At 38.2% G+C, this 144,179-nt stretch overlaps 1 protein-coding gene across 1 annotated transcript; it reads left to right on the top strand.

Annotated features, from left to right (window-relative positions):
• Positions 1–67,561: 67,561 nt before the first annotated feature.
• LOC127454057 (protein CBFA2T3-like) lies at positions 67,562–143,939 on the top strand. Its single transcript, XM_051721004.1, has 12 exons — positions 67,562–68,172; positions 113,909–114,055; positions 116,621–116,862; positions 117,488–117,577; positions 121,132–121,313; positions 123,799–124,079; positions 124,219–124,304; positions 126,517–126,745; positions 129,614–129,682; positions 130,367–130,420; positions 135,312–135,502; positions 137,405–143,939. The coding sequence occupies exons 1-12, from the start codon at positions 67,974–67,976 to the stop codon at positions 137,753–137,755; spliced, it is 2,121 nt and encodes a 706-aa protein (XP_051576964.1). The 5' UTR covers positions 67,562–67,973; the 3' UTR covers positions 137,756–143,939.
• Positions 143,940–144,179: the final 240 nt, after the last annotated feature.

The raw sequence follows: 144,179 nt of genomic DNA, 5'->3' as shown, positions 1-144,179 counted from the left end.
TACAGATGGCTTAATGGCTTTAGAACTATTTTTGAAACAACGTTCAGATAGCTCTAAGCCTAGTACAGTACGTCTGTTGGATTTAGCGAACACTGTTCTGACTAATAAATATTTTCATTTTCAGAATGTTTTCTTCTTACAAGTGAAGGGAACTGCTCTGGGCAGTAAAATGGCACCGAATTATGCTTGTCTGTTTTTGAAAATGAGCTTGTTTTGAATAGGTCAAACCATTTTCTCTCTAATATATTACTCTACAAATGCTATATTGATGATATATTCTTTGTAGCTAAGTCTACACCTGTTGAAGTTTTGAGTTTTCTTTCTTAATTCAAGGACTGAGCATTTGAAATTTACAATGGAATATGACAAAGTGTGCATTAATTTCCTTGATGTTAAGGTACACATACAGGATGGGAAATTGCACACCAGTTTGTACAGAAAACCTATGGATAGGAATACCATATTAAGAGGAGACCTACCCTAGACCTCTTGTAAAAAGTCTTATTAGCCAATTCAAGAGAGTGCACAGAATTTGTAGCACAGAAGATTCTTACGCTAGGCAAGCTACTGATTTAACACACAGATTCTTGAGCAGGGGTTACCTCGGTGAATGGATTGTAACCAATAGAAACAAATTTGATGGTATATTTCAGGCACAGTGTTTAAAAACTCAGACCAGTAAAAAACAATTTAATGATGCCCCGCTGTGTAGCGTTAATACTCAGCATTAGGTGCTGAATTTCGTAAAGTTATAAATAGGCATTGGCATATAATTTCCAGTGACCAAATTAAATCGTGTTTTTAAAGAATGTCCAAACTTGTTTTTAGATATCAAACCAACCTCCGTGACATGCTTGTAAAATCGGAAATTCCTTCCCGCCATATATCGCAAGGTATTCCGACTCTTGCTGAGGGAAATTATCGATGTGTTCACTGTGCTCAACGTGCCTTTACGCAGAAATGTAAATCTTTTTGCCACCCACATATGGGTCGTAAGATTCCCATATGTGGCACCATTACTTGTTCTTCTACTCACATGGTTTATCTCATCCGGTGCCCATGCGATCTCGCATATGTAGGAAAAATATCTAGAGCCTTACGCACCCGCATTAGCGAGCACTGCAGTAATATCAGGACCGGACATGAGCGCAGCCTCATAGCGTTACATTTTAAACAAGCTGGACACAATGTTAGTGCTCTCCAATATATATATATATATATATATATATATAAATATAAATAAATAAGTATAATTGTATAAATTTTGTACGCATACCCCTGTTGTTGTATGAACGTAGGTGTGGGTTTTTTATATATGCGCCCTTAGAGTTTTGACTTTTTTTTATCACACATCTTAAAAGATACATGTATAGTTTGTAACGTTTACAGTTTATAAAATGTGTCTAAAATATAGATATGCCTTTACAAATGTTTTGTGTGGATTGAAGATGTTAAGATAATTGTTCAAATGCGTTGATTTTTTTTAAATGTTGTTTCCTCGTCACATGATCTCCTGTGGGCAGCTAATCAGTTGATATTGTCATCACCTGTGTCTATAAAAGCTGTGCTTTTTTCAACATGAGGATTGTGCCTGATGAAGACCTAACTGGTCGAAATGTTGCTTTGTTATAATAAAAGTTTGTGCGGACATCTGCCTTTTTTTTTGCACCTGAGCCCAACTTGGGTTTTGGATGTGTACGCCTGTTTGGCAATTTTGGGGATTTTTAGAGAAAGCACTAAAAATAAGCACTTTATAGCTCAGACAAATATCATGTCCAAAACCTTTTTTTATATATATATATATTAGGCAGCAAGTCAGTCAGTTCTTGAATTTCATGTGTTGGAGGCAGGAAAAATGGGCAAGCGTAAGGATCTGAGCGACTTTGGCAAGAGCCAAATTGTGATGGCTAGACGACTTGGTCAGAGCATCTCCAAAATGGCAGGTCTTGTGAGGTGTTCCCAGTATGCAGTGGTTAGTACCTACCAAAAGTGGTCTAAGGAAGGACAACTGGTGAACCGGCGATAGAGAAGGCTAGCCTGTCTGGTCCGAGCCCACAGAAGAGCTACTGTAGCACAAATTGCTGAAAAACTTAATGCTGGCCATGATAGAATGGTGTTAGAACACACAGTGCATCGCAGCTTGCTGCGTATGGGGCTGCATAGCCGCAGACCGGTCAAAGTGCCTATGCTGACCCCTGTCCACTGCCTACAATGGGCACGTCAGCGTCAGAATCCTTGGGTCCTGGCATTCACGTGGATGTTACTTTGACACGTACCAACCAAAAGATTGTTGCAGACCATGTACACCCCTTCATGGCAATGGTATTCTCTGATGGCAGTGGCCTCTTTCAGCAGGATAATGCTCCCTGCCACACTGCAAAAATGGTTCAGGAATGGTTAGAGGAACATGACAAAGAGTTCAAGGCGTTGACTTGGCCTCCAGATTCCCCAGATCTCAATCCGATTGAGCAACTATGGGATGTGCTGGACCAACAAGTCCGATCCATGGAGGCCCCACCTCGCAACTTACAGGACTTAAAGGATCTGCAGCTAATTTCTTGGTGCCAGATACCACAGGACACCTTCAGAGGTCTTGTGGAGTCCATGCCTTGATGGGTCAGAGCTGTTTTGGCGGCATGAGGGGGATATTAGGCAGGTGATTTTAATGTTGTGGCTGATTGGTGGATATAGATATACAGGGTCATAAAATGTTGTTTAAAATAGTTAGATGAAGAAAGTGTCGCACAGCAGGACAATGCTTAAAATCTCATGTCATATGTGTAAATGTTTATAAAAAACTAAAAAAAAACTATGAAAACAAATTTGGCCAAAATATGTACATATATAAATATATAAATAAATATAAATATATGTAAAAAATAAAATAAACGTATTTCTTTAAGTGTAGATCTTTGCAGATATTTTGCAGATTAATTGCTCATATTTTCACTCTATGTGAGTTTGTCTTTATATCTGCAGTGTTTTAATTCCTTCCCCAGATAATTCTTGAGAAAAAGTGAAAAGCCCAATGCTTTGACAAGCGCTGTTTCTGCTATCCTTTAAACAAAGTAAGCCTCAAAGACTCAAATAGCTACAAAGTAATTTTATTTTCAATTACAAAGTAGACTTATTTTCTGCATTTTTATCAGGCTTGAGCATTATTCAGCAAGCCATTTCTGCTCCCATTTATGCTTTGTGGTATGAATAAATTATGCAAATGACTATGAACTGCCCATAGCTTTACTGTTTGCCAATTTTATTGTGCTGCTGTTATTGTATTTGTTATAACTTGCAGTTATTTGTCATTTTGTGATTATTCAGAGCTCATCTTATACTTAAGTTGTTTCTGGTTGTCACCATTATTGATATTTATATGTCAAATAATGAGATCCACGTGAGGTAAGGAGTTAATGCACTCATATGGATGTGAGCTCTGATGTGTAAGTAATTTCAAAATAAAAGCCATTACATTTTATCAAAATAAAAGCCATTGTATTGTCATATCTTGCAGAGTTTATAGAATTTTCACCTTTTTAAGGGGTCCGCGTAGGCATGTTTGAGCCCAGGGTGGCCGCTTATATGGCCTGTGGGACGGGCCGGTACTTGTGCAGCAGCGGGCTGGCCCAAATTACCCAGCGGCCCACCGGAAAAATGCCCGGTGCTCCTGATAGCCAGTCCACCCCTGACTGTACTGTAGTTATACTGCAGCAGGATGATTCATGTACACACATTCAAGTATGTGTTGACTTTAACATACCTGTATTTGTGTGTATATGAGAAAATATGCATGCTTGAAATTACACAAAATACACATACAATCTCCATTTAAGAGAAACCCACTTGAAATATGAAATAAGCTCTAGAAGAGGGTTTGGAAAACATCACAATTGGATGTCTTCTCATTACCAGAGTATTTCAACTCCACTACTGTTCATGTTATACGTGTGTGTAGTTTTCAGAAGTCATGCTCCACAGAGCAAATGCTATAATTATTTACAGTGTATCTTTGAAGTTGTACATTAGATAGAAGTCTTTGGGGGAGTGCAGGAGGAAGAGAAATTATGGGAGGGAGAGAGAGAGAGAGAGAGAGAGTCAGCGACTGTGTTGGAATTAATGTCTGCATGCCAAATTAGAAACACTATGCATCTCTGTCAGAACAAAAAAAAAAAAAAAAAGGTGGAGGGGTTTTGGGGGGATGTAAAGACAGATTTCTGGCACATCCTGCCAGTGACGGGAACGCAAGCCACTTACCCACGTTGAGGTAAAAAAAATCTGCAGTGGGGTCATTGTGTGCACAAAAGGGCTTCTAGGGACATATTAGCAAGAAATCCTGAGTTAGCATTCTGGCTACATGTTTTAGGCTACATGTTTAGGCTTTATGTTAATCAGTGGTGTTTGCTAAGGCAAAAAATTAGCAAAGTCTAATAATGAGAAAAGTATATTGCTCATACTTAGGGTTAGGGATTTGATCAAACACCGAACCTTAAGTATTCAGCATATAATTTGTCCCGCAACATTTGTGTTACGGACATGACTGATACCTCAAATCATGCGGCTTATTGAGGGGTACTATTTGTTTTCTAAGCTCCTGAGAAATACCCAAGAAACTGAATAGTGGCACACTAAGAAACACACCTTAGCAACCACATAACGCCCTAGCAACCACCCAAAATACAGTAGCAAAAACCTAGCAATGACCTAGCAACAACCCAGAACATCCTACTGTAGCAACTGTATTGCAAACAATCAGAATGCCCTAGCAACCACCCAGAATACTCTAGCAACCATATTGCAACCACTCAGAGCACCTAAAGCCCAAAGTATACTTCAGTCAGATGCGAACGCTGGCAAATTTCGTCCTCAGTAGAGTGCTTGAGCACTTAACGCGCACGCCTCGATTTTTCAAACCACGCGTCTTTGAACGCGCAGAATGCAAATGCACCTGGAATAATTTCCATGAATTAGTGGGTCCACAGGGTGGCAATACTCACAAATAAGCCATTGTTTTCATGAAGAGTATCTAGAAGAAAATATAACAGCTTCTAAACAACAAGAGTGCACATCAAGAACACGTGTGAGTAGATCTGGAGATACCTGGATTTATATAACTCGAGTCTGAAGGAATATAAAGACATCTTTATCTGTCTAAACTCCTGAGGAGAAATAGTTAGGTATCTCATAGCAGTCGTAGCGTGCATGCACCAACCGCCAGTGTATGCTTGCACAGTAAAATGAAATATATTTTGACAGGCTCTTGTTCGCATGTACGTAGACGCAAAGTGTTCACGTCAAAACCAAAGTAAACTTTGGGCTTAAGCAACCGCATAAACTCCTGAGGAGAATTAGTCCAGTATCTCATAGCAGTCGTAGCTTGCATGCGACAACCGCCTGTGTATGCATGCACAGTAAAATTAAGTATACTTTGACAGACTCACGTTCGAATGTACATAGATGCAAAGCGTTCGCCTGAAACAACCCCTCACCCCAGCAATGAGCCAGAACACCCATGCAACTGCAATGCACTAGAAACCACCCAGAACATTCAAGAAACTGCAAAGCAACATGTTAAAACACACTCAAAACACCTTGACAACCATATAGCAATGTCCTACCAACTACCCAGAACACCCTAGCAATTGTATTGCCACCACTCAGAACACCAGCAACTGCTAAACAGTGAGTTTAGCATGGGCAAGCACCATTCATATTTTCTTCAGAAAATGTACAAATGTATTTATGTGTGGTCTTGGGTGTTTACTGTATGTGTGCATGCATTCATGTGTGTGTGCTGGCTTTAGCTGTTTATTTGTGTTTATCACATGACCTTCATGTGTGCCTGGTGAGACCTAGTAACACTGTGATGGAGGACTGGGAGTGAAGAGGTGTAGGGCCACCAGTCTAAGCGTGGCCTCTGGGGACACGGCCCTGAATAACATTAGCAGCCACTGGATCAATAATGACTTTACAGGCTCTTTCTAATGATACCTGCAGGGCACAGGGTTACACGCCTCGGGGCACAGACTGCACCACACTGCAGCCATGAATACACAATGTGTGTGTGTGTGTGTTTGTCTGTGTGTTAAGGTTTCAGCTACATTTTAAGGACCTACCAGAAATTACCTACATTGTGAGGACCTCAAAACTGTCCTCACAATTCAAATGGCTTAATAAACATGCTAAATTATGATTTTTATAAAATATAAAAAGCCAAAAAGTTTCTGTGAGGGTTTAGGTGTAGGGATAGAAAATATACTTATGTCAATAAAAAATGTTTTAAAAAAAAGGACATCAATGTACAATCCTCGTGTGGGTGTGTATGTACTTGCCATATATTCTGAGAATTGCTCAGTATGTTAACTCATTCTGGGTTAATAATGTTTTTTTTTTTGCTTTACAAATAAATAAGAAATGTTTCAAAATTTTATTTGCACATGTGAGTGATCCTGAAACTTTTTTCATCATAATTTCCAAAATTAAAATGTTATTTTTGGACTCTTAGTTGAAGGAAAGAATGCATTACGATTATAAATATATTTAATTCATTATTGAAAAGTATCAATAAAATTAAAGTTAAATCAAATAAAAAAATTTACTATTTTACCCAATATTTGTGTGATATTTTTTTTATTTTTTATTTATTTTATTTTATTTTTTTAATATAATTGCGGCATTAGCTTAGCAACATCTTAACGTCAAACTCGAATGAAATCAATTGTTAATCGTGTATTCCATCCACAGCACTCTTGTGTGGAGCATGGAGTTGCTGCCTATTTCAACCTATAGGCTGCATAACTATAGGCTGCAGTCTATTTAGGTAGTAGTCAACAAGGCAACTAGCTTTTGCACAGAGCCTAGTTACACTATGCATTTGCCTTACAGATGATGCATTGTGTGCAAACTGGTGCACAAATCTTACCTAGCCTGAGGGATAAATAGTATTCTAAGTTGTGTGTGTGTGTGTGTGTGTGTGTGTGTGTGTGTGTGTGTGTTAATGTGCACGTGTGTATAAAGGTGTAAAAGGGAAGGTGATTGAGATGTCAGCTGAAGGACGCATGAGCATATGGTGAGTCGGTTCGGAGTGTGTGCATGTTCAAGCTGTCGTTAAGCATGGCACCGTCACTTTTTTTTTTCAGCTAAAGCGAGAAACCGAGGCGGATCATATTTGTAGCATGCACAGCGCAATGCAATAACAGAACAATAGAAACGAAACAATGTGAGAATCATGTGCACGCTAATCAAAATTAATGAGGAAGTTAGACTATAAAAACAAACCCTTTCTGCTGTAGATCTCCTGCAGGTTTGTGCAGTTTCACATGTTTGCATATTGAGAAAGAATGCATCCTTCCATTAAAGGAATATTCCAGGTTCATTACAAGTTATGCTCAATCGACAGTGTTTATAGCATAATGTTGATTACCACAAAAATACATTTTGACTTCTCACCCTTCATTTCTTTAAAAAAGCAAAAATCTGGGTTACAGTGACGCACTTACAATGGAAGTGAATGGGCCCATCCATAAATGTTAAAATACTCACTGTTTTAAAAGTATAGCCACATGGCGTAAACAATATGTGTTAACATGATTTTGGTGTAATAAAATCGCTTACTCACCTTATTTATGTAAAGTTATATGCAATTTTACAACTTTGTTGCCATGATAATGCAACACCGGAAATCCTAATACTTTACGGCTCAAACAAAACATTGGCTCTATTTACTTCCATTGTAAGTGCCTCACTGTAACTGTAACTTTGATTTTTTTTTCTTTTCTTTTTTTTTTAAGAAAATGACTGATAAGATTATTATTATTATTATTATTATTATTATATATATATATATATTTTTTTTTTGTGGTAATCAAAATTATGCCACAAATGGTGTTGATTAAACCTGTATTGAACCCAGAATATTCCTTTAAGGGAAGAGGCAAGAAACAATACAGTTTTGTTTCTGATATGTTTTGTGTAAAATCCAAAGTTAAGCTGAAGCCTTAGGCGAATTGATCATGAAATATTGCTATTTATGATGTTGATGACACATTCATGAAGGTCCATTCTCATATAATAACGATACTAAGAGTTTTTTTTTTTTCAATGAAATTAATGTGCATCATAAGCATGATCACAAGTCCCAAAAAGATTTACAGACCCTTAACTATAAACAAGAAGTTAAGTAAATGATATTTTAGACACAATATGCTATTTTGTTTATTTTTGCTTCGCCAATAAAAGTAGTTCCAAATGAAGCTTACGCCACATCCACACTAAACCAAATTTTTTTTTTTTTTAGTTTCTTAATGTCATTGTTTTCCAAAGTATGCAGTAATGGAGAGTGTTTTCGAAACGGTCCATTTTCGGCGGAGGAAAACGCCATTCTAGTGTGGATGAGAGGCATAATTGTAGCGAAACAAAACAAATTCGTCTGGATGCGGCCTAAAGCCAGAATGAGTCACGTGTTAAGCAAACATGGACTTTAATACAACATATCAGCAGTCTTGGAACATCACTTGTCCTATTGTAAAATGGACAATTGTAAAATATAAATGTAACTACCCTCTCAAATCTCTTTTTTTATTTATTTATCAGCCAAGTAGCACAATATTATCCATGGTAGTACAAAAAATAAAATAAAATTAAGTGCAATCGCCCATCCTTACCATTTTGTTCAAATACATCACACTTCATATTTGCTCAGATAGGTTTATGTGAGGAACCAACATTACAAGGAAAGCTGCTAATGAGGTTTGGGCGCTAACGTTCAAACATTTTGCATTCAAATGTAACTGATTTGAACCCTAACCCTAACCCTTAATGAAACTGAAAGAACGCATTCTTTCATTTAAGGGAAGAGGCAAGCGACAATACAAGTTTGCTTCTGAGAAGTTTTGTGTCTAATGCAAAGTTAAACGGAAGCCTAAGGTGAATTGATCAAGAAATAACACTATCTATGATGTTGAAACTGAGGCCACGTCCACACTTATATGTTTTTGTCTGAAAATGTATTGATTTCGCTACGTTTTCACCTCTCATCCACACTGGAACGGTGTTTTTCTCCACCGAAATAACGCTCTCATTACCGCCTACTTTGTAAAACAAGGACGGTAGGAAACTGAAAACTGAGTTTTCAAATGAAACAGATTAGTGTGGATGTGATCTGAATTCATAGAGTTCTTAACGGTAACAGAGACGTGTTGTGTATGGCTAAGTGCTATAGCGAAATTGCTAGCAGCCACTCAAATCAGAAAACGCATACACAATCACGCAAACGACAAAGCGACGGAGCTTTCAGCTACATAATTACTGGTGGGGAGCACTACCTTTCAAACATTTGAAGCACCATCCGTTAAAAACACTTGGGGTTGATGCTACACCCGTACGCTATTGATTACACAACGCGAGCCAATCGCACAGCAGGAAGGGTGGACATTTTGGCTATCTGCATTAAGAGAGCGAAATGTGCCATTCTTTTTTGTCCTCTGCTGAAACAAAGCCCTCTTATTTCTACTCACAATCCCCCCCATCCCCCCGGTGTCTGACCAAGCCCCCCCCACCCCATCACACATACACGCACACCCTCTCTCGACACCCCCCAGGAGGTGACATCTGCCGGGCCATGCTCGGCTGCTTCCAGATGCAGTGAGCGCTCATTTCAATTCCATCATCCTCTCCCAATCAGCTCCTCTCTCCCCAGTGCAACATTAACGAGCCTCTTTCATTTGAATACGTAATTAGCCGCCCGAGCACTCTGCTTCACTAATTTCGAGACAAAAGGATCGGGGGTGGGGGGAATAGACAGAGAACGGGGGAAGTATGGCAGTGAAAAAGGGGAAAAAAGAAACCATTTGCATGCCAATTTAGGAAAGGGGGATGTTTTCCACCATGCAATGGGTTTGCGAGTATTTTTAGGTCATCTCTTTTCTGTTCTCTTTGCTTTCTTTTGCCTTTTCCTTTGAACACTCTCTTGCTCTGTTTCAAAATCTAGTGAGCTGCCTACGGAGGCAGCATTTTAAGGCATCTTAGGCATGTTCTAGAAGCTGTTCCACAAGGAAAGCATCTTAATTATGCCAGAAACATATTTCACAAAGGTATGCATTCACATATGCAAGTTCTTGGCCAAATGTGCAGCATGGTTAAACAACCGTAACATGCATTCTTGCATTACTGTGGCGGTAACAATGGCGGAGGTAGAGTTACCTTCAAAAGTCTGTGCCATTAAACTGGATGTGTTGTCCCTTACAAAAATCCGGAGTTCTGGCAAACTTGCTGCAAACTTGCCGCAAATTCGCCATTCATTATTTTCACATGCAAATGAGCTTCAAACTCTTCATTGTCGCCAAAGGCTTGCTGTAGGTTCACCACTAACAGCGATGACCTGAAAACTTCTGGCAAACATTTGCGGCAAATCACAAGCTCGTTTGAATGTGAAAATAACGAGTGGGAAATTTGCTGCAAATTTGCAGAAGGCTGCGGTAAGTTTGTCAGAACTCTAGATTTTTTCATGTGATTATTTGGGTAAGTAGATATAAATATATTGGCTTTATCTTACTTGCTCAGCAATATTCTCCTCAAACTGTTGCTCTGCCATGATGGTAGTTGACTTGAAAGAGAAATCTCCCTATAGAAGTGGACATTTCACACTAATGTCCATTATAGCACCCCTTGTGGCAACATTAAGAATGCAATGCATACTTGCGTTGTGTTATTTATTGAAGTCTGCTACATTTTTGAAAGTACGCATGAAATCGAGCATGTGTAGCTAGAAGCATCTGCATTAATGTCCTTGCATAGAGTATGTTTCAGCCTTTAGGCATTTTGATTATAAACAGAAAATTTTTTGGTTTATATATATATATATATATATATATATATATATATATATATATATATATATATATATATGTGTGTGTGTGTGTGTGTGTGTGTGTGTGTGTGTGTGTGTGTGTGTGTGTGTGTGCACTTTTTTGTTTTGTTTGCTTATTAGAGTATCATAGCGTTAGCTCCTGTACAGAGCCCTATCTGTGTGGTACACGAAGTTGTTGCCCATGTAGAGCATTTTTCTGCATGTCATTAAGTCGAGATGTCACTGTCTGGTGCTCAGCATTTTAAAGAATACTCTTTTAACCACTTTTAACTATTTAACCACTGGAGTCATATGGATTACTTTTATGTAGCCTTTATGTGAGTTCTGGAGCTTCAAAGTTCTGGTCACGATTCACTTACATTGTATGGACCTACAGAGCTGAGATATTCTTCTAAAAATCTTTGTTTGTGTTCAGCAGAATAAAGAAAGTCATACACATCTGGGATGGCATGAGGGTGAGTAAATGATGAGAGAATTTTCATTTTTGGGTGAACTGTCCCTTTAACAATTTTTATGCTTATTGCAGAATATCACAGCACTAGCTTAGCAACATGCTAACGTCAAAACCTATTTAAATACATTTCTAGTCGTGTCTGCTGTTCAGAGTTGTGTGGTACTATTTGTGTGGTGTACAGAATTGCTTCCTATGTAGAGCATTCCAAATTGGTCACTTATGAGGTTCCATTATTAGAGCTTCTAATAGTGCATATCTGTTGTGGCACTCAGGCTATCTATAAATGCTGACAATATAGTCATGCTTACAAATAAGATGCATACACCAAACATGCATCTGCAAACATGTATAAATTGCCCTGAACATCCCGCTGGTTGCAACAAAGGTCAGAAGAAAGAAATATGCAAATGTATACACAAAATTCACACCTGTGTGATGCCTCGCACAAGAAACAGGCATTTTGAGATGTGGGTTTTGCGAGACGCCCAGAGGTAGTCCTCGCACACCTGGAAGGCACTGAACTGCTGCCTTATTACAGGAAGTTTTCACTTTTGTGCCTAATAGAAAATTACTGAAGCATGTATGTGTGAAAGCATCTATGCTACACACATACACACCTGTCTCTAGACAAAACACCTTGCTGAGGGTGTGTGTTTATATGTGGATGGTGGTAACATCACAGTGCATAGGTGTTGGTGTCACGGGCATGCATTTGTGCTGATGTGCATGTGAGTGACAGTGTTGTTATCATAGAAGGTAACTAAAACAATAACTAAATAAAATATATATATATATATATTAAATGAATTAAAACCAATAACACTGAAACTAAACTAAAATACATTTTCCTGAGTCTATACTCAGTACTATAAAATACACTAAAATAAAACTAAATGAAATTATTAAAAATATTTATTAAAAAATATTGTATTACTATTATTAATATTTTACTAACCTAAAAAAAAATCTGACTCCAGAACAAACTGTCATATAAACTAAAATAATACTTAACAAAATTATTAAACTATTAATATAAATATTTTTATTTTATATTTCATTAGTTATATTTACTAAACTAAAATAACATTTTCCCTGAATTCAAAACTATCAAATGAAAAAAAAAACTAAATAAAATCATTAATTATTTAATAATAAATATATTTTTATTTTTTTATTAATTTTACTAAACTAAAAAACATTTCCCTTTAAAATAACTTAAATAAAACAAAATATTTAAAAAATAACAATGTTTTATTATTTAATATTTTACTATTCATATTTTACTAAACGAAGTAATATTTTCCTGAACCCATAACTAACTATAAAAAATAAACTAAACATTTTATTATTTTATCTTTTATTGTTCATATTTTATTACATTAAAATACATGTTCCTAATTCCAAAACTAACAAATAAAATAAAATAAAAAATAATAAAATACTTTTTATTAATATTTTATTAAATATGTATAAACATAACAATATTTATTTTAGTAACCCAAAGTTAAAATAAAAAAGAAATGAGGATAAATTAATCTTAATTTATAGTATATAATGGAATTTAAACCTTTATAACCTGCCAAGACTAGACTGCCCTGAGAAATTTAACACCGTCAAACATATTAACAAATATAAACTAACTGAAACTAGAAAACACTAAAAAAGCTACAAAATAAATGACAATTGACAATTTTTGGGTGAAAACGAATGAAAACTAAATTGAAAGGACAAAATGTGAATAAAATAGAAATACAAACTAAATTAAGAATTTAAAGCTATAATAACCCTGGTGACTGGTAGGATCATGGCACCATATGTGCATACACTGTCACCATTCTCGGGGTGTGCACACATGGGTGTTTGTGTACTTTACAGTATCTCTCAACCATCTCTCTCTCTCTCTCTGGTCTTCTGCCAGCCCAATGCTGTTGCGTGTCAGCTGGAAGCCAAATGGGCTTTTTGATCCTATTAAGGCTCATGCCAAATCAACACTCCCCTCATTAAACCAAGCACGCCAGCTAACCACGCATACAGGCTGGCAGTGCCTATCTCCCCTCCATTCCACAGAGACCAGGCGGGCATCACCCTCTTTTTTATTGATCACCTCAATGAAACCCTCTGTATTGATTATGTCTGATCAATCTCAGGGTGGACTGTCCATGGGGAGAAATTACTGATGACAGTGGTGAAGGGGCTGTCACTAGTCTCAGTTTTAACCCATTAGTCACTGTCAGGCTGCAGAGATGCAAGTTAATTACTGGGCTGCTGTCAGTCACTATGCCTGAAAATCCTTTACAATGCTAAATTTAAATTATGTCATCATTTACTTACCCTCATGTTGTTCCAAAACCATATGACTTGCTTTCTTCTGTAAAACACAAAAGAAGTTAGGCATAATGCACAATGTCCTTTTCCATAAAACAAAATTGAATGATGATTTATTCTGCCAAACTCCAAAAAAGACAAAAAGCAGAATTAAAGTAGTCCATACCACTCGTGTGCTATATTCCAAGTCTTTTGAAGCAATGCGATAGATAGAAACCAAAGCACAAGACAAAAAATAGGTGAAAAGTTGTTATTCACTGATAATCTTACCCTCTGCTGAAGCTCTGAAATCTAATTCGTGATCAAGTTAAGATTAAAAAATGGTGCACTGATGCATCGTGCCAGGTTTGACATAACTGAAGCCAAAACGGTTTTGGTTCTCGCGCATTGTAACCAAACGTAACACACTTATGCGAGATAGAGAATGAGATTTCAAAGCTTCAGCAGAGGAGAAGATTTTCAGTTAATAAGGACTTAAATTGGTCTGTTTTGTCACACAAATCTATCGCATGGCTTCAGAAAATATTGAATATATTGCCCAAGTCATATGGACTACTTTTATGTTGCTTTTATTATTATTATTTATTTTATTTTTTTTAGCTTGACAGCTGTGGTCAGTTTGAATTGTATGAAAAACATTTGTGCACAAATTCTTAAAAATGGAAAAAATAACAGCGCACATGGTTTGGAACGGCAAAAGGATGAGCACATAAAGACAGAAGTTTCACTTTGGAGTGAACTATCCCTTTAAATTCTATTCTTTTTTTTAAAAAAATTTTATAATGCAAAATAATCAAATGGCTTAAGGAAACTTTTGAAGTATGTGAATACAGTGCGTAAGTCATATGGACTACTTTTATGGTGCTTTTGGTCCATTTTGGAGCTTTACAGACATGATCACTATGAACAGTTGTTGTATGGAAAAGAGCTATATTTCTTGAACATCTCTTCTTGAAGAATCTTACCAGCTTAAAGGAGGATGGAAAACACTCTCTCTCGGCACTGGGCTCCAGGTGACTTGGATGTTATAGACCTGTCCAAATCAGAGGTGGTGACCCACATCCCATGCTTGATGACCTCCCTGCAGAGAAGACTGACATCATTCATGGGTTATTTACAGCAGTGACCTGACCTCACTCTGACCCCAGAACACAACGAGTACCTGCAGAGAGAATAAATGGGGTCTGTCTGTCCTCAGGGATGAGCCGTCACATCTCCCAAGATCATTCCTTCAAGAATCTTTCCTGCCTTTACCTAGTGAACACACACTAGTAAATGCGCACTTAGATGTGATGGATAAGGACTCCAATACACCGAATAAATTAATAATAGCTGCATAGCGCATTTCTTAAATTGCATCATTGGCAGAAAATTATTGTGTTTGCAACACTTTTGGGATTACAACCAACCCCTAACCTCAAGTATTACACTTTGGCACATAACTCGTCCCGCACGGCTTGCGCTATACATGAATGATCTCTTAAAGGGACAGTTCAAATTGTCTCATCATTTACTCACCCTCATGCCATCCCAGATGTGTATGATGTACTTTCTTCTGCTGAACACATACAAAGATTTTTAGAAGAATATCTCAGCTCTGTAGGTCCATACAGTGCAACTTTGAAGGTCCAAAAAGCATATAAATGAAGCATAAAAGTAATCCATAAGAGTTCAGTGGTTAAATCTATGTCTTCAGAAGCGATATGATAGGTGTGGGTGAGAAGCAGATCAATATTTAAGTCCTTTTTTATTATAAATCTCCACTTTCACTATTCTTCTTTTTTTGTTTTTGGCGATTTACATTGAATGGCACTGAAACAAGCCATTATGTGATAAAAAATCTGATAATGCACGACGCAACATGATCACATGGCCTGATGTTTACGAGAGTTCACTGATAAGCGCCATCTCCTGTCAGACAGTTTTGCATCGGCTCCAGTTCGTTTACCTTTCCCTGTGGCGAGACTGGAAGCATGTTGCGTCAGCAGCTTGGGAGACTCTGGTTTGAAAAATCATTGACAAGCGCGATTCAGAATTTGCATTTTTCACGCTAACATTACATTTTCACTCCACTGATGGTTAGGTTTAGATTTGGGGTTTGGGTTGAGGGAGTACAGTTTATAAAATATGCATTCCTCTTTACTGTATTACAGCCTGTACAGCTGAAGAAAAACTCCACAACTCTCTTTTGGTGCCCCTCTGTGGACATTTCGATAAAGAATGCTTATGCGCATCCTGAAAGCAGAATAAAGCACTGGAAATGTAAACTAGAGGTAGACCAATATACTGGTTTTACCGATTAATCGGTGCCAATGGTTGCTTTTTGGAACTATCGTTTATCGGCAAAACTCTATGCTGATGGTTGCCGATAGTTTTATTTTTTATCATTACTCTGTGGCCGGTTGTGGAAGATTCTACAGGTAGAACAGCTTTGTTCTCCAGTATAACAGCGGCCTCTAAAAGTGAAATAAAAACAATCACGTTGGGATTTGCTGTATCTAAATCTTTCATAATTGACAATATTCATCCATATTTTTATCCTCACTTCAGTGCATATTTTGTTATTCTGATTAGATAGTCAAGTGTTTTAAATTGAAGCGAGGGCATGAAAAGACATTGCGACTACATGAAAACGTGCTCCATCAGCACATTCATTGTGTCTCCAACTTAATAGCTTAGTGAATATTGTGGCGTCCCAGCATATCTGTGTGCTTAGTTCTGATTGGCTGTTCTGTAGCAAAGGATTATGGGTATTTGCTATTTTGTGTCTCACCGTCTTGTAAACGTGTAGTGCTTTCAATTAGATGTGAATGATAAATATTTGTGTTATATTCAAGAATATACCGCTTCTAAGTGATAAATTCGTGTCTCTTGTCTTAACTAGAACACTACAACATAAAAATGTACATTCAAAAGCCTTAATTTGGTGAATATATAGGCTATAAATGCTTATATAATTGGTAAATATTTAAAAATAGATCATTATAATGAAGCCCAGATGCTGTCGTTTCAAAATAAGCATCCCTGGTGTGTTTTGGGCTTCTTTATAGATAAAAGTCTCATGTTAAACACCATATTGGAATTATTTTCTGATTATTATTGTGATTTTGGTTGAAGAATAAACTGCATATGGTATTGTATTAGTTTTGGACTCTTGTAGCCTTTATATCTGTGCCCTTCAGTGTAAGGAAAGACTAAGAAAACTTTGCAACGTTCTTTAAACCGATTTAAATAAAATATCAGCCAATTAATTGGTTATCGGCCTTTTCCGTATCCTGAGTTACCGGTATCAGAAAAATCCACTATTGGTGGACCTCTAATGTCAACAGAGAGCTTGGGAGTCTCAGGGTGATCCTCGCTGCACATTCAAAAGTGCAGAACTGCAAAATAATGATGCATGTACTTATCTAATGTAGTTCACAACATCAAGCAGTTCAACCTTTAAAACTGCAGCTATTTATTTAAGCAGTGTCAGACAGAATCAGCAAAAGACTTTAATCTCTACAAAGCATCTCAAAAATAAGGGAACATTACTCATAGCTGAAGATTTAGTGTCTGACAGTGATCATCTTGTAATGTGTTGTTGATGCAGCGCTTTGATGGCTGTAACAGCAGCGGGGCATACATGGACTGAACTTAAAGCATTAAAGAGACGAAACTTCTTGCAGAGGGTTTTATCGTGCTGACTATTACTCACTTCTAAGCACAGCAAGCTATAATCACACAAAAAACGCTCTCCAAGAAGTTGCGTCTTTCAATTAATTTAGTGCAATACATTTCCCATTAAAACCACCACCACTGAAAATATGCTAGTAGTCGACCCCACTAATCGACTAGTCAGTTGTTGGATGACCAGTCGATTAGTCGACCACCATAGCACATCACTAGTTCGGGGTGATTGCTTGGTGGGCTGTTCATGTTTTTGCATCTGTCTGCACTGTTTTTTGATGGCTTTTTTTCTAAATAAATGTGCGCTAGATGAACGTATTTAATTCTTGCGCCACGTTTTGCTGTTTTTATAGCGTCTGACGGAGGAGCACCACATTTTTTAGATGCCGTGTGATGTCAGTACAACTATTTGCTATACTGAAACCCCGTTCAGAGATTTTGTTCAGTTCATCTATAAATACATTTCATATAAAAGCATACATAAATGAATTTAATCTGGTTATTGCATCTGGTGATAGTCATATACACAAAAATGTAAACCGATTTTTTTGGTTCTCTTAATGCTAGGACAGAAAGGGTTAACACAGCTCTTGCCTGTTGTCTCTGCATCAGTGTACATTATATACTCTTCATTTGCATACTGCAGCGTGGGCTCAATTAAAATGAACTTTTAATTTCTTAAAAGTAAATTAGTTTTGCATGTGATGCGTGCAAATGTCAGGATAATGGCTGCATTTTAATGAGTACCAAAGCTGAGCGCATCCGATAAACTATACTAGAAGGGGGGTGGTGGTGAAGTATGGAGACAGGGGATGCCACACATCCCTCCCAGCATCCTTCTCTTCTCAGTGTGACCTGAGGGCCAGAGGTGCCCTTTGTGTAGACAGTGTAGCTGATTTCGCGGGCTGAACAGGTGCATGCGGAGAATGGGTTCCGTTGTTGTGCTGCCACAGCTGCGTAAACAAGCCCGCACTCCTGTCCGTCCACTTGATGCCCTGGGTTCGCATTATCATTTGCCTGAAAAAATGGCTCAGAGACAATGCACGTGTGCACAAATAAACACACTCATGCTATAGTACGCCAACTGACGGAGATGAACCTGTAATACACACCAACACATACAGCAGTGCAACAGAGGACTGAGTGTGTGAGATGCTTGCTCAGCTGCAGGTGTGCTCGCCGTAGGTCTCAATGGTCCGCAGACCCACAAAAAGAGCGTCTGAAAAGGGCCGTCTGAAAATATCGCCTCAGGGCAATTACACACTACAGGCTCAAAATTAATGAGGGCTTGATGGTCCGTGTGAGAGTTTTGAGCCTGTTGATAGAACTGTCACTTTGACCATATACAGTAGGTGTGTTCGTTTTACTTAGGGCAGATTTAAACTTTATAAGGTTACATTAAAACTGACTTTTCAATGAAACTGCTCAATGTGGACTTTAATACATTAAGAGATTAGCGACCCTACAGTATGATTTCTGAAAAGCTGCTTTGAAATTATGTGTATTGTGAAAAGCGCTATACAATTAAAAATCACTTGAATGGACTTGAAACTATGCTAAAATCATTGGTTTTGGTACTTTTCAAATGCCTTTTATTTATAGATTTGACTGTTTCAGCCTTGTCTCAGACCCAGACTTTCAATATTAAACTATGAAAATAAAAATATAAATTATTACGTGTTTAAAACTATGATAAAAAAGAGTGAAATTAAGATAAACCATTTAAATAATTATTGTGGCAAAATGAGCTATCCATTTTTCAAAAACTGTCCCACAGTTGTGGCATCATTTCAATCACACCAAACAGTTTTACCCCTACTAAAGTTTTTTGTCTACAAAAGTGTCAGTGAAGATCATGCTTGAGAAAAGTGATGTTTGAAGAAAATTCAAGGTAAATATCACATGTGAGCAGATGTAATTTTGGCAATTATCCAAAAAGTGTGAAAATATTATATAATTGTTTGTATTTAGGGTACATACACACAAATGTTAGTTATGAAAGCAGCATTAACCGTTTTATTTCAAAAATGTTAAAAATGTAATTTCCATTACTGTCATCGACAGTCATAGAAATTACACTGTGGTGAAAATTTTAATGATTTTAAGAAAGAAAGAAAGAAAAAAAAAAGACAAAATGGCATAATCTCTTGTGATGCATGTACATACACTGTTGGACAATGGACACGTTTACAACATGCACCCTCATAATAAGGCAATACTGCAATTAAACTGTAGCTCATGTAAACAGAATACTGCACTTTGTATTTTATTGCGATTATGCTAATAATCAGAGTAATGATAACACTATGTAACACAATTTTTGTTCCTGGGTAGTAAGTGTTATTTCCTAAATGCTTAAGTATAAAAAATGGCTATTATTCCCCACAAACGTTACTTTTGTGACCAGGACAGTGATATTTTGAAATGTACCTATTTCCAATGAGAAAACGGGCGAATTTGTAACTTTTCGTTCACATAAAGTCAGAAAAAAACAACATATGAATCCAAATTAACATGTATTTATACTAAAGTAATACAAAAATAACTACAAAAGATTTAGAAGCGAGTAGTTTTTCGAGATTTACTATAATACTGTAAATCACTTTCATGAATCAGCCCCCAAATGGACTCATCATACTTCAAGGCGTCCAGCAAGGTCTTGATGCTGTTGTAATCCTCTTTGAGGTGCACCGAGTGAGCCAGGGGAAGAGACGGGCACTTGTTACCATTTTGGAGCAGCACGGCTTTGAGGCTCCTGGATGAGTTGTCAATGAAGAGGCGCCACTCATTCTGGTTACAGGCGATTCCGGTTGCCTCGAACAGACTGGTCACATTGTGGCAGAAGCAGAGCCCAACTTGACGAGTGAAGAAGCTGGAAAAATGTTGGTGACGCTTCCTCTGATCTGCGACTTGCACACTTTCATCCAACAATTTCCACTGCTTGAGCCTAGACGTCAAAAGCTTGGCATTGGACTTAGAAGATTTCCAATCAAGTCGTTGAAGTCTTTTTGGTTGGGGTAGTATGGGTTTCTCTCCTCAGCTCCACCTCTGAAATTTTTATCTGGTTCTACAACGTCTTCCTCGCTCTCTGACTTGCTGCTCTCTTCTAAAGACAGACTGCTCTCTGTCCGGAGGAGTGGGTACGGGGAGCTCATGACAGTGTGGCACCGGGGCGATGGATGAAGGAAGGTCCGGATATGTGATAGCAGGTCCATTCTTGCCAGTCTGACGTTTGGAAGGGTCAACCATGCAGAAGTAGCAGTTGCTTGAGTGGTCAGTGGGTTCCTGCAAAATTCTTGGGATAGCGAACTTCATGGCTCAAATAAATTTATTTCACCCATGACTAATGTGTAAGAGATTCTCGCAAAATGTTTCATATATGATGAATATATGAAATATATATCTTCATATATGTTATTTGACACTTTCACTCATTGATTAAAGTAATCATGGCTGACTGTGAATACTACATTTCTACAATGGCATCTGAAACTGAAAACTACTGATTTTAAATGATGCTGCATCCAAGCCGCTAGGTGTCACTGTAAGTCAAAGATGACACAAAGACAAAAGTTACTGAGTGCATCTTTAATGAAACTTCTGTCATCCTTTCCTCACTCTCGTGTCGTTTCAAACCCATACGTCTTTTTTTCTTCTGTAGAACACAAAAGATGTTAGGCAGTGTGTTAAGCCCCGTTCACACCGTCAGCGACATCGCGCGAGACAGCGACACCATCCCATTCATTTTCAATGAGAGCACAGCGACTTACGGCGACATGAGCTGTCACGACCGTTGGCGACAGAGATCACTATGGGGAGCGACAAAACAAGTTGAGAAAATTTCAACTGACGAACGACATTCGCGAGCGACTACCAATGAGAGTGAAGACAGAGGAGATTACGTCATCCATCTCCAGGCAGGGTGAGTGTGAGATACTGGAGTCGACTCGAGCGCAGGCAAGACGGAGGAGAAGTTAAAAGTTTCTGTGAGCGATTTCACTGTTCTATATCATTTGTTTTTAACCACATACATAGTTATGGCCTAATAAAATGATGCGTGGACAACCGTTTCGGCATTCTGAGTGAGTTTGATTCATATATTGATATAACGTTCATCTTGTTTAATGATATGATGCATTAAGCACTGCTGCAGGTTATATAAAACACTCTCCCCTGCAGAATGTGCATTTTTAGAGGCAAAAGATCTGATTCCTTGTCCAATTAGTATGATATCTTAGTTTTATCGGCAGTATCATCTGTAAACAGCATTTCAAATGCTACTATGGCCAATTGTGCAGTCCACCAATAATGTTAAGAGCGGTGGCAGCAGTAGGAACGCCCACCAGCGACACAGATCGCAAAGTCTAGTGACATGCCGCCCGCGGTGTGAATGGGGCTTTAGTCTCAGTCACCATTCACTTTCATCTTCTTTACATACAATGAAAGTGAATGGTGACTAAGGCTGTCACTCTTCCTAACATCTCCATTAGTGTTCCATGGAAGAAGGTAAGTCATGCGTGTTTGGAACAACATGAGGGTGAGTAAATGATGAAAGTGTTTTCATTTTTGGGAAAACGATCTTTTTAAAGCTTGTTGTGAGCGTGTTTGTGTAACAGGAGACATGCTGTTTGCCCTGTACGTTCACAACATGGTGCGGTGAGGAGTCTGTCTATTGTTTCTGCTTTGAGACAGCCGTTTGCTCGCTCATTCGCTCACCCACACAACACAGCTGCACAGGCCCAGATGAGGGCGGCTGTACCTGAGAGGCAGTGGTGGCGCATGCTGCATGCTAAAACCTAATCAGGTAATGTTGATAAAGGAGGCGGGGTAGGGACATCTGTTCACACAACACAAAGCTCATTTGAATCACAAGATGAAATGACTCACATCTGGTGAATTGGAAAATATTCTCCAGCTTATCTGGCTCCTCTTCTTGTTCTCGACTTTTCTGCTCATCACTCGCTTTCAGCCGTGTCTGCTTTAATTTGGGTACGAAGGAGGGAACATTTGATAAAAGGCCATACTGAGATTCCTGCAGTCTCACACAGACAGTCTTTTGACTATCAGCATAAAGTCTGGTCCACATTGCAGCTTATTCTGGAGAAGTACCGCCCACTTAGAGAGTAATCTGACTGACATGTCAAGTGACCAAACACAGCTTGTTTTATTTAAATGCCATTTAGGGGTTGGTAAGGCTAGAAACATACTTCATACAGTACACGTTCGTGGATACGAGTGGGAGTTTTTCCTCAAAAACACTCTTTGTAGCAGCCTGAGACTTGCAAACACAACGGTTTTGATATAAACATGTGCATCCTGATTTCAAGATTTTTTTGGGGGGAGGGGAAATATTCCTTTAAAATTATGAGCAAAATAATCATGATTATCATTATCGTGCAGCCCTAGTTGAAGGGAACATTCATAGATTTTAGAGCTTTATAAAAAATAAAAAAAACACACCTGTGCTAACAGGACAATATTCATCTGTGGTGAATGCTAACTTATGCTGCTAATAAACAAATAAATGTCGATCACTGAAAGGGAACAGATTGGATCCACCCTTGGCATATGTTTATGGGGAAAGTTTCATTTGAATCGTTCCCAGATTCTTCGCGAATACAAGACTATCATTGGGATACTTACCGCCCCAACAGCCCTCGAACAGCTAGCATGTACATGGCGCTAATTAAACTTTGCAGGAGAGACTATTTAGCAGAAACAGACCACTTCTATTAAAATGAATGGGAGAAATTGTAATAGCCAACGGTTGTAGAAAAGGAAGTTCAACCTTAAAGGTAAGAGAGACAGTCAGCTTTTAGATACAGAGATCGCCTGTCAGTCAACTTGAGAACGTGCATGTGCATTAGCTGAATTATTAGCTGGAAAATAGCCTTTTTTTTAAGCATGACTTGAGCTAAAGAAACACAATTTATGATTCCATTGCTGTCAGATTTTACTGCTGATTTGAAATATGTTCTTTGATCATAATCTTGACCAAGATTCCGGTCTTTCCCCATTAAAGTTGGTAGGAGCTGCACATTTCGGCCATTTGTTTACATAGAAAATAGCTGCCCAGCCTGCGCAGCAACGTTCCAAGGATGGCCGCCGAGTGGACTGACTTGCCTTAAAAGGGATTTGTTTGCACCCAACGTAATAACACATGCACCACAGTTCGATTGTGATGTTTAAATTTTTCTATGCACTTGAAAAGTTCAAGATTGCATTATTCCTTGTCGTTATCCTGCTAAGCTTCAGTCTGATGCTATCCCTAGGTACTAGCAGTGCTATATAAATAGACTTACCATTTCACTACTGTGAAGTTCCTGTTCAACCCAATTGTGTTTTCTCTGAATAAAACACAAAATACCCACAAACACAGTACCCACACTGTAGACACTGTTATGTATAAAAAGGAATGATGGTTTGACATGTTAACTACATTAAATTTATATATACGGATATTTGCTATACATAATGTGGCCATACACTGAAAACCCTAATAAGTTGACTACTAAATTGTTTGAGTAAACTCGTTCCCTCAATTGAATTGAGTAATAGCGTCTCCAAGGCATATGTAATTAAGTTCATTTAACTTGGTGTTCATATAAAATGAACTTAACTATACTAGTTAAGGTTACTAGATGCAAGTAGGTTACTAGAAGCATCACACGAAGCAACTATTTGCAACAAAACAACATAAATAATACTACAAAAGAGTTAAAACCTCTATGGATTATCAATAAAAAAGCTTTTTAAAGGCCCTCATAATTTCCCTTTGACCAAGGAAATATAATTAAATAATTGTGGGTATTCCCCATAGCCTATATTATACTCAATCGTTTGAGTTATTAACACTTAAAATCTTAAGTCTATGGATTTTTAACATAAATAAGTTCAATGAACTCAGATATTTGTGTTATGAGCCCAAAACTTGACATTTCAAGTAATACTCAATTAAGACAACTTGATATTTCTATCAGGAAGATTTGCAGACTTGAGTGAAATTCAAGATGACATTTATTTGATGAATATAAAACAGAAATGTAATGTCTCTCTTTGGCGTAAGCCTCGTCTAGCGGTCCGAAGAAGTTGTATTCGGAACCGTCATATCCTACCGGAGATGGGAGGCAGGGGCGAGGAGCCTACCCCTGTGCAGGACGGGACTCGACTGGTGGTGGTGGGGTGGTGGAGGTTGCCGTGTTGGCACACTGAAACAGCAATGTGATAGATTGTGAGCAGACATATAAAGCAATAGCTTACATGTGATTGGCTAGGAGTTACCTAGCTAATGGTGCGATGATGTACAGCTGATAGTCTTCCCGCTAGATCTACGCTGTGCTTACATTTCCAGTAATGACAATATAAAAGTACTTTCATGTTTTTAATGGATATTTTACAACGGTATGTTATACTGTTATATTTTAATAGAATTAAACCAATCACTGCAAACAAATGATTTTCAAGACAAGTATATTTGTCTTGTTTTCCAGTTTAAAATATCTAAACATTCTTAAAACGTGATTTATTTACTTGACAAGCAAACTGGCATAAGATTTTAAGTGCTGTTTTGAGAGAAATCTAAACAAATTTATTGAGATTTAATTTTTTTCTTGTTTTAAGTCTAAAGCTCACTACATTTTGTCAGATTTGTCTTAAAACAAGACTTAATATCTTATCCCATTTTGCTTGACCAGTAAAAAAATCACATTTTAAGAATGTTTAGAAAATTTTACAGGAAAACAAGACAAAAATACTTGTCTTGAAAATAATTTTTTGCAGTGTAATAATAGGTTTCTAAACCAGAAGTTATTGAAAATGAATGTTGGCATTACACAATGCACGAAAACATCGTTTTACTGTCAGTTTTAAAGACTAATAGCTTAAAAAAACAAGTAAATAAATCCCCTACCACTTTTGGAGGTGTTGGAAAAAGTAGTAAGCACGCCACCACCATAAAAACACTCACCTTTACACAAGTCTTTTACAAATACCTTACAAAAATCAAGAGTTCATGGAAAATTTGCCGCAAACTTGACGCATATTCGCCACTGATAATTTTCACATGCAAATTAGCTTTGCGGCAAACTTGCGGCATATTGTCCATTGTTGCCAAAGGTTTGACAGAGGTTCACCACTACTGGTGAAGAGCTGCAAGCTTATGGCAAATATTTGTAGCAAATCACATGCTCATTTGCATGTGAAAATAATGAGCGGCAAGTTTGCAGCAAGTTTTGGTTTTTTGTAAGGGAAGCTCAGTGTTCAATGTATGTTATAAGCCAAAATCACACACTTCAGCACTATTATACGCCATTTTGTAGTGTAAGAAGTACGAGTAGTGTGTTCACACTGAAAAATAGCTAATGCTAATGGCTAATGCGCTAAAGCTTGTCGCAAAAAAAAGATAAAACGTGTTCCATTTAAGATACTAAACTTGCCAAGTGCACAGTATATAGTGCGTCTTTTAAGACACAGCTTATATTATTTTCAAATAATGTAAAAATCTAATCATTATTTTGAGCTCACACATTCAATGAAAGGAGGTGATTGCATAGAGACTATGCTATCCAAACAATGTTTGTATGAAGCCAATGTAAATACTGTATGTGTTATATATGCATTTCTAAAATATGCCTCCAACTCGTCACAGTATACAAAGGCCTGTACTAACACATGTAAAGCATTACCAACATGAAGCAATGACCATCATAAATTAGCCAGTATGAGAGACAGGTATGTGCATTAAAGGTCTCTCTCTCTCTCTCTGTCTCTCTCTCTCTCTCTCTCTCTCTCTTTCTGTATCTCTGCCTTTCTTTTCCTCATACGAGTGGTGAATTATGAATGGCTTGGTTGCTCTCCCCGGGCCGTAAGCCCATCGTAATTGCATCCTGGACAGGTGGTGCGTGGTAGTTCTGTTTGTTTCCATCTGTGAAGGGACCATGGACATGTGTGAGGATGCACCACTGGTAAGAACACAAGAATATGAGAGGATACAAAGACACATTTAACATGAACACACAACAAAAACCACAGTGAGGTATTGTGGTAATGTGTGCTCACATCAGAATCAGATCTATGGAGAATTGCCTTAATGTGTCCACGTTAATGCATCTTCTAGTGTTTTACCTGGTGGTCAAGATTTTGTATTACATCTCCATGTGTGTGCATGTTTGTGTATGTGTGTGTGGCGCTGGGTGTGCATATTTTCTTTGTACATGAGTGATTAGCGCAGCTCTGCCAATCACTGAAATTTACATTAAACCTGAAATTAATTTCGTACTTTTTTTCTCGCTTTAATTATGCCGACATCTGTTGTGAAGCTGAGCTGCGCACATGAATTTTAATAACTCTGGGCTTTTTTTTTTTACTCCAATTCCCTCTGAACTTTGGGGGAAAATTGATTTGTTGATGATGTTTTTGCCCCTCCTAAAACACAAAGAACTGACGGAGGAGAATAGACTTGATCGGTTCGTGTGTCTTCAATTCACACTGCACTTTCATCATCTGAGGCTTCTTACATTAATACATTACTCATAAATACCCACTCTCTTTTGTATTTAAAGACAAAAAAGACAGTCTAGGCATTTGTACAGAGTCTAATGCTCAGAATTAATGTATAAATACTGTATAAAATGAAAGTTAAACATCATGAATGCCATTTGTAAAGCATTTGTGGATATACCTTTTCCCATTTTGAAAAGGTAATTTTTAAAGTACATTTCTGTAAGACAATGGATGTTTTTAAGTGTTAATAAATTGCGTCAAGCCAACTATCTATCTATTTATAAATGTGTGTTTTTTAGTTTTTTTGTTTGTTTTGTTTTGTTTTTTATTTTGGGCCATTTCATGTCCCAGGGGTTGATTTTTATTAAAAAGAACACATTTTTTCTTTTTGTTATAAAAAAAGGTCTCATTAAAACAGAATTTTAAACTTTTTACCAGCCCATCATCATTTATTTTTGGTATTTTTCAAATGCTTTTATGTACATATTTAACTATTTTAGTCTTGTTAGCCTTGAGTTTCAAAATAAAACTATAAAAAAAACATTTTACCAAATTTAACACTGATAATCTAAGCAAAGAGTGACATAAACCATTGAAATATTTATTGTGTGTAATGATTTTTGTGGCATCATTTTCACCACATCAAGCAATTTAGCCCCCATCACTTTTTTATTTTTACATTACATTTCTGCAATTTTTATTGGGCATCATTTCCAAATTACAGTGTTGGGTGAAACTGGATTACAAAGTAATTAATTACTTAATTACTTTTAGACAAAAAGTAGTGTAATACATTACATATAATTTTTTGTAATCGGATTACAGTTACTGATTTTCAATGGAAATAATTACTTTTAAGTACAAATATTACAAATATTTCTAAAATAAAATTATTTATGTGTAATACAATTAAAATGTGAATTCATATCTACGTCTGTTTGCATTTCTGTTACAGCTGAGAGGTTCACGGCAATGAACAAGAAGAAAATAGACATTATTTTTTTGAATTTGTTGAGTGGATGTTTTAGAAAGTAACTTAAAAGTAAAGTAATTAGTAATGTGATTACTTATTACTTAATTGAAAAAGTAATGTAATTATAATTTTATAGAAGTAGTTTTGTTATCCAACACTGCCAAATTATGCAAAAAGTGTGAAAATATTATTTAATTGTGTGTATTTAGGATACTCCTTAGCAAGACAAAGCGGTCTTCCATTTTCTTTCAGAAACGTTAAAAGTTTCATTTCCATCACAAATTAAACACAATACAGAATTTAAGATGTGGTGGGAATGACACTGTTGTGGGAATTTCCATGACTTTCAGAAAAAAAAAAATGACATAAATCTCCTGTGATGCTTGTACATACACTGTCGGACATTGTTAGAAGACAAATGTAAAAAAAATTATTGAGTGTGAAAAATTTTTTTGTCACTGTTACAAAATAAAAAATGTAAGCAAGTTAGTAGCACTGCTACTTTCCGTTAGATACTCCTACCATATATTTAACTTAAGACAGACCAGTTTTGATTGTTCCCTATGCGGTGCACATATATAACAGAGTCTGTGCTATAGGGTCACAGGATGTTATTCACTGGCGCTCTGTGTTCAGCAGGGCTTCATCTGTCTTAATATCCATGTCATCTCCTAACAAGTGTTTAAACAGGGCACCTGCACGCTGCCTCAACAAAGACACCCGGCACACAGCCACATCTCCCTGTGAGCTGAACATCCCCTGCTGTGGACGGGGCATTCATCACACACAACACACACACACACACACACACAAACACACACACACACACAATAACAGACAATACATACAGGACAACAGGTCAGTCACGGGGTCACCACGCACCATAGGCCATAATAAAGCTTTCTTATTGTACAAATGCCCCTTAGTCACATACTCAAAACTCATACTGAGCAGAACATACAGAGATGGCACACAGAATTCCAACATAAACACGCTGTGTGATGTAAACCAGTGCTTCTCAACTGGTTTTGCTTCAGGACCCTGATTTTACATCGGAAATCAAGTGTTGATCCAACACAGTACCAACATTGTACAACAGAAGGAAATAAAGTCCTTAAAAATCAAACAGTGATTTGAAATATTATTTGCATTTAGCATTATATAGGGCAGTCACAATCCTAATATTTAAAAAAAAGTCACAAATAATTGCGATAGCTTTTTTGTCCTACGGTGTATCCTTCAAGTAGTTGTTCACAACGCATGTTATATGGCAAGCCAAACTGACTTATAATCATTCGCAGGATATGTATTGTTGATATCGACAATTACATTTTCACTAGTTAAAATGGAAAAATTCTTGATATCTGGAATGTAATTACTACTAGTGAATACGTGAATTTTTGATATCAGTAATTACATTTGAACTAGTAAAAAAGTTCATTCTTGACATCAAAAATGACTTCACTTGCAGAAATACAAGTATTGATATCTGTAACTGCAATTTCACTAGTAGAATTTCACAATGATCTGTCATACTTTCGCAAGCTACATTTACTTTTATTCACGCGCAGGATATGAATTATTGATAGCAATAATTACATTTTCACTAGTTAAAATGCTAATCCTTGATATCAGGAATGGAATTACTATTTATGAATTCGGTTATTCTTGATATCAGTAATTACATCTGGACTAGTAAAAATTCTTAATATCAAAAATTTAGTAAAAACAGTAATTCTTGACATCTGTAACTGCATTTTCACTACTAGAATTTCACATGATCTGTCATGCACTTCTGTTCAAAACGCAATTACGGATATCTAAATTTAATGTATTAATAGTTTATATCAGCAATTGCAATATTTTTTATATTTGTCCATTCCTGATATCAAGAACTGAATTGCAACTAGTAAAAATGCTCATTTTTGATATAAGTAATTTGGTGTTTACTAGTGGCAATGTTAATTTCTGATATCTGTAATGTGATTGTAACTAGTAAAAAAGCCTTTTTAGATATCTTTAATACCTCTCTAGTTTATCGATATCTGAAATCCATTTCCAGATATCTAAAATACCAAATATAACATGTTTAAATACATTTACAGAGATCAAAAGTTAGCATTTTCACTAGCTGTAATTACATTTTTGAAAACAAGAATGGACATTTGAACCAGTAACCATGTAATTATTAATATAAAAAATGGTCAGTTTTGCTAGTAAGAATTACGTGTATTTAAGATATCTGTAATTGACTTTTAATCATTTGCAGAATATGAACTGTTGATATCCTGTGAATGATTAAAAGTAAATTTGGCTTGCCATACATGTTATTACCGAACTATACTGTGAACTGCTTTGATGTGCTCAAATAACGAAAGAGTGAAAAATAAATGTGTGATTCATGGCATTTCTAATGTTTGTTTAAAATGTCCTTATTTGGATGGCAATATGGGATTGGAATTTAAATTGCAGTTGTCCCAAAAACTGCGACAGGCCTAGTATTGTATTTTCCCTTACAGTTGTATACAATATCACAACTTCCTTGTCATGACAACGAAACAGTGTAGTCCCAATATTGGATATAACTTTACACAGAAAAGTTAGTTAGCAATTTTCATACTAAAACCAAGTTAACATGTATAATGTTTACATCTTGTGGCTATACTTTTAAACAGTGTGTATTTTAATGTTTATGGACAACATTATGCCACAAATGCTGTTAATTGGGCTTAACTTGTAATGAACCTGGAACATTCCTTTAACATAACCCACCTCAGATTGTGTTTCTTGGAACTTGGTAGTTGATATGTTGCTGATCCGCAGTGGTCTAACAGCCCAAACCAGCTTGACCAAGATGGTCTACCAGGTCGACCTAGGTCTTACCAATTGGTTGTCCGGCTGATCAACCTTCTAGACCACCTAATGACTCTAAAATGATCAGCTTGAACCAACTAGAAACCTTGAGAAGCTGGTTTCAGTTGGATTTTCCAGCAGGCCATCATTCCCTACCGCTTAAACCTCAGCTAACAACAGAGTAAATAATCCATCTGAAAACTAAGCAAATAACTGGTTGCACAAAAAGAATAGACATTCAGCCAGCAATCTTACCTTGCTTCAGACCACCTTAAGTTCAAAGAGTGGACCAACCACCTCGTCTGAAGGGCCAAAGCTGTGCCGTCACAATAATGTGCTTTTTAAAGTCTTAGCTGCCCAATGGGAACTTGGGACACATGTGTAGCTCCTTTGTAGGATCAGGTGACAGTGATGCTCCAAAGATGGGTGTGAAATGTGGTTACACAGCTCTGACAACTCAATCACGTTACAGTCACACAAAAGATCTATTGATTAGCACACTGAGAGATGGGCCATCCTCTATCTTTAACTCTCTCGCCCTTCACCCAGGTATTAATGAGTAGACTTGAGGCTGTAGAGTTACTGAGCTACTGGCTCTCTGTACACTATATCAATCTCTCTGATTCACTCACACTGGACAATGAAACCAAGCAGACTGACAAGTTTACTTAACAAGACTCGTTTTTAAGCTTGTTTAATTTAATATAACTTTATGTTATATTGATTTAAGTCAATTTTATGTTCTGTTTAAACAACTTTTCCTATTAAGTTGACACAATTTAAATTTTAAGACAGCATGAACACTTACTTTTTAAGTTGAAACAACAAGGGTTATTGCATGGGGGGGGGGCCTGGGTAGCTCAGTGGTAAAATACGCTGGCTACCACCCCTGGAGTTCGCTAGTTCGCTAGTTCGAATCCCAGGGCATGCTGAGTGACTCCAGCTGGGTCTCCTAAGCAACCAAATTGGCCCGGTTGCTAGGGAGGGTAGAGTCACATGGGGTAACCTTCTCGTGGTCACTCTAATGTGGTTTGTTCTCGGTGGGACACATGGTGAATTGAGCATGGTTGCCACGGTGGATGGCATGAAGCTTCCACATGCGCTATGTCTCCGTGGCAACACGCTCAACAAGCCACGTGATAAGATGTGCGGGCTGACTGTCTCATATGCGGAGGCAACTGGGATTCGTCCTCTGCCACCCAGACTGAGGCGAATCACTATGCAACCACGAGGACTTAGAGCACATTGGGAATTGGGCAATCCAAAATTGGGGGAAAAATTGTTGCATAGAAAGGATAGTAAACTTTGACACGGAAACTTGCAGCTTAACATTCTATGTTAAATGTGACCAAAGTCTTTAGTCTTTGCACTCAATTCCCTTCCATTCAAATGCATCCGAACACGGAAGACCGGAAATTCAAGTTTGGTGAGCTCTGACCTGCGAATTCAGATGACGAGAAGATGTGACCAACAGAACAACAAAATGTCACACACTGACATCTTGGATCAACAGAAAGAATACATATTTCAAAGCTGCCTGTTTTTATTGTTCCAGGAAAATTAGTAGATATTTTAGCATTTTGAATATAATACATTTTTGATTTATTAAATCCAGAAGCCCTCGAGCGTGATCATGTCTTCAGCTAAAATGTAAACTCACTGAACCCTTTATTAGGTACACCTGTGCACCAACTTATTCATGCGATTATCTAATCAGCCAATCACGTGGCAGCAGTGTAATGCATAAAATCCTGCAGATATGGGTCAGGAGTTTCAGTTAATCTTCACATCAACCATCAGAATGAGGAAAAATTTAATCTCAGTGATCTGAAGTTGGCATGATTGTTGGTGCCAGACGGGCTGGTTTGAGTATTTCTGTAACTGCTGATCTCCTGGGATTTTCACACACAACAGTCTCTAGAATTTACTCAGAATGGTGCCAAAAACAAACAAAAAAACATCCAGTGAGTGGCAGTTCTGTGGACAGAAACATCTCGTTGATGAGAGAGGTCAACAGAGAATTGCCAGACTGGTTCGAGCTGACAGAAAGGCTACGGTAACTCAGATAACCACTCTGTACAATTGTTGTGAGAAGAATAACATCTCAGAATGCACAACATGTCGAAACCTTGAGGTGGATGGGCTACAACAGCAGAAGACCATGTCGGGCACTTTATTAGGACCATAGTGTTCCTAATAAAGTGCTCAGTGGGTGTATTTTGCACAGTCTTACATCAAATATTGTTGATGTCATACAGTCTGCCTTGGGTTTTGCACATGATCTCACTGAGGTCAAATCGTACAATCCGACAAGCAACAATCGTAGAGGACAGAAAATAATAAGAATAATAATTGCACAGAATGCACTTTGGACTGCATTACATGTTCGGTATCGGTATATGTATGTGACAAGGAGATGTGCCGTGATGGTGCACAGCCGGCGCTGAATCAGCTGATCAGCGGGAGAGCGAGATTAAGGGGAGCTGGAGGCAGCAGTTTGAGAGAGAGAGAGAGAGAGAGAGAGAGAGAGAGAGAGAGATGCACACGGTCACGTTGCATGTGTGTCTGTGTTTGTTTTATGTTGTTTTAAGTTTGAGTTTTGACATTAAACTTACGTTTACTGTTCAGTCGGTTCCCGCCTCCTCCTTTCCCGTCCTTATACTGTTACAGTGCTCCTCCTGTTCTTCCTTAACAACCTTTTTTGTGTGTACGTGGCCGCGTTGCATGTGTGTCTGTTTTTGTTTTATGTTGATTTAAGTTTGAGTTTTGACATTAAACTTACGTTTACTGTTCAGTCGGTTCCCGCCTCCTCCTTGCCCGTCCTTATACTATTACAATGTATAAATGTTTTCGCTTTTCCAAAAAACAAATAAATATTATTTCGGATGGTTGTTTCTGTTAAAAGATGGTCACAGCTGGGACAGTTGACAACCTTTGTTTTTCAGCAGTGATTAGCCTACATGCTAGGCAAGTAGACGGCCCTACTTTGGTCCTATGTTGGCAATTAGCATTTAAACTACGAATCATGTCTCTGACGACCTCCGAATGTGGTTTGAGTGATTTAATCTGTATTTATCTCTGCCCACAGATGTTAATATTAGGTGAAATGATTGACCATAGATACTGTATGTTTGTAGACTCCCACCTCAAATTATTAGTATCTTTTAAAACAATGTCAGTAGTCCTACACACAGTTAAATCCACTGCAGCTCTCCACGTTACAGACACACACAGTCAATACAGCAGGTATTTGCAGGAGCAGCTGTATTGAAGCCTGTTTAGAGAGCAGTGTGACCTTTTCCATGCACCCCATCGGTCCACTCATCTCTCCTCTCCTCCATCTGTCCATCAGACACACACACACACACACACACACACACACACACACACACTCAAGGGGGTAGTCACTGGCCAATCAGCTTTGATTGGGTCTCACCCATCATTTCTCATCTATCAGGAAAACAGTCTATCCCTGTCTCTCTCTCTCGCCATCAATTCAGCTAAATTATGTTCAGTCCAAAAATGCTAATTTGGCATGGTCTTAGCTTAATCTAATTTGAAATATTGTAATTTTTAGGAAACAATTTTAATATTAAATGCCATACATATAGTTGTATTTCCATGTTATTATTAACAGTTGTTTTGTCTCTTTGAGAGGTAATGATGTGTGGGTTGTCATGTGTATAATGTAGTGTTAAAATAGTTTGGACGAGGGCGAAATTGGACATACAGTATGGCCAAAAGTAGACAGACAGACAGACAGACAGATAGATAGATAGATAGATAGATAGATAGATAGATAGATAGATAGATAGAAAGCAGACATGCAGCAGACAGACAGACAGACAGACAGACAGATAGATAGATAGATAGATAGATAGATAGATAGATAGATAGATAGATAGATAGATAAAGCAGACATGCAGCAGACAGACAGACAGACAGATAGACAGATAGATAGATAGATAGATAGATAGATAGATAGATAGATAGATAGATAGATAGATAGATAGATAGATAGATAGATAGATAGAAAGCAGACATGCAGCAGACAGACAGACAGACAGACAGATAGATAGATAGATAGATAGATAGATAGATAGATAGATAGATAGACAGATAGACAGATAGATAGATAGATAGATAGATAGATAGATAGATAGATAGATAAAGCAGACATGCAGCAGACAGACAGACAGACAGACAGATAGACAGATAGATAGATAGATAGATAGATAGATAGATAGATAGATAGATAGATAGATAGATAGAGAAAGCAGACATGCAGCAGACAGACAGACAGACAGATAGACAGATAGATAGATAGATAGATAGATAGATAGATAGATAGATAGATAGATAGATAGATAGATAGATAGTTGTGGGATGCTTTACTAGCACTGTATTGCCAACTTGATCAATCTAGGAAATAAACCCCTACAATTTAATAATAATAAACTCAGTGTAGTCTTTATGCCTTCTGTTCCTGACAGAAGCACTGTCTGCACCCAGTGTGTGTGTGTGTGTGTGTGTGTGTGTGTGTGTGTGTGTGTGTGTGAGTGATGAATAATGGATGAGTGTTCATTAAGCTGAGTGTATGTGTGTGTGTGTGTGTGTGTGTGTGTGTGTGTGTGTGTGCCCCTCCCCTTGCTATGCCGCACCGCCTGCCTTGTGGCTGCCATCTGGATTCATGCCATGACTGCCAGCCTTTAGATAGAGATAATGTGAGGTATCTGAAAGCATCTTAGATGTAGAATAGATTTAAATACATAAATTTGAAAGATATAACTGGCTATTGACCTGAAATAATTAATACAAATAACATAATATGTAACATTTTATGTTTACTTTTTTGACAGATACTTTTATCTAAAGCAACTTACAATGCATTTGAGGTATACATTTTATCAGTGTTTGTTTCCTGGGAATCAAACTCAAGACTTTGGCATTACCAGCGCTATGCTATACCAGTTAAGCTACTATATAGAAACAAGAGGTCAAATGACTCTCCTTTGCATTCATATACTGTACAATTAAAGGGATGTTTATTTGCACTTATGCATAGTCAAATTTGCCACAACGTGGTCTGTCACGTAAAACATAAGACCCATCGGCGTTTGTCATCAATGATGTCAAACCTGTATATTTGAGAGAAACAATTTCAATAGTGAAAACTATTTAAATCTGTTTCTCACACAAAGCTATCTGGTCACAAAGTGTATCAAGATGGAAAAAAATACATTTATTTTTATTGAATATTAATGGGGCAACATAATTTGTCTGAAAAAAATAAAATAAAAATAATAATAATAATAATAATAATATAAGGTTGTTTTGATTAAAAGCATTTTTTTAAGTAGTATATTGTTTTATTTTAATGCATGTATTTCTTAAATGCATATAAATTTAGTAGAAAAATGTTTCATAATTTAAATACATTTTCTGTCTCCATTTATGTCACCCCTTCTCTGAAAGGTTTGAAGGGCCCCCAGTGGGGTTATAGTAATATTGTGTAAATATAGGGACAATAGGTATAGGGCAAAATGTATCAGCTGAGGCAAATACTTATGAGAGAGCAAGATGCTTTTTTGAGTAACACATTATGATAATGCTTATTCAAAATAACCACTTCAGAAAAGGGTTAACCATCAATTTAATTTCAATCACATTTGGCATTTCTTAACATCTTAAGTATTGTTTAAATAAATTAATTTTCATTGTGATTGGATAAGTCAATGTGAGCCCACTTTGATTTTTTTTTTAATAACAAATCTATTCACCCCACTTAAGAAAAACAGTATGTTTTATGAAGAACTTTAGCCCCTGCAACAGGGGAGCTTTTTTTTTTTTATTTTTTATTTTTTTACCCTAAACACTATCCTTTCACTTATTGGACAGTTATTAAAAATCTTTCGATTTAATCACTTTGAACAAAACTGAAATTAACAAATAAGTATTCTGGCTCAAAATAGATGTGATAATTTCAGGGATTTTCATTAGCTACATACATATTAACATTTTAACAATGATTAAGTATTAGATCAAATTAACTCTAAATCAAACTTCAGACATTGCACACAATGATCTCATGGATCAGGAATATTTTGCAGTGTATAATAACAAACAGGTGTTAACAAAAATGCTGTGTTTAGTGTTTTGGGAGAAAATACAATGAAAAGTGCCTTTTACCCCGTGGGGCCCTTAGCCCTGTTGTACCCATCTTTTTTTCCTTTTTTTTTCTCCCCAATATGGCATGCCCAATTCCCAATGCGCTCCAAGTCCTCGTGGTGGCGGAGTGACTCGCCTCAATCCGGGTGGTGGAGGATGAATCTCAGTTGCCTCCGCGTCTGAGACCATCAACCCGTGCATCTTATCACGTGGCTTGTTGAGCACGTTACCACGGAGACATAGCGCATGTGGAGGCTTCACACTATTCTCCACGGCATCCACGCGCAACTCACCATGCACCCCACCGAGAGCGAGAACCACACGTTATAGGAAAATCATAATTTTTATGATTTTTACAACATTTTATTGTAAAAACTACCATTGTCTTTTAAAATATAGAATTTTTTTTTTACTGTATATCTTACAGTTAATATTGTGACGAGACAGGAGAGGAATGAGGATCTAAATGCAGCCTTTTTAATAAAATAAGGTAAACCAGGTAACACAGGGAACAAAGCACAGCATAATACAGATGAAGACAACAGGGGAAAACAAGGGCTTAAATACACAAGGGAAAACAAAGGATCGAGGAACACCTGGGGAAACAATCAGGGTAAAACCAATCATGAAAAGAAACTACAAAGGACAACAAGACTAACAGGAAACAGGAACAGGGAACTAAACCAGAATTTCTGATTCTAGAAATGCTATTTTTGTAGCATTTTTACAGTTTTTTACCGTTAAAATTACAGACATTTTTTAGTGTATGAAAACTCTTAAATCCCCTTTCTGCGCATGGGAAAACTTTCCATTTCACGTACGGTCTGAAACGCAATTGTCCTCATGTTCCGTCGTCAGACAGCAATTCAGAGTAAAATTCCCGTCGCCTTTGAAGGAATGCAATGTGAAAGTTGTACAAAGTAACATTTATCTTTAACAATGCTATCAAAGTGGATATCAGACACAACAACGCCGCTGCAACATGGGCCGCCATATTGAGTGTTTTGGGCTGAATGGATCACACTTCCGCGTCACATGAGAACAAATACGTAATCGTTTTCAGATATCTCCATCTTCCCTGTCCACAATACAACATGAAGACGCCATTTTCAAATGTATCCACTTGGGAGGGCATTTTCAAAAAGCTCAGTTTTCGCTGACAAAAACGCCATCTCAGTGTGGATGGAAGGCCAAAAGATGTGTATTAGTGTGGACATAGCCTAAGACGACAAAGAAACCTAATTGTGAACTGTGGACTCTTGTTGCCATTTGCAGATAATATGTAGCTTGCTTTCAAGGGATCGAAGAGTAGTTCGCTAAAACTCTTAGCACAGTAACGTTTGCGTCTTGTAGTAACAACTAAAATACAGTTCTAATCAGCTTTTACTAAGTCATGTAATTACACAATGATGATTTCAATATTAAGTTGGAACGCAATCATACGTTGCCATACAGTGTGAGTGAACTTGCGGTTATTAAATTTATAGCTAGCGCGTAGCTATATAGTATTAGCAAATGGCTTGCTATTCGGAAAAAAACATGCATTTATTTTTTTAATGTTTAAGGGTTCTTTTCAAAGTTCTTTGTTTTCTGTTAATTTAAAAGGCCAGTTTGGTATTGAAAAAAGTCATTAAATGAAATTATTTTTGTAATAATGAACATAATGCCACAAATGCTGTCGATTGATCTTAACTTGTACTAAACCTGAAGCTCAGCCGCCCCTGTACTCGTTCACTTTAATTTGAATGGTAAAGAGCATCATGAACATTCTTTAAATTTCCTTACATTTCTGTAACGATATGGGTGAACTATACCTTTAATAAACAAGAAGATTTTATTCTTATTGCATACTTATTTTTAGTCTCTTGTTCCATCCTAAAACAGCCACAGAAAAGTGTCATAAGTGATTTGCCTTCTGTCCCATTCTAGTGTCATTGCCGTCTCTGTTTGTGTGTCTGTGTTTGACTGTATATGAGCCCGAAAGTGCCAAATCCACAATATGTTTTAAAGTAGAGGGTGGGCACTACCATAAACCACATCCATGACCCATCACACTGAAGCTGCCTGCCAACACACCCAATGCATTTCCACGGTCACCAGACGTTACATCATGGGCCCCAGAGTGTGTATTAAAAGTGGATTTTGTACAAGTATTTGCTGTTTTTTCCTGGCACACAGCTTTTATAAGGGACGTCCATCCTAAAAATTATTTCAGTTTTCTCAGCAGTTTTCCTCTGGGATTGCTGCATTTACAGTGCAAAACATCTTAGTCTGATAAGATTTCTCATTCCAATGTTTCATTTGCAGTTTCAATAAATGCAGTATAACTTGTTTTAAGGATGTTTAGATGTTTTTACTGGAAGATACTGAGTAAGAAAATCATTTTGTGCAGTACATGGTTTCCAACATACGGCCTGTGCATCCCATCAAATATTCTGCACTATATACGTAAGGATTGATGAGATATGACAACAAAGGATCGTGTCAGTTTGTACTTGGTTAAACTGATACAGCAGTGAATGATATCTTATTTGGTATACATTGAACATATCACATGCTGCCTGACAGAAGATCAGCTCACATAAACACACAACCATACATACACACTAATAAACACTGTCAGTGAGTGCCAAGTACACCATACTAATGGGAGACGACAATCTTGCCAAGAAAGAGGGCAACAGTCTGGGACGGGATGAGACTGTTTATTTGCAAGTGCTTGAGTGACAAAGCAAAAAAAAAAAAAAAACTCCATCACCTTGATGATAGGGTGTTTTGGGTGGAGGTCCAGGCGTTAATAGGAAGTTTAGGGTGGTTGCAAATGGAGTTATGTGTTAGCATTTCAATCGTTTAGGCCATGTGTTTGTTCAAATCCCTGACTGTAAGTATGAGCAACAACTTGCCACTAACAACAATCATTGTCCAGTGCACACATGCATTCACCCCCACGCAGAAATAAACATCCTCAATGAGGTATGCAGAGGCAGGTATACCATGTTTACCATCTAATTGCATATCTTAAGTTACAGCTTTATTTCCCATGATTCCTGTAGTGGCAGCCCTATTCAATATTGCTGAACATACAGTACATTTATCTCTAATTGTTCTGAAGGGACTGTGTGTAAGAGTGTGCGTGTGTAGCGGAAAAAAGCAGGGATGTATTCGGGTACAGTTAGTTTGGATACATTTGGGATGGCATACTACTCTTACTATTTTTGCAGAATGAATATACTGTGTACAGTAAATTACTAAATACATGGAATTCCCCAATGGCATACTACTTGTGCTGCGCTAGGCGCTGTACCCCACAATGCAATATTCTTAACACGATCTTCCATTACCAATGTGACGACTAAACTGGACAAAATATCAATTACAATTTTTTGTACATCTTTTTTTATTCTTTATTTGATCAAAGTACTGCCCAGACATTTTTACACAAAATTGGGTTAAAAAAGCAAAATAATCGTATTTTTTTCCGAGAGGACAACTAGATGCCACTTGTTGCAGCGTAATGTGACAACAACGTAGCATACTGCAGTTTGAAACGGTTACTGTTGCATAATGTGTTCGGTTTCACATACTAATTAAAAAAAATAGCAGGCAGTAAACAGTGTTTACTGTGCAGTATTTATTAAAGGGACAGTTCACCCAAAAATGAAAATTCTCTCATCATTTACTCACTTTCATGCCATCCCAGATGTGTATGAATATCTTTCTTCTGCTGAACACAAATGAAGATTTTTAGAAGAATATTTCAGCTCTGTAGGTCCATACAATGCAAGAGAATGGTGGCCAGAACTTTGAAGCTCCAAAAATCGCATAAAGGCAGCTTCAAATAATCCATACGACTCCAGTGGTATGATATATGTCTTCTGAAGCATTGCAATCACTTTAGGTGAGAAACAGATTAATATTTCAATCCTCCTTTTACAACAAATCTCCTCTTTCACTTTCACTTTCAGAATGTGAAAGAATGTGAAAGTTAAAATGGAGATTTATAGTAAATAAGGACTTAAATATTTAACTGTTTCTTCCCATGCCTGTTATATAGCTTCTGAAGACATAGATTTAACTACTGGAGACATATGGATTACTTTTATGCTGCCTTTATGTGATTTTTGGAGCTTGAAAGGGGTCACCATTCAATTGCACTGTATGGGCCTACAGAGCTAGAACTCTGCTCGGCCAGATTTACAGGGCAACCTCCAGCTGGACTAAGCAGGTCATAGTGTGCTGCCAAAATTTACATTAAAGTGTTGGTGTTGGCGTGTAACAAGTAACGTGCAACCAGCAAATATGCAATCAGATTACATTTTTGAAAGTAACGTCTAAAGGCTAGGGTATACTTTGTTTTTTCGCATACAGTTTAAGCTGTGTATAATCAAGCGCTCAGCTTTTCAAAGTATAACCTACACTTTTGATCGCGAGCCCATACCAACACATTTGAAAGATGGCGACGATTTGCAAAGATTGGGCGTTTGGGCATTGTCGCTGTCATTCAAGCACGTCCATGTGTTCTGTGCTGATGGCGAAATTTACTACACACACACTGTGCATGAAATGTCCCGGCACGTGGAAAACAAATGTATACTTTGTAACACATTACTCTTTGACTTGACGCCGTAATACATGTGCAACTTTTTCAAAAAAGTAAAACACGTTAATTTTCTACCTATTTAATTTATTTACTGACAAAGACAATTGAACACCTCTCACTTTCCCACAACAATCACGTAGGCAAAAGGATGTAACCAAAATAAATACTCAATATTACACCTTGTCCTAACCAGATGTGACGCGATTCCAGCGACAACCATTCTGTCTGTCCACACTAGATGCGACACCAGTCAAAAGTAATCACAGACGGAACAGTCTGTTTATTGAACGCAACTCATTTCCTCACTGAAGCTGCGATTGGGCATACGCTTTCTAGGGCAAAACCCCAGGTGATAAATACACAAAAACACACATACACAGGGCAAAGTTACTTGAATTAGTAACACTAACACTAACATTAGTCAGTTACCATTGGTTATGTTCACCGATCTCCACGTGACAAGGAAGCGGAGAGAAAGTCAGAGCAAGCCGCTATTTCTGTCATCCCTGACCCCTCCACCATTCTGAATTGGTGTGTGTGTGTGTGTGTGTGTGTGTGTGTGTGGGCGGGTTTGGGTGGTTTACGAGGACATTTTTAAGGTTACAAACTGGTAATTACAAGGGTATTATGCTATAAACATGGGTTATGAGAACATTTCTAGTGTCCCCGTAATTCAAATCACTTACTATACTAAACAATGTTTTAAATGTAAAAATGCAGAAAGTTTTTTGTGAGGGTTAGGTTTAGGGGTAGGGTTAGGGTTAGGGGATAGAATCTATAGTTTGTACAGTATAAAAATCATTATATCTACGGAGAGTCCTTATAATGATAGCTGCACCAACATATGTGGTGTGGGTGTGTGACAGACCTGCCCGTTGTACAAAGGCATGACATGAGGGTGAGTAAATGATGAGAGGATTTTCATTTTTGGGTGAACTATACCTTTAAGTAGTAGGCTAGGATAGTATTATATTCCAAACATGGCCCACACCAATGTGCAACAATGTTGCATACTGTTTTACATACTATTTTTAAAAAGCAGGCAGTATAAAGTATACAGGAGCAATCAAAGGGGGCATCAAAGATGAAAGTTTATGGATCTGTCATTAAAAAATGCAAACCAAAATTCTGAATATAGAGGGGAACATGTCCCACCAGTGAGCGTGTTTACGTGCATAACAACACGCTGATAACTATCAAAAATCTGCTTGTTAAAGGAAACTGACAACGTAAGAAACCTGAGTCCACATTAGATAAGAAATAATCAGATTGTTCAGTTTTTGGATGTCAAAATGTAAACAGGCATGTGTACAACACTTGCACACATTAGATAATTCATTTAGAACGGTATTAAAGGTGTTTACATGCAGACCGAAAATGGGGTAATAGGCAAAAAATCTACCTGTGCCGATCGGTTTTTGCTTAAACCGTTTATGACCTTACCCCGATAAAGGAAAACCATTTCTTAAGTCATTTACATCACCTCACACATTGTCAGTTTATTAAGCATCAATTGAAGTCCATATAAACACGCTCACTGTCTATGGTGGGAAATGCAAACTTTGTCAGAGGTGACAAACAATTGTCCAGAGCAACAAATACCACTTTTTTATCCCCTTTTCTCCCCAATTTGGAATGCCCAATTCCCACTACTTAGTAGGTCCTCATGGCGGCGCGGTTACTCACCTCAGTCCGGGTGGTGGAGGACAAGTCTCAGTTGCCTCAGTTGCTTCTGAGACCGTCAATCCGCGCATCTTATCACGTGGCTCGCTGTGCATGACACTGCGGAGACTCCCAGCATGTGGAGGCTCATGCTACTCTCCGCGATCCACGCACAAATTATCACGCGCCCCATTAAGAGCGAGAACCACTAATCATGACCACAAGGAGGTTACCCCATGTGACTCTACCCTCCCTAGCAACCAGGCCAATTTGGTTGCTTAGGAAACCTGGCTGGAGTCACTCAGCACACCCTGGATTTGAACTCGCGACTCCAGGGGTGGTAGTCATCATCAATACTCGCTGAGCTACCCAGGCCCCCCAAAAATACCACTTCTATGGAATATAAGGGAATAACGTTACATAACTAGCCTAGTTACTTTGAGTGAAATGCATAAGTTACCTCGATAATAGCCATAAGGTCAGACTGCAGAACTCCTGTGAAAGTAAGCTTGTTCTAATGTCTTTTGTATCAGAATCAAACAGCCTGTCAAACTCAAATACTATAAAAGATAGGACACATAAACATTTCATCGATGCATTTAACATCAAAACCTGATAGTTGTTTCCCCACAGATAACAGAACAAGAGGACATTACAATTAACCTGACATATGACACATACACACACCACATGAACAAGTTCACTGGCTCTCGAGATGCCATGCTGCATTGCACCATGCCACTGGGCACAGCTGTGAAGCCTACAGATCATTAAGCATTTACAGCCTTTTATTAGAACATAACCATTATTGAACATGTGTGATTTTGTTGTATCCACAAATGTATTGATCCCACAATTGTCATTTCCCACCAGACTGTGCCATATATTCTTTGCCAGGATGTACACATAAAACATTTTGAGTGTGTACACAGAAAGAAAGCTTCAGGACACCAGCTGTGGCCTGCCTGAGGTCATGTGCATTCTCAAATCTGCAAACATACATCAACACACACTCACATATGTAAACACAATGTTGTCTTTGGCAGCCTTATCTGTGTGTTTGTTTATGCATCTGCACTTGCATGTAGATGTGAGAGGTATGTTTATGTAGTCAAATCTGTGTGTATGTTCAGAATGGAATCCTTGCACACTACTTATAGAATACTGCCTTCTATTCTTTAAAATAGTGAGGTCACATGACCTCATCACGATGCATGCAAGGGGTGACCAGTATTCATTTTTGAAAATAAAATGGTAATTTCTCCTTTATTATTCAGTTTAGTGTCACAATATCTTAACATATCTGATAAAAAAAAAGAGAGAGATGTTAATCGCAGAATACATTTAATGGAAATACAGAGAGCATTTTACTTCCAAATTCGGCAAAGGACGCAACATAACAGTGCAATGCAAACTATTTTTGCCAGCAACCAAGATAGCATTTTATTTATTCGCTTCAAAAGATTCAACTTCTTACCTGAGGCCTTGAGCAACCTCAGGTAAGTCTTTCTCAATATGGAATAGTTTGCCAAAAAATTAAATACGCTGTCATTCTTTACTCACCCTTCATGTTGTCACAAATCCGTATGACTTTCTTTCTTCCTTGGAACACAAGAGAACATTTGTACTGTTAATTTCCTCTAATTATTATAAATAAAGGGTATTGGCGCTTGCATCATTAATGTAGGCTAGTCATACCACTTGTGTGTTATACAGTACATTCATAAATATTCTGGTACTGGCTTTCCTCAGCGCATTCATGAGACCTGTCTATGGCTGGGAGTTGATTCCAAAACAATCGATTTATTGATTCCGAGGCGTTGACTCCGCTAAATGTAATCGATTCCTCTCAGGAACATTTTATGCATTTGGCAGACACTTTTATCCATAGTGACTTACAGTGCCCTGATTACAGGGACAATCCCCTGGAGCAACCTGGAGTTAAGTGCCTTGCTCAAAGACACAATGGTGGTGGCTGTGGGGATTGAACCAACAACCTTCTGCTTACCAGTTCAATGCTTTAGTCCACTACACCACCACCACTCCAGGAGTGTGACATGATATTTTGTCATTCATAAACAGTGTTGGGTAAGTTACTAAAAAATAGTATTCCACTACAAATGACTAATTATTTGTCTAAAAATTGTAATCAGATTACTTTACTTATTACTTCATTGGAAAGGTAATCAAATTACTAATTTACTTTTAAGTTACTTCCTTAAACACTTTTCCGCTCAACAAATTCAAAATAATGTTTATATTTCTTTCTTGTTCATTGTAACAAACAAATCATACACTCAGCACCTCACGTTCCTCACAATGACTCGTTACAGGGCCATAATTCATGTATTCTACATAAATATTATATTCGAAATAAGCATAACACTATAACGTACTTAAAAGTAATTAAATAAATTGAAAGTCAGTAACTGTAATCTGATTATAAGATTTTAAATTGTAATTACAGTAACTAATTAATTTATAATTGGATTAAACTCAACACTGATCGTAAATAGTGTGAATTTTGCTTTATATTGCATTGTTTGAAATGATTTAGAAAAACATGAATCAGAACTCAAAAATGAATCAGAATCCAAAATATCGGGAATCGAACAGCCCTAGTAATGTCCGATTTGTGAACGAATCTTTCTACTGAATCTGATCTTTTCAATAATGCGGTTGATCCAGTTCACAAAGTTGAATCCTAGTTGAATCATATGATTTAAACACGTATCGGACCGACTCGGTGATTCAAAGATCCTGTATCTGTAGTGGAATATATTTTAATATACATACTGCTCGTTTATTTTTATTTGCTCATTTATTCAATGAGAGAAGTAATGTCCGATTTGTGAACGAATAATTCTTTTGAGTCATTTCAACGATCGATTGAACTGGGTTCACAAAACCCAGAATCTGAATCATTTGCTTCTGTCTGAATTATATGATTCAGTCTGTATCATATAAGTCTGAATCGTTTGATTCATAATGCATTTTAAATATGATTCCGATGCAGTCTTAATGCATTATAAAAGTGTCTTCCCAACCCTGAGTATGCATACTATATACTGAAGGAATAGTAATAATAACTTTTCTGAATCCTATGATTCTTTCACGAATCAGACTGATCCAATTCTCGAATTCTGCTCAGTGATCCTGTAATCTGTAGCGGCATATATTTTAAAAGTACCCTTCCAGCCCTGACTATACAAACTACAGTACATACTAGTGTAATAGTAAGAAAAAAATATTCTAAATCATTTGATTCGTTCACAAATCAAACTGATCTGGTTCTCGAGTTTAACTCACTGATTCAAATATCCCGTGGAATGCATTTAAAAACCGGAAAAACTCTGAGTATGCATGCTATATTACAGAAATAGTAAGTGAATGGTAGTATGCTTTTCCAAACATAGTGCGAGCATGTGTTTGTTTGTGCATGCCTGCATGCATTTATGTGTGTGTGACTGAGGTGTTTACTGCATGTTAAAAGCAGCAGTGGGCGCAGGCAGATTAATAAACAGAAGGTAATGGCAGAAGGAGTCTATATTTATTTTTTATCTTAAATGGTGGTTGTTTGTCAGGCTGGATGAATATTGAGTGTGAAATTGGGATCAGGGGCGACACATGCCAGTGCTCAGCCTTATCTCAGCGCTGCAGGCAGACGCAGCTGCCTTATCGCCCCTCTGCAGGAGCGCCACCTCTCTCCTGCGCTCTCCAAACCGCCGCATTCCCTTTGTATGGGCCTGGAGAAGCCTGTTTACCTTTCAGTGGCTTGATATTCCTATTAGAGCTGCTCCTATTTACTTGTTTCCTTTATGCTGTATGCAGTCTCTCATCTCTCTTTCTCCTTCGATCTCTCTCTTTCTTTCTTTCACTTCTTGTTCTCTCTTTTTGACCTCCTAACACACCACTGGGTGGCTTGTTTGGTTTGGTTCCTTCCTGGCTGTTTGTCAGTCTGTCTGTCTGTTTCTCTCCCTCTCTGTTTGTCTCTCGATCAGCTTGACGGCTGAATACAAAGTCAATACGGTATGACTTTGGGAACATTGTTTCATGTCAGCTTTTAATAATATACAAGCGAATCAGTTCTACAATGACACATATTTTGTCTCTTGTATGTTCTGCTGTTGCGGACGCAGTATTGTTCCTTGTCAAACTGTCAAATTTACGGAATCCCTGGCCACGTACACACTGCAGAGTTTTTGGAGTGACAACCGCATTTAAATTCTGGAATGAATCCAATAAATTATCGTTCTGTATGTGTGTACTCAATGTATGAGTCACTCCAAAACTTGCAATGGTTCACATACAGATAAAGATAGCAAAGCTATTTTGTCTGCGTGGTTTTGTAACAGACAGTAACATACTGTATGCACAGAGAGTAACCATTGCAGTGACTAGTCAATTAGTTTTACCACCTTCTGATGTTTTGGGCCTGTGTCAACTAGTTGCATATCATATGACTTAATGTGCATATATATATACATACACTCACTGAGCACTGTATTAGGAACACCTGTACACCTACTTATTCATGAGATGATCTAATCAGCCAATCGTGTGGCAGCAGTGTAATGCATAAAGTCAATCAGATATGGGTCAGATCAACCAGAATGGGGAAAAAACTTGATCTCAGTGATTTCGACCATGGCATGATTGTTGGTGCCAGACGGGCTGCTTTGAGTATTTCTGTAACTGCTGATCTCCTGGGATTTTTTCTAGAGTTTTCTCAGAATGGTACCAAAAGTCTCTAGAGTTTTCTCAGAATGGTGCCAAAAACAAAAAACATCCAGTGAGTGACAGTTCTGCAGATAGAAACGGGACAGAAAGAAGTCAACGGAGAATGGCCAGACTGGTTTGAGCTGAACAGAAAAACTCAGATAATCACTCTGTACAATTGTAGTGAGCAGAATAGCATCTCAAAATGCACAACACGTCGAATCTTGTGGCTGATGGGCTACAACAGCTGAGGACCACGTCGGGCACTTTATCAGGACCACTTTATTAGGACCATACAGTTCCTAATAAAGGGCTTAGTGAGTGTGTATATACTGTATATATATATATAATGTATTTAATTTCTTTGTATAATTTCTTATTCTTTTCTTTTGATTATGTGGTGAAATATGACCCGGACATGTCCTTGACAAGTTTTGTGATATTCACACGGCTGTGCTATGAGGCAGAGCTATGACAAGCAATAGAAGCAATACAATATCTAAAGGCAGGGATGTGTTATTCTTTTTTTCTTTTTTTTTTTTTTTGTGAACATTGGCTCTGGTTGTCTGAGGTGCTTGGAAGGGCATGCTCTTTTCATGTGTGTTTCTAAGCTCTCAGGAGACTGAATAGGACATATACCGCCCCAGGACCAGCAACACAACCCTCACTTGTACTGTCTCTCTGTGGCCCAGGATCACAGCACTCTGCAGGCCTTTGTACACACAGAGAGAGACAGTAAAGTACCAGTAAAGACAGTAAAGAACCTACGGGGTGAAGACTCATGTAGCAATGAAAAGGAAAAGAGTCCTCTGCATACATTCTATATGGAGACTTGGTTTGCATCCCTTTTTGTGAAACGGATAGTTCGGGATTTAAAATCTGATTGGATAAGCCATGTCTGAAGCTGCTGTAAAATATACACATGCCTGTGACCGCACATCAATTGAATTCTAAATTAAATTAATATTCTGGGTTTAATACTACATAAGTACTTTTGAAAGCATTCGTGGCATGCTATCAGTTACCACAGAAAATAATTTCGAAAACAGTGTGTTCATCAATGCTCTTACAATAGAAGTCAATGGGGCAAGTGTAAAGCACCGGAATTAAAATCTACAACTGCCACACTAATTTGATAACCATATACCAGTTATACTAGGAAGGGACATGCATAATTATAGGTAAAGTACTGTTGACATAGAGCAAACTCCACCCACAGGAGTGACCTGTGTAACACATAGCTAGAATTTCATCCACCTATAGAAAAGTAGTCGCAACTCAAAAGGACAATTTCGCCCACTTTACAGCTCAAACAATCCGTCCTTTTACTTAAGTATATGGCTAAAGATTTAAAAATAATAACATGAGCTTCACATTTCTCCTTCTATATCCTCCAGAACACTTGCCCCATAGATTACCATTGTAAGTGCATTACTGCAAACATAAATTACACTATTTTACTCTCAGTCAAATGGATCTAAAATCATTGAATCTTGTTTGAAAGTGTGTGACATTCATGCTGCAAGTGCGTTGAGACAGACACTGATGGCATTTCAGTAGTGTGTATATGTGTGTTATCTTTTAGTGTAAATGGTACTCAGATTCCTCTGGCAGTGGGCCTGGTTGGCTGCAGTCTGAGTAGTTGTTGTTTTTATCAGGCTTCTTCACACCAGGCTTGACTCGGGGCACACAGCCCATGGATAAGTGAAACAAACACAGCCTGTGCCTAGCAACACTGAGCCACATGACTGGAAGGGGCCTGATAACCAAACAGGCAGATGATGGGCGGCCCTGGAGGGTCAGGGGCCCATACTGCCTCACAGATGGGGCCACAGGGCTGGAGGTGCCAAGCTCTAAACATGGACACTTAAGGCGACACGTCTGTGCCTTTCATGTAAAATTCTGCGCTCTGAGCTCTCTCAAAACATGCTGCAGCATGAAATGCATGTTTTGTAGGTTACACTGAAAAGAAAGCAGGATAAAGAACAGTCTATTTCGTTTCATTCTAATCAATAAAAAAGCTTCTTATTCTATTATTATACATTTACATTAACATTTTTTTCATTTAGTAGACGCTTTTATATAAAGTGACTGACAAATGATGAATACAACAGAAGCGATGTGCCATGCTCTACCAGTTGAACTAAGGAATCCCTATATACGTATATATAGGAAGAAGACGACGTTCATTTTATATTGCGCCTTTCCCAAGCTCAAAGTCGCTTTACAATTAGCATATTTCATTGATACAAACACACACACATATAAAAGTATCAAGACATCAACATCAAGTATCTGTTACATCTGAGATGATAAGTCAAAATGAGTAGAAATATTCGATGCTACTTGATGCACAAGAGATATCCAACAGAGAGGGCGAAATATGAGAATTATAAGCAAAACAAAACAAACAAACAGGCACCAGCATGAAGCAGCAGCACAAGCGCGCACGGCGTTCTCATACCGTGTGTGTAAGTCTAATATATAACAAGACATATGGGACCTCTTGGCTGAAAATCAAACATGTTTGTTTGCCAATACAATTAAAACAAATACAAACTTAATTTATGAAGAGAAGCTGCATAGTTTACGCATGGTGTTGCTTGAAACTTGAGTAAATGGTATATATTTTAACATTTTGGATGTATAATCATGTATAATTTTTATTTATTCAAATCAGAAATGTGACATCATATTATGTTGCCTATATTCGCTGTGGGGTCCGAAATAATTTTGCATGCTTAAAATATAGTGTGACCACCTCTTAATGTAGTGTGGTCCAGAAAATGGCATGCTGTTGTAGATAACGTGACATTTAGAAAACCTTTGCAGACTTTTCCCTTTCCAGCCTTCAGCATGATAAAAATCAGTCATAAATGAATGGCTATATTAATATAAAAGTTCCTATACTGCTTCTATACGTTTTCCTCTGAGGGATTTCTGTTAGAAGATGCCTTTATTGCCAAGTTGATAGTTTGTGTGAAACTCATCTATACACAGTAAGTTTAGGGAGATTCATTATGAAAACACCTACACATGTTCATTCAATGCAATATTGAGAGCCCACTCAAAAATCAATTACATAAATGACTTTTGGCTTCATTTTCCATTTCACTATTGATTGTTGTTATGAGAGCGTAAGCAAAGTCAAGCTAATTAAGGAAATATCATTGATTATATTTCACCCACGTGCTGGAAGGAACCAGTTTAGTTAAACTAGATTGAAACAAAAGAGACACCCTGATCTTTTAATGAGGCATCAGTAAAGAAAATAAATGCACCTATGTCATTACACGTTATGCTGCTGGACCCAAATGAATTGACTATTAATTAATCATAAGAATAAAGAATTGCATTAGTGCATAAGAGAATATTTAAACATCTACTGTAGCAATTATTACAATACATTTTTCTGTTGTATATATTAAATACAAAGTCTTGTTTTTTAAAAATGTTTTTCTTTAGTTACAATTTCAAAATCACTACAAAGACCTCCTTTACAGCAATAAGCAACAAAAGATCATGTGTTACAGTGATTTTTTCCCATGTCCTTCATAACCTCCGTAATCATGGTAAAGTCACTGTTACTGAATGTGATAAACATTCATAAGCAGAGCTTTAAAATGAATATGGATAGCATAGCTCAGATAATTAGTCTTGAATGAATTTGATGAAAAAATAGCATATTTAAATCTTTGACTTTTTATTACAGACCTTGGTATCTTGGCAAATCTGAGTGCAGATTATTGAGGTCTTTTTGTAAGGAGAAAAGGAGAAACAGAAGACTTGGGCAGAAGTGTCCATTTGATCTCCATTTAATCCCATTGCTCTCTAGGAGAAACAACGGAAGTACACCGAAAAAATTTGTTTTTTCTTAATTAGTATTTTTGTCTTGTTTTCCAGTAAAAATATCTAAATATTCTTAAAACAAGATACATTTACTTGACAAGCAAAATGGCATAGCATATAACGTGTTGTTTTCAGAGAAATCTGACTAAATTTAGTAAATTTTATGTTTAAAACAAGACAAAAAAAATCTGTCAATGGGGTAAGAAAAATAAACTTGTTTTCCTTTTAAATTACATTTATTTTTTTACCCCATTGGCAAATAGTTTTTTCTTGTTTTAAGCATAAACCTCACTAAATTTAGTTAGATTTATCTGAAAAGACGACAATATATCTTATGCCATTTTGCCATTTCAATTAAATTCATCTTGTTTTAAGAATGTTTCGATATTTTTACAAGAAAACAAAACAAAAATACAAATTAAGAAAATTAAACACATACCCTTATCCCAATGCTAACCATAAGCTACCTGTACCAACATAGGGAAATTATAAATTGTGAAGGTTTTTCATGTAACGATGCTGGCAACAGGCAGACGAAGAGACGATGACGATGACGTGATGAACCAAGTGCAGTTTTATTTTTCAAATGTGGAATCCAGCAACCCTAACTATAAATGTGAACTAAACATAAACATGACTTGACATAGACATAAACATGACTTGACAGACATAAACATGACTTGACATAGACATAGACATGACTTGACATAGACATAGACTTGACATAGACATAGACTTGACATAGACATAGACTTGACATAGACATAGACTTGACATAGACATAGACATAGACATAGACATAGACATAGACATAGACATAGACTTGACTTGACTTGACATAGACTTGACTTGACATAGACTTGACTTGACATAGACATAGACTTGACTTGACATAGACTTGACATAGACATAGACATAGACATAGACTTGACTTGACTTGACTTGACATTGACTTGACTTGACATAGACATAGACATAGACTTGACATAGACTTGACATAGACTTGACATAGACTTGACATAGACTTGACTTGACTTGACTTGAAATGATATAACAAAGTTACATTTACAATACCTGACACTAGACAATGGCAAACATGAGGGCTAAATACAAGGACATGGGTAACGGGTAAACAAGACAACTAATCATTTGACTAAACTATAAACAAGATAACAAGACTAAATGAACTTAAACCAATGAAAAGACAAGACTAATAACAAAGTAATCAAACAATAAACCAATGAAAACAAGACACATGAACAGGGGAAACACATGACAAGATCACATGAGGGAACAGGAAATCACATGACATGACATGAACAGGAACTAAACTTGAAAATAATAGACATGAAAACAAGAACAAAACACATAAACATGACAAGGTGTTGGAGTGATGGCTGCTGGAAATGTGGCCTGTCTAGATTCAATCAAAAATTACTTTTTTCAAATAGTGATGGTGCTATTTACATCAGTAATGTCCTGACTATACTTTTTGATCAGTTGAATGCCACATTGGTGAATTAAAGTACCAATTTCCTTCTGAAACAGCTAAATCTGTACATTTTTACAAACTTTTGGCCGCCAGTGTATATACCCCTCAGTTTCAGTTGTTCCTTGTCAGTTCTTGTCCTTATTACCCTTCAAGGCTGTAGTGTTTTGTTACTTTGTCTTCTGTGTTATAACCTTCCTTGTTGTATCATCTTTATTTGTTTATTATTAAAAGAATCTGCATCTAGATCCACCCTCTCTTGTCTCATCCCTCCAACAAGCGTTAAAGAAGAACTGACCAGCTATGGATCTAGCGGATTTTTCATCAGTCTGTCCCACGTGGACTTACCCATCAGGGAGTACTCGTTTCACTTTTGCGCCATTGCTAACCTCACAGATTTCACAGACAACCATCTCAAATCTATTTATTGTATTGGACTGAATTTTCGGGGAATATGGGGCTGCCTGAGATGGGAAATCTCACATGGAGGGAATATGTGAGGGCAACACTGGAGATACATGCTCCTTAAGGCAAAATTAGGCTTCTCCACTCTCTGCTCCGTTCACAGCTCCAGTGGTTCCGGAGACCCCCTTGACAGAAACCATTCCCTTGCCGCTGCCTGGCATGGTCAACGACCCAGCGCCCATGCCTGCCATGGTATTCGAGCCAGCACCCATCAAAGAGCCAGTCCCTGAAGCCTTGCCCGTCCCAGAGCTAGCGTTGCAAGCCTAAGTCCATCCCAGAGCCAGCATTTGAAGCCGTGTCCATCCCAGAACCAGCTTTCACGCCTACTCCAGCCCTAGAGGAATTTTCGGGGGGCTCCCTTCAACGGAGACTACTCTGGTTCCAGTGGTCTCCGAGCTCCCTTCAATGGAGACCACTTTCTCCCCAGCCTTGGTGGTCCTGAAGATCCCCTTCACTGAGACTCCCAGGGCTCCGCCCATTGAGCCTTCCACGGCTCCGCCTTCCGAGCCTCCCACAGCAGTGCTCACGGCCATCTGGAAGAGGAGGAGGAGAAGAAGGTCTCCTACTCCCCTGTCACTGCCTATGCTCATGACCATGGAGGTCGTTCTACTGTCACTGCCAGTGTTCACAGCCACGGAGGCCGTTCCGCTGTCACTTCCTGTGCTCACGACCATGGAGGTCATTCCCCTGTCACTGCCTGTGCTCACGACCATGGAGGTCGTTCCCCTATCACTGCCCGTTTTCATGACTATGGAGGTCATTTCCCCATCACTGCCAGTGCCCATGGCCATGGAAGCAATTCCCCTGTCACTGCTCGTGTTCATGACCACGGAGGTCATTTCCCCATCACTGCCAGTGCCCACGGCCATGGAGACCCTTTCCCTGTCACTGCCAGTGCCCAAGGCCATGGAGGCTGTTCCCCTGTCACTGCCTGTGTTTACGATCACAGAGGTAATTTCCCTGTCACTGCCAGTGGCTACGGCCACGGAGGCCATTTCCCAGTCGCTGCCAGCGCTCCTGACCATGGCGACTCCATCCTCTGAGTCTTCCACAACTCCACCCTCTGAGTTTTCCATGACTCCGCCCACTCCTTCAGAGACTCTTCCTCCAGTGGCTCTGTCCGCCTCTTCTGAAACTTTTCCTCCAGCGGTTCTACCCGCTCCTCCTGAGACTCCGTCCACCTCTTCTGATTCTCCTCCCCCAACATCTCCTGAGCCGCCTACTGCTCCAACCCCTGTGGCTCTGCCTCCAGAGACTCAATTCCCTCAAAACCCCTGCAGCTCTGCCCACTCCGCCGCCTGCAGCGCTTTCTCCTGAGCCGCCTACTGCTCCATTCAAACCTCTGCTCCTCCTGCATCTCCGCCTGCTCCACCTCCGGCTCCGCCTTCTTAGTCTCAAATCCCTGCTCCTCCTGCGGTTCCGCCCGCTCCACCTTTGGCTCTGCCTCCTGAGACTCAGCTCCCTGAACCAACTGTCATTTGTTTATCATTAAAAGAATCTGAATCTAGATCCACCCTCTCTCATCTCGTCCCTCCAACAAGCGTTACAAAATATTAATGAATAGAACTATCTACTTACTGTTTTGAATCAGGTCCAAGTGTTTTTAACTGCCCCATCCTTCAGTAACAGTTCCTTTGCAAAACTTGAATCGTTTTATGACTGGTTCACAAGCAATCCACGTTGTAATGCGCTGAAGACACATTTGTGGTGTAAATTAGACACACATACATGTTTCCAGTATCATCGTGCACTGAAATGCACATCGCTGGAAACACCTCTAAACGGTAAAAAACGTCCATCCAGTGCATGTTTTCATACACCAACAATTAAAAATAGCGCAGATGGTCGAAATAACATGTCCATGACGCGTTTGTGCTCAAAATAGCAAGAGGCAGAGCAGCTGAATGACAGAGAATAGCTTCTCCTCTTCAGACTCGTAACTTGATACCACATCTTTTTAAAAGTGGTATGATATATATAAAGCTGTCAAAGACATGTCTGTGCATGTTTAAATAAAAAAATAATTGAAAATAGTCCAGTTGGGTCCCCTTTGGTGTTCAGGACTAGTTAGTTGTAGGAATTGGCCACAGTAGGCCTTGTTAGTCCTTCTCTCTCAGTTTACGAACTGAAGCACCAGTGGGCGGGGCCAAGGGTGCGACGATGTGAAGTAGGCATAAATGTTTTTTCACTGTAGAGGCGGTCATGAATTAATGTACCCCAAATCACGTAGGGAAGTTGCGAAAGTAGAGAACGAGGCATTTTTGCAACTTGGTTTAAATAAATACTTTTATTGCATTGGGGATTAAATTTTGAGTTCTGAAATTTACAGTATGTTTGTATAGTAGAAAGATCTCTTATATGTCAAAATATCATGGAAAATGTGATTCCTCATGACATGACCCCTTTAAATGTTTAATAGAAAAGATAAATAACAGTTTAGGACTTTTGAAAACGAGGTTTATAGAAAAAGAAAAAAAAATACAGACATAGATTAGATCTGTTTCAGGGACTAATAATTGTTTTCCTCTGTTCCAGAGATAATTGTTTTAATGTTATGGCCAATGACCAATATTAACAGGTGAAATTAAATGAAATGATTTTCGTTAAGTATAGAAATATTTGTCTAGGTATAGAAATTTTGGCTGATAATTATTTTTAAATTATGGCTGATAACCGGTATGATAGTGGTATTAAATGGTATGAATATAGTAGCGACATTAAAAAGTATCCTATTTTGTCTGTTTTTAAACATTTTTGGTACAATTTTATGCATGGCTGTTTATTCAACATCGGTCAACTTCATCTCCCAGGGGTTGATTTTTATTCAAATTAACAGATTTCAACTTTTTTCTTTTCGCAATACGAAGGTCACATCAAAACTGACTTTTTACCAAGCCTTCATTGTTTATTTTTGGTACTTTTCAAAATGCCTTTCTGCATAGATTTTACTGTTTTAGTCTTGTCCCAGACCGAGACTTTCAACTATAAAAATCCAATATAAAAACGTAAAATATTTAAAACCATGATATACTACACAAATGGTGAAATAATCATAAACAACTTCAATATTCATTCTAAAAATGATTTGTATAATTTTTTTGACGATCCCACCAAACAATTTTTGCTCATTTTTTTATTTGTATTTTTTTTCTTCAAAAGATACAGTAGTTTACTTGTTAACCAAAAACATGAAAAAGTGTCAGTGAAGAAAATTCACTGGTGTCACTTGTGAGCAGAATTTGTTTATCGGGCATCATTTCAAATCAAGCTATAATTTTTCAAATTATGCAAAAAGTGTGAAAATATTATTTAATTGTGTGTATTTAGGATACATACAATTTAGCTTTTAAATTAGCCATAGCAAGACAAAAGAGTCAGCCACTTTATTTCAAAAACTTAAAAAAGGTCATTTTAATTTTCACTGTCATTTCCAGCACGGGATTCTATTTAACACAATACAGAATTTTAGATGAGCTGGAAATGAAACTGTGGTGGGAATTGTCATGACTTTCAGAAAAATAAAATAAAAATACAAATCTCCTGTGATGCATGTACATACACTTTTGTAATTAAATAAAATAATGAGAGTGTGAAAAATGGTTTAACGAGACTTTACTTTCTAAAAATCCACAGTGCTAAAAGTGCCCGAAGTTGAAGAAACACCTCTATTTCGAGTAGGGTTCAAATAGGTACAGTAATTTTGACATTATAATGGTTAATCTGTCTAAAATTGGCTCCTACGGTAGGCATCTCTCTCTTTCTCTCTCGGTGGGCTGTCTTCATTCCCTGGCACTATGGATGGCACACATCTGCAAGGAACCTCTCAGCAGGGAAACATCGCTGCCATCTGTCCTCTACCCAGGGTGGCGCCTATCTAGAGCAGCACAACGGCTGTGAGTGTCCTGAGAAAGCAGGGGGGTTGAGTGTACAGAAGAATGTAGAGGAACCAAATTATGCACCTGTTCGAGATTTTCCAACTCTTACCATTTGTCATGGTCATTTTGTGCCGCTAAAGGAGTTTTACTCACCTGAACCTGGTTGAAATGGAATGTCTCTTAAGAGGGGACACCAGTGGCATTTGTAGCAAAATTCTCCCAGTGCTACATGGAAATATGAAAGCATTTTGGCTGGCAGCATCTAGTGCACCTTGCAAGGGAATGCACACATCTCGACATCTGCTTGACCACCGACAGATGAGATGATAGATGTTTTGCTATCTGCACTCGCAGAATTGCGTATGGATGGAGTCCAAGAGTATTAACAACACTGAGTGAAAGTGTGTGTTGTGTGAATGGCTTTTCAGAGTTCGTGTATGTTAGACAATGCACTCAATTTAGCAGGTGTGCTTCGACAGACTTGAATTTGCGCCAAGCCTGTGGTGAAAAAAATGAGAGGGAGAGAGAGAGAGAGAGAGAGAGACAGAGATAGAGAGGCTATGCATCTGTGTGAGTTGCCAACAGATGGGGGATGGTTTAACTTCTAGTTCGGTTCGGTTAAGATCTTGAGCTTCTCTGGGCTTGTCTGTGTCAAGCAGGTGTGCTTCAAAATACCAGAGAGAGAAAGAGAAACCTCAGCTGTCTTTTTTTCGGGAGCCTGTTAGGAGTCATTCATAAAAGCTACTTTCCAGTTGACAGCCTCCCAGGGCCAAAGATACTGGTATTCTTTAATGGACACTTCATTTCGTATACTGTAAGAATGGCTGTAAACCTCACCATACTGGACAACATGGCCATTACATTACCTGCGACCCATCTTAGTAGCCGTTCACACCAAACTCGTTTTTTGGCCGTCTGTTTGTTCAGTTGTTTTCTATGTAAAAATGCACTACATAGATGTCTTTGACCGTTGTGCCGCATCTCGCATTTTTTCAGCATCTTATGCAGGAGTCAGAGTGCCACGTTTTTAAAATGCATTGTCAAGTTAAAAGAACTTAAACTATTAAAAACATGTCTCGAGACACCTGTGCTCTGTTCCATTTGTTGTGCTGCATGTAGGGTTTGCATGATATGCCAATGATTAGAGTCCAAAATCTTTTGGGGGGAAAAACACTTCTTCTTTGCCTAAAGTTGAAGTGCTTTCCTTTTTGTATCTTCATTTTAAAGGCTCTACAGTATATGGTTAGATCCCAGAGATATGGGGCTTTCGATGTGGCCCCATCTGAAAATTGCTCAATTTAACACATTTTTAATGGCCAAAAGCCAAATGTTGGTCATATGGTGTAAAGCTAGTTTTTCTCGTCCAGCAAAACAAAGGTCTACTTTGAGAATAAAGTTGAATATACAGGTGTGCTCAAGGATTTCTCGTTTTCTTGCATCTAGGCGTGGGAATCACAAGGCAACTGGCGATATGATATTATATCTATATCTATGTCACAATACAATATAATTGTGATTTATTTATTTATTTTAGTGTATAGCGCTTCCAAATTTCTATATATTGCGATATTTTACTCATCGTTTCTCATTCTTCTTCATAGGACTTCAGAGAACTGTTACCAAATCAACATTGTTAAATTAATATAAAAAAGTCTAAAAAACTTGTTTATGAACTATTTATTTGTGAACCTAAACAATACTGTCCTTCAAATAAGACTTTTCACATTTGACTTTGACCTTTTAAACCAAAAACAGCCTTGAGAAGTGAACATATTAGTCCTTGCAACTTAAAGCGATAGTTTAAAAAAAAGCATGCAGCCTTCTGAAAGATAAACCATTTTTAATCAATAAAGAATACTTTAACAATAAATAAAACTGAAATAAAGAGTAAATTGTGCTGGCTACTGGATTTTTGAGGCCTATTTGGACATTAAAATTTGGCAATGAAAAAATGTTGGCAAATTCTGGATCTGAAAGGGGAAGGCAGATTTTGAATAGTCTCCGACGCATCCATGCTGTCAACAACGTTTCCGTGTTGTGGGTGACGTCAAAGGAGTTCCGTTCTGTCTCAGTGATAAAGCATAATAACTGCACTATCTAAGACATAGATAGATTTCAAAACGCTCTCCGTCCACACTGATGTTTTCAAGCGTTTTCCAAAAGTTGCTCGTCCACACTGAAAAACTCTTAAATCCCCTTACTGCGCATGCGAAAAATCACCGTTCCATGTACGGTCTGAAACGCAATTGTTCCGTTACCAGACAGCAAATCCGAGTAAACTTCCCGCTCGCCTTTGAAGAAATGCATTGTGAAAGTTGTATAAAGTACGTTCTGGTGTACATTTCATGTGACCTCCGGTACGATTCGCTGCTGGTATGAATGCAATCATCCTAAATAGCGTAAGTGAACCACTGATGATACCGTATAATTTGTGCCTTTGCAAGCTCCTGATTGCAATTATTATGATATAATGCATCTCTCACACCTGCTTGTCTGTCAAATAAATCGCCTACAAAGAACAGCTCACATTCTTCACATCTTTGCATATTCAATGCATCCGTGGGCAGACAAACGCAAGTGTTATTCTGTGCATGTAAAGTTTTGGTGGTAAATTCAATGAGACAAACTTCAATACTTCACTTTAGACAGTTAAGCTGTCATCTTCTCGAGTTTTTACCTTAGGGACTGTTGTTGAAGAACTAGATCGATTTGATTAAAAGATCGTTTTTTTTCCATATCCATAAAATTAATGTGAAAACATTTATTTAACAATGGTGATTTTTTGCGGCCAAATATCAATACAGTATTGTGTATTGTATTGATATCTATTGAATGATACCACTTGCATCAAACATATTTCAAAGATTAGGTGTCATTTACTTCACAAACTTTGGCAAATCCAGCAACTTGTTTTCCTTTGAAAGTGCTTATTGTAGCAGTCCTGGAACTGGTAAATGCTACTGTTTTTTAATTCTGTAGCAGTGTTCCCAAGAAAACTACCCATCATCCCTCTAAATACTAGGGAATACTTAATATTTCCGTGTGCTGTTATGACTCGCATATGGTCAATCGCTCTAGCCTTTCAAACTATACTCTTTTGACCGTAATATTTGACGCCTGGGCGCTATGGCTGTTTTCTTGCTCATCCAAGGTGATTGTCCAGTCCTAACCAATTTTTACCTTAAGGATCTATTTTTACTTTATCTAATGCCGAAACATTACTTTGGTGTAACCTAATGTATTCAGGTTGATTCAGTCATATTAAATAATATTTATTTCTTTATTTCTTTATTTTTGTGCCTTGAATTTAACCAGTTAATTGCGATTTTACCACATGGGGCATATTTTTAGGTGACCTTTTAACAGTGCAGCTTCACCAGGATGGTCTACCAGGGAGACCTTGGCCCCACCAACAGGTAATCCAGCCTATTAACCATTCAGACCAGCTTGGAACAACTAAAACCCATATAAAACCATCTACCTTCATGTTTTTGCTGGATGATTGCTTCATGTAGCTTTCTCCTTTTAAAATATGCTCACTTCCCGCTAGCTCAACATGTGTGCTAATGAAAAGCTGTGTTATTTTGTCACTGAGCTGAGCTGCTTGGTTAAAATCCTAATTAAGCTCTCCCATGTGCTCCTGCTGTATCTATTTGCCAAGGAGTGCCTGTATGCAGCTGATAGGCTGATCTCTCTGACACGGCTAGTCTGGTCTGGTGCTGCTGAGGGCTGGTGGTAGCAGCCGCTGGAGGAGATAAGGCCACACTAGCCACTTGCATAACGCTCCCCTCCATCCTGACCTTATCACTGAGAGCAAAGCAGGTCTGGGTCATGCCACAGCCACCATCACACCAGTGTGTAATTGACAGGGCCATGGAAATTACTGAGAAATCATTATCTCCCTTTCTCCAAAAACGTTTAATACATGGCAACATCTGCGGACGAAGAGTTATTATAAACAGGCATACAAACACATGGACAAACTGTACTGTATGTGTATACAATGTACATACACACACTAATTTATTGTACTTACGCTGTGTTCCATTCCAAGTTGGATGTGGGATATTCCTACTCAGAAGTCTTCCTGACTGTGTGGTGCTTTGTTGTGCGATGCTTGTAAGATGATGTATAAAGCAACACAATCACAATCACAAATGAAATCTCTTTAATATCTCAATTTCAATTAAAGATTCACAAACTCTCAGTTCGATTATAAAACTATTTAATTCAATTCTGATTCATTTGGGTTATATTTCAGTTATAATGTCCATTTAGCTCACATATGAAAAAAGATTTGGGATTTACACTCCGTTAAATTATAGAGAATGTAAGTATTATTAATCATTTTCATCTACTGACACACAAATCATGGCTAGTATTAACAGTGTTTGTTTCGGCATCTACCAGTCGATTTTGAAAAATTTACATTCATTAAAAAATTAAACCAAAATTATTCTAAATTCAAATTACACTTCAAACGAAACTAAAATATAATCAAAATAACAAAGTAGTCAAAAAAATCATACCAAATCCAAACATTTGACCCTCTCCAACTTTTGCAGTGACTTAAAAATTAATTGGTGGAAAAATACCAATATAAATTAGAACGTAATTACAATTGTAAATATAAACTTAATAACAATAATAATAATGACCTAAAGATTGCTTAACATAAATCTCGTAAATATGTGTTTCATAAAACGGCTACAACAGTGATCATCATGGACATATTTTGATGTTCCACAGTATTTTCAGTGTTTGGACATGAACTTTATTACCACCTGCTGGTGAAATTTCCAAACTGCAAATGCATGAACTGAGTTTAGACTTTGCGCTAAGATAAGATGTGCTTTTGAAACGTCCAAGGGCAATGACCTCTTTCTCAGGAAAATAGCAAATTGCACTTTGCGCCAATTCATTAACATACAATACACCCATAGTTTGTGTGCATACACCCACAGATAGAGCAAACACTCCCACCCACGCCCACTTGCGCTTTACACTGGCACAAAAATTGTACTTAGAATTAGAGCTCTCACGACAATTGTATAAGATGTTAAGCACAGTCGTAGCATTGCGAGCTCACGAAAATAGAGCACATAATCATCAACGCAACCAAAGCTGAAGTAAACTTTAAGCAAAAGTGAAAGATCGATATTAGGATTTTAAAAATCGATATCGGGATCATTCAAATGAAGACTGCAATTTATTAGAAGATCAGTATTTTTACCCAGCCCTAAATGCTTCTCATAGGCAATGAGATGAAATGGAGAGCAAATGTTTCTGCTTCAATGTCTACTGCTTCTCAAATTTCTCTCCTGAGAAAAAGACCCAAGTTATCTCACAAAGTTTAAAAAGAGATCTCATCAGTGTCTAAAACTGTGCTCAGATTTGCCAAAATACCAAGGTTTGCAATCAAAAGACCAAATTATCTGCATCAGCAATTGTCTCATTTATTCCCATTTTTCTATCTCCTAATAGTTTCAAACAGGTTTCCTGAACACTCCCCTGTCTTTCATTGGCCGGCAAAACAAATCGTCCCCGCCCAAACTCATGCCATTAGTGGAGTTAATGTTGCTGTGTCAGTCTGGCAATGATTTGAGCAGTGTTTTGATAGAATCACAGAGTCACAGTGTGTACACTTTTAAAGGAAATCAAACTACGATAGTCTTTCTCAAAGTTGTCTCTACATATTAAGCAGCTATAGGTGAAAAATAACACACTTCACCTTTAAGTTCAAAATATACTCTACGCAAGTATGAAAACACAGACTGGCCACCGTATTACCAAAGCACGGTCCGGCTGAACATGCGTAACGTGCGTTCTTGCATTACCGTGTTAAAACAAACCTCAGTACTCAAAAGGGGGGATATAGTTACCTTCAAACATCTGTGTCATTATACTGGATGTGTTATTATTCTGGTAAGTTGCTATAAATATTTACCTTACTTGCTCAGCAATATTCTCTTCAAACTGTTGCTCCGCCATGACAGTAGTTGGCTTGAAAGAGAAAACTCACTGTAGACGTGGACAGCCCTTACAACAAATCTAGAGTTCTGGGCAAACTAGCTGCAAACTTGCCAAAAATTTGCTGCAGATTTTCCACACATTATTTTCACATGCAAATGAGTGTGTGATTCACTGCAAATGTTTGCCAGAAGTCTGCAGCTCTTCGCAGGTAATGGTGAACCTGCAGCAAACCTTTGGCAACAATGGACAATTTGCCACAACGACGCATGAAAACTTGTGTTGCAAGATGCGTCTGCGTTCACGTACTCATGTAGAGTATGTTTCAGCCCTTAAACTGAGAACTCTCCTGAGCTATGAAAGAGCAACATGTGAGCAATACATTTTCCTCTGCATACAGTTTGAGGAAAGTCCCTAAAATATTTTGTGGTTATGGGGACAAAAAAGATGATGCAGTCAGGACTCCTCCACCTGTAACACATGGCCAAACTCCCACACACACACACACACATATCCACTCTGCTGGCCACCATCTGCGTGAGTTTGGCAGTGACAGCCGGTGCATCTGTGTGCACATCCCCTTTCACTTCTGTCCTCAGAGCAAGTGTGTGTGTGTTTGGGAGGCTAGTGGGTCACAGCTGTACACAAGCTAATTTCTCTGCACCAGTATTATGCACGGCGGGCCAGAGGGCTGCTACGCTTTGCCCTTTGGAAAAACATATGTTAATTTTCCAACTCTCTCACTTTCTTTGTTTGCTCATTGTTTTTATCTCTCCATCATTTTTTTACTTTATTTTTTCTAAATAAAACTGTGAATGCCAACTACATAGCATATGTAGAGCGTATGGATCTTCAGAGTTATTTAAAAAACAAAAAAAACAGACTACTAGATTTAGCATTTTCTTAAGAATATGTGAGTGGTGCTAGCATGTGCAAAACTCGCCACCATGATGCAAAGGTGTTCTAGGAAGTTGCCAAGACATTGTTATGTGGTTGCTAGCATGTTCTGAGTGGTTGCTACAATAAATTTACGATAAAATATTGGCAGCTGTGGTTACCATAAATTCACCATAAAACATACTCGCAATATTTCAGGCATTGCCTGTGTATTTTACAGTTCACTATCATATATTTCATTAAATTAAATAATGTTAAATTAAGAACCTACTGGAACTACACAAATCTGCTTTTCACTTTAAACTGTATTGTTTAGTACTGTAGTAGCAACAGAAGGCCACATGATGAATTAAAGTTAATCAAGAAATGCCCTTCCAGGAGCAATGACCAATACACATGAAGAGACTATGCACAATGTCTCTCACACAAACACAAAATCCCATCAACACTTGTGACACTAAAATAATGCAATAAGCATAAACTAAACAACACAAAATGTAACATAAAGCACCCCAATGTACATAACTGATATAAAAATTAACTATTTTTAACAAATCAAATGTGATGGGTCACGCAGGGATTTCTGTGAACACCTGGTAATTGTTTATCACCATAATTTTACTGTACATGTATTCACTTATTTAATAACTTTCAAGTAATATCATACATTTTAAATTTTTTACTGTAAAATTACATGTATTGTATTGTTAATAAATATCTTATAATTTTTTCACTGTACACTCACTGAGCACTGTATTAGGAACACCTGTACACCTACTTATTCATGCAATTATCTCATCAGCCAATCGTGTGGCAGCAGGTCAGGAGCTTCAGTTAATGTTCACATCAACCGTCAGAATGGGGGAATAATGTGATCTCAGTGATTTAAAGCGTGGCATGATTGTTGGTGCCAGACGTGCTGGTTTGAGTATTTCTGTACCTGCTGATCTCCTGGGATTTTCACACAAAACAGTCTCTAGAATTTACTCAGAATGGTGCCAAAAACAAAAAAATATCCAGCAGTTCTGTGGACGGAAACGCCTTGTTGATGAGAGATGTCAACGGGGAATGGCCAGACTGGTTTGAGCTGACAGAAAGGGTACAGTAACTCGGATAACCACTCTGTACAATTGTAGTGAGCAGAATAGCATCTCAGAATGCACAACATGTCGATCCTTGAGGCGGATGGGCTACAACAGCAGAAGACCACGACGGGCACTTCATTAGGACTATAGTCTTCCTAATAAAGTGCTCAGTGAGTGTATATGGTAAGGTAAATTATTATTATTTACCTTAGTAACCATTAGTATATGGTAATAATGGTTACTATAACATTTGTTACTGTAACATTTGAGCAGAATAGCATCTCAGAATGCACAGCACGTCAAACCTTGAGGCGAATGGGCTACAACAGCAGAAGACCACGACGGGAACTTTATTATGGCCACAGTGTTCCTAATAAAGTGCTAAGTGAGTGTATATGGTAAGGTAAATTATTATTATTTACCTTAGTAACCATTAGTATATGGTAATAATGGTTACTGTAACATTTGTACATTTATCCATGGACATTTATTACAGTACGGTGCTCTGAGTGGTTGCTAGGGCATTGCTATTTGGTTGCTAGCATGTTTATAGGCAGTTGCTAGTGTGGTTTGAGTGGTTGCTAGGGTATTGCAAAGTTTCTAGGGTGTTCTGGGTGGTTGCTTACTGGCCTATTTGGTTGCTTACTGGCCGAAAAGTCCACCTCAAAGTATCTATGATATTCTGGTCTCAGGTCCCTCCTGCAATGTATGTCTATTGGAATCTTTTACCCGTTTAATTGTCCGCCATGCAAAATCATAAGACAGATAATTTAGAAACATAATAGCACACCTTTCTTTAAAAAGACACACAATTTGAAGTATTATTCATGTAAATAGCCCAAACATTTATGCACTGAAGTTTAATGTCCCTTAGCTTAAAGGTGCACTCAGTAATTTTCCTAAAGACATAAATTTTAATTTTGCAATATATGTAGGAAATCATAACCACTCACATTAAAATGAAAACTCCAGTCATATCAGTAACCTTCTAAAAGCTGTTTTATTCTACATGGAGAGGGTCCGCACATGGGGGCGGCCATGTTAGAATCACATGACCAGCTGAATACTACTCGCTTAATCTCAGTAACCATCCTGTTATTTGACACTTTCACATATTGATTAAAGTAATCATGGCTGACTATGAATACTACATTTCTACAATGGCATCTGAAACTGAAAATATTTATTTTAAATGATGCTGCATCCAAGCCACTAGGTGTCAGTGTAAGTCCAAGATGACACAGAGACAAAAGTCACTGAGTGCACCTTTAATTATAAGCAATAGCATTTGCCTTGCAATAAAACAAGAGTAATTTCACTACAATGTTGCCTTGCAAGTACTTAATCTAATACATTGTGATGAAATAATGAAACAACCCTGTCTATGTTGTAATATACAGTACCTTCAAACTTCAAATAGGAACATTAATAATGTATTTTATTTATAGTAATGCCATTGGTAAGAAACAAGACTTGGGGAGCGATACTGAGATTCGAGTCCCTAACTGCTTGCCCCTGAACCTGTCTGAGCATATGTGCAGGCTTGGAGGTGTCAGAGAGGAATTATGGGCACCGAGAGGAGCCCTCTGTCCAGTAGGAAGAGGAAGATTGATCTGCCCACAGACACAGCTGGTTCCTGCCAGAGGAAGCCTGGACACAAGCTATCATAGTCTGTCAGTACTGTTTACTCTCCCCTGGGGAACCACCTGCTCACAAAGGGACTAAATGAGGACATACAGTGGCCCCAAATGTATTTGGAGACTTAAGCCACATTTACATGTCTGAATGTCATTGCATTAGATAACAAAATCTCAAAAGCAAGTGGCATCTGCAAAACAAATGATGCTTAAGATTTTCTCAGAATTAACTTAACATTTCTGAGCCACTTTTGCAATGACTATCAAGCAAATGGTGTCAAAATGATTTTTGGTGGATGTATGAAGTCAGTTTCCCTAAAGTACAATTTTATTTATGCATATATACTAAGTAAACCAACACATACACACACATGCATACACAGGCATACTGTATATACAAACATTGTCCACTTTTGAGGACAGTCTGAACCTGACAGGCAGGCTGACCTCTCTGCCACACTTATCACACCCTTTTTTTTTTTTTTTTACAGCTATTACAAAGAGAGAGAGAAAGAGTGAGAGAGTCTGGTGGGAGGAACATGTGCTCACTACATGCTCACTGTCTTGACAGAGCATATCACTGTTTGCCCAGAAGCCCATACATTTTTAAGAATGACACCAGCATAAAAAAAGGCTACCTAATCTAAAGAGTAGAAAGGAAAAGGTTTATGGTAAGCATTTGTTTTATCGATGTTCTAAGGTTTTTAGCAGATATTCTCACTGATTCTGCTCTTGCGTAGACTTCTCATTGAAGTGTGCGGCAGTCCATAATTGTAGACATCTGTCTTCTGAACTGGACAACACAGCTTGAGTATTCAGAGTGGGACCGTGTGTTTCCTACGAAGCGAACAACAGCTGATAGTGAGTATCTTGCGGGCCTCGGTTACCTTGAGCGGTGGATTTGTAGCACTTTGCGAGCAGATGCATTTGGATGAGATGACTAGGGAGATCCATGCAAAGAGATTTAGCAGGACTGGGATCAGGAGATCTTCCTCAACCACCTCGTTCTTCTCCATGGCTCTTGCTGCACCAACTGTTCCAACAGTCACACTGACCAGCCGTGGAGTGGCCCCGGATAAACGGACCCTTCATCGATTGGCCCTTCCACAAAAGAGTGCAAGTGAGTACAAGAAACACACATACAAGAGTATGAATAATGCAAAATGTATGAATGTTGTTGCTTTAGATCATGATATACATAAGTAGCATCTCCAAAAACATGATGCTATTGGATTAAGGTTAGGGTTAACCTTTGATCTGTTTGTGAAAATGTGTGCTTGAAAAGTGTGCTTGAGATTTTGGGGTCAATATACACCCATATCTGTACACAGAGAAGATTGCAGTATCTCCATTACATGGTTTTTACTTTTTACTAGGCCCATTACCACCCATCCCGCTGATATTCAGATTAGTGGTCGATCAATATGGGTAATTTTCAAAGTTTACATTTGGTTTCCATGAATATTGCACATTTGGTTACATCTATTTGCTGTTTACCTTGGTTTTGCGTTCTCTGTGCAGTCTGTCATTTTAAATCGGCAAGAACATGTAATTGCTCTGAAAATTATTGAACTGACTCCAAACAGGGTTGACAGTATCTGAGAACTGGAAAAACCACTTGAGACCACCATAAGAATTATTCGCTGAAGTGACACTTTTAAGCTGCACTTTATGGCCTTAAGTCAAAAATGGTTTTAGCTCCTGTTGGATGCTAATATACAGCATTGTGCATTACCTGCGGCGATGCTATGCTTTCGGCAATAATGAGCTCTGTGCACGTTTCTCTGATAAGCGCAGTATAATTAGGCTTAGTTATAAACATCCCCTGTAATTCAGTGATAAAACGGCTGAGGCAGCACGCTAAACGTCCCTATGGCAAGCCCACTGCTTAGCTACAAAGGAAGCACCCCGGGGCTTGTAAACAGTGACGCTTTGTCCTCTGTACTGCTACCTATCTAGGTGTGTGTGCAGGTATGAGAGGGGGCTGATGGGAGGTGTAGTCAACAGCTGGGTGATGGAGGGGCTTTTCGTGTTGGGCGATAACGGCAAAGCTTCTTGTGAGGCAACAGATGTGGGGCAACTTGGGCGCAGCTGCGGCGAACGATAACTATGGTGGTGAAAAGATGTCATAGTGCTGGCTTCTCTCCCCATGCCTTATCATCACACGCACGCTGCATACAGTACCGACCAGTCTGTTATGAGAAACAGCCACCCACCACACACATGAATTTAAACCCTGAAATTCTTGGAGTTAAAAATGGAGGGGAAATTATCAAAACAAAGTGCTGGTTCCTTGCTATCACAGACAGCAAAGAGCTTAGCCACACTAATCCACAGCTATTTGAATATGTTTGCTTGGATGATATGCTGGCCACTACCTTAGCATCTTAGTATAGCTAACAGTGCTGAATGTGTGTTAAGGCCAGTCTATGCTTGTAGGGGAAATGAGGACAGATAAATTAACACTTGAACTCTTTGCCAGACATAACAAACACTAAATCAATATTGCGTATGACCACTGATATCCTGGAATGCTGTTTGTACACTCATGGAAGTGTTTTATTAGGTGTGTGAATTGTGTGTAGTAAAACATGATGCAAATTTATACTTACTGGTGAACAGGCTTCTTTTAGTTCGCCCAAATATTATGATGAAATGCATGTTTTTTTTCTTCTGCTAAGGTGTTTTGTCACATCCCTGAAATGTTTGACCTAGGAGAAATCGGCAATTGGAAGAGCGCTGACGATTGGTTAAAACTAATTGTGGGTGTGGCTTGGACAGGAGGTTCTTTATTAATTTATTTTCCTCAAACTAATTGTAAAACGATAACGCTCATAGTATAAATGCGTTTTGTACCCCTAGGTTGCTTTAAGGTGTAGTCACAAATACCTTCGCACTGCAAAATTCTGTGGGTTAAATACAGTCATCTCAATGGGAATCCACACAATCGGGAATTTCATGCGATGGACTTCCAGTAACAAACAATTTCCCCTCATGGATTTTGCATGGAGTTGCTTGGTTTGGCAGTGACCTCTGTGAGGGCAGTGCTTCATACACTGCTACACTGAATATTTACAATGGACAAGGATATTATTTTAGCGGTGAGTTTCTTTTTAACTTAAGTCTCATAGAGTATAAAGTGCAGCATTAAAAAGAGGCTGCTGAACAATTATATTTTTGCTGGTTTCACAAGTGCTCAACGTCCACCTATTGCATCTTCGGGCGTGAAATTTCGCCGTGCAAAGGTATTTGTGACCGCGCCTTTAGTTTGTTCAGGAGAAAAAAGCTTGGCTTTTTCCATTGTTTGGGTTAGGCTTTAAAGTAACGATGCACGATTATGAAAAAATCTTAATTGTCGATTATTTCCTTTGATATTGCAATTACGATTATTTCGACTTAGTTTGTGTGGGGCAACTGCATGCCATATTCTTAATGTAGGCTACACATCCAAAGCAAGCCAAGAACTGTGTTCCTGAATAACTTTATTTGCATAAAATCAAAAGTGTTATTCAAATTTTAAATAAAATGATACACAGAATGTGAGCAACACAATAATACTAGAATTCTAGTTTGACGTTACTGATATGCCGATAGACTAATTGAAACGCCTCTGATTTGTAAGTGCATTTCTTCACACAACGGACAAAAATATACATTGTAAATATAACATTTTAAGGCAACGGGAGTAGACTTACTGTAAATGGAGTGCTGTAATTTACACTTATTATGATAAATTGGAGGTGGGAAGGGTGCTGGCTGACTTTTTTAGATGGTCCCTTACCAAACCCTCCACAATTTTACCATGTTTTAGCACAATGTGTGGACTTCTCAGATGGTCTCTTACCCACTGAAGCCAAAATTCATAAAGAATATCAATATCACATCGAATGAACAATCTTGAATGATTCGGACCAGCTTAAATACGGGACAAATCGCATCCCGTAGTGATTAGATACGGTATGCATCATTTCATCTTTAAATACGGGACGATCCTGTATTTTACAGGATGGGTGGCAACCCAACTGCAATTCAAATCAGTCACTTATTATGTTCCTTTTAAGTTATTTTGACAGTAGATTACAATGCGGCTCACTAAGTTTTGGAACAAAACTAGAAAGACCAGACTTCACTGTTGGGATTGTCTACATAATGTAGGTTCACCTCAATCACCTATGATCACATATCATGGTATTACCATGTTTTTTAATACTATCATGGTCCTAATATCATGGTATTCTTTGAAATACCATTGGTATACCACGTGAATACTATCGTACATGAATATGGCAATTATACAGTGCCATATATTACAGTATTATGGATTACCACCTGATGCCATCACTGTACCATAGTACCACCACAGTACTTTTTTGTAAGGGGTCTCAAAGCATGTGTACTGTACGTGTGAGTAACATTTTTGGGGGCAGAACTGGGGAAGGGAGTGAGGAATAGAGACAAAATAAGTGAAAGAGTGAGGCAGAGAGCAGTTATCCTTTCTATTTCCTCTGCACCAGCTTTGTGGTCTCTAGGAGGAACAGATGTTCACAACGTGATACTGTGCATCAACCCTCTCTGCTGCTATCTGCAGTCCCAGCACTGCCAACTGCCTGAACACACAAACACAAACCCAAAGACAGGGTTTAACTATCAACACGTACACCTGCAAGCGCACAACAATATACAGATGTGCAAATGAAAACTCAACGATTTCTGCACTTCACAACATCAGCAGTGAAGAGGTTTTTCGTAGGAAATAAAATTCACAAATTATATCTCTTTACAGTTTCAGATGTTTTTCCAAGGCAGCAATGAGATCGAATGAAGATCAAATGAGAATTTTGTTTATGTTTTGTGCTTTTTAGATTTTTCTACTGAGAAAAAAAACACAGATAATCTGTTCGATTTTCCAAGAAGTCTGCAGATTTTAATATGAACTCAAAAATTAGACATTTTACATTTACATTAATGAAACTGAGATATTGAGTCTCCTGTGTTTTGAAAGAGCAACCTTTGAGCTGGGTACATAAGACCCATAGCACAACTGTTTCACTTAGACAGCAGTGAGATTTAAATGGAGAGCAAATGGAGACTGTTGATTAAGGATTTTTCTCCTGAGAAAAAGACTGTAGTTTTCTCATATGTGACTTCTCTAGAGATCTCAACAATTTCTCAAACTGTGCACAGATTTGCCAAGATAAAGTCTGCAATCAAAAGACAGAAATTGAAATATGAACTCAAACATTTCTCAGCAAATACTCCCAAAACCAAAATTCTCTGAACCATGTTTTTCACATTTAATTATAGCTCTGTCTGTAAACTAACTGTATTTCAACAATGGGCACATTTTTATTTTTTATTTCTCCTACAGAATTTAAGGTATTAGTATTAGTATTAGTTTTTGCTGTGATATTGAAATTAGTATTTAGAATTGCGAAATTTCACTGGTAACATTATAAGGCACCACTCTTTGTAAAAACTGCTTTAGAATAACATGAGTGTTAGTAAATGATGACAGAATTTCTGTTTTTGGGTGTACTATCCCGTTAATTAGGAAATCGAAATTGCTATGGAAAATCGCAAAATTTCACTATTATTGACTACTGAAAATTTGGTGTCTTGACAGTATTATTAAGGCACTACTCTTTGTAAAACTGCTTTGGAACAACATGTGGATGAGTAAATGTTGGGAGAATTTCCATTATTGGGTGAACTATCCACGCTTGGATGGTTTGAGTCATACCTCATTGGCAGATCTTTTAAGGTGTCCTGGAGAGGTGTTCAAGTCACACCATCTGACCACTGGTGTTCCTCAGATAGGTGCTTGGACCCCTCCTCTTCGCGATGTACACAACATCACTTGGACGATCATTGAGGCACATGGCTTTTCCTACCATTGCTATGCAGATGATATGCAGCTCTACCTGTCGTTCCAGCCTGATGACCATACTGTCTCAGCTCGTACGGTATCTCTGCCTTCCTCTAAAACATTTCGGCCTGAATGAAGGAACGACACTTTCAGCTCAACCTTTCCAAACCAGAACTCCTAGTGATCCCAGCCAACCATTCTGTTGACCACAACTTCACTATTCATCTTGGTTTAACTACACCAACACCACACAGAACAGCTCGGAACCTGGGAGTGGTGGTAGATGACCAGCTTAATTTTACTGCCTGCATCTCATCAGTTTTACAACATCAGAAACAACTGTCTGAATATGCAGCATAGCTCCTGGTCCAAGCTCTGGTCATTTCAAGACTGGAATATCGCAATGCCCTGTTGGCTGGCCTTCCAGCTAACACAATCAAGCCACTGCATATAGTCCAGAATGTAGCAGTTTGTCTGGTGTTCAATCAGCCAAAAAGGGCTCATGTCACCCCACTCTTGATTTCTCTCCACTGGCTTCCTGTACCTGCCCCGTCAAATTCAAGGCTTTGCCTCTGGCCTTCAGGGCAGCCAATGGAACCGCACCCTCTTCCTTCAATTCACTTCTACAGGTCTATGCTCCAACTCGCTCTTTGTGGTCTATGAACAAGCGGCACCTGATGGTACCATCACAAAGAGGCTCAAAGTCTATTTCACGATCTTTCACTTTCTCTGTGCCTCTGTGGTGGAATGAGCTTCTAACCTCATTTGTAAGTCACTTTGGATAAAAGCGTCTACTATATTAATGTAAAATGTAAATGTAAAATGAAATGAATACTAGTTTTGCTGTGGTATCAAACTTGGTATCGATAATCTTGAAATTTTACTGGTATTGGTATCAACTACTGAAATGTTGGGCTCTTGACAACATTATAAGGCACTACTTGGGGGTGGTTTAGCATAGTGGACTAAAACACAGAACAGGTAAGCAAAAGGTTGCCTGTTCAAACTCCACTCTAGGAGTATGGTGTCTGGGTCCTGACTTCCTGTCTGGTTCTGTTTCGGTCTGTGTCGGGATCTGGACACTTGTGCTCCATGTCTGTCTGTTTTTGATGTGGGTGTATTGCGCTTATGCAGTGGCGGGCCGTGCATTTAAAGTCTAGGCTTCAGTGTGATTAATTTCCATTAAGAAAACAAAATTTCACAATGAATAAGACACCTTATGCCTTTGGGCATCATACATTATGTTGCAGCTAACTAGTAATACCAATTGACATTTTAAAAACACGTCCACGCATGAAAGCCAGAACTTGAAACAACACTTAATGCTCAAGCAAGCCTAACACTGCAGTATGACTGTTTGTGAAATGAAAGTCTCCCGAACAGACATTCAAAAATCATAATTTTTCATATGAATCTACCTTTCTATAATACCTGGAAAAATCGTATCTAATAATATTTGCGATTTAAATGTTGCTTGCAATAAATTCTGTTTTGTCAGGGTACACGTTATGCTGCGTTCCATGCAAGTTGGATGTGAGATATTCCTACTTGATATCTCTGACCATAAATGCATTCCATTCCCCGATATTCGGAACTGCAACGCTCCCGTTAGCTTAGCAGGGGTATCACTCTATTAGAGATGTCTCCTAGCAACCCAACTGATAAACAATGCTGCAGCGCTAGCATTTGTGCTTCAGGTGTACGATTATCAAAAGTGATTATAATGTTTTATACACCTGTTTCTGCAGGCGTTTGTTAAACAAGCTTTAATATCATGTAATGTGGAAACGAACTCATTTATCGATATTACTTAATAAAGTGAATGTTTATCACTTACTTTGTATATCTCCCTGAGTGTGGACATGTTTGTGTGACATCATGCCCCTGCATCTCGGTGAAATCGGAGTTGAGAATTTCTGCACGAGCCTGCAAGTTGTAATTCTGACTTCAAGATGCATTCCATTGCACTTTTCCTAGCAGGAAGTTGTAAAAACCGACTTTTCGAGTTCAGTGGAACGCAGCTCTACTTTTCAAAACTTGATCCGATACTGAATTCTCAAGCAGCCTAATTTACATTTAGAAAACTCCTGATGTTGCTATAACAATGCAAAAAGCACTTACCAATTTATTGAAGTGAAAATCAGTCCTCCTTTCCTGTTTAATAAATTAAGCAATCACACAGTCATGCAGAACATCTATTTTTTTTAAATCCATAAGGATCTCAGCCGACTCGTCAGACAGCTTTATCTTACACTTTTCGCCCTTGAATTACATACATCACTTAAAGCGTGATTGCGTCACTCAAGGCCAGCTAGAAGGCCTCGACCAGGACATATCCTAAAGATCCTACCCACCAAGAACAAATAAATCAATCTGATTGGCTGATGAATCTGACAATCTGACTTTTGTTGCCCATTCATTTACACTGTTGAGGGATTCTGAAGAAATTCTGAAGGCCTGAGGGGGTGGAGCTCAGAATCACATGCTGCTTCGGCTTCGGGCATGCGATTTGTGAAACAGTTGTCACACTTTGCTTGTAAGCATCAAAGAATAAATTCTGACTGAATAAACGTTCGTTTTTCTCTATTTGTTTGTAGATTAACTAAGAGTGGAAAGCGATTAAAAATACATAGGCAAAAAGGTGATTGAGAATGAAAGGATGAATAATATTTATTTATTTGGCATGTTAGGCCAGCAGAGAAGGTTTTGCTGGCTCATCTTGGCAGCATGCACTCGCGTCAATAGTTAATTTTCACGTACAACAGTCTCTAGAATTTACTCCGAATGGTCCCAAAAACAAAAAACATCCAGTGAATGGCAGTTCTGTGGACGGAAATGCCTTGTTGATGAGAGAGGTCAACAGAGAATTGCCAGACTAGTTTAAAATGACAAAGTCTACGGTCACAAAGTGGAATTTTAAGTTTGCGGTCAAGTGCATGGTGCAATAATCTGTTGCGTTATGCTGCATTACAGAACCAGTTCATTATCTTATACTCATGCATTGTCTCACTTCCTGTCCTGTCTCACATCCTCTCTTTGTCTGTCTTCTCAGCATCACCCTGTTGAGAAATGATAGCACACACATTCACATGAACACTTTTTCACCATATACTTTTAATCTCTGTGATTCAGGACACCGATAACAATGAACAAACGCAATGGCGACACATCTGCTTCCTCAGTGCGTCTTGCTCCACTCTCGGTTTTAAAGTGGATGACTCCATTCCTGGTTGCACCGCCTGTGGCTACTTTCTCATTAGATAAACTCCCTCTCTCCAAGCGGCTGTGCTTAAAATAACTTTCATTTACGGCAGTCTGTAAGGGTGACTCAACAGGCCCACTGAATGCCAGAGCTTCAGTGGGAGAGGACAAAGAGAGAGGACAAAAGAGCTGTGTTTCTCTCCACCAGCACTCGGTGCTTATCTCTTTCCAACACTCTGGATGGTGACTGCAGCCACAGGAAGGGATTTATAATGTGCAAGTGAAGAAAAGATCTCTCTCAAACCTTTTCCCCTGCTTTCTCTATTTCAACCTCCTATGAGACAGTAATTTCCATACGGACACAATAAGCCCTATCAGGCGTGAGCATCTCTCTCCTCTCCCTCTCCATCAGATGGAGAAAGCAAGGACATTCTTAATGCCACCAGGTGAAGGTCAATATATAAAGGGTGGTGAAGCTAGAGAGATACGAGCTCATAATGGAGAGGTTTCAAAGTGTCCATAAAGTGATCACTCAGAAGGATGTAGAGCAGTGCTGTAGTCACATTAACAAAGACCTAAATGGAGCTTGGAAGGAGGACCTGTCAGGCATTGACATTGACAGGCTGTCTACCAACATACCCCCATGAGAGCTTTGCTCTGTCAATCAAACTGCTGTCATGGCGATAAAAATCCCTTGTGCTGCACATCTTGCTCCATTCTGAGTAACCTGAGGGCCAGAAACATAGTCTATACAAGTGTCTAACGCAAACACTAATTCTTGGGCTCTTCAGACGGTTGCTTTGCCAAGATACTGGTTGACTTGAAAGAGAAAACTGACTGTAGAGGAAAATAGTTAAACAGTTTCATGACAGCTCGTAATAATTTGTACGAGATGGGAAAATCATAAGATATCGTACAACTTGGCTAGTACTAAAAGGTACAACTTTTATTCCCATGGAGACCAACCAATCAACAAGCAGAATTTCAAATCAATGCAGGCATCAAATCTTAGCTAGCCTCATATCCAACACTTTCTTTTAAGAAAGGAAAAGTCAGTGAACAAATTTGGTTACTCTTTCCATATTTATTTCTGCAATACAAATGACTGATGTATGTCAATAACCTCTGATATGCTTCTCTCATCTCATTCCAAACCCAATGTTTTCTTTCTTCCGTGTTACACAATGGTTTGGTTTCGATTTTAGGTTAGGGGTTAGACTTATGATTAGTTTTAGGTAAGATGTGTTGGGATTAAAGGGAGGGTTCACCCAAAAATGAAAATTCTCTCATCATTTACTTACTCTCATGCCATCCCAGATGTGACTTTCTTTCTTCTGCTGAACACAAACAAAGATTTTTAGAAGAATATCTCAGCTCTATAGGCCCATACAATGCAAGTGAATGGTGACCAGAAATCATTAAGCTAAGGCAGCATAAAAGTAATCCATAAGACTCCAGTGGTTTAATATATGTCTTCTGAAGCATTACAGTCACTTAGGGTGAGAAACAGATCAATATTATAATCCTTGTTTACTATAAATCTTCTCTTTCACTTTCAGAATGTGAAAGTGAATGTGGAGATTTATAGTAAAAAAAAAATCTTGATCTGTTTCTCACCCACACCTATTATATCACTTCAGAAGGCATATATTAAACCACTGGAGTCATATGGATTACATTTATACTGACTTATGTGATTTTTGGAGCTTCAAAGTTCTGGTCACCATTCACTTGAATTGTATGAACCTACAGATCTGAGATATTCTTCTAAAAAATCTTAATTTGTGTTCAGCAGAAGAAAGAAAGTCAACCACATTTGGGATGTCATGAGGGTGAGTAAATAATGAGAGAATTTTAATTTTGGGGTGAACTATCCCTTTAAACTCAGGGGGAAAATAAGCCTGTTCAAATCCATAATGTTTCTCTTTCTTCTGTGGTGCACAACAGTGATTTTCCTATTAGAGGGTTAGACTTTATGGTTAGGTTTAGCTTTAGTTTTGGGGTTTGGCTTTTGTAAAAGAAAAATTTTTGCAATTTCTTACAAATTCACCATCTCGTATTATTATTACGACTTGTCATGACACTTGGTTGGATAGTTTGCACTGATGCCCACTATAGTGCCCCTTGTGGCAGTGCTGAGGATTTGTACTTGCATTGCTTTATGAATTGCTTTCTGACCCATTTTGAAATCACAACGTGTGAAATCGAGCTTGCATAGCTAGAAGTGTCTTTGTTATGTATGAGTATTTTTAATGCGCACACACGTGCAGAGGTTTAGCAGGAGTGTGTGAGCAGCATGTGTGGCCAAAGCAGGACCTGCTGGTGTAAGACAGGCAGGGCTGTAACTCCCCAGCAGGGAAAAGGGCCATGAACACTCCATCAAGGCCAGGGACAACTAGTCATCCATCTGCCTTACACCTAGGAACCCAGCCTGTTGCAGATAGTGTTCTGTTAAGGTAGCAGTAGCAGAAGTGTGCAAATGCCCAGAAACACATTACATTGCTCAGATGATGCCCTTTCATAACACAGGAGACTTAAAGGTGCAATATGTAATATATTTACTGAACTAAAGCATAAAATTATCATAATATGTTATCAGAGATTTAGGAAACATGCTATGTTGAAATATTGGCTTCTCCGAAAACAATGCAACAGCCAGTATATTCTACTTTGAAATGTCCGTTCCGGGCCGGGATTTCTGTTTGTGTTTTGGCCTGTGTGATCCCGCCCACTGCCAATTTCCCATTAGTATTTCGACACCCCGGGTTGCCAGATCTGAAACAAGTTAGCGGGCAAACACAGTGCGCTGCAGCCATGGAAGCCAGTAATATATCTACTATAGATAACATTGACAGAGTTCCACATGAGCTGGTTTATAATTTGCAAACAATAAAACATTGCAAACGTATACATTAACTGACAGCTTACAGTGTAAGGCTCATCGTTTGCCATTGTCAGTTTGCTTGTTCCTGTTGCGTGTCCTCAAACTGGCAGCCCACGTGAGCTTTAAGTCTGGGTAGGAGGGGGCGGGGGAAACAACTCTCTCCAATATTTTGAATTTGGACTGCAGTACCCATTTTAAATGCTTGATGTCAATGTTACATATTGCTCCTTTAATGGAGTTCTCAGTTTGTGCATCAGCTTGTCTATATGATGTGTCTGTTAAATTGACAAACAAACTGACAAAAAAAGAGAGAATTGCTGACCTACAGTAGGAGAATAAAACTATAAAACTGATGTGGATAGCATAGTTCAGATAATTGACACAACTGTGTCGGTCTCCCTAAACACTCAAACCACTTATATTTGTATATATCTCAATATTTTGCAATAAACTTAAAATATATTTATTGTATACTCAGTCAACAACATTAAATCAATAGTTGTATATTTTTCCATAATTTTTATTTTGATTATGTCCTTCACAATGCTTCATGTTATTGTAGTTTATTCCCTCATGAAAAACATTAAGTACTCAGTCTCGTACCTTTGTCTTGTTGTCCGATTTTCAAATACTTTTTAGCTTAAAATCAAAGTTTGTAATGTGATTTCCTTTGGATCTGGTTGGTTTGGTTCATGGCTTAGAGCTCTTTTATGAAGCATTTTATGAAATCCCTATGGACAAATGTATAGGAACAATACTTATGGAACTAAGACGGCTAAAAAAGTGGGCTTGCATTGTTGCGCTCTATTAAGCCAGCTTTCTCCTCTCACTGCCCTCTCCACTTCCAACTGACCAAAGGTCAAAAGCCCTTGCTGGGACATTAGTGGCACCTCTTGACTAAGGTCAGCCCTCTCATGTCATCTGGTCTGTCTCTTTTCAGCCTCCCTTAGTGGGTCAGAATGATCCAATAGTCTCATTATCCAAGTCTCTGAAATTGCTAACCTCATACTTGCACATTTTAGGGTGTTTGCGCAGGAGGCAGATACTGTAGCTTCCTAGTGCTTCACACTTGATTAGTTTGAGACTTTTGCCCTTGCAAGAACAGCTTAGACTGAAACGTATTGCATTCAGCTGTAAAAAAGATAAATAAAAAAATAACTAAAACATCTCACCACATATCAGTAATGGTGGAGTAAAGATTATGGGAGTAAGGAACTCAAGTCACACAGGATCTATTTATTGTCTCTTACTGCATATACAATATTAGCAAGCCTTGGAAGGAGAGGACGGGCAATGCAATGAAGGCTGCTCTTTTTACAGGATTTCTCAAGGCTGAGAGTTTTCATCTACTGTAGTTGTAAATTCTATCGACAGACAAATTGGAGCATGCCCACACAAGTGCTTTTTGTCACATGCTTCAATATTACTGCATCATTGAATGGCAACTGTACTTAAATTACTTCTGTCTTAACCATTTTCTGATCTTATAATGATAACTAAAGTGAGTGTGAAGTAAGTGCGAGTGGCACTTGCCAGCAGGGCTGGTATTATATGATCTGTGGGGAGGATTTTGACCTTTTGGGTGCGCAATGGGTTCTGTCTTACTTAGACCGGGGGGGTTTGGTGGGAGCTGTCCCCCTGGGTTGTTGTGCTGTTCGACTGGAGTTGGGCACATGGAAAATTCACCCCCCCTCCCCCTTCAAAAATTAACAGCACAATGTAGGAGTGTGGTGGGTGGTTGCCCGGGAGTTGCTGTACCATTTCTAAGGTGTTTTGGGTGATTGCTAGCAGAGACGGGCCACTTCTATTAAAATTAACTGGAGAAATTGGAACACCCAACGGTCAATGGATGTAGAAATGAAGTCCCGCCTTACAGGTAAAAAGCCAATCATCTTTTAGATACAGAATTAGCCTGTCCATCTCGACAACGTGCATTGGCTATTCCAGCCAGGAAAATTGCGTATTTTAGTGTAATCTGAGGTAAAGAAGCAGGATTTAAGAATCCAATGTTGTCAGACTTTACTGCTGATTTGAAATATGTTCTTGATCGTAATCTTGACAAACCATTTTGGAGATTTCGGTTTTTCCCCATTCAAGGAAATCGGAGCTGCACTGGCATGACTGGAAATAACCTCCTGAGAGGGTTCCAAAGATGGCCAACAGTGGACTGACTTGCTAGAAAGACTTTGTATCTTCTAAATTCACTAAAACCACCTGTACACAATGTGCGTCGAACTACGGTAAGCCGAAAGGGACAATATAGTGTTTTTTTTAAACACGCTTTGAAGTACAGTAGTGATAAAAGCGTGTAATTTCTGATCTTCAAGCATATCTAAAGCTGAGAGAAAAGTTAGTGGGACCTTTGAGTAGTTTTAGTTTCGGTAATATTTAAAGATTTACAATATAAATGACATCTCACAGATGTAACATTTAAATATTTATTATTAAGGATTATATTCCGATTAAAGGATGGCCCCATATAAGCCCTGAATATCCACTGACCCTACAACCACCCCTGGCGAAGTCTATGTGATTGTTTCGCCTTATTTTGGGTGGTGAATTTTAATTTGGATTAGGGGTTTGTTTAAATCCCTGTTGTAAGTATGAGCAATAGTAATAGTGATACTTGCCTGAGCAGCGCCACTAATGATAATGGTAGAAGATCCATAACTATATCCATAACCAGTGATGCATTTACTGTATTTCAGATTTGTGCCATTTTCAAAGAAAATTGTAAGCTGTTCTTCTCTAGAATTAGCTTGGGTTCTCTGCTGAATAAATAGTGGGACTAAAGAAGGTGTGGGGCAGCTGCTTCTGTGTACATTATACTACCGGTGCTTTCTGTAAGGGCAGAGTAGCACTCAATGTGTTTGTTTACATCTCTTTTACATCCCTTCATATCTGATGGGTGGGGTGGGGTGGGGTGGGGGGTGGGTGGGTGGGGAGAGGCAGATGTGCTTTTCTCATCACCTCACCTGCAGTCAGAAAACCAAGTCACATCGCTAGTGAATGGCTAGCAGGTGCGGTGATGGTTAAACAGTCAAAAATGGGGGAATCAACTGAATAAAGTGAAGGGGGGTGCAAAAGAAGTCGGTCATTTTTGGCAGCAGCTGCATTTACTAGAGCTTTTCCACCAAGACTGCAGAAGGAGAAATATTCTGCACTCATGCCCAAACCACATGAGGAAAAATTCATATTCATATTCAAATACAGCTGAAAATGTGTGTGGAAATACCATCTATTATCAGTATTCATATTTGGTGCAAAAAAAGAAATTTGCATGAGGCTCTTTGAGTCAGTCAAGTACTAACTACAGTTGAAGGTTTTAAAATTGATGGATTAATTCATAGTAATTAGATTATAGCTATACAGAAACCTAATAAGCAGTCTTGAACATAGTACATATCAGAACACTTAAAAATGTATGAATGTGATTGCATTAGATAACAAAATATCAAACCAAATCAAATTATTTATTTTTTATTTTTATTTTTTTAAACACTCTCAGAAAAAAAGGTCCTAAACTGCACGTTTTAAGTAACAATAAGCCATCACTGGGGTGGTACCATTGTTTTGGGTACATATACATACAACAATGTCTCTGTGCAGGTGCATTTCTGTTCCAAGAGGAACAAAACATATACAATTAATGTACATTTTAAAGGTACACAATAGGTTCTTAAAGGGATAGTTCATCCAAAAATGGTCATTCTCTCATCATTTACTCACCCTCATGCCATTCTAGATGTGTATGACTTTCTGTGTATGAACACGAAATATTTTTAAAAGAAAATCTCACCTCTGCAGGTCCATACAATGCAAGTGAATGGTGGCCAGAACTTTGAAGGCCCAAAAAGCACATAAAGACAGCATTAAAGTAATCCATAAGACTTCAGTGGTTAAATCCATATCTTTTTAAGCGATATAATAGGTGTGGGTGAGAAACAGATCTATATTTAAGTCCTTTTTACTATAAATCTCCACTTTCACTTTCACATTCTTCTTTTGTTTTTGGCAATTTGCATTCTTTGTGCATACCGCCACCTACTGGGCAGGGAGAATTCATAGTAAAGAAGGACTTAAATATCTGAAGAATTGGATTAAACCACTGGAGTCGTATGGATTACTTTTATGCTGCCTTTATGTGCTTTTTGGACCTTCAAAGTTCTAACCACCATTCACTTGCATTGTATGGACCTACAGAGCTGAAATATTCTTCTAAAAATCTTTGTTTGTTTTCAGCAGAATAAAGAAAGGCATACCCATCTGGGATGGCATGAGGGTGAGTAAATGATGATAGTTGTTTTTTTTTTTTTTGTTTTGTTTTTTTTTTGGTGGTGAACTATCACTTTAAAATACAATTATACCCAAAAGAAGTTATTAATTTTAACTATAGGTACAAAAACATATCCATTGTTAATTTGATTAACTACATATATGGTTAGGGTTAGGGTAAGGGTTAGGTGGGGACCATTGGGAGCAGCTGGTTAAAAGTAATGGCAAAAGGTCTAAGAAAAAGTCTTGCATCAGAACAAGGCAATATATTATTCACATTATTAGGTGGACGGTGACAGACAGTAGCTAGATCTATTTCCAAAAGGCCGATTGAGATGTAGCACTAGTGTAGATCAGCAATCCATGCTTAGACAGTATGTTTAAATTAACCAAACAGGATGCTCTTAGAAAATAAAATGCTCCGTTTTTATATTCCAAAAACAAAATATCTCCCATCTGCCTCGATCGGGCTTCGGGCACCATAGACGCGGCTGAACTGATATGGGGAAACAGCGGCCCCTAGCGGCCCACAGTGGAAACGCATTATAAAAATAATCGTTCCCTGGCAAAGACTCTCAGTGTTTCGGAAGGAGGACCATCAATACTGCCCTCATGAGAATTAATCGGACATTTTTATCAGAGACAGGGACCGTGCTTATGATCCCTTAGGTATTGCAGAAAATTGTGGGCACATCCTAATTATGTTAATAGCAAGTCTTTTAAAAATGTGATATGAATTTTATTAGGAATCGTCAATATCTGAGGAGACTAGTGCAGAATGGAGAAGAGAGGGAGGCAGGCTGTCAGCTTGTGGGTCTGAGAAGCTGTCACAGAAATAGAGAGAGAGAGAGAGAGAGAGAGAGAGAGAGAGAGAGAGAGGTTAGGAGCGCAGGAGAACGCATCTCCTCTCCAGATGGTGTTTTAAACGCAGACAGAAGGGTCATTAGACAACACACCAGCTCTTCCATACCACTGACAACAACAAAAAATAAGCCAAATCGCGAGATGCTGCAAAGCGAAACAACACTGAACTGGTAACATCACTTTGGCTGCGAATGCGAATAATGTTTTTAACGGGCCGTTTATTCGCATGCATTGTGGAGGGAGTTATCGGTGAACAGTTGGAGTATTAACGGGAAGATCTCCGACACACTCCCTATCTGAATCATTCGTGAAGACGAGGACTTTCAAGGATTTACAAGAGACTATGCACTGCACTTCTACTTGGTAAACGAATGATCGGTGCGAATATTTAAAATATACCCTATTTTATATTTTAAGAAGGATCACGGACATCTAATGTGGAATACGGTTTAAAGACCAACAAGAACGCACGATCTGAATTTGAGGACTTTGCGATATTTTTTTGTGTGATTTGAGAAACCGACGCGAACTTTTTTTCTTTTTTTCTTTTTTTTTTTTTTTTTTTCGCACAGTGTGCGAATTCGCTCGCGCGACTTACGATTTGGCACGCGATTCTGACATTTGAAAGGAGCGTAATACCAAAGCCTCGCCACTTTAATACTAAACTCAGCTGTTTTAGCTTTTTTACCACACATTTTCGATTTCTTGAAATTTGAGTTACCTCAATATTTATCACTATTTAAGGAAAAGTCAACATCGCGTGCAATCCAAAGGAGTTCAAGACTGTCTCTCTCCCCTTAACACTCTTTGATAAACGGCATATTTATGATTTTCAGACATTTTTTTGGAAAGTTCGCCTCTTTTTCGATGAGGATCGAGGCGTAATAATCGCCGTTTATTTTTCTTTCACATTTCGCGTGGATTATTTTTGCTGCAAATACCTCAGTTTGACTTCGACCTTCACAAAGTAAGTGATCTTTAGTCGATTTTTGTAATATAGACATTTTGTTAGGTCAATATCAATGTCTATTTATTGAAAACAGGTCAGTTTTGGACTTTGAAGATTTCAAACGATGCTTGTAACGCTGGACAGGTGTTATTACAGCCTAATAATAGCCTATAGAAATGTAATTAGCAGCGCAAAGACATACTATTTGTCCCGTTATAATTTACATTAACAAGATACATGATATAAATTAGAAATGTTTAAATTAAACGTTATCAAACAAATTAGAAAAGCAAAAATAAATGAGATCATTCAAATCCAATTATTTGAAGCCAATAGATTTTATTGCAATTATAAAAATGCATGCATTATTACTTAATTAAACGAAAACTATATGAAGTAATCAACCAAAGGTTGCACAAGCTACACTTACTGTACTAATGGTTTACAAAGGATAACACCTTTGTAACTCATGTCTACCTGTCTCATTTCTGTAAAACAATACAAACTTCTGGATTTCAACTTCTGAGAGAGGATGTAACTGCAGCTTTTAATTGTATTTTTTTAGGTTTACTTTAAAACAAGATTGGATTGAGATCACATGCATTCTTATTAATAATGACTACATTTTAGCACATCATATGGCTTCAATCAGTCTTGTTATCAGTGCACCTGTCTACCTAAAAATGATCAGTCTACTACACACAAACATGTGGTCTGGTGCATTATGATGAATTGTTCATTGCATCCTTGCCCACACTGACCTATAAGTGCATTGATAGACCAAACCACAATAGCCATTCGGTTGCCCCATCACTTGTCTTAACTGTCCTTCAGTCCAGCTCAGTCAGCATCCGTTGCACTGCAAACCACCACTTTACTCTTCAATTGACCCCAGTAAAGCTCAGCTGAATTATGAATGAAGAGATGGTAATAATTCTCCCAACAGCTAAAAGTCTAAAGGTGAAACCACGCTGTGGTCACAGACTATCCCTAAACAGTACCACCACAAGGCAAATGTCCCTACTGCATGCACTAAAGCAACTCTACCAAGAGAAAGCCATTCATTAATCTTTCGAATGGTTGTTTAATTTGTTTTCATGCCATTGTTAGCAGATTTATATGGAGATGTTTGTCAGTGTATGGGGTAAAGACAAATAGCTCTGAAGAGACTCTGATTTCCATTAGCAGCGTGTTGATATGGAGATCTTGTGTGTTGGGTTTTGCAGCTTCTACAATGGTAGTGTTTGGTCACTACCTGCTCACTAAGTGCACTTAAAGAAATATTCCGGGTTCAGTATAACTTAAGCTCAATTAACAGCATATGAGGCATAATGGTGATAACCATACTAATTAATTTAGACTTGTCCCTTTTTTTCATGAGGCACTTACAATGGAAGTGAATGGGGCCAATCCGTAAACATTAAAATAGCCACTGTTTCAAAAGTATAGCCACAAGATGTTAACAGTATGAGTGTTAACATGATTTTAGTGGGATTAAACCACTTACAGTCCTTTGTTAAGCTATATACAATTTTACATCCATAATGCTGTAACGCCGTAAACCCTAAAATTACCAAACAAATAATGATTTAAACAATTTTACAGCTCAAATAATACACAAGTGCTTTTGTAAAATGATAAGCTTCACATTTCTGCCTTTAAACCCTCCACAAATTGGCCCCATTCACTTCCATTATAAGTGCCTCAGTGTAACTCGATTTTTGCTTTAAAAAAAAAAAAAAAAAAAAAAAAGAGGATAGAGTCGTAATTATTTTTGGTGGTAAACATGCTGCCAATCACCACAAAAATACATTTTAAGTCGTTCTTGAGTTTAAAAAACAGTACAAAATGGACAGCTAAGCACTTACAATGGAAGTCTATGGGGCCAGCGTTGCATGCATGTATAACTTAATCATAAGGTGAGTGACGAGTAAGCAGATGTGTGCTTTGAATATTAAAAATGTGAAGTTGATAATCAGTAGGACATTTAGAACAAGTATTAATTTAAACACTTTTTTGCGAAAAACAAGAAAATGTAATTGACCTCAATTTCTAAAATACTTCCAAAATAGAATTGCTTTAGGTCTGGTAAAAAATATTTATCTTTTATTAATTCTTATAAAAGTGTTTACACACAGTCTCCATGACTAGAAAGTCCTGGATGAAGATTCACACTCATTGTGAATCTAGTTTAGAAAAAAATGTGTGATGCAAACTGTCAGTGCAACACCCTGCAATCATCTGTATTGTGAATTCATCGAGGCTCAGACTAGTTGTACTATGATGTAGTCAGACTTTGTCATATAGTGGGTGTTATCCTGGTTGATTGTGGCATATATCTTAAGTTTACTAGCATTTAGGTCGCCCACTGTCAGGCTGGCAGACGGTGTCCTTGTGTCACTGCTCTAGAGTGGGGAGCGAGGATGTGGTGTGAGCTGGAGGTAATTATTGTAATTTGAGTGCAAGTGCAGGTGAAGTTTGCGGTTTTGTAATTAACGAGAGGAACAGATGGCAGTGGGTGGAAGATGGTTGCAGGCAGCCGTCCGGCAAAGCAACGGGGTGAGAGAGGAAACAAGAGCGAGAGAACTGGGGGGTGGGGTTAGGTAGTCAACAGGAAGCACAGGCACCTGATCGGCCAGGTATCATCACTATCACCTACATGAAAGACATGCTAACACACCTAACCATATGACACATGGTTACCCTGTTATTATTATGGCGCTCAAAATGACAGTTCATACACGTCAGTCTCTGTTGGAAGAAAGTTAAAATCAAGTATTTACAAAATGTAGCATATTAATTCAACGTTATTCCCTGTGAAATTGTTGTGAGGTTGCAGTGGTGGCTTTAAAAGAGAGTCTTTTGTTGAAGCTGTGGTACATTGGTTAGTGCATATGCGTGCAACACCTTGTGCTCACAGGGATGCAGGTTAGAATCCCATTCCTATATAAAAAAGAGTAGTGCATGTGCTTGCAACACATAAAGAGCCGTGGTTATGGGATGAATATAGTATCAAAATTATTCACAAATGCGTAAACACTTATCCATCACTTCGATAAATGTCATACATGCATCTAATTATCCACACACAAATGCCTTTCAACTTGTTTCTGTGATATTCTGAATTAAATGATTGTGCATCTATTTGTACAAATAGAGACATATTTGTGAATACAAATGTTCCCTTTTGTATAAATGTAACACAATTTGTGTGTCTAACCAAAGAAAGACGTTCCAAATTAAACACAAAATGGCCTTGTAAAACATTGAATATGCATTTGTGGATCAAGTGACACACGTGCATTCATTGACATGTTTTTGTGTCTATTCTGTTTTATTTCTTTGAATTTTGAGACTTTTGTTTCGCTGTTTTCACCATGGCTGACCCACACACAAACAACTACCAATGAATAAGTCCTAAATTCATCCATAAGTGTGGCACATCTACACATCAATTTGGGAAAAATTCACAATTGCGTGTTATTAGCGTTAAACGAATGTCTTTTACTTGTGTCTGAATAACCATGTGATGGGGTGGGCGATATAAGAAATAAAGTATATGGTAATAGTATTTACATTTTATATTTAAATAATGATATGTGTGATATGGAATATAGCTTACACATTTTGATGGAAGTGATTCAAAAATGTATGAAAAAATAATAAGTTCTTTTTTTATTTAAAATGATGCCCAATGTAGCCTAATGGAAGACCTGTCATGTCCATTACAATGAAAAACTTTATCAATAAATAAATATTTAAAATAATATTTGATCTGCTTTATCTACTCTGCATTGCTTTTCAATACAAGCACATATTGGATTTTCTATTTGAACAAAAGCATTTGCTTTGACTCTGAAGCAAAGCCCTCAATCACGGATTTGTTTTGGATTTTGTCTTCCATAACATACTGGAAACCATTTTGGTAACTATATAGTCTACTTGATATAAATGCACTGTTGACAAAGGTGTTATTTATTAATTCCTGATGTAATTGCGATCGCTTCTCTCTCCGTGCTTGTGGGAGATCAGTGGGTAGGAAAGCTTGAATGTATCAATGGTAATTAATTAACAGCAACTGAGACATGCGCTGTGTACATGCGCATCATAAACAGGGCTCTCATCCAATAACTTGAGACAGCACTTTTAATGCAAAATATATTCTTCCTCCTGTGTTTGACTTGTTTTGGAGTGGCCCTGCATTCTGTTTGTTCATCTATCTCCATGTTTGTTTGTTCGTCTCTCTCACTATCAGTCTTGCGTTCAGACAAGTGGAGAATTGCATGCACAGATATTTGCATACCACGATATAGATGATATAGAAACATTTCTACCAATTGACACTTTATTCCGTCGTCACGATATATATTGCCATTCCGCCCAGCCCTATTGGATACTACAACATTAAGAACTGTACTCATGCTTTGACTACACAAACAGATATTTCCCATTGTGTAAACAGGAATTTCAGTCTAGAAACTTAGTTAAGATTGAAGTAGCAGACTCTAATACTGACCTGGAACAAAGACCTGGTGAGCAGGTGTTGGAATCCTATTAGCTAGAAAGCTACTGACATGTCATACAAAGGTACTGTCACCAGGACTTACACTCTAAAATGGGCTTTTTTGCCTTTTACAATGTGACAGGACATTATCCTCGGTTGTATATGAGAAAAATTGAGACAAACCTTTGATTCTTTCTGCTGATCTCAGACGCTGTTTGTTTGAAGTGGCGCTTGTAAACTGCGCATGCCAAGTGGACTTGTGAATAAACCATGCCCCGCCTGATGGTACATCTGTAAAATTATACCACCATCTAGTGGTAGATGCTTTTATTACACAAAGTTACGTGTGGATCGTGCAAGGCAAAACCAGCAGGAAGGAAGTCTCAAAATTCAAATGGATGAAACAGAAAACACACAAAAAGACATCAATGAATGCACGCGTGTCACTTGATCCACAAATGCACATTCGATACTTCACAAGACCATTTTGTGTTTCATTTGGAACGTTTTCATTTGGTTGCATACACAAACTGTGATTTATTTGTACAAAAGGGAACATTTATATTCACAAATTTGTCTCTATTTGTACAAATAGCTGCACATTAATTTAATAATAAATTACACAGACATAAGTAAAAAGACATTCATTTAATGCTAATAACATGCATTTGTGAAGTTTTCCCAAATTGATGGGTAAATGTGCCACACTTATGGATGAATTTAGGACTTATTCATTGGTTGTTGTTTGTATGTGGGTCAGCCATGGTGAAAACAGCTAAACAAAAGTCTCAAAATTCAAAAAAATAAAATAAAATAGACACAAAAACCTGTAATTTAATGCATGTGTGTCACTTGTTCCACAAATGCACATTCAATGCTTCACAAGGCCATTTTGTGTTTAATTTGGAACATCTTCATTTGGTTGCATACACAAACTGTGATTTATGTGTACAAAAGGGAATGTTTATATACACAAATATGTCTCTATTTGTACAAATAGCTGCACATTCATTTAATAATAAATTACACAGACACAAGCAAAAACACATTTGTTTAAGGCTAATAACATGCATTTGTGATTTTATTCCCAAATTGGTGTGTAAAATTCAAAGAAATAAAACAGAATAGACACAAAAACATGTCAATGAATGCACGTGTGTCACTTGATCCACAAATGCACATTCAGTGCTTCACAAGGCCATTTTGTGTTTAATTCGGAATGTCTTCCTTTGGTTAGACACACAAATTGTGTTACATTTATACAAAAACTAACATTGGTATTCACAAATATGTCTCTATTTGTACAAATAGGTGCACTTTCATTTAATTCAGAATTTCACAGACACAAGTTGAAAGGCATTTGTGTGTGGATAGTTAGATGCATTTATGACATTTATCAAATTGATGGAAGATTATTGCCTTTATGAATAATCTTGATACTGTATTCATGCCATACATTTGCTCATACGGTCTCCAGACATACAATCCAAAGGATTTCAGTCCAAAGGGCTGTCTTAGATGTGTTTTTGATTGGAATCAACAAAAATGTGATTTGAATTTAAGGGTTTTTGCTGTCCAGTCATCTTAATGCATTGAAACTGAAAATCTATAACTGCACACTGCAAAAAAAAAAAAAAAAAAAAATTATTATTTTCCAGTAAAAATATACAAACATTTAACCCTTATGTTGTGTTCGGTCATATTGACCTGGACATATGTTTATTTATTTTTTTCCATTTTTTTTTTTTTTTTTTTACTTAATCCAATTGGAATAAAATTGCTTGACTTTGTTCACATATGGTATCTGAAAACACCAAAAAAATGTGGACCTTTTTTTATTTTTTATTTTTTTATTACTGTATATTTATGCGTGTCTGTGGGAATTTCATAGACTAATACTCACTGTAGTTTGGCCTCTGAGTGAAACAAATTTGTTCATTGCATTCTACTATTTGAGACCTTTCAACAATACATAACAAATCTCATATTTTTTATGGTTTTACCAACTCTGAATATAATTGTTGTGATAACAAATTTGCAAATGATGAGAACGAAACAGTTCTAATTTGTCAGCCAATTAAAAGCCATTATTTAAAAATTGGTAGGATCAGCTATATGCATTGTAAAGTGCAGGTTCTAGGTTTTAAAACGACAGCTATTTTGTTCAGATCAAGCAAGTGGTTATTAATTTATTCTGTAATTATTATGATTTTTTTCTCTGCAGGGAGTGCCCCGGTTTAAGATCAGTTCAATGAATAATTCTATCAATAAAAATATACATTTTTTAAAAATATGTTGAAAAAGGAGTACAAAACCAATTTAATCATAATCATAATTACTAAAAAAGAAGTTGATAAAGAAGATCTAATGCAGTATCTTTTGATAATATATGCAATATAAGAGATTTATAAACATCTTATAGTGGACCGGGAACACAAAATGTGTTAGGACAAAACGAATACAACACAAGGGTTAAAACAAGAAATTACATATTAAGTCTTGCTTTCAGAGAAATCTAACAAAATTTAGTAGGGCTTTAAACAAGAAAAAACTATTTTGGTAATTTGGTTAGAAAAATAAACTTGTTTTCCCTTTGAATCAAGTTTTTCTTTCTTGCCGCTCTGGAAAAAAAAAAAAAAAAAAATATATATATATATATATATATATATATATATATATATATATATATATATATATATATATTATTTATTTATTTATTTATTCTTGTTATAAGCATATATGTTGCTAAATATTGTCAGATTTCTCTATAAACAAGACAATATCTTATGTCATTTTGCTTCTCAAGTGAATGTATACTGTTTTAAGAATGTTTAGATATTTTTACTGGACCAAAATACTCAGTAAGACAATGATTTTTTGCAGTGGACGCAAATGTTTTTAGCTGCACAAGTTTAATATTATGCGTCACTGTGTTCTGAAATGACAATTCATGCAAGTAAACAATGCATTCTCAACGTTGCCACAGGGGGCACTATAGTGAGCATTAGCCGTCTTCTACAATCTGTTTTTTAAGTTTAAGATCCACTTGGTAAGGTTTGCTGGTGAATAGCATAGGTCGACCAGCAACAAAGCAGTATAAACCAGTCTGTTGCGTTAAGCTGGTCTTTTCAGCAGGGAAGCTTTGCGTCTACATTTGCATACATGCATAGAGACAGAGAGAGTTTTGAGACAGACAGACAGACAGAGCAATATGCATTACATGATCAGTCCAATTTACCACCTGATTACCTTTGATTAATCTTTGATTTAAAGCTTAGTTAAGTAGCTTAAGTGAGTGTAACAGATATACTTGCATGATCAAATCATTTGTGTATATACATGTGGGTATTTCAGGGAGTGTTTCTATACATACTCGGGGATGAAGGCTATATAAATACCACTGTAATGGCATTTAGTCTCATATTCAGCCCATCCTACCATGGCAACCCCGGGCTCCCGGCGGGAGTGCCAGCGAGAGGGAGAGACAGGGACAGGCAAGGGGGCAATTGCCATGGTTTCAACCCTGTTTATGCCTCCAAACAGTGGGAAAGACGGCGGCAGTGTGGTGAGCACATGTGTTTGACATTACTGTGACATAGCGGCCTCTCGAGAGAGAAGGAGAATGTAAGAGAGCCGAAGAGTCGGCCGGCTTCCAAACATCTGGGGTAATACAAAACACATTTACACCACATTGTAGGACCTGGGAGTTCACTCGGAGAGAAAACCACATGACTCTGAAATACACTAACTCTACTCATTCTCTCAACTTTCTTTTCACATCCTCTTTTTCCCATGTGTTCTCACCAAAAATGTCTTTCCTGTATTGACGATGCAATAGGTCATATTCTTCATTTAAAATGAAGCATGTGGCACAGTGGGTTTCAAGTAACCAATGTAGCCAGACTTTCCCTACCTTGGTCAACCAATTTTACCAGAAAGACCATGCTGGTTGACCAGCGTAACCAGCTAAGTTTTGCTATACTTTTGATGTGTTCATCATGTTGGAATTATAGTAATTACGAGATTCTTGACTTGTAAAAATGGTTCATGTCTTCGTAAAACGAACAGTTTGGTGACTTTTTGGCTTTTTTTTACTTTTGAAAAATGAAACTTACTTTTATATGTATCTTCATGTTTAATTAAAGGGACATGTTAAAGATTTTATAAATCATTCAGGTCAAGCTAAATTACTTAATTTCAGATGTCCATTGGGTTAGGTAGGCAGGGTCAAGCTAGTAATTGTATTATTTTATTTCTGTTAACATAAGTATATTGTAATTTTGAAAAGACATTTTCTCTATATCTTTCCATAACATGGTGGACATGTTATGCTTGAAAATAAAGGAAAACATAATCAAAAGTTACAAGAAGAGTTACATACTTGAAATAACTTTCAGAAAGTGACATGATTTCATTACGTATGTCTTTAATTAAATTTCATAGTATTATGACATAAGGGGGTGGACAATCAAATCACGGGACACCCAAAAAAACATCCACTATCAGTGTAAAAATGACACACTTAACAACAACATCAACAAAATCATACATGCTTTTAAAAAGAACATAACAGTAAGAACTTTCAACTTTAAATTGGGTCGTTCCTACAATTTGGTGACTTAAGTCCCCAGTACAATTTATAGGCTAGTTCTGTATTTGTAATGTTTATGTAATTTTAACCGATTACAATTTTAGTTGGCTTGATAAAAGAATAAAGGCTATTTGTTATGTTACACGTTGCTGTGGGCCTAAAAGTCACATTTTAAATAACTGAAATCAGGTTAACTAATCACAATAATGTAATTTCCTCATGTTACCAGAACGGCATCTTAAACATCTTTGACAAAAAAAAAAAAATAGCTAAATAAATCAAATTCTTAACCATCATGAAATTGTGTAAAAAGACCCAAAATATTTTATATAAAAAATGTTTTATTGCTACTGTTCCCTGGTGCACATTATTTGTCCGTTATATTTTGCAAGAACATATATAGAGGCGAATTAATTACGTTATTAAATATTTTGGTGTAATCTACTACAAAGCCGCATATGAATCCTTTTTGGCGTTTTGAGTGTTGAGAATCTCAGAGTTGTCATCTCGTAATTACAGTAATTCCAACACGACGTGAACACAGCATTTGTCTCACGTAGCCATGAAGTCTGGTCCGCATTGCAACTTTTTTCTAGACAGGAAACAGTTGTATGAGCGACATGCAAAGTTACCAACCTCATTTAGCTCTTTTAAATAACTCTCAGGGGCAGGAAAATCTGAAATGGACAATAACTCTGAGAGCAAGTTGAATATACAGTACAGGTGTTTTCAAGGATATCTCGTTTAGTTGCTACTAATTGTCTCAAATGAAAATCGAAAAGTTGAACCTCGCAAACTTTGGTCAATTAACTTAAAATTGTCAGTGACTAGTTCTTTCTTGATATAGCCCATTGTAGCAACCTGGGAGCTTGTAAACACGACTTTGTTTGATGGCAGTCTAATGGAAAACCTCTGTAAGCTGACTCCCATAAATGTTCACAACGCGAGCCAATCAGATTCGAGCGTGCAGTTTCGAGAAACACTTAGATCCTCATTTCTCTCTAATAAAGAACAGATCTGATCTGATCAAATAGGGGATATGAGTTGGCTTTATGAGTTGGCTTGTTTTGTTTGGATGATAAGCAAACTCTTGCTAAGTAAGGAAGGGAAAAAGAGAGTGGATAATTCACCAGCAGAAGTTCGGCTGAGAGACAGGGGACCAGCTGGAGTAATTCCTGCTGGTAGAGGGGTTTATTAATCAAACAGTGTGGAATATCGCTGCTCCTGTCTTTGATAAAGCTAGTTCCTCTCTCTCGCCTTTAGCTACTATGTTATCACACAGTTCCAAGAAGTAGTAACTATAGATGTAGTTCAGTTATTAAGCCCTCACACAAACCTCACAATGACATTAACGTACTGAGAAGGGGCTCTGGGCTGGATTGGAGCTGGGAGACGTACGATATACAACGATGTGGCGTATTTGCACAAATTAAAGCAGCTGTTATCTCGTGGAAACAGAAGCACAGCGGCGGACTATCCTGTCATTCTTGAAATGGGTTTAAGCTGAATTTCACCGCGGCCTCAGTCTCTTACGAAGAACTTAAACACTGGGGTCTTCTTCTAATATTCCACTGATAATTTATTGTTCCACAAGGCAAAAGTTTAATTTCTGTAAAAAAAAGAGAGAGTGAGAGAGAGAGAGAGAGAGAGAGAGAGAGAGAGAGAGAGAGAGAACATTTTCAAAGCAATTGGAACATTTTTGTTGATGCCAGAATGTTTCATGAGAAAAGGTTACACTAAATTAATTTGTTGATATTATATTTTTGTTTTTATTAGAACTTTATATTAAGAGAGACAATTTTACTGTATTTTACTAAAGCATACTAATTTGAAATTGAAATTTAATTGAAATTGAAAGAGAATATAAAGTGGATGTGATGTATATCAGTTCTATAGTGAGAAAGACAGGCAGGAGATACAACAAAGAGATGAAGACAGAATGTATAGATAACGAATAATGATAAAAAAACACAGAAAGACCAAAATAAGATGTGTTGTTATGAAGTGGCTGAAAGTGAGAGATAGACAGTGTTGGAAACTGAAAAGGGTTGGTGGCTACTGAGCACTTTACAACCACATTGTACTCATACAAAACTACCTCCTATGTGGCACCACTTTTAATTGGCCTGTTATTAAAAGTGGTTACCCCACCAATTAACCAGTCATCTATACAGCTGCCCCAGCACTTATCTGAAAGAAAGAGAGAAGTCTGGGGTCAGGCGGAGCGTCTTAGCTGTCACTCTCTCATCCCAGGTGGGTCCAGTCGTTTGTTTCTGTGACTGGCAGAGTTGCTAACCGAAGCCTCTACCTGTCAAAGCTTGTGTTTAATGTCTCACTGTAAGCAGGGGAAGGCACTGGGCCTGAGGATGCCATCCTGTTTGCCATTGAAGAGGGGTTTGACTGTAAAGACAAGTGCTGTTTTTGTGTTTGTTGGACTTTTTAGAATTTGAATCTGGTACTGATGGACAAAGTACACTAACGAAAAAGTGCCAAAAACTGCAATGGTATTATCATGGTTTCTGGACATGTGCTGGGGCAATACCATGTTTTGTAGACATGCATTGTGGAAATACCATAGTTTTGGGACATGTACAGTATAATGGTAATACCATGGTTTTTGGACATGTATCATGTAAGACCATAGTTTTGGGGCATGTACCATGGTAATACAATGGTTTTGAGACATGTACTGTGGTAATACCATGGTTTTGGGATGTGTAATTGGCTGGATCACTCTACTGTCTCCACTCCACCAATAGCTGGTGTGGTGAGTGTACTGGCGCACTATGGCTGCCATCAAATTATCCAGGTGGATGCTGCACACCGGTGGTGGTTGAGGAGAGAAATACCATGTTTTTGGACATGTATCATGGCAATACCATGTTTTAGGACATGTATCATGGAAATACCATGCTTCTGGACATGTATCATGGAAATACCATGTTTATGGTCAGAGACAGTATCATGGCAATACCATGTTTTTTGGATATGTATCATGGTAATACCATGTTTTTGGGCATGTATCATGGAAATACAATGTTTTTGGTCATGTATGATGGAAAACCATGTTTCTGGACATGTATCATGGTAATACCATATTTTTGGGCATGTATCATGGAAATACAATGTTTTTGGACATGTATCATGGTATTACCATGTTTTTGGATGTGTATGATGGAAATACCATATTTTTGGTCAGAGACAGTATCATGGCAATACCATATTTTCTTTACATGTATCATAGTAATACAATGTTTTTGGGCATGTATCATAGAAATACAATGTTTTTGGACATGTATCATGGTAATACCATGTTTTGTTGACATGTGTCATAGTATAGTGCAATGTTTTTGGGAGATGTAACGTAAATACCATGGATTTTGGACATCTATCATGGTAATACCATGTTTTTAGACATGTATAATTGCAATACCTTGTTTTTGGACATGTATCAAGGAAGTACCACGTTTGTGTAACAGTATGTAACAGAAATACCATGTTTTCTGATATGTATATATCATGGTACTACCATGTTGTTGGACATGTGTCATGGAAATAACATGTATTTGGAAAAGTATCACAGACATACCATTTTTTAAACTTGTATCATGGCAATGTCATGTGTTTTGATTATGTATCATGGTAATTCCATGCACTGTGAAATGTGTTATGGTAATACCATGTTTTTTTAGACATGTATCATAGTAGTGTAATGTTTTTGGTACCTGTACCAAGTTTTTTGCACATGTACCATTCTGTGGTATTCTTTGAAGTTCCTCAGAGTGTCATGTTAATAAAATACCATGGTATATGAGGATGGTAATAATTCTATACCATCATATTTCTGGGGGCCTGGGTAGCTCAGCGAGTAAAGACGCTGACTACCACCCCTGGAGTCGAGAGTTCAAATCCAGCGCATGCTGCTGAGTGACTCCAGCCAGGTCTCCTAAGCAACCAAATTGGCCCGGTTGCTAGGGAGGGTAGAGTCACATGGGGTAACCTCATCATGGTCACTATAATGTGGTTCTCGCTCTCGGTAGGGCACGTGGTGAGTTGTGCATGGATGCCGCGGAGAATAGCGTGAAGCCTCTACACGTGCTATGTCTCCACGGTAACGCGCTCAACAAGCCACGTGATAAGATGTGCGGATTGACGGTCTCAGACGCGGCAACTGAGATTCGTCCTCCCGGACTGAGGTGAGTCACTACACCACCACGAGGACTTAGAGCGCACAGGGAATTGGGCATTCCAAATTGGGAATACCATCATATTTCCATCACATAGCATCACAGTACCATAGTACTGCCAGAGTACTTATAGTATAGAATCAGAGAACATTCATAATAACCTAAGTCTGATCAGGTTAGAATATGTATTCTTTTTTAGTGTGTGTTTGTGTATTATGGTGGGCAGGTTTCAGTCTTTTATGCTCCATAAATCAGCAAGTACTGACGCAAGAGCTAAAGCAAACAAGAACAGTACTAGACTACAGCTGGCCATAGCCTGAGAGAGAGAGACAGAGAGAGAGAGACAGAGAGAGAGAGACAGAGAGAGAGAGAGAGAGAGAGAGAGAGTACTGTGGAAAGATAGCAGCTGTCAGGCCCCGCATAGTGCACCTGTCACACAGGAAGTTAGGGCCTGCCACTATTTCCTGGATATGCCTCCTCAGCCAAACACTTCTGCTGTTTTCTCAGAGGAAATAAGGGTGGGAGAGAGAGAGAGAGAAAGGATCCAGTTAGGGAATTAGGAGGAGAAACGGAAGAGGAACAGAGTCAGTCAGGTGTGAGTGTCGTCTGCATACAGTCAGTAGAGCAGAGTGAAAAAAGGCCTGTATTTGAAATGGAAAACTAGCATACTGCTAATTGCATACTGTGCAGTATACACTGTATAATGCTGACTATATGTTGAAAAATAGTATGTGAAACAGTATGTAGTATGCAACTGTAGTACGCTAAATTTTTTGTCACAGTATTTGGTTTCATGTAGTGAGCAGCGTTTAGTTATCAGAAATAAATATTATAAAAAAATATTATTAATAATGATAATAAATATGTTATATATAATTTAAAAAGAAATAAAATAAATGTACATTTTATAATATAAAATGTATTATAATTCATTCATTATTTTTTAATAAAAAATTGTGCAAAATTACTTGTGGTTGTCCAATCAAAAAATGAGTCAAGAAGGTGATGCAAAAAAATTACTGCTGATATTACTTCCAGTTAATTTGTCACAAAGTCAAATTGCATTGTATGTTGTAAGGTATTCAAGAACTAGTGTATTTGGATGTTCAATGTATACAGAACATTTGCATACTACTGTACAAAGTATGCATACTACATACTGCAGAAATAATATGAATAGTATGCTATTTCGAACACACCTGAGTAAATGAGTCTGTAAAGAGCCACACTGTAATGTAGAGATGCACACAACCATCTGACCAGGTAATAGTCATCCATGTGACAGGATGTGACATCACTGCTAGGCACAGTAACAGATGGTGAGCATGGTGGCATGGCATTATAGCCACTCTTGTTTTTCTTTCAGTCATCTGAGCAGAATGATCTGTGCTGTGTGTGTGTGTTTGTGTGTGTGTAAGCCCTGTGTGTTTTGCTTGGCACGCGTCCTTTGTTTGTCAGAATTGTCAAGGCGGGTCCTCTGGAGGGCTTCTGTGTCTAATTCCCCAGCCGCCCCTCACACTGCCTGTATGCAATTAACAGAGTAATTAAAAGCTTGATGAGCTAATTGGTGTTGGGTGAAGCTGCAGGTGTTTTGATTGGGGAGCTTGTTTGTGGAATTGCGGAGAGCAAACAGATTCCTGTTATAGATCATTTTTGGCACTGTTTCTCCTACAATTAAAGCAATACAGGAGTTTAGGGCAACTATTCATCAGCTTTGACAGGGAAAACTGTAATCGGTCCATAATGATTGTTCTCGTGCAGCTCGAAGACATGAGAATCGGATCCAAGTCCAAGAATCAAACTTTCATTGAAAATGTTTTAATTTCTGTGTGCAGCGTACATTTTAGCCTGACACTGTGTCTTAAAGGTGCACTCAGTAATTTTTTGAAGTATGTCGAAGTGGTTGCATTTGCTTTCAATGACAACTAGTGGCTTGGATGATGCATTATTCAACGCATTATTCACAGTAGTTTTCAGTTATCAGTGCCATAATAGATATTGACTATGCACAATAAACCAGGATTCATTTAATCCATGAATGAAAGTGTCCAATAACAGGGCAGTTATTGAGATTTAGCAAGTAGTATTCAGCTGGTCATGTGATGCTAACATGGCTGCCCTCATGAAGCACCCCTGCCCCATGTAGAGTAAAACAGCTTTTATAAGGTTACTGATATGACAAGAGTCTTCATCTCACATGAGTGGTTATATTTTATATATATATGTTTCAAATTACTATTCATTTCTTTAGAAGTCAAACATTTTAAATGAGGAAAAAATGACTAAACCTTTAACCAGCAGTGTTGGGATGCTACTTTTAAAGTGTAGCTTGTCCAGCCATAAGATGTTCATAATTTAATGCATTAGGCTACTAAAATCAAGTCTAAAAATCATCCCCAATGTGTGGGGGTCCTCAAGATTTATACATGTTTATCCTTTAAATTATACATGTTGAAGTACATTAAAAATAGTGTCACATCTTGATTAGCAAGTCAAACAAGCTCACAGCTGGCATCTTTTGGCATCATTTACGTACAACCGCCTCTTTTACTCAAAGTGCTACTTGTGAGAATGAGCTTTAAAGCTGAAGTATGTAACTTTTTTAGTATTAAAATATTTTCTCTTATCCCAGCTTAATATGCAGCTATAAGTAGGTTAATTGTCTCAAATACTGTAAACACTGTGTCTGTTTATTTCGAGCAACCCATCCAGCCCAACACAAGAATATTAACTCGACCAAATGCATGAGTTTGGGGCAGGATCTGTTTGTGTGATCCTCGGCAGTGATTAGGGCATATTTAGAAAGCTGTCTGAAAACAAAGCTAATTTTTGCCATTCCATTCAGTGGCACTAATGGTGGAGAAATTACACACTTCAGCTTTAAAATGTTCATAGTATGCTAATTTAAATTGTTTGTTTATAGCACTACTTAGTGGTTGAGAGCCGAAAATGTTTATTTGCTGCGGTAAAAAGGCCATTCTGAATGCGTACGCTTTTTAAAAAGTAGTAGTATACATTTTAGGTTTTTTCTTTTCGTGTGTGTATGTATTCACTAAAATAAATCTTACTTTGATTAACTAATTTGCGCAATACAAATAATAAAAAATAGCAATGTAGCCTTTTGTCAAACTATACCACTTATCGTTAAAAAAGTAGCTTATTACTTGAAAAGCTTCCCTGTTTTGAACTACTCTCGCACGTTTTTTTTTATTTTTCCCCTTTTTCACCCAATTTGGAATGCCCAATTCCCAATGTGCTTTTAAGTTTTAAGTGGTCATGTAGTGATTAACCTCAATCCTGGTGGCGGAGGATGAATCCCAGTTGCCTCCGCGTCTGAGACCATCAACCCACGCATCTTATCACGTGGCTTGTTGAGCACGTTGCCATGGATACATAGCGCGTATGGAGGCTTCACACCATCCACCGCGGCATCTGCACTCAACTCACCACATGCCCCACCGAGAACGAACCATATTATAGCGACCACAAGGAGGTTACCCAATGTGATTCTACCCACCCTAGCAACCGGGCCAATTTGGTTGCTTAGGAGACCCAGCTGGAGTCACACAGCACACCCTGGGATTCGAACTAGCGAACTAGCGAACTCCAGGGGTGGTAACCAGCATCTTTTACCACTGAGCTACCCAAGTCCCTACTCTCGCACTTCTGAAAAATGTAGTTAAGTTAGTAGCGTAACTACTTTTAGTAAGTTACTCTCTAACAAACGTAATAAATAAATGCACAGTGGTGCGATACAGTGACTACCACTGGGAGTACAGAAAGTGAGCTTGTTTACATGCACAGCAGTACGCTAGTAACAATCAAAAATCCACTTGTTCAAGAAAACCGACAACATAAGAAACCCTCGTTTACATGAGATTTGAAATCTTCAGATTATTGTCTGCTTTTGACTATAAAACATAAAAAGGCATGTGCACATTGGATAAACCGGTAAGAACCTTGGTAAAGGTGTTTATATGCAATGCGAAATCGGTGTAATGAGCAAAAATGTATGTGTCGAATGTTTTTTTCCTTACCCCAATAAAGGAACGCTGTTTAAGGTGTTTACATGACTTATTAAACATAATTCATTAGATTACAATGAAACATCCATACACTCTCTTTTTCTCTTTATTCATCTCTTTATACTTTCCTTTTTCTTGGGCGTCCTAGCTTTCCCCTGTTGTTTAAGGACTCTCTTTCTCTTTGAGCATCGGTTGACAGATGTGTTGGCGACGGCTATATGCCTGCGGTTCTCCTGGTCCCCAGGTGTTTCAGATGAGGCAGTGTGTGTGCATAACAGTTATTGATGTTCAGGTGTGTGAGCTCAGAATAGTGACACACACCCAAGCACCACACACCGTGAATGCACACTGCCCCTGCCACAAACTCAACCGTTACCTCAGGCAGCACAAAGAGGAAACAACAACCACAAATGCAACAAGTCCACAGAAGGGTGGAGGGACTTCCTCTTTACATGAAGTGGGATTTACAACATGGTACCAGGGGTCATCACCGTTTTGGTTAAAAGTAATTTTTTTATGAAGGACACATTAATGAACATTGTTAACGCTATTACCAGAACGAAAACGTGAACTGAAAGTACGCTATTTAATGAAGTCTCTTAAAAGCAGAAGATTTTGGGTTCATTTTACTCACAATTTCCGTGTAACAATAAACAATAGTTTTTTGATGAATCAACGTTAACCAAGATCGGCGTTCATTGTTGGTTCATGATACTTAATGCAGTAACTAAAATTAATGAACAGAACCTTATTGTAAAGTGTTACTGAAAACACTTTATCTGGCATTATAATTTAACATTTATATACAGTACTTTTTCCTTTTTTCTCTCAACCTTAAGTTTTGCCACGTACATGTTTGTCCATATATGGACATGTTTATGACACCTTCATGGAACTGAATACGCAAGTCTTGAATTAAGCCAAACTGACAAACACTGATGCAGATCTAAACAACAAGCTTGTGTTGTTGTGAATTTTTTATGCGTGTTTCATAATCCTGCAGAGTGGCTGAACACTCATATGTGCACCTCGACTGGTGCCCAGCGCTGTCCTAACACACTCCAGATGGGCAGAGCTGGGGAGTTGTTCTTGGCACGTCCCGTCTCGGGCCGAATGTCACAAATACTTTCCTTTATTTAGGAATGGTCCGGGCCGGGCAGCTGAGGAGAGAATGGAAGGGAGGAGGGTAACAGAGCAGCTCGGCAACATCTGGATTTTATTAGCAGCCATTGGGAGAAATCTGAAAAGGACGTATTTTCTAGCTTTCCTTTTTGGGGTAGTGCTGGGTTTCCAGAACCTTGACCAATGATGACACCCACCCTGTGAAGAACAGATGGCATCGCAACTTCAGTACAGTTATATCAATAACAGCGTAAATATTAAAGAGAGCGCGAGAGAACGAGAGACTGCCGAACCAGCTTAACCAGTACCAAAACGCTGCTAACCAGAATAAACAAATGATGGGAGAAAGTGCCTTTAACATGCTGTGTAACTGTACTGTGGCTTCACATACCGCTTTCTGTGGCCCTAGCATTCTTTCCCACAGACACATTTACACACTGGCTGTCTCTCTCACACATATATGTACAGGGTTTCGAGGCCCAGGGGTCCGTTCAGCTTGTGATTAAACTGGCATTTATTGCCATTGGAATGTCTTTTTTTCCAAGCATATTTGCTCAGCTGAAGATGCCTGCTTAGTCTCACACAATGTGTGTGTATACACGCTCTCCCACCCTTTCTATACTGTAATATGAGTAAATTAGCTCTGACCCAAAATCTTGTGAGTTGCCTTGTTTACCTTAGACAGCTGCCTTCCAAGTGGCCATTCACACCGAACGCATTTTTAAGTCCACCCATGCTGTTTTCCTATGTAAACATATGGTAAATGGACATCTTTGATCGTTGCGCCACATCCCGCCGGTTTTTCAGCGTCTCGCGTAGGAGCGCCACGTTTTTTAGACGCTGTGTCAACTTTAAAAAAAAGTCATTTGTAAGTCGCTTTGGATAAAAGCGTATACTAAATGACTAAATTTAAATGTAAATGTAAAACTTCACCTGTTAAAAACATGTCTCGAGACACCTCATAAAGTGACTGATTTGAAACACTACTGTACATAGGCAGCAACTCTGCACGCCATACAAATAGCGCTCCTTACATGAAGCGCAAGGGAGACACAAATCACATTTGATTTCAATAGATAATGGCTTTAGCATGTTGCTAAGCCAACGACACAATGCTTTAGCAGAAACAATACAAGGCACAGTGATACTTTTAGTATTGAATGAATATAGATTTATAGTCAGCATTCTTGTTCTTTGAGCAGACTTCACTGCAGTGCATTCTGGGATTGCTGCAAAGGATGCATGCAATACTGCCTTAAAATTCGGCCATAACGTGCTATCTTAAGTGCTGTTCACACTAAACATGTTTTTGTGTAAGTCTGCACTATGATTCCTTTGTTCTCCTATGCTGCACTAGACGGAGGTCTTTGATTGTTACGCCGTGTCCAGCTCTTGTTTTCAGCGTCTCATGGAGGAGGGCAAATTTTGTTTAGATGGCGTGTCAGGTAAATAAGAATGTCAATCTTTAAAAGCATTTCTCAAGACACCTGTGTTTGTGGCACTGCGTCTATCCTTTTTTTTATCCCAAGAACGCATTTGGTTTGAACCGCAACAGAAGGCAGTATAAGCCTACCTTTTGAGACAGCCTTTGCATTGGGAGCCCGCACGAAGCTGTAACATGCTGCCTAGGTAGGCAGCTCACTAGGGTTTAGAACATAGCCAAGTAGGTATAGCTGCAGGCCGGAGACCTCCAAATGGGGGTTAAGGGTTAGGGAAAGGGTTAGGTAAGGTTCCCTATATCTTTAATGGCTGTTTGGAGTTCCCACCTCTTTTTGGAGCAATGCCTGCAGCTATATTCTTCTCAGCATAGCTAGAACTGTAACACATCTCAGTACAGACATATACTTTATATAGTAGAGATCTCATTATAATATTGTGATGCATCCTGATGCATTGAATTTTTATATATGTTTAACATATTATGAGGTAGTTGTATAAATACAGCCCTATTTGACACTAAAAATCTGTCCTGGGATGTTGTCCGCTCAGATCCGAGCCTTGCGGCAATGTCTGTTTCTTTAATGTGGAGATTTGAGATGGTGGGCTCCAGTCCAGGGGTCTATAGAGAGTGCTTTGGGCAATGATGAGGAGGGTTAGGGCAAGGGACAGCAGATGGATGGGTCTTGAAGTGCTGGCCAGGGGTCGAGGGCTGTAATCCTGCTGTTTTGATGAGAGACCACTGTTTGTGTGGACACGGCAGCAGCCTGATGGGGAGCAGATGTGGGAAGGCAGGCGGTCGGGCACCGAGCCAGAGCAGCTGGGAGAAATTAAAAACAACAGCATTCCTAGAGACTGGGGGAATTACAGAGGGGCGGAGGGGGGGAGGTTGATGCAGGGACAGGGAAAAGAAGCCATGTTATGAGAGGGTAACCTCCAGGGGCTTTTCATGGTGTCTGTGTGAAAGGTAGATCTGTAAGGACCGGCAGTCGGAGCAAGTGCCAGTGTGAGCAGGGAACCACACAAACACACTCAATTCTGTAGGAAAGAAAAATACAAAATCATATCTTCAATTGATTGTTTCTCATAGACATAAATGAGAATATATCTAATAGACTTTTGCTTTAAGTGATAGTTAACCCAAAAATGACAATTTACCCTCTCATGGTAAAGGTTGGGGTCAAGGGTTAGGGTTAGGGTTAGGAGAAACATTTTAGACATAATTGAAAAATGGACACTGAGCTATGAAAAAGCAACATCTGAGCACCAGAAGCAGTTTCTCAAGATCTCACAAACTCTAAATAAAGACTAAATCACAAACCAGCACTCTAGGCTTGTCATCATATGATGGATTCTTGTGTGTTTGGACCTTTAACTGAAAGCAAATGTCTGATTTCGAAAGCCTCCCAAAAAAGCTGCAGAATTACAAACTGGAGCACTTTTGTGGTCCTTTTTTCAGTCTGATTATAGTACTCAAAAGCACATGGACCAGGTTAGTTTTAGCCATCATAGAAGCGTGCGCTCAGACGTCAAGCACACAGTGAAAGCGATGGGCTGAATAAATCGATGTAACATCATTACAGAAGCGTTGCATTCAAGATCAAGTCTCATTGATCTCTGGCTTATTGATCTCTCAGTATGACTCCTCTGTTTGATAGAGATATTATTGAGTTTGCATGCTAGGATCATAATTTGTATAACTCAGTGGTGGGTGCTCTTTCATCTCTCTAGAAACTCAGTGGAGTTATGCTTCATTCATAAAGTTCAAAGTAACAGCTTTGACTCAAATGTTTGTCCTAAAACTCAAGAGGAGAAATAAAAAGAGAAACAAATGAGATAATTATTGGCATACTGTAAGAGTATAGAGTAGGGCTGGGTATCGAAACAGATTTCAATTCGATTCCGATTCACAAGCACTTTTAGATTTGATTCGATTCCTTTTAATTTGGGTGTATTTTTTGGGATCAGCATTTTGGAGTAATTTTGTAGTCAAAAAAACCCAAAAAACACATAATCGATAACTCGAAAAAATAAAATGTACGTTAAAAATAACAAGTATGACACAAATGTTAAAATTATATTTTGTTTTGCTTTCCTTTTGGGGGAAAAAATGAAAAGAATAATATGCATTAATAAAAATTTAATTAAAAAAATAATAAAAAACAGTAAAAAACAATTGCACTCACCCGGAGCTTACATAGAAACCAAAATTGATGGCATTAGGGTAACATACATAAATAGTCTTTGAGTCTGTCTACATGCTATCACATTTTTATCATTTCACATTTTATTAGAAAAATAATTGAGGAAAGCTAGCTTTTTATAAAATGCGCTTTGTCTGTGTTCAGAGATTTATTGCATATACACACATACTGGTCTGATAAGCTTCCGGGTTTCTCGTAGCGCTTCGCATTTGCATTTTTCCAGCATTAAAGCAGATCCTCGTCTGTTGATTTGCATGACTCCAACAAGAACCGAATACCAATAGTCGATAATTCGATTACTCTTGCACATCCCTAGTTTATTTTAGTTATAATTGTTATTACTAATTAAATCGATTTGAAAGAACACATTACAAATTTTGATACCACAAAAAAAAAAAACTGTAATTGGAGTAAAAATTGTTTCCAAGTTCTCAAGTTAATATTCAAGACAAGTAAATAGGCAGTAATAAAGTATATAAAAACAAAAACAAATTTGCAATAGAACGAATTAAAACAATAGAACAAAGATAAAAATTACGTTTTTAACAGCTGTATCAAGTATTCACGTAAATATTCAAAAATTGGGGGAAAAAAGGCAATGAAATAACTTTTAACTTTTTTAACTTGTTACTTTTTGTGTGAGGATGCAATGAGCAGCATTTATGTCTATGCAGGTCTTCCTTTGTTTAGACTTTATGGAAGCACAGATGGTCTCAGAAAGGGCTCATACATTGACTTTCTAATGTATTAAAAGTGAAATGCAGAGCCGTTTGTGGGGGTGTGTGTGCTACCACATCCTTTAGCCGGTCAGATTAATCAGCTATGTGTAATCCCACGTTGGATACAGGCATGCCACTGCGGCCAGGTCATGGCAACTTCCTGAATCCCTTGAGAATGCATGTGCAGAGAGGCTCCCCAAAGAGCAAATTAAAAGTACCAATATGACGTGTTTTACTGTCAGGATGTTTTAAGCAGCAACCCTAAGGGGGAATGGGTTTTATTCAGCTTTTTAAGATTAAATAATGTGAAATCACAGAAATGGGGTGCTTAAAATATTTCCTGATTGTCTGACTATCTTTTTACGACTTCTAAGAAAACTACTTTTAACGACAAATTTAAAATAAACTTGACACCGTTTACTTTCTAAATGCACATTCCTAGTCTTATTGTGCATGGTATATGTGGACAAATCACATTTGCTGTCATTAATGATTATATATAGTGGCCTAAAAAGTATTTGGATACTTAAAAATGCTCAAAAATGTATGCATTTAATTGCTTTAAATAGCAAAGCAATAAACCAAGAAGCATCTGCAAACAAATGCTAGAGCTGATACTAAGAACAACATTTTTACTTATAAATTAAGAAAGTAATATTTACTGTTTTATCTTTTAAAACCTAAAAAAAAAATACTTTTTGTGAAATGTTTTGCTTGAAAGTTTGCTCATGCTATTTATCTTTAAATAAGATGATTCATGGTTTGATATTTTTTCATATTTTTTTTTTTAAACGTGACTTATGTGACATAAATGTGACTTATGTCTTGGTATCATATTGACCACTGGCCACCCTACTCTCTAGATATCAGTCGACCACTATGAAATACTAACGTTAAAGTGACTTCAGGTCGTGCTTATGGCCATCAGTGTGTGTGTGTGACTGGGGATTGTCTGTTGGGTTCATTGTTTAATGGCCCCTCTGAGGCTGCAAGCTGCTGGCATGAGTGACAGATGGACAGGCAGGGCTTGCTGCTTTAGCGAGATCTCGTTCTACCTGTCTACATTTGGCAATGACGGAGACAGCGATGCATAGAGCGCTACGGCATTTGCCCTGTACTGCAGGCCAGCTAGTGCCTATTTTAGTCAGCATAGCATTAGTCCCCCTAATACCTTGTTATGTTTATTGCTCTGTGTCAGCTGTCGTTCTTTAAATGAATTTACAGATAATTTCTCTTTTAATTTCTCTCAATGCACATTGTATTGCATTGCATTAAAATGTTAATATTAAACTCTGCATGTGGGTAGTTTAAACACTTGGGCATGAAATACTTTTGGGAAGTTGACATGTCCTGCAGTGTAACATGCCAATGTCTAACACTATTTTAAACAGCATTTTGCAATGTTTGGAAATTATTCATGACCTCAAATTAATTGAGACCCTGCATAAAATATTTGTATTATTATTTTTTTATTATTAATTTGTCACACCACAGGATGTTTTAAAATGAAGTGAAGGCAAAAAGGTGATTAAAAATGGTTTAAACCTCAAAATAAATGGTGTCCAGTTACAGGTGTAAGATAAACACTTTTTCTATATAGCCAACATTCATGTAACTTTAACCTAAAAAACCCATTTGCGATATTCGAGTACTAATTTTAATAATCGATTAGTTGTTTCTGAATGTGCGATTAGTCGATTACTTGTGCACATCCCTAGTAAGAACTATAGACATTAAGAGAGACATGTCCCCTCTATATCCATTAATATGGGATTTTCAATGGTTGATCCTTAAATTATTACAGTTAGTCCCTCAACTTAATGCACAGAAGTAAACAATAAATGTATGCATGTTTTCACCTATTTGCTGGTGTGTGTTTGTGTACTGCAGCATGTGTTGACCGTAAGGCTCTGTGACAGGCGCCTCTTGTCTCAGTGCTGTCACTCATTGTGGATCAGTTGGCCACTGTCACCTTCAGTCAGATAGACATCCAGAAACACAGCAGCTCAACACCCTGAGCGAGCGATGGGGCCACCAGCCCAGGCCATGTTCGGTGAAAACCCCCACCGCCCAGCCGACATGTCATGGGCAAAAATAACTAAATGTACAGGGTCACAGCCAAACTACTAACAGCCAGATAATTGGTGCTCGACCTTACAGAGATGACAGCTGCATGAGGGTGGCAGGGTACGATACCCCTCGGAGCAGGGGACACGCTGAAGGCCCGAGGAGCTCAAGATTTCTGCTGTTCGAAAATCTAAAATCACAGATTACAGCTACATAATAGCGGTCGACCGATACAGGATCCGTGATAATGATATATAGAGACAGGTGGTCGACAGCTAATATAAAAAAGTACCACAAGTAAAATATAGCAATCATAAGTACCGTGGTATTACCATGTTTTTTGATATGTAGCATGGTAATCCCATGTTTTTGGACGTACTATAGTAATACCATAGTATCTAAGTACATATTTACCATTAGTCGTAGACCGATATATCGGTTTTAGCGATTAATGGGTGCCGATAGCTGCTTTTTGAAACTATTGGTTATCGGCAACTATCGCCATATATTTTTGCCGATAACCGATAGTTCCAAAAAATACAAATATTGGCATCGATTAATCGATAAAACCGATATATCGGTCTACCTCTAATGGTGCATAGTTTTTTTATTCCTCTGTGTTCCTCTGGTAATTACGTTTTTAAAATTAAAGCGAGGGCATGCAATGAAAAATGAGACTATATGTAAACGGCACTTGTCAGCACATACATCCAACTTCATATATTGTGAATAATAATTACATATAGGCTATAAAAAGCTTAATTTGGTAAATATAAAAAATAGAGCATTGTAACGGAGCCAAGTCTCTGTCATTTCAAAATAAGAGTCTCCGTTATGTTTCAGGCTTGTTTAAAAGTGTTAAAAGTCCCACTTTATGCACCCAATCTTCTTTTTTTCTGATTATTATTGGGATTTTGGTTGAAAAATAAACTACATCTGGGATTTTATTAATTTTGTACTCTGGCCTCTACTGTATGTCTGTGTCAACTAAGAAACATTGTAACATTCTCTGAATTGATTCTAAAATCTATCGGCAGATTAATCAGTTATCTGCCTTTTCCACCACCTTAGTTATCGTTATCGACAAAATCCACTATCGGTCGACCTCTACTTACCATAGTTATACCATTGTAGAATAACATTGGAATATCATCTAAATACCATAGTATACTACGATATATATCAAAGTATTACCATGTTTTTTTTTTTTTTTTTTTTGGACATGGTTCCATGGTAATACAATTTTATTCTTTGAAGAATCATGTTAATACCATGGTACAATAATATGATAGTCATTCAGTATTAGGATATACAGAAGAGTACCATGGTATTGCAATGTTTTTAGACATTTATAATGATAATATCATGGTATTTTTGAAGTACAATGGGATATCATGTAAATACCATAGTACATGAATATATGAATCATTTAGTACCATAGAATATATCAAAGTACCATGGTATTACCATGTTTTTTGGGCATGGTGCCATGGTAAAGCAATGGTGTTCATTGAAGTACCATGTAAATACCATGAAACATTAATATGGTAATCATTCAGTACCATGGCATACAGTATGTACCATAAATATCATGGTATTACTGTGTTTTTGGACATGGTGTCATGGTACTAAAATGGTACTCTTTGGTGGACCATGTAAATACTACACATTAATATGGTAATCATTCAGTACCATGGTATTACCATCCAATTGTACAATGGTCCCACCACACTAATGTAATAATACTGTACTTTATTGTCTGATCTCTACAAAGTTTGTTTCAGGTCCACAGATGAACGTAAAAAAAAAACTGCTATAAAACATATAACCATATATAAACATTAAAAAGCATAGACTTCTGAATAGAGAAGCTGGTAAGGAGCAGCAAATGTGAGCTGTCACCGTTGATGTTGTTTGGTAATCTTAGTACCATCTCATTTTGGAATATCTGTGGCACTGTGACCCCCTACATAATGAGCTTGCTTTTAAACACACTAACTCATATAGGACATTAACATTTAATGATGTACTGTACACCATGTTTCACCTGCATAAATACTCATGTCATGATGATTAAGTCTTCCTTAAAGTCACTGAAACTGCTCAGAAATTTGAATCGGAAGACATTAACTGTGCTACACTACAAAAAAAAGTATTTTTTTAAATCAATATTTTTTCTGGAAAAACTTAACATCCTTAAAACAAGGTCAATTTGTTTGAGAAGCATTGTAAGCATTGAGTGTTGACTGGTGTATAACACTGCAGTCTGCAGTGGACAAAGGGAGTCTCTGCTGAAAGGCTATTACCACATGACTAGCGTGGGCCAGGCAGGCAAGAGCGTGGAAGACTTGCCATGTTTGGTCCCGGAGCGGAGCGGCTGATCAGTGTTAACGCAGCCTTGTTGAAGTGTGCGGCAACATGATGGACAGCAGCAAATCCAGCTGCACTTGTCACTGGCTGTCAAGTGCCTGTCCATCCGGCGGACAAGAGCGGACAACAGGCGTGAGAGCGGGTGGAGGATACTGATGGGGTGGGCAGAGGGGTCCCGTCAGCAGCAGCTGAGTGGGTGAACAGGTGTGACTCGATGTTTCCAACAGCAGTGACATTTACCCTCTGCCTTAGTGTGCCAAAGCCATGCTTTATCTCTATCAGCGTAGACTGTACAGATTTACTGCTATGAAATATTATAAGTCTGTCTGAGAGACTTGCTTGGGTGGTGTGAGAAGAATGTCACACACATGATATTATACCGTGAACAAGACACAACATTTGTCAAACATGACACATTTTGAACCTGTGCATGCAACTACAAACATCAAACTTTCATGTGCGATGAATATGGCATCATCAGTGTCATCTCATAGTAGGGCTGGGTATCAATACAGATTTCACAATTTGATAAGATTCTGATTCACAAGCATTCAATTCTGAAATGATTTGATTCGATTCTGATTTATTGGGGTATATTTCAGATATAATGCCCATTTTGCATGCATGTGAAAACAAAATTCTCGCTAATGCTATTAATCATACAGGGAACCTTCTAACTTGGTACATTACGAAAATATTAATTTAAAATTTTTACAACAGGGCCCAAACAATGCAGTTAAATTACTATTTAATTAACAGATATAATAATCAACACAACCACAACTGGAGTAAACTTTCATGTAAAAGTAAAAGATTGGTCATGGGATTTTAATAATCAGTATCTTGATCGTGGTTAATTGGAAAATTTCTATTTTTCCCAGTCCTATCTCATAGTAGTTAAACTTAGGTCTCCCAACTTAACTCTATTTACTGTAGGTAAAAATAAAAATAAAAATCTGAACTTCTGCCTAGTGGTTAGCACACATGAGATACCCAGACACATTGAACCTTGGCACTCATGTAGGAAAAATGGGTTTGAATAAGGCCTACACTGTCAACCTTCTCATTTTCCGTCATTTTCCTACTTTCGTTTTTAGTAAAATGGCAATCTGTGCAAAAGTCATCGCCAGAGTGCTAGGTTGTTGTGGATAGTTGCTAAGGTGTTCTGAGTGGTTTTAATACGTTGCAAGATGATTGCTGGAGTGTTCTGGGTGGTTGCTAGGGTGTTCAGGACAGTTGCTAACTGGCATAAAAAAAAGTCACAAAAGCACACCCTCAAGTCTCTATGTTATATTTTGGTCTCTTGATATTGCTTGGGTCTCTCCACAATCATTTCTTTCCCGCCTGATCTATTGTCTGCCAGGCGAAATCAATAGTTTGTTTAGAAATGTAATATCATGCCTCTCCTCAACAAACAGCACATTTTGAGTTATGTTCATAGCACACATATGTAGGGTTAGGGGTTTGCTCAAATCCTTAATTCTAAGTATAAGCAATGGTAATAGTGATGCTTGCCTTAGTAAAGACCTCTAAAAAGAAAATGACTGTGTTGTGTCCGCTAATCTAATACACAATCACTTTATATCTGCAGGTAGCAGAGGACAGAAGGCTGGAACGATGCCAGATTCACCTGCTGATGTCAAAACCCAGCCCAGGTCGACTCCACCCACAATGCCACCTCCACCCCCTGCTGTCAGCCAGGCAGTCAATCGCAACGCATCATTCACACCAACAACAAGTGCGTGCTCCTAGTAAAAACACATAAATATTTTCTGTGAATTTCAGCCTGATCTTGTGAAAATTATGGGACTGTGCAAAATTTTGGCAAAATGACATTTGGTTCCTTACACGTATCGCAGCAGTTCCGAGATAAATTTTCCACTGGGTGGCGCTAAAAGCGTGTAAATATTTCTCCTAAACAGTAGAGGTTTTTAAGGTTAATGCTCTATCGAGTTTTAAATCAGCAAAACTATCTCCATACACTAAACCACAAACCTAAACCTAACCGACAGTGTCAAATAAAATAAATAAAAATAAAATAAAATGACAAAAGTGACATGAAAAATGCAAAAGCTAAAGCAACCACGTCATTCTGTGGTCCTTCTATGACACTTTCGACTCATGTGTAGATGCACATGTCCCTCAGGACTCATTCCCCGGGCAGGGGCAGCGCTCTGTCAGTTGAGCTTCCATGCAATTTAATCATGCCGCAACAAGCTTGTAAATGTAGCTGGTTATACAGTATAATGCAAATGATAAAATGTATTGTACAAGTAATGCACTAATAAAAGTGTTTAGGTGTCATAAGATATCATTGTGTGAGGAACAGGGTGAAAAGTAGAGTTAATGAGCTGGTAATATGCCGTTTACTGGTGATTTGTGTGAAAGTGAATAAAAGTAATTGTTGTTGTAGCACTCTTAGTGTTTATTTCACCAGGAAACTACTGCGATATGTACAGAGAGCCACGTAAAAATCATTTTGCAAAAATGTAGGTATAGTAACGTGATTCTGAGACCAGGTTGGTGAATTTGCTCTATTCATGTGAATTTGCTAGGAAAATCTAGACATAGATTGACAACGTGTTGAGGACTTAGGCTCTTTGTTAAGATGGAGTGTGTGTTCGTGTGTGATCGGCTTTCAATTGCAAAAACATTTTTAGCTATGCAAGCTCAATTTGCCTTTATTCAGGCATTTCATGCCTTTAGTCGTCATTTACTCAACAAGCTGGCAAATAAATTAAATGACAATACTCACTGATCATACAACAACGAATGTACATGAGCAAATTTGTTTGAGTGCTCGTATATGCTAGGTCAAAACATTTGAGCATTGAGTCTGAGCATTTGAACGTTCAGCGCATACGGCAGGAAATTTGTTTACTGCATGCGGGGGGATTCACTGACAGCATCGGGCTCAATGGGGCTTGGCAGCTCTCGCTACCCTATATAGCAATGACAGGCCTTGTTGTTTCACCTGTTGCATGGGTCGTAGCGTAGACTGCTTGCCACTCTAAAACCAGAGCACAAGTGCACGAGTCACATGGTAAACCCACATGTGTCCAGCCTGGAATGGAGAGATAAAAAAGGGTCAAGAGCGAAATGGAAGACCCTGTGTTCTGCAACACGAAGCCATTCATACTCTCAGACACCCAGTAGTGCGAACATGCCACCCAACCCGGAGGCAAGCTTCGCTCCGAGCTGTGTGTGCACAATCGTACACCTCCTAACATCCCAGAGGATTACGGGTCGTAGCTCTGAGCCCTCGCGCTGTGTCCCCTGTTGTTGAAGTGTTTGTTTATCTGTAGTGGTCAGGGCATTTGACACACGTAATGTAAGACAGAGGGCCTCCTTTTGAAGTACCAGCAATTTTGTGCTATTCTGTTCACAGTATCGAGAATTATTTTGCATACTGGTAGCTTACATAAATTGCCTATACTCTCTTCAGTCCCTGCTCTACAAGTCAGTTTGCCTTGTTGCTCTGTTTCCTGTTGACTGTTAGTTTTGCAAGCAGAAACTTCACTATCGGCATTAATTTTGGTGCATATTTTTGCTTATTCTGGCCAAGAATCATCCCTTGAGATATGACAGCTATGAAGGGGTCATCTGACTGACATATTAAACAGACGGACAGATAGATAGATAGATAGATAGATAGATAGATAGATAGATAGATCATTTGCAGACTGGATGAGATGCAGAAGTGGAGATGGAGTGGAAGTGTGGTGGAGTCGTGGACTCTGAGAACTGCAAATCTCCTCTCAGCTGGTAGACATGTGCACAGCCTGATTTAGACACACACCTGCTGTTGGAATAAAAGTTACCCGGGCCAGGGGTCTATTTTTGGGCCCCCTTTAACACGTTTCTCTTAAAGTTGTGTCTTAGTGAGTGAGAGAGTGGGTGAGCAATGGGGAGCGATAGACCGTGTGTGTATGTCATGGAGAGAGAGCTTGCAGTAGGTCTTGTCTATGGGATGTTCGCTGTAAACAGAGAATGAGACAAGGAGTAGACAGCAGCGTGTTGCGTGACAGTCACAGCATATCTGTAGTTTTGTGTGTTCTCTCGCTGTTCTCTGCTGTTGGAATAAAAGTTACCCGGGCCAGGGGTCTATTTTTGGGCCCCCTTTAACACGTTTCTCTTAAAGTTGTGTCTTGTTCTCTCACTGTTCTCAGAATGCATGTGCCGTCTCCGTGCTACGGAACGCCCGTCGGTGCTTCTTGGAGGGGGTTTCCCAATACTGAGTCGGAGAAAACAGAAAACAAAGATGTGAACAATTCTAATGCAAACAGTGGCCCTCTTTCCACAGTGTTGAACGGGAGCAGTCACTCACCTACAGCACTAAATGGAGCTCCTTCAACGCCTAATGGCTTCAGCAATGGACCGGCCACCTCTTCCACGGCTTCCCTGCCCACCCAGCAGCTTCCCCCCGCCTGTGGAGCCCGACAGCTCTGTAAACTCAAGCGGTTCCTCACCACGCTACAGCAGTTTGGCAACGACATCTCGCCAGAGATCGGGGAACGTGTACGCAGCCTGGTTCTTGGGCTGGTGGTGAGTGCCTGATGGCTTTTTTTATTTCTTTCACTGTTTGTTTTTATCAACCTGGTCTCATAGAATCACGTTACTATACCTACATTTTTGCAGAATGATTTTTACATGGCTCATTGTACATATCATGGCAGTTTCCTGGTGAAATGAACATTAAGCTAAAACACTAAAAACTACATTTATAAGCTTATTTAAGCGCAATCAAGTTGTATGGTAGCTCAACTGATAGAGCGTTGCACTTGCAACATAAAGGACCAGAGGACGAGTCTAGAAGAGCACACAAGTTGACATGTGAGCCAAAAGTGTCATAGAAGCACCACAAAATGTTGTGGTTGCTTCAGCAATTGCGTTTTTCATCTCACATTTGCTTTTATGACACTATCGCTTGGGTTGAGGTTTAAGGAATAGGGTAGGGATGTCGGTTTGGTTGATTTAAAACTTGATAGAGTTTGGGAGAACATTTAACTCAGAACTGCCACGATACGTGCAATGAACTACTTAATATCATTTTGCAAAAATGTCAGTGTACAGTCAGTTTTCATGAGAACAGGTTGGTTTATATCCTACAGTTTTCTTGTTTGCTGTTCTCCACTGGTTGTTCACTCGATCGCTCTGTCTGTCGTACCAGAACTCAACTCTAACCATTGAAGAGTTCCACTCCAAATTACAGGAAGCAACAAACTTCCCTTTGCGGCCGTTCGTCATTCCATTTCTCAAGGTAAGCGCAAACACATCCTGTAAATTACAATAAGTCAGCCAATCAGATTGTAACGTTTTGAGAAAGCATGTGCCATTTTTGTGTGCAATAGCCTCAAACGGCACGCCCACAGATTGTCTGATGCATGTGACTGCTCAGCCAGAGTTTTTAATATCATGCTGAATCCGTACGAGGAGCTCTTCCTTATGGTGCACCATATGGAAATGGATTGAGGGGGAGGGTGGAGGGACTTTGAGACAGACAGACAGACAGAATGACAAACAAAAAGGATGTAGATGGATGGTGGCAACGTAAGAACACATATGCACAGAATCGGTATTTCCCTAACTACAGCTACATGTGTTCAATACATAAGTGTGTATGTGTGTTTGTGTGTGTATGATTAAAGTCCAGTTGATAAAGCATCCGCAACCCCCCGCCCCCCTGCGCTGTGGCTGGGCTGTGCTGATCTAGCCCTCCATATGGCCATCATTTGTGATTCATTCAAATTGGCACACGTGTGTTTACCCAGAGTGGAGAGGAGTGGTGCGAGCCAAAGAAGATTTCCTGGCAGATGTTGCATTGGGTGCTGTAAGCGGCGTGGCTTTGCACTGCTCTGATGCTGTTGTCTTTATGCTGATCCTTTTCTCTTCTCAAACATCATGCAAAGCCAGGGCTCAAACATACAGTATGCATCACGATGCTTTCTCAAATGGTTCTGCACTGATGCAGAAAAATTTAGTCTGGATTTTATGTTTAAGGTGCTATAAGCGATTTTTTTTTTTTTTAATAGAATACCACACATAAAATGTTCATACTACTTCAGATATCACTGAAATAGGTGTATAGAGAAATCAAATCTGCCTTTATGATTCTTAGATTCTGTAAACAGCAATAAAGGGGTTAAGGGAGTGGGTTATGCATTTTAGTCAATCTCAAATGATCTCTGCTTGTGGTTGAAGCAAAATGGTAGAAGTTAACAAAACTGTTGGAATCACTTACAGTGCCTTTTAATTATTAATCTTTTTTTATTATTAAAAAGCTTATACTGAACCAAAGATTACAGATACAGATAAGTGCCAAGTGCTGCCTGTTTCCACCCAGAACTAAAATTAATAATAATTTTTATTTCAATAGCACCTTTCACATACCCAAGGTCGCTTCACAATGCAATCGAATAAAGCAAAAGAAAGAGCTATAACAACATAAAGACACTCAAAAACTAGAGAAACATCCACAACAACAAAAAAATAGAGAAACAATTGTTCTTATTGCTGTCGAGTCCAAACAGAGAACCCTGGAGCAAGAACCAAGCTTCAACATGCATCGAAATAAGTCAAAGCAAAGCATTAGTTCTATTCTGTATTTTATTGCAAAAGATTTGCACCCCTACATTGTTGTTCTCAATGCACCGAGAGTTGTTTTGTTATCACACAGTGACTCCCTGAATCAAAATAAAATTGAATCATGAGATACATAAGCACAGCTTTACTGCAGTCCCAATGGGCACTGTGTGCTGAGAGAATATTCTAGTACCAAAGGGGCGAAAAACTAGCCGCCATATCCCAAACACTAATGTATGTGTATTAACCGTAACTGGCTGTGGAGAGACAATATATCCACTTACTGCAGAATGGTATGAGGAAATGTTTGATATGGAAAGTTGCCATGGAGCCCCCCCTGCAGTCCTCCACTGTATGTGTATGTGTGTGTTAGTGAGCAATAGACTACACAGGACATATCTCATACAGTGAGTGTTTTATTCAAAGCAGAGCTCTGTGGTACATGGCACCCAGCACATTGCTCACAGGCTGCTGTCAGAGGCCTGCGGGGTGTTGATGCTACACATCTGTATCATCAGCCAGCTGGGTAGTGTTATAATGACAGTGAGAGAGAGAGAGAGAGAGAGAGAGAGAGAGAGCTATCTTACCATGGACCTCAGCGAGGCATGAACACACAGTGGGACCAGCATTGATGGTCATCAACATATGTTGTGTGCTGGTTTTGAATACTGGACCCAATTGCAACAAATCCTTTAAGTTAAAAAAAACCCTTAGTAATAATTTTAAGGGAATTTTTACTGCAGGCTTTATTCATTTAAGTGGTTTGTTGCATCTGGCAAATCCTTGTCACCTGCATGTTGGTGTGCTGGTGTCCCCACATGGCTTCTTAACTAGCTAAACTAGCAAGACTTCTTTGGTCAACCAGCTTCACTTCTGGTAGCCTTGCTTTACCAGCTAAATTAGGTCACCAGCTAGACCAGAACTAACCAGTATAAACCCACCAGTGTCCACACAAATCTTCTTAACTAGTTAAAACAGCAAGACTTTGTTGGTCAACCACCTTCACCAGATAAATCATTCTGGTCAACAAGCTACACCTGCTAAATTAGAAAAGTTCCCAATCAGCAGCTAGACCAGAACCAAACCAGCATAAACAAGGCAGAGTCCCCTCTATGCTTCTTAACTAGTTTAACCTGAAAGAATTCCTTGGTCAACCAGCTTCACCAGAAAGACCATACTGGTTAACTATACTAAAAAGCTATGTTTTGCTGGTGAATAGCATGGCTACATTTGTCCACCAGCTAGACCAGTCCTAAACCAGAACTAAGTATAACCAACCAACCAGTGTCCCAACAAATCTTCTTAACTAGATAAATCAGCAAAACTTACTTGGTGAACTGGCTTCACCAAAAAAAAAAAAAAAAAAAAACATTCTGGTAGACCTGCTCAATTAGACAAGTGCCTAGTCACCTACTAGGCCAGTATCAAATGACCACTAACCAGCATAAACCATACTGTATCCCTACCAGTCTTTTTAGTTTAACCAGCAAGACTTCCTTGGCCAACCAGCTCCACCAGAGAGACGAAACTGGTCAACCAGATTCACCAGCCAAGTTTTACTAGTGAACTGCATGTCTATGCTGGTCCACTAGCTAGACCACCACCAAACCAGTACTAACCAGCATAAACCAGCCAGTGTTCCTACCAGGCCTCTTTTGGATAGCACAATCAGCAAGACTTCCTTGGTCAATAAGCTTCACCAGAACACAACCTTCTGGTCAACCAAGTCCATCTGCTAAATTAGAAAAGTGCCGAAACTCCAGCTAGACCAGCACCAAATCAGCACTAACTAGCATAAACCAGCCAGAGTCCCCACTATATTACTTAACTAGTTTAACCAACAAGAATTTCTGGGTCAACCAGTTTCTCCAAAGAGACAAAATTGGTTCACCAGATTCACCAGCTATGTTTTGCTGGTGGACATCATGGCTATGCTTGTCCAGCTGCTAAACCAGTACCAAACCAGTACTAGCCAGCATAAACCAACCAGTGTTCCCACCAGGCTTCTTTTAACTAACTCAACCAGCAAGACTTTCTCCGTCAACCAGCTTCTTCAAAAAAAGGCCATTCTGTTAAACTTGCTTCACCAGCTATGTTAATCCAGTGCCAAACCACAAGCTCAACCAGTACCAAACCAGTACTAACCAATGTAAACCAGTATGGAAATTCATACTGGTGATATTTGTACCTTTTTCATTCTGTTACTCTCTCTTTCTTCTGTCTGTCTGTCAGGCTAATCTACCCCTCCTACAAAGGGAGCTGCTTCACTGTGCACGAATGGCTAAGCAGACCCCAGCACAGTATCTGGCCCAACACGAGCAGCTTCTGCTGGACGCCAATGCCAGCTCTCCCCTGGACTCCTCCGAGATCCTGCTGGAACTCAATGAGCATGGCAAGAGACGTACCCCGGACAGGTACAAGCACACACTTATACACACTCCCACTTGTGTGCCTGTCTATCTGTGTACCATTTTCATTACAAATACCTCTAGTCATAAAATGTACAAAGTCAAGCAACAGGCAAAAATGTAGACAGCTAAAGTAAATGTCAACACAACCTTGCCCTGGGCATACTTCTTCCTGTCTGGCTTGAAACACACACACGTATAAACAAATGTAAGGAGTGGAGGATGTGAAAAGGTTAGGCCACACAGGAAGACATTTTGAGGAGGACGGAGAGAAGGTGGAAGTGTGTGTGGCGTTTGTGCCAGGTGATGCCAGCTGTCTTTGGACAAGAAACAAACTGAGAAGCTCCAACTGCACAATTTTACATTTATGCATTAGCCACACTCTTTTATCCAAAACACGGTTTCATCCAAAGTTGTTACATTGGTGTTTACATAAAAAAAAGTATGGCATTATACATGATGGTCTAGATGGTAATCTTGCTGAACCCTTGCTTGAACTGATCAGGGGGGAGGGAAAGAGAGAGAGGGTGGGGGTAAAGGAATGGGCAGTCCCTTACTGCAATCCATACACCTCTGTCTCCGAGACCTTGGCTTACCATATCACTGCAGGAGCCCCAACTGTTGCTTTGATTTGTGGGATATCTGGCCACAGCAGCAGAAAGACTGCTAAAGGCTGGAAGTTTTTGGGGTCGCTGCGGAGGCGGGGCGTGACGGGTTGTCGTACATGCAGGGAGATGTTCGAACCAAGTGTCCTGTTGCACTGTTCATTCAATAATTTTCTTACTCACTATTTTTGTCTTGTTTTCCATGTAAATATCTAAGCATACTCAAAACAAAATACATTAACTTGGGAAGCAAAATGATATTAGTCTTGTTTTCAAAGAAATCTAGTAAAAATGTATTTAGTGAGGTTTATGCTTAAAACAAGAAGACATATTGGCCAATGGGATAAGAAAAATAAATATACTTTTTTATTAAATAAAGGGAAATTAAGTTTATTTTTCTACTGCACTAGCATTTTTTTTATTATTATTATTATTTTAAACATAAATCTAACAAAATTTACTGAAGTTTCTGCTTAAAAAATATATATATATATATATATATATATATATATATATATATATATATATATATATATATATATATATATATATATATATATATATATATATATATATATAGGCCAATAAGGTAAAAAAAAAATACAAATACAAATACATTTTATTCAAAGGGAAAACAAGTTTATTTTCATACCCCATTAGCAAATAGTTTTGTTTTCTAGTTTTAAAGATAAAGTAAACAAAAATGACTAAGGTCTCCACTTAAAACAAGATAAAATATTTGCCAATGGGGTAAGAAAAATAAATATAATTTTTATTATAATTAAGGGAAAACAAGTTTAATTTCCTTCCTTTCCTTTTTAACATAAATATAACAAAATTTACTGAGGTTTATGCTTAAAACAAGAAAAATAAAAAATTTTGTCCATTAAGGTAAAAATAAAAATAAATTTAATTCAAAGGGAAAACAAGTTTATTTTAAAGCATACAGTACATATAACTAAATTTATTGAGGTTTATATATATATATATATATATATATATATATATATAATAAACTTAATTTAAAGGGAAAAGTGTTTTAAGTGTAAACCTCACTACATTTTGTTATATTTCTTAATATTTTATGTCATTTTGCAAGGAAGTGTATCATGTTTTAAGGATGTTTTGATATTTTTTACTGAAAAACAAGACAAAAATGATGTTTTGCAGTGCACACATGTTTCATGCCCGCATAGAGGAGAGGAGCTTTAGCCCTGAATGTCTGGCTGCTGCATTCAGCTAAACAGATTATTATCAACACTGAAGCACAGGCTGGCCAGATGGCTCCAAAACTCCAGTGTCACTGAACATCTGCCAAAGGGAGCAGCCCTCGCAGCACAGCAGCTCAGGAGAGAGACAGAGAGAGAGTGAAAAAGGGAAAGATTAAGGGGTTGGGATTTAACTCCACTTCTTGGTATAGGAGGGCTATAGTCCACATATGGCTCACAGCTGGCCTCAGCATTTGGACACATGAGTGGAGGGGCAGAGAAAAAGAGGTGGGATAGGTCAGACTCCCAAGATGCAAAACTATCAATGGCCTTATTTCCTCCTAAAGCCCTGTTTACACTGACAGCGATTTTATCACTGGAGGTCGCTGTACAGTTATTTGCTAGTAGGCAATCTACTGCTGGTTACTCTAACTTTATTTATGGACTGCATCACTGATCACAAATTACATGTATTGCTGGTAAAAATAAGATGTCTTTCTACACAAGACACTGAAAAAATAGAGAGACGTGGCGCAACAGTCAAAGACGTGCACTTGTTTGCATAGCAAAATGGATGGAAAAATCGTGTTTGGCCTCTGTCAGTCATTTTGTTGCAAAAAATCAGGTGTGAACACCCCTTAAAAGTGTCCTAAAAGGGTCTCTATGTCCCTTTATTAGGACCAAAGAGAGTGGCGGCGACAGGGACGGCTTGCATCCGGAACACCTGGCCAAACGGCCATGCACGGTGAGCCCCAGTCAGCGCTTTAGTCCTAGCAGCGGTCTGCCTGCCCATCCTCCTCCTAACGGCCTGCCCACACACCAACCCAATGGCCTGCCACATCCCAACCCTCCCGCCCCACAGCATTACCGCCTGGAGGACATGGCCCTCGCCCACCACTACAGAGATGCCTACAGACATGCAGAGCACAGGGACATCCGAGAACGCCACCGACAGACAGGTCAGTGAGAAAGTCTGTGTTAAAATTAGAATTCGGTTCTGTCTGAATAATTGTGGATCTCATTGTGTCTGTTAACGTGCTCAATCATAGTAACTTAGTAACTCAACAATGTGTATGTCATGCTATGTTTGTATTGCAGCCATTCATGGAGCTCGTCAAGAGGAAGTGATTGATCATCGGCTCACAGACCGCGAGTGGGCTGAAGAATGGAAGCACCTTGATAACGTATGTGTGTCAAGATGCCTTGTTCTTATATTATCTTTCATATAAACAAGGAAGCGAGATATTAACTATGCTGAAATGATGTCAAGTTGGTTTTTGGAACATGGTAGCAGGTTTGTTGCTGGTCCAAGGTGGTCCACCAGCCTTAACCAGCTTGATCAACCATCAAGACCAGCTTGGACCAGCTAATAACCATAAATGACCAGTCTGGAGCTGTTTTTGTTTTTTGTTTTTTGTTTTTTCATCAGGGTCTGAAGCTAGAAAGAAAGAAAGAAAGAAAGAAAGAAAGAAAGAAAGAAAGAAGAGAAAGAAATAAACAAGGAAAGTAAAAAATGAACGAACAAACAAACTTCCTGCTGAAAAAACAGTTTAAGTCAGACTAAGCTGGTTTGCTGGTGTTAGGTGATTTAAGAAAGAAAGAAAGAAAGAAAAAGAAGAGATAAAGAAAGAAAGAAAGAAAGAAAGAAAGAAAGAAAGAAATGAATGAACGAACAAACTTCCCGCTGAAAAAACAGTTTAAGCCAGACTAAGCTGGTTTCCTGGTTTTAGGTGATTTAACGAGAGAACAAATGAACAAATAAATGAACAAATGAACAAACGAAAGAACAAACTCCCTGCTGAAAAAAACTGTTTAAGCCAGACTAAGCTGGTTTGCTGGTGTTAGGTGATTTAAGAAAGAAAGAAAGAAAGAAAGAAAAAGAAGAGATAAAGAAAGAAAGAAAGAAAGAAAGAAAGAAATGAATGAATGAACAAACTTCCCGCTGAAAAAACAGTTTAAGCCAGACTAAGCTGGTTTGCTGGTGTTAGGTGATTTAAGAAAGAAAGAAAGAAAGAAAGAAAGAAAGAAAAAGAAGAGATATAGAAAGAAAGAAAGAAAGAAATGAATGAACGAACAAACTTCCCGCTGAAAAAACAGTTTAAGCCAGACTAAGCTGGTTTGCTGGTTTTAGGTGATTTAACGAGAGAACAAATGAACAAATAAATGAACAAATGAACAAACGAAAGAACAAACTCCCTGCTGAAAAAAACTGTTTAAGCCAGAGTAAGCTGGTTTGCTGGTGTTAGGTGATTTAAGAAAGAAAGAAAGAAAGAACAAATGAATGAACGAACTCTCTGCTGAAAAAAAACAGTTTAAGCCAGACTATGCTGGTTTGCTGGTGTTAGGTGATTTATAGAAAGAACGAACGAATGAACAAACGAACAAATGAACAAGTGAAAGAACTCCTGAAAAAAGACTACGATGGTTTTCTGGTGTTAGGGAAGAAAGAAAGAAAGAAAGAAAGAAAGAAAGAAAGAAGTTTGATGGACACCCGACCGTATACAGTCTCTTTAAACTCGCCTCCATAAAATCTATTTTCAGGATTACAATAAAGCCTTAAACACACTTTTGGCTTACCTCAGCTTTACCTTCATGGCCTCCTCCGCAGACATACACTCACTCAAACACGTATTGAATAAAGAGGCCACAGATGGAGCAAGAAACTTAACTGAGGAAGTTCCCACCGAAGACAGTGAACAGCTGAGACTGAGGGCTGCAGTCTGTAGAATCAGTCGTACACTGGATCCCATCCAAATTTGAAATAAAAACAGCTAACAACACTTGCACAGAGTGAAAGATGGCATCACAGAGAGATGAGGGGAGATGTTATTGAGAGAGACAGAGAGTGTAGGGTTCATACGGGAAGGATGAATTGTTTTGGCTTCTCTCACTGGCAGCACAGCTGTTGCAGGGCTATTGTTGCTGTACTGCTGAACCATTCAACTGCTCACTGCACCACTGGTTCAAACACACACACACGTTTGTTTCACTATATTTGTTAGGACATATTATAGACTTTCTATGCTTTGAGACAGAGGTAATGATATTCACTATACCACAACCCTTAACCTAACCCTCACACAAACCTGTTAATATCAGTAAATTGAATTTGAAACATGATTTGGCTGATTTACTGTATGTGCCTGCTTAACTAAAGAGGACCACTTTAGTGTAAATGCCCTAACTATTTGGTATTATTCTATACACACCCTCATGTTGTTCAGAGGGTTTTGAACTAGGTGTTTAAAAACCAACATTCAAAACCACGGCTAGAGAAAACACAAATTTGCGCAATTGGACTTTTTACTCCAAATCTTATTATTACTGACATACTGCCCTTGTGACAACTTCCCTAGCCCTGGTCTCCCCTATTTAACACCCTCTTCCTCTCTGTAGTTGCTGAACTGTATCATGGATATGGTAGAGAAGACGCGGCGTTCCCTCACCGTACTGCGACGCTGCCAGGAGGCCGACCGCGAGGAGATGAACCACTGGATCCGTCGCTATAGCGATGTGGAGGATATGAAAAAAGGTGGGAGCTCCACCCAGCGACCTCCTCCTCTTCCTCCCCACCAAAACTCCTCCTCCTCCAACACTCCTAACAGCAGCGACACACTGCCGCTAGGTACATGCACCGCTGCAGGCGCAAATGCTCGGCACGCAGCATGTCTGACACAGTCTTAGCAGCTGCGAACACAACCATCGTTTAATTCAGTTTCAATTCAGTTTAGGTGTTATATGTTATATAGATTGGTTGACCATCATCCAACACACCACCCAAATTAACTCAGGGGACATGATTTCAAACTAGAGTTTTTTGTACTGGTAGTCTTGTTTACTAATGTCACTAATGTATCGTGGCAGTCTTTTTGCACACTAATCTGTGTCAACGTCAAAGTATTGGATGAGAGCATGATGCAAATTAAAACGAGGCTGTAAGGCATAAAGCTGAAGTGGGTAATTTATCACAAAATAGCTAAATATAATCACTGTTTTCCAACAGGCTTTCCAAATACTCCTCCTGTCTTCCATTGTTAGGACAAATAGATAGTCCAGCCCCAAACTCACGCCACTGATTGAGCCAGTGTTGCTGTTTCGGGCTGGTCGGGATGCTCAAACAAAACAAACAGAGTGCTATTTTATAGAGCCACAGTGTTACTCTTTAAGGGGAATTAACCTACAAATAGCTTACTTAAGATGCTTTTCAACCATCTGTCTCAACAGTGCTTTGCCATACCGTTAAGGCCTTTTCATACCAAATGCGACGTGATTATGAGAGGCGAATCTCCGGTGAATAGCGAAGTGACTGTTTGCCATTAGCACATTCACGCCTTTACACTAGGTGGCGCTAATCGACAAGCAATTTTACCCAGGTATGGTAGGTGGCTCAACACACCTTTGAGCTGGTCCGCCCTCCACCTGTAACGGATGAGAAAAAATAACTTCTTGACAGGTTTGCAAAACAAACAAGAAAAGCAAGCGATTCTCTGATGAACAGATCAAAAAAACAAATCGCATCTCTCTACCAGCTGGAGCAGCGATGATGAGTGTGTTTTTGATTTGCTCAACGAGAAAGAAAACTTTCAAGGCACTTCACAACTATTTCAGTTCGCCTGCTGGACAAGATGACTGACAGTATTATCATGTAGACAGTATGAGGGGTGATTAGAAAGAATCGAGTGTAAAAACGCGTTTGTTATACGGTTAAAACGTTATCATTTGGAACAATATTAATGATATGCCACTGTCATGCATATTGTATATACTTGTGTTAAGTGCATTTGTTTAAAATCATTGCATAAAGCACACTCATAATGACTGTTTGACTGTATCTTATTGCCATGTACACCTACTTATTTTATACATGCTAAAAATCCTGCATGTTACTAATTAAACGTAAAATTAAAATGCTCCAAGAGTGCAAGCAATAAAACACAGATCTCACCCAACAAAACCCATCTTCAATCTGACCCATTATTAGATACTTTAATACTTCTAACGACAGACGAGGCTGTTAACGACTATTAAATATAGCACAGCAAAAACGATTTTGTTTTTGGTATTCAAAGGCACTGCAAGTTACAGCAATAGTGTTAATATTAATAATATTTGGCGAAGAAAAACACTTATGATCCGTAAAGTCGTTTATTAAAGTGATACAAAGATGCTGCGATATATATTATATTAAAGATATAAGAAAACTCACGTAAGATTAAACGCAAAGGCAAAACAACGCAGCAAAATGGAATAAATTATGAAGGTAATCCACATAAGATCAGATCATTTTTAAAGGGGATGCAAGACAGTGATACAGCAATATCATTTACATGTTAAGAGTAGCCATATGAGATTTATTTATTTATTTATTTATTTATTTATTCAGTTTTTAAGGCATTTGATGCAAATGATCGAGGATTTATTCCTCGAGTTACTTCAGCGTTTATATTTGTTGGTCAAAAAAGCTTTCTGTGCTTTAGCACCACCAGTTACTCTGGTTCTGGAACGGCATCTGACACGTGATATAAGCTTATATATTATTGGTCAGGGCTAAAAAATCAACACACTCACTGTAAAAAAAAAGCTTTGATTTGTCGCCATGTGATTCGCCGTGAATGTTCGCTCCAGGTGAGAATGGCTCGTTAGGAATCCATTGTTTCGATCCAAAACGTCGATTGCGCCAAGAAATTGCGTTTGTTGTGCAAAGGACTTTATGTTTTCTTTTTCAGTTGTGGTGCTGCGAAATTAGAATTAGAAAGTGACCAATCATAAGTCGCCATGTCCCTAAAGGCGTTCCACCAGCACAGTTCTCAGTCCTGAGTACGGTTAAAGTCGGTACGGTTAGCTAACCGTGTAAAGAAATTTGGGCTGGGAACAGTTTTTAATCAAACCGTACCAAAACTGTTGGAATGTTAAGGCCTGGGTGTACTTTTGTGCGTTCCAGATCGGATTGCGCCCGGCCGACCGTGTTGCCTTTCAAAGTACGCTCTTCTGACCGCGAGCGAATACAAAAGCGTTCGACGCATGCACACTGCGACTGCCTTGTGATACTCTCTTAGCCCACAGACGAGGACTGTCTGTGTTTCGAGAAAATCTGGAGCGATCACAATGAGGACAGTCAAGCCGTACTCAGACCCGTTTGGCCGCTGGTGGAAAAAGCGTTTTTATAGTTGACTCTGCATATTTAGATGGGGTAGCAGCAAGTATTTTAACATCTAAAACAATAATCATCTTTAAGGTTATAAGTCTAAGGTCTAATTTTCACAACCCATACAGTATTTTCTAGAGTTTTGTCCATTGGACATTTTTTGGAAGGATGTTTTTTGTAAGTTTTTGAACAGGCTGCCCTCACAGTCTCATTTTCATTCACATCAAATTAAATATGGTGTCTATTCTGACTAAGATCCATTGTTTTATTATAGTCTTATTTTTAGGGTATAATCCATCCTCTTCGCACCCAGGTAAACTCAATTTTCTTTTAAATTCTCTTTTACAGAAATCCACAGAGACTTTCTGCACCGGCCGCCATCAGGCTACCTGCCCGAGGAGATCTGGAGGAAGGCGGGTAAGTGCATCTGGACAGTGTGTTGTCTTCCATCATCCACCTAAACACAAAAACACACACAAGCATGTGCCCACTGGCCTGCAGGGCCTCATAACGATAGTTATGCAAGGCCAGGAGTGAAACAGGAATGTCATTAGAGTTAATGAGATATCCCAAAAATGAGAATTCTGGGATACAGGATTGGAATGAGTAAATGGTGACAGATTTTTCATTTTTGGGTGAACTATCCCTTTAAGAGCTCTCCATCTGTCACAGCCATGCAAGACAGCTGCAGTTAAAGCTGCAGTGAGAATGCAGTAACCTGCCGCAGTCAACAGCAGAGCAGCACAGGTAGGGCCGATAAATGCGGCCTAGCCCAGTGAGAAACTGAACGGTTGGGTAAAGAAGAGGGCTGGATTGATCTTTTCCAATGTAACAGTTTTATTACTGTAGCTAGATGCTTAAAAACGGGGATTGTAGGCCATACACAATACTGATGAGGTCAACCAGAGCACAGGAGATGCCACATGCCCAAAGGTCAGAGGTCAAAGGGCACTTAACCGTGACCCACAGCAGTAACATTACAGCTGATTAAAATCAATATGCCTTTACTGATTTTACTGAAGGATGCTGCTGTTGTCTGCACAACATTGCTGCATTTTCACTTTGAAAAAGCTGTTTTAACTGCAGTTGTTTTCCATGCAGGTACCACAAGTATCCCGCTCTCACCAGCACTAAAGCAACTGCAAAACAAGCAGGGTGAGTAACTGCACCCATATTACACCATCACACATCAAGTTGATGTTTTTACATGCTATTGCTTAGATGTTGCTCGTTCTTAGGTTAGGAGACTTAATGGAGTTGACCGTTATGTTTCATTTACTGTAAGCATAAACGTTGTATCAAATGTTTCTCCTAAAATTTGCAGAAATAAATGCGAACACAAATTAGACAATTGTTGACATGCAGTAAGAGTGTAGAGCTATACAATTTTAAATGCCATAGCTGGCCTTGGATAATTCAGTTTTGAAAGAATTTTATGAGAATGTTTGAGGTCAAATTGAGAATTTTTATTGGAAAGTTTGGCATCATGGCAAGTCTGAGCATAGTTTGAGACATTATTGAGATCTCTTAAAAAAACTCTTGAAGAGACATAAATGTATAAATGTAATAGAGTTTACTATGGCTTTTTTTGTCAGGAGAAAGATCTGTGAAACAAGCGATTTGAGTAAAAGTCTCAATTTGCTCTCCATTTAATCTCATTGCTGAGAAACTATTGAGATTTTGAAGAAATTTGCACATTTTCTTACCTTCAACCCTTTCATTTAAGTATTACGTTTGTCTCAGATGTTTCTCGTAAAATACCTTAAACATATAAATAATTTAGACATTGTTGAGCTCTCTTCTGAAACTCTTGAAGAGACATACAGTATGTGAGATTACCAGAGCCTTTATCTCAATAATATTCGGAGAAAAAAGCGACTTGAGTAAAATCTCAATTTATTCTCCATTTAATCTCATTGCTATCTAGGAAAACAATTTTGAAGAAAATAGTTTTTTTATTACCTATGGGCCTTTGCCCAGAAGAAGTGTTGTTGCCCTGAGGTTGCTCTTTCATAGCTCAGGAGACTTAATGTTTCAGTTATGTTTTATTTAAGTATCAACTTTGTCTCAGATGTTTCTCCTAAAATACCTTAAAAATATAAACAATGTAGACACTATTGAGCTCTCTTCTAAAACTCTTGAAGAGACAAATGTGAGAATACCAGAACCTTTTTGTCAGGAGAAAGATCTCAGAAACAAGCGACTTGAGTAAAAATCTCAATTTGCTCTCCATTTAATCTCATTGCTGGAGAAAAAACATGTAGATTGTGAAGAAATGTGTTAATTTTCTTACCTTCAGCCCTCTGCCCAAAGAAACATTTCATTGCTCGATGGTTGCTCTTTCATAGCTCAGGAGACTAAATGTTTCTGTCATGTTTTATTTAAGTTTCAACTTTGTCTCAGATGTTTCTCCTACAATTAGGAGACATAAAAATGGACACAAATCAGACAATTGTTGGAATAAAAAGTTAAATAAGAGCTATAAAATTGTAAATGCCATAGTTCGCTTTAGATAATTCAGTTTTGAAAGAATTTTATGAGAAATGTATGAGTTCATATTGAGACTTTTGATTGCAGAATTTGGTATCTTGGCAAATCTGAGCAGAATTTGAGACATTGTTGAGATCCCTTAAAAATAAAATCTCTATAAAAGACATATTAGATTTCTAGGGATTTTTTCTTTTTTTTTTTGTCAGACAAAAGATCTGAGAAACAAGCGACTTGAGTAAAAGTCTCAATTTTCTCTCCATTTAATCTCATTGCTGGAGAAACTATTGAGATATTGAAGAAATTAGCAAATTTCCTCATCTTGAACCCTCTTCCCAAAGAAAATTTTTATAGCTTGGAGGTTGCTCTTTCATAGCTTAGGAGACTTAATGTTTCTGGTGTTTTATTTAAGTATCAACTTTGTCTTAGGTCTTTTCCCAAAATACCTAAAAAATATAAACACTTGTAGATCTAGTTGAACACACTTCTGAAACTCTTTAAGTAAAATGTTAGATTACAGCGGTCTTTTTCTCTGAGAAAAATCTCCATTTCAGTCATTGCTGTCTAGGAGTAACAATTGAGATTTCTTACCTACAGTATGGGTTATTGCTCAGAGGTTGCTCTTTCATATCTCTGGAGACTTTATGTTTCAGTTATGTTTCATTTAAGCATCAACATTGTCTCAGATATTTCTCCATAAAATATAAACAATTGTAGACATTGTTGAGAGACACGTTAGATTACTAGGTAGTCATTTTCTCTGAGAAACAAGCTACTTGAGTAAAGTCTCAATTTGCTTTCCATTTTATGTTATTGGCGTTAGGAGAAACAATTGAGACATTTTCCATACCCATGCATTGCTGAATTTCACCTGCTGTCACTCGTTGCTGTGGTGCGGCCTTAAACCTTCTTTAAAAAGACTGATCCGTAAAACACAAGAGAATGACAGAAAGCAGAAACGTTAAAATCTGCCAGATATTAGTGGAATTAAAACGTTAATATTGCGGCCCCGTGTGTCCCATTACGTGCCAATTGCTTTAGCATATGCTCCCGACTCTCCTTGATAAAAATTAATTACATTTGCAAACTCATTTTAGTGGTGCATGCTCTGAGTCTGTTTAGGCAGACTAGTGTTACTGAGAAAAAAGGCGAGCACCAAAAAGATGAAAAAAGGGAAGACGTGAAGAATGAAAGCAAAGACAGGATGAAAAAATGAGGCGATGTGTGTAGGAGGTGCAGAGAGAACAAACTGAATACTAACTAGCTTTCCAGCTGAGACAGTAGTGATGTAGATTTGAAAACACACACACTCGCAGTCAGTCAGTAGCCTGAGGCAGAACTCTATGGAGAATTGAATGGAGGGGGTGTTATGACAGATATTTATGACCAGGCGGCTCACAACCAACTGTCTAGAGTAAACACACTATGGGGCAAAGTGTGAAGAGGCAAGTCATTTGAAAAATGTGCAATCAGAATGTGTGTGCGTGTATGTGACCCCCTGCAGCTAAAGACTTTCTTTCAAAGAGCTTGTGACTGATTCTAAATTCTTCTACAAAACGGGTTCTGTCTCAAAATCTAGTGAGCCTCCTTGCTGTCTACTGCCTTCATAGGAAGCTGCCTTGTCAAAAGTTGACGTTTTTTTTATTTGACATGCCGTCTAAAAACGTGGCACTTGAAACGCTGAAAAAACTGAGATGTGGCGTGGCAAATGGAACAGAACGCAAGTGTCTAAAGATGCATTATAAAAGTAATGATCTTTAAACTTGACACGACGTCTAAAAAACGTGGCACTCAGAACACTGAAAAAACAGCGAGATGCGTTGCAACAAATGGACCAAAGCACGAGTGTCTGAAGATGTAGTTTTAAAAGCTGACGTTCGTTTAATCTTGACATGCCATCTAAAAAAACGTGGCACTTGAAATGCTGAAAAAATGTGAGAGGCAGCACGGCAACTGGAACAGAACGCAAGTGTCTCAAGATACATTTGTAAAAGCAACAATCTTTTAACTTGACACGGTGTTTAAAAAACGAGGCACTCGATATACTGAATAAACAGCGAGATGCGTTGCAACAAATGGACCAAAGCACGAGTGTCTGAAGATGCAGTTTTAAAAGCTGACGTTCGTTTAACTTGACATGCCGTCTAAAAAACGTGACACTTGAAATGCTGAAAAAACCACGAGACGCATTGCAACAAATGGAAAGGAAAGCAGGTCTATCAAGACATTTTTAAAGTTTTTTTTAACTTGACATGGAGTTTTAAAAACGCAGCACTCAAGACTTTGAAAAAACAACAAGATGCTATGCAATGAATGGATCACAGTTGTCTCGAGCTGCAGTTAAAATCTTCAGTTCTTAAAATCGCGACACTGGAAATGCTGAAAAACGTTAAAAAAGAACTGAGATGCGGTGCAACAAACTGAACAGAACACAGGTGTCTCAAGGCGTGCTTTTAAAAGTTGATTTTTTTTTTTTACTTGACACGGCATCTAAAAAACGTGGCACTTGAAACGCTGAAAAAACAGCAAGATGCGGCACTACAAATGGAACAGAACGCATGTGTCTCAAGACACATTTTTAAAAGTTGACTTTTTTTTTTACTTAAAATCACGGCACATGAAACGCTGAAAAAAACAGCTACAATGCCACGTCCCTCTAGCACATGTATACATTGAAAAACAATTCTGAAACACTGTCCTCAGTTTTGATCTCGGTTTTGCGTCAATTTCATCTCAGATGTTTCTCTTAAAATCGCTTAAGAGAAATAAAAGTTGGCGATAAAATAAATGTGCATACAGTAGCTCTGATAAGAAGAATGTGATGAGAAATATTGAGATCTTTGACTTTTGATTGCAGTCTTTGGTATCTCAGTAAATCTGAGCCAGTTTGAGACATTGTGAAGATCTCTTCTGAAACTGTAGCAGAAACACATTTGAGATTATCTGGGTCTTTTTCTCAGGAGAAACATCTGAGAAGCAGGAGACTTAGGCAAAAGTCTCAATTCGCTCTCTTTTCAATCTCATTCCTGAGATATTTATAAAGACATTAAAAGATATTAATGAAGCCATACTTATCTCTGTGGCTTCATTTTTTCTTCACAAAATATCAAATCGTATTTTGTTAGGTGGAGTGGTGGTGGCGGCGTAGTGGACTAAAGCACTGAAGGTTGTTGGTTCAATCCCCACAGCCACCACCATTGTGTCCTTGAGCAAGGCACTTAACTCCAGGTTGCTCCAGGGGGATTGTCCCTGTAATAAGGGCACTGTAAGTTGCTTTGGATAAAAGCATCTGCCAAATGCATAAATGTAAATGTAGGTAAATTAGCAGACTTGTGAACAAAAATACAAGCTACTGCCATTAACACTGTAAATAATTGTAACCACATTAGTTTGGATCAATTATTAATGTCTTATTTTTCTCAAAGAATTTTCTAAATGTTGGATGATGTATATCTGTGTGGAGAGACGAAACACCCTGACAGCTTTGAGCGTCTCAAAAAATGATGTGGAGAGAATCGGCAGTGATCTAAAGGGGCTCATGTCTTTCTTCTCATTTTAGAGGAGGCCGTGAATGAGGTGAAAAGGCAGGCCATGTCTGAGCTGCAGAAGGCTGTGTCTGATGCCGAGAGGAAAGCTCATGAGATGATCTCCGCTGAGCGCACGAAGATGGAACGAGCACTGGCCGAAGCGAAGCGACAGGCCTCTGAAGACGCACTGACCGTCATCAACCAGCAGGAGGACTCTAGTGAAGTATGTACAATGCACACGAGTACAGATTAGAATATAAGCGGACTGCTTTCTACATACTGTGCAGTATATACTGCAGGGTTAGAAATTAACCAGATTTAACCAAATGCTACCAAAAAATGGCAAAAATGCCCCAGATATTGAAACTGTGGGGGCGAAGAATGTCTGACATTTGGAATAATTGATGATAATTTATTCTAGGTCCATCTATAGTCATTATGAGTGTAGACACTGCCATTTCAATTTATTGATTCAAATATTAAAATATTTTTTATATAAATAGCAGACATGCTGCATGTTACATTATTAAATAATATGCTCACATAAAGGTTAAAAAAAAGCCCCTGAAAATTCCATGGGACAAATATTGCCCTTTAGTAAAAAAGGCCATTTCTGATATACACTGATATACCATATACTGCCTACCATATAAAACCATTTAAAAACAGTATGCGAAACAGTATGCAGTATGCAACCATAAATACTTCTAACAGTAGTTTGCTACATATTTGACCTCACTACATTTCATGTTTAATTCTGTAAGAGTTCAGTCAGCATCTCTGAAATTAATAGGGTTACTTCGCTTTAAAAATTGTTCATAAATGCAATCATTTTTGGCAGTCCGATCAAATATTGAGTCAAGAAAATGTTAAATATTGCGGTTCATTCATGAATCATAACTCTAGAAATGAAAGATCAAGTTTTAGTGTTGCATTGTATAGTATTCCTGCGCAGTGTACTCTGTTGTATACTGCACATCATTGCAAATATAGGATGAAATCCAGAAACTGTGCACAGTATACATTCTGCATACTGCAGAAATAGTACAAGTAGTATGGTAGTATGCAATTCCGAACATATCCATAAACAAATATACTTAGTATACTCAATTTCTCTGTAAGCCGTTTTCTGTTGTCTAAAGTATTTAAAATTCATTCAAATTCAAATATTTCAAAATGGAATATGTGCACTGTCAATTGACAATTCAAAATTGCCAATTAACTGGCCTGACCAATTAGTCTGTCAATAGAAAATACATTGTTTTATCATGCAAGAAATATTGACATTTATTCAAGTCAAGTCATTTTTATTTGTGTAGTACTTTTCACAATACACATCGTTTCAAAGCAGCATTACAGAAAATTATGCTGTAATGTTTTAAATGTTGTAGAGTCCTCATTGAGCAGTTTCATTGAAAAATATAATTAAAAAAATAATGCCTTAAAATAATTTTAGAGGTCGACCAATACCTTAGTCGGCACAGACATAGAGGTCAGAGTCCAAAATGAATAAAATCCCAGATGTAGTTTATTTTTCAACCAAAACCCCAGTAATAATCAGACAATCAGAAGATTTGGGTGCATAACATGGGATTTTTAACACTAAACAAGCCTAAAACACACCAGGGACTAAAGATTTTTGAAATGATATATACTTGGCTTTGTTACAATGCTCTATATTTCCTATTTACCAAATTAAGCTTTTTATAGCAAATATATTATTATTATTCACATTATATGAAGTTGGAGACACAATGTATGTGCTGACGAGGGACATTTCTATATAGTCGTATTTTTAATTGCATGCCCTCGCTTCAATTTAAAAAACATAATTTTCAGAGGAACACGGAGGAATAAAGAAAACTATCGGCAACTATTGGCATAGTTTTTTTGCCATAGTTCCAAAAATCAATTATCAGCACTATTAATTGGTAAAACCAAAATATCGGTCTACCTCTAAATCGTTTGTCTTTTAAATTATTTAAAGTATTTACTAACTTTAGGCCCCCACAGAGCAAGCTAAAGGCGACTGTGTCAAGAAATCCAAAACTCTGTAGGATGTTAGTTATTGTCATTTATTGGTGCAACTATCATAACACAGTCCTTTGCCGTGTCCCTCCTGCAGAGCTGCTGGAACTGCGGTCGCAAGGCCAGTGAGACGTGCAGCGGCTGCAACACAGCACGCTACTGCGGCTCCTTCTGCCAGCACAAGGACTGGGAAAAGCACCATCACGTATGTGGCCAGGGCCTGCAGGGTCTGCCTGGGAACAGCAGCGTACCACTCGGGACACCGTCTACCATCTCCAGCTCCTCATCCAGCGCGCCCCCCATGCACTCTGAGAGCACTCTCCCAGTACCCCTCTCCCTGGTCGGGCAGTCCAGCAGTGGCGGAAGTCCCAAGGAAGCGAGCTCCAGCAGCGTGTCCCGCTCAACCACTCCAGCCACACCCGCCCTGATGGATTCCTCATCCCGTTGACAGAAGAACCTCCAAACATTGAGCCCCACCCAGCCACGACTACTGCTGCTACAGCATCCTTCATCCAAAACAAGCTGAGGAACCGCCACCATATATACCCGTCCTCTTGGACTGTAACAACTTGGCTTTCTTAGCTACTTTAAGCTCTTGTGTTCTCCAAAAAACCTTCATGAGTCAATGCTCACAATAAGTGAAGGGTGTCCTGTGCTTGGTTATTAAACACTAGGTCAATTCTACTGAATGCCACCAATACAGCCATTGAAACATGTTACGTTTTAATAACGCATAAAGCACTGACAGTTTTAGGCATGGCCTCCATAACCTACACCCTTTAAGTGAGGTGTGCTCTGTGGGTATTGGGCGGCACTATGTTTCAAACACTTTTTAAGGTGCAAGAACTGAATATAGTGGGTTGGACACCAGTGGCTTCTGTAGAAACTCTTCCACCACAGAGCTACTTCCTCGCAACACATCGCATTTCATTGTTTTGGCTTTAATTACTACAAAAGAAAAGTCCAAAAATTCACTAGAAATAATAATGATGATTCTACTACTAATAATAATAATGAAACCTGTTAACTACCTTGCTAGCGAGCCAAGAAAATCTACACCAGACTCACCTCTCTGTACTGACGTGAACCCAAATGAATTTTAAGTGAATAAACATGATCCAAACCTTTTTATTACACTGCCAAAGTTACGAAGAAGCACTCATCTTGTAACCAAACGCAAACGACTTCACCTCCGTAGCAGTAAAGCCAGCCTAGACTTCCACAGGCTGTGGTGACGTCGCATGGTGACCAGACACTCAAACTTTCACTGTGCACACCATGCTGCCCTGACCCATCACTACGGGATGGGAGGAAAACCGCTCAGATGTTTAAAGCACGTCGGCCGTTTGCGCAAAGAGAAACGACATGAAAACGAAAGAGGCGAGGATGAGTTAAACGTTGTTTAACGATGAGATTGGCCTCCAAGATCTGAAAGACGAATGGCAACGGAACTGCCAAAAACCTCATTGGATTGTACACTAAGAACTGGCTTTTTCTTTGGGAACTTTTTATTTGGTTTTCCTAATGCTCTCAGAATGCCGAGACTTGTCTTTTTGTTGTACGATTTTAGTCTCGCTCGTTTTCCAAAGCATGACAAACAGACTGTAGAGTCTTGCGAGACTGCCGTGGACTTGATTCTCTTGTCTCTTGCTCTGTCTACCTCCCCCATCTTCTATATGTCCATCCCTTTTGTGTCCTCCCCAGCTCCCAAGAACCTTTGAGCAGATATCCATGAAGGGATCAAATGTTGCTTGTAGATATTACTTTATGTTTCTGGATGTCTTTGTCTTCAAAATCTGCTTGTGAGTGAACGAGAAATGCTACTCTTCTTTGTCTTCTTTTATGTTTCATCCGAACATTGGACAGAAAAAGACACTCTAAGTGAGAGAAACCGTGTTGTACCTATTGTTCGATTTGTTGTATCCATATTGATTATGAGAATCCTCATGTAGAATATTTTATATCACTCGCATTGTAAGACAGTGAGAGAACAGAGGTGCAATATGAAAAAGAGAATTCAGCTACTGAATGAAACCTCAGAAACGGCCCTTAGGGTACCTTATAATATAAATATACATATAAATATATCTTAAATTACCACAGTAAATTAATGTGAATGTACATAGTATTTAAAATATTGAGGTCCAAAAATGAGTTTGCCAAATAACAGAAACCTTTAAAGTATAATGTCTAGACTCTGATTTCTCTCCATTTAATCTGTTCTGTCTGAAGCAAAGCAATTGTTACGATGCTGATAATTTTACGAAGCCTGCAGAATGTTTGGGATCTAGATAAACAGATGAGCTGATGGAAGCATTGAGTGATAAAATTTGTAGCCATAAGCGTGTCGAAAAGAGCGCCAACCACAATAGACTGACCTAGCTCATCCCTGTTGAGAAGTTCCAATACTGGAATTCAGGAAGGGAAGTTGCTAGAATCTGTGTTGCCATCCTTTGGGCCAAAGTGTCTCTGCAGTGGTCCAACGTGTAATTTGCACACATACATACACATGCATGCACATACAATCACAAAATCAAACAGTAGATTATCCTTGGTCTAAGAGTTTGATGCCAGAATCTAACTCATTGATTTGTCGACCTACTCTACAGCACACTGCAAAAAAATTTAAATAAATAAAAAATAAAAATAAAAAAATTCATAATCGGTATTATCTTGATTTCCAGTAAAAACATCCTTAAAGAAAATACATTTATTTGAGAAAACAAAATTGTGCAAGATGTTAAGACTTGTTCTTAGAGAATATATCTTACTTGTTTATTATCAATTTGCAAATGGGTAATACAATTTTTTATTTATTCTATTATATTTTCTGTAATATATTTTAGAAATATTCTCTGAAAACAAGTTTTATTTAACACAATTTTGCTTCTCGGGTAAATTTTGATTTTTACAGGAAAACAAGGCAAAAATACCAATACCGATAAAACAGATTAAGATTTGTTTTTGTTTTGTTTTTTCCGGCATAGTCCATCTCATTCAGCCCAAGTGGCTGTGTCACATGTGTACATGCAGTAGCTAGCTACGAAAGTGCTAGTGACAAATATGCTACTGTGACAGTGTTCACTTGGCAAGATCTGTTGATTACATCGCTTATGTTTGTTAAGGGTTGTTCGTAAAGGCAACTGCATTAATCCTTCAGAGTAAAAATCTAGTGAGTTTTGCTGCCAGCTTACACGTGCAGCCCTGTTTACAGCCTTTGTTTTGGTCAGTCACGAATTTCTGCTTGCTAATTTCAATTTGAATCTGAGATTTTGCATATTTGCTATCCACAAGGCGTACTTCTGATATGGACCAAACTTGAAAGGCATGTTATTTGCTTCTTGTATTTTGCTATTTCTTTAGCCGTTTAATGCTAATTTAGTGATGTGCACTGATGGTTTAACTTATCACATATGCGAATAATCAATTTTCTTATTGGATTTCTTACTAAAACATCAGATGTCTGATAAAGAATGTATATCTCACTCTCTCTCCCTCTATTTTGTAAAGAATTTTTATCTAACCATCTTCTTTCCCAACTAGCTACCTCCCGTAAACTAATCCAAGAGAATCTGATAAGCTTAGATAAGGATATTGCTAGCAGACATGCAAATCCAAACTTTCATCCTGCTCGAGCTAAACACATGCATAACAATGTGTAGGTTGTTTTACCCACGTTTTCATGCCTATTGTCTCTCATTCAAGTATGTTACATTTGACTGAGTTGTACCAACAAAGCCCTTTTATTCTTTCTTGGGTAGTCACAAAAAAAGTCATACCAGAAACATACTCTACACAAGTGCGCAAATTTAGATGTGAATGCTTAGCCAAGTGCGCAGTCCCATTTTACGTAATTAGCATGCATTATTGCGTTACTATGGCACTAACAGATCTTAGTAACAAGGGGGCGATAGAGTTACCTCAAATGTTTGTCATTTTAAACCAGCTAGCTATAAACATGTAAACTGCTTAGCTAACTTTAACTAACTCATTTAGCAAGATTAGCATCAACCTGTTGCTCCGCTATGACAGAAGTTGGCCTGAAAGAGAAAAGTGATCATAGAAGACATCAGTTTACACTAATGCCTGCTATAGCGCCCCCTTGTGGCAACAATGAGTATTATGATTTTCTTCCTTTGTAAAGCAATAACACATGAAATCGAGCTTGTGTAGCTAGAATCGCTCCTGTATTTGCATGGAGTATGTTGTAGAGGTCAACTAACAGTGGATTTTACCGATGCCGATAATTAAGGTGGTGGGAGTGGCTGATAACTGATCTTAAAATCTATACATAGAATGTCAAAAAATTATTCTTTATTTATTATGGCGGGCAAAGACAGAGAGTCCGAAATGAATAAAATCCCAGATGCAGTTTTTTGTTCAACCAAAATCCCAATAATAACAAGAAAAAAATGATGATTTGATGCATAACATGGGACTTTTAAGTATAAACAAGCCTGAAACACAACGGGGACTCTTATTTTGTAATAATGATTGAAGAAATGATGGAAAAACTATCGGCATAGATTTTTGCAGATAACCAATAGCTCCAAAAAGCAGCTGTCGGCACCGCTTAATTGGTAAAACCGATATATCGGTCAACCTCTAGTATGTTGCGTCTTTTCCAATGCAGTAACACATGAAATCAATCTCGCATAGCTAGAAGTGTTAACGTACTTGCATTAAGTTGTTTCGTCTTTTGGAACACAGCAATGCATGCAATTTAGCTTGCGCAGCTAGAAGCTCTTATTTACCCGGAGAATGATGTGTTTTTTGGAACACAACAACGCATAAAATCAAGCTTGCGCAGCTAGAAGCATTCACATCCTTGCGGAGAGTATGTTGCATCTTTTGGAACACAACGATATATGAAATAAATCTTGTTTAGCTATTAACGTCCGCGTATATGCATAGACAATTGCATCTTTTCAAGCCCAACAGTTCATGAAAGTGAGTTTGCTTAGCTAGAAGCATTCATGTACTTGTGCAGAGTATGTTGTAGAGTTTTTTCAGTGTAAAAGCATATCTCAATAAATATCCAAACCAAATATTCAAACCAAAGCATAACTGTACATTCATAGAAACATTTGTTGGAACAGTTTGGACATGTCGCCTGAGAAGCAGATAGCCGACTATGGCCATAAACCAAAGCGTACAAAATAACAACATTCAAAGCACAAGACAACAGCAAATACATCGGGAAGAGATTTGTAGTGTTATTTTAAACCAGAAGAGTGCTTGTTCCTGTAAATCCAAAGCATCAGATACTATTACAAATCTTCTAACATTTAAGCCAGCCTTGCTCAAAGATTTCATTGTGAGAGTGGATGAGTGTATGAGTGAGTGATTAGGAAAAAGAGATACTTTCTATTCATAATTTTGCTAGAGAAATTACTTGAAACTCCAGAGCTTTAATACAACACCCTTGGCAAAGCTATAGCAAATTAACATCCATAAACTCCTCGTACCATTTTGAGCTTTGCATGTCAGCTAGTCCTTTATGTTGACATCAAATGTCTGTGTATTCCCTGCTGATAAAATAAAAACACCTTAAACCAGCCTTAGTCTTAAACCAGCTAAGACCAGCAATCCAGCTTAAGCTTGTTTAAGATGTTTATTTCAGCAAGGTTTGCAATTTTTTCGGCCATTCTGCTTCTAACCAAAATCGAACCAAAAACGAGAACGTGCGAATGCATCTTCCACTGTGTACTGTAATTATTTGCTTTAATAATTTAGCCTTCATTATCTAAGCTTATCTTTGGATGTCTGGATTCTGTCAACTTTTGGCTTTGTCAGCGGACTCATGTTGGCTAATGTCTCCGTTCAATAATCAACACAAAGAGAGAGAGAGAGAGAGAGAGAGAGAAACTACTTCCATTCAGCAAACACGCAATTGAAGTAACATGTATGTTGTAGCTTAACCCATTAACATCTCAAAGGTCCTGCTGAGAAGACAAAAGACAGCTTAAACCAGCCTATAAAGCTCAGTCTGGTCTAGTTTGATGGTTTTAGGGGGTTTTGGGCACTTGTAAGCTGGTCAGGCTGAGAGTTTCTTTTAGCAGGGGGTGTTCATAAAATATCCCTGCGCATGATGACTTTTTTCTCAATAATGTTTTTATTTTCTTTATTTTTTATGACTATAGCATATATAGCTATAGCATAAGTGTAAAGCAAAAATTCAGACTCATTAGAGGGACCTTTTATCAGTGGGCACACAAGGCTCATTGGGCCATGCATTGAACCTCCATGCACGATAAACGGCATATTTCAGATATTTCAGTCCACAAACAAAGACTTGGTTTGATACATTTAGGCAAACGTTACGTACTGTATTGTGCAATACATCATTCATTACAGGAAAAGGCATTGTTTCTGCAGGACAGGTTGATGTGATGAAGAAAAATGTTTTTCTGCTTTCTCTTTCAAGGTCCTGTTATCATTCTCTAGATGACGTGAACTGTGTCAGGAGAAGTTTAATTATGTCTTGCATGCTATTCTCCCCTCTTTTGCAATCTCCCTCACCCTCTCTTACTGTGCGCTTTGTTGGACGTGACGCTGTAAAGATTCTAAATCAGGTTAATGTCTGTGTTGAGATACGTATCTGTGTAATTAAAAAAGACAGTGAAAAATTACTTTGGAGTGCATTTTTTATTTTTTTAATTTTTTTTTTACCATCAAAGACATTTCACCACAATAGAACATTCCTAAGCTATGTTCGGAGTAGCAAACTACCATATAACTCTTTTACAATTACTATTACTATTTCTGCAGTACATAGATTAGGTAAAATAGTAAGAGTAGTATGGTAGTATGCTATTCCAAACACACCCTTGGAATGTCAATAAATGCACATTTATTCAAGGCTTGGAGAG

This window comes from Myxocyprinus asiaticus, chromosome 2 (genome assembly GCF_019703515.2).
Source record: "Myxocyprinus asiaticus isolate MX2 ecotype Aquarium Trade chromosome 2, UBuf_Myxa_2, whole genome shotgun sequence".
NCBI classification, from domain to species: domain Eukaryota; kingdom Metazoa; phylum Chordata; class Actinopteri; order Cypriniformes; family Catostomidae; genus Myxocyprinus; species Myxocyprinus asiaticus.
The sequence above is the reverse complement of the archived record's forward strand: the minus strand, read 5'-3'. Positions and strand labels throughout refer to the sequence as shown.

Excerpts from the sequence above, each read along its gene's own strand:
- LOC127454057 (XM_051721004.1), top strand. The coding sequence starts at position 67,974 with ATGCATTTGGATGAGATGACTAGGGAGATCCATGCAAAGAGATTTAGC. Across the intron at positions 124,080-124,218 it reads AGAACGCCACCGACAGACAG|CCATTCATGGAGCTCGTCAA; the intron begins GTCAGTGAGAAA and ends TTTGTATTGCAG. Across the intron at positions 129,683-130,366 it reads GGAGATCTGGAGGAAGGCGG|GTACCACAAGTATCCCGCTC; the intron begins GTAAGTGCATCT and ends TTTTCCATGCAG.